The sequence below is a fragment of the Eptesicus fuscus genome, chromosome 11, assembly GCF_027574615.1.
Source record: "Eptesicus fuscus isolate TK198812 chromosome 11, DD_ASM_mEF_20220401, whole genome shotgun sequence".
NCBI classification, from domain to species: Eukaryota; Metazoa; Chordata; class Mammalia; order Chiroptera; family Vespertilionidae; genus Eptesicus; species Eptesicus fuscus.
The window spans coordinates 55,733,324-55,877,502 of record NC_072483.1 but is presented as its reverse complement, the minus strand read 5'-3'; the positions used below and the strand labels follow the sequence as shown (position 1 = coordinate 55,877,502).

Genomic DNA, 144,179 nt, shown 5'->3' with positions numbered 1-144,179 from the left:
CAACAATCACCCTGCACACGCTTCCCTAGATAATTAATGCTTATAACCTGTGGCTGTTTTTCTGTACCCATTCTCATGAAATCATGTGGAGATAGGTAGTCGGTAGGCTGGTCGGTAGGTAGGTAGGTAGGTAGGTAGGTAGGTAGTTGGTTTGATCATTGCTTGGGGTCCTATACACTCTTCTGCACCTGCACTTCTGCCTTAATACTGCATTTGAGAAACCTTCGAATGATAATAGACCTAATTCATTCTTCTCAGTAGCTGCATAATACTTCATGTTATTGATATATCATAATTCATCCAACCACGGGTATTCCCTTTTTTTTGTTTGGTCATGTGTTACTACAAACCATTCATTACAGCAAGAAGTCTTCATTAAATGCCCGCTAGTGCCTATTCAACTGTATGGATAACTTAATGAACAAAACCAAACCCCCACCCTCCTAGAGTATCCATTCTAGTGGAGGGGACGAGCAATAATTTATTATGTGACATAATGTTATATTTTTATGAAGCTAAATAAGGAGATACAGAGGCAGAGGAAATTATTACTTTAAATGAGGTGGTCAGTCCTCATTTAGGAGGAGATAGTTCATCAAAAACCTGAATGACATGAGGGAGAAGTCCAGGTTGTTAAGAGGACAGCAATCCAGTCAGAAGGAATAGCAAGCACCAGGGTTCCGAAGGGAGGGCATGGGCAGAGGGGTTCAGAATGAACGGGACACCACTGTGGCTGATGCACAAGAAGCAGGAAGAGAGAGTTAGGCAAAGCAGTTAACAGATATCTGACCCAGGGCCCGGATGATGTAGGGCTTGGCAGGCTGTGGTAGGCACTTTTGAAAATGCCACAATAAACGTCCAAAGATATTGCTAGGTTGGTCTCCAAAAGAGCTATTATAATTCACATTCCTACAAGCAGTCTATGAGTATACTTTTCCCTGATATCAGGTGCTATGATTTCAAATTTTTCAAGAATTAGATGGATGTAAAATGATACCTCATCGTTATTTTAATATTTATTTCCCTGACTATTCGGGAGGTTGAGTATTTACTTACCTATTTCTATTTATTTAATGAAACCATAAATAGTACTTGCTATTTGACATGCACTATTCTAAACACTTTACATGAGTTATTTAACCACCTAATATGGCATAAACTATTGTTTTATGAGTTGAGAAATGAAAGGCAGATAGCTGTGAGGTAATGTGCCTTAGGTCACATAACTAGTTAGCAGTGGTTTAAGAATGTAAATGTACACAATTGGTCTTCAGATACTACACGGCTGTTTGTTAGCCATTTGAATTTGCTAGTCTATAAAATCTACCCATAACCTGCAAAGTTGTTAGGAGAATAAAATATCTGTATATAAAAGCTATACAAATACAAACTATCTTATCAGGTTACCATGTCTGTCGAACCTAAAGACAGATCTGGATATTAGATCCACCAGTGAGAAACAGGATAGTTTCACTGTTAAAACAACAACTCAGGTTGAGAAAAATAAACCAAAGTGCTAGCATAATCTCAGGTCTGATGGCCTCCGGAGAAATCACTGCCGGAGCTAGACCCGGAAACTTGAATTGGCAGCATCAAGAAGACAAAGCTATTGGGCAGGAAAAAAATTGCTAAAAGGCCCTGATCCAGGGCTAGTACCTGGGTTGCAGCAGCATGAGATACAATTCTCTAGTTTGGAAGGAAATGATCTTGTAAATATGTCAAAATGCTGACTTTCAACTATAATTTTAATAAAATAATTTATATCAATAAAAGTGTGTGAGATATAAAAAAATTAAAAGAAACTTGTCATCATCATCATTGTCCAATCTTTTCTCAAAACCTCTGGTGTCTTTCATTTCCCCAGATTGATAGATCTTACACTCTGTGAGGGAGGCAGCAGAAAAGCACAAAAGGCCCGCAGGTCAATGGGAGGCATAGCCTGGAAGACCAAGAACCGCAATATCTACCAAGTCTGTGTTGCCTTTCCGTGGAAGAGGTCTAAGGAACCCTAATATTTACAATCTAATATTTACAATGTAGGAAAAAACTGTTCCAAACATTTAAACTTGTAGCCCTTTTACAGGATTATGTAATAGTCATTTAAACTAGCCATGTACTCTGTATTTGCCAAAAGGAGACTAAAGAAAAATTCGAGAACCTGGCTGCTGTGGCTCAGTGGTTGAGCATCAACCCAGAAACCAAGAGGTCGCTGGTTCAATTCGTGGTCAGGACATTTGCCTGGTTTGTGGGCTCAGTCCCTAGTGGGGCTGTGCAGGAGACAGCCAAGCAATGATATTTCTCTCTCATGGATGTTTCTATCTCTCTATACCTCTCCCTTCCTCTCTCTCTCTCTCTCTCTTTCTCTAAAAAGCAATAAAAATATATTTTTTTAAAAAAGAAAGATTTTAGAGGTGATATTGACTGCACTCCAACTTTAAAACTCCTGATGGAGGGGGAGAATAAATATAGGCTTGTTGTACAATAGGCCTACATCTTTTAGATCTCACTAATTTCATTAAGTTTTAATCTGTATTTTGGGCTTAAAGACAGACTTTTAGAAGGGGGGAAAAAAGTAAGAGGGGAAAAAAGCCCTCAAAAAAAGCAAGAAGTCAATAAAACCTCAGTTATATTCTCTAGCCTTCAGTTGGCTTTTAAAATTCTCCCCTCAAAAAATAAAGCATTTCCTCTTGTCTAGACAATATAACCTGCCTTCCCTCCCAGACAGGGCACTTGGGAACCCGGGCTCTGTCTCATTTCATTCACACCAGCTATGATTCCACACAAACCAGGGCTGCGGGTCCCCTCCACATGGCAAAGAGGGAACCCTGCAAGGTGGTGCTTCACCAAATTCTGTTTTAAAAAAAAAAAAAAAACACATTTGTTCCTGTTTTCTTTTCACTTACCTTGTGAAGTCTCATCCGCCTGACATCTGACAGTGGCTTTGGGTGTAACGCAAAAAAAGCGAAAGCAGCAAGCAGTGGTTAGGGAGGTGAGTTCTGTGCACCCAGGCTGAGCAAGGTAACGCAGAGGCTGCCGAAGCTCAGGGCAGACTCGGAACAGTAAAACTGCGAGTGCAACGATAGTGCGCGATCAGGCAGCTAGTTATTTCCACACTTGGAGGAGCGAAACATTTCGACTTACAAAAACTTTTATAACAGACGGTATTTTTGAGAAAGAAAACCCTTCTTTCTTTAAGATGTGTTATCCAAGAGCCATTCTATGCATCCTCTACAATGTATCGCTCTTGTATCTATGGATGGGAAAGGGGCCACATCCTAACCTGACAAGCTCAGGGGAGGCCTGCATGGCGGGCTTACAAACTCAGAGGCTGAACGTAACCCCATAGGATGGTCTGAACACAAAAGTTCTGAATTAAAAGCAAGTCACAGCCTTGGCCAGTGTTGCTAAGTGGTTAGAGCATTGTCCCTTGCCCCAAAGGGTCATAGGTTTGATTCCTCGTCAGAGGCAAGTACCTGGGTTGCAGGTTCAATGATCCCCCACTCTCTCTCTCTGTCTCTTCCTGCCCCTCTCTCCCTTTCACTCTCGCTAAAATCAATGGAAAAAATACCCTCAGGTGAGGATTAACAAAAATAAAAATAAAAAAGCAAGTCACTCCTAGGCCGGGGAGCCTCCTTGACAAAGGTCCATCTTTACCTTAGGTAAGCCTGTCTGACGTGTTGCTGCATCTGAGGTAACATACCATTGGAACGTCAGAGTAAGCCTTTTTCTGGACCCCGCGGGATACACCCACAGCATCAGAACACAAGACCACAGAACCCTATATTGTTATCTTGTTCCCCGAGTACCATCTCTGTGTGCTGTAAACGTTCATTGCTATATTATACTCACCAATGTCAAAGACGTATGTCCCTCTCTGTTTTACTCTGTATCCATCCTCAATGTTGCCCCCCCCCTCCATCTCCCACCCTCCCTTTGTTTTCTCCTCCCTCCCTAATCTACCATCAATGAATTTCAGGTAGCCCTCCTTAGGGCCTCTCCTTTGACTGTAATGTATAATATAAACTACAAAACTGCCATTCTCCAGAGCATTTCCTCAATCTGTTGAGATTTTACTCCTGGCAATTGTTGTTAGTTTGACTCAAACTCACAAAAATTCTCTACAGGTTTGGATGCAGCTTACATTGACACATCCTCTAAGTGCCTTCAGGAAGGAATCCATCTTATGTTTCTTTGCATTACTTTTTAAAATATTTATTGATTTCAGAGAGGAAGGAAGAGGAAGAGAGAGATTAGAAACATCTATGATGAGAGAAAATCATTGATCGGCTGCCCCCTGCACGCTCCCTACTGGGGATCAAGCCCACAACCTGGCATGTGCCCTGACTGGTAATCGAATGGTGACCTTCTGGTTCATAGGTTGATGCTCAACCACTGAGCAACACTGGCCAGGCCATCCATTTATTCATTCATATAAGTTATGAGACATATATTAAGCTTCTCTTCTTCACTCCCTGCCCTCAATGAGTTTATAAAATCTAGTTAGCAAGAGAAGACTGATGTGCGACTTTGGATAACCAAACTTTAGACAGAATACACTGGGCCCCATCAGGGCAAAGGGCACTCTGACTGAGGTGGAAGAATTGGCAAAAGGAGGAGATTTTTTAACTGTTGGAAAGAGTGTTGCCTGGGCACTTTCCATTCAAGGAAATGCATTCCCAGCTGGGGGCCTCGCATGTGCGAAGATCCAGAGGCACAGAAGAGTGAAATATGTTCTAGGAACTGTAGCTGGTTCTACATGGATGAAGTGTAGTGGACCCTGACAAGAGAGGAGACTGAGATATTCACAAGATGATTTTTCATGTCAGGAGGCATTTCTCTCACAGAGAGAATACAGTACTTCTTAAGAAATCGTTTAGTCAAAGATTTGATCACTTCAAAGAAAAAATGTTATTGAAATGTATCAAGGTGCTTTCAATAATATAACCCGTGCCAGAAAAAAAAATAGATAACAAATTTTCACAGTGATGAATGTTCTAAGTGCTCGCACATGAAGCAGAAATAGATTATTAAAATACGAATCCCTTTGAAAAACTATGTCAGATTTATCTTCATATGTCATGAGTTAGGTCCATAGAAAATTACAGCATCTATGATGGTATCTGGCACATAATAGGTGTTGATGGAAGTACCAAATTAAGGCTGCATTTGGCAAACAGAAATGCTTGGGGCACGGGTCCTGGCTCTCCAGCGTGTACCTGCTACTGCTCCTTTGATAACACGGTCTTTTCACCTTGGAATTCCTGAGTCGTATTCACGAGGTCTCTTTTTGATCCCTACTCCTAACTAACTTTTCCTCTCCCCCACACAGAGCTGGAGATCTGTGAAAATGTTGTTTCCAGGGGTGTCTGGGCAGGTTCGAAGGACATTGTTATCAGGATATTGACCTTGGACATGCAAACCAAAGGAGCGGATTTGCAGTTGCCACCATCAGTGACAAATCAAAATGTACACCAAAAGGAAAAAGCAAGAGCTCCATGTGCCACAATAAAAGAAGCAGAGAGCCATTTCCTCTGTGCTCAGCTTCCTACTATTTGGGTGTGTGTGTGGTGAGGGGGGCGGGGGGTTGATGTCAGGGAAACAAGTGCAGGAGAGAGAAGAAAGAGAATGCTTAATGAGCAACTATGCTTAACAGAAGGTGATAGAAGGTCTCAGGGCCAGACACAGGCACCATTTGAAATGTCCCTCGGCCCCACTCCTGCCTCCGTGTAGCTCACCATGTCCCGGCATGCTGCTGCTAACTTCCTGCTGGTCCTCCTTAGGGCCCCTTATACTCCTTTCACCTCTTTGTTCTGCAACTATCCCACTACTCTCTTCCCACCAAGATGGACCAAAACACCTAGAATCTACGAGCTGGGTGGGGCCTTAAAGACCATCAAACTCAAATCCCTCATTTCATGTGTGAAGAAACATCAGACAGTTTCTCATCCAAAACCATATTCCTGGTGTGCAGCAGCGATGAACCTTTGTCTCCTGACAACCCTCCCCACCCACCACCACGTCCAGGGCCAGTCCACCAACCGGGTTGTCATTGCTCTTACCCAGCTTGTCCGTGGATGATTATGGGTTAGTGTAGGCATCACGCATTAAACCGGGACTCCTACCTCACCTTCATTATGTCTTTCCAACAAATCACCAATTGGTATTGAGTCACCTTTTCCCTTATCTCTGTGTTTTTGTGCCATTTCATTCACTTGAACAATTTGAACCTCAGCCTCAGCTGCCTGCCCTTCCAGGAATCTGTCTCAATTCCACTACCGCTCTCTCCTCTGAATTCATGCACCTGAACGCATGGCACCCTTTGTCCAAACTATTTATTTTGCAAGTGTTTTCATTTTTTGAGTAAGATCTTGAATTGCTATTTGACTTATGTGTATCTTTTTTTCTTGTCTGGAAAATAATCTTTTTGAAGGTAGAATCACATATTTATTCCATCAACTGATTGTACAGTACTCAGGATAGAAATTTAAGAAATATTTGCACAATGGATAGAAACTGGTAACAGAATGGGCACTTTAATGACAGGAAGGTTGTAATGGAAGGTTAACATTTCTTGAATAGCCTGTAAATCTTGCTATGTAACTAGCTTCTAGAAAGAAACAAAAAATGGCCAGGCAGAGGTGTGAAGTATCTATGGCTCTAATCTGTGTTTGTGACTTAGATGAAGGGGGAAGAGAAAAAGGTATCATTCAGTTTATTCAAATTAGAAGGCTATGCCTAACTTGCTCTATCCAGCTACAATCCTCGTTGATAGAATTTGGGACACTTCGATTTACAGTGTTTTTCAGTGCTTTCCTAGAATGACACTGCAAATCTAAGCAAATAACTTCATCCTTCAGCCCCTTCCTGGTGAACTTCTGTCTTATTCCTGAGAAAATATGAGAGGATGTGATCTAAACTCTGGATTTTTTTGGTTTATTTGTTTTATTTCAAGACCGGAGGTCCAAATGCACGTATGTTCCAGGACATTAATGTGGAACTCAGAATGTTTTTCCCTCATTAACAACGTAATACATGGAAAGTTGAGCCTAAAACAGAATTAGTTCTATAGTTGATATACCTTATAGGTAAAATAAATTTCACTGGTCAGATTGAGGACATACTTATTATCATTTCAGTTTTACATATTGAAATTTGCATATAAAATCCTAGAATACTGAACTACAAATAAATATTTGGAACAAAATCTGTTCTTACATTAGGGACTGTTTAAAGCTATATTTTATCTAGTAAAATCAATGTTCTTGAACTTATTTTTCTGAATATAATGTGGTTATATATTTGAATGTATCTAAATTTTCTAGCTTGATCCCATAAGAAGGGATAGACCTTAACATCTAATCAATTTGCAAATTCTTTGAAAAATATATTTCCTTCCTTAGGAAGAAATCAACTACCATATAGCACTTAGTATATGTTACTGCTAAGACAAATTTCACTTCTGTACAAAAAATTCTTAAATCTTAAAGCATTCCTTACAATTTAAGCCTTAGTTATTTATATTCATTTTGAATTGAAGCAAAACTTGCTCACTTCTTTCAGTTTAATTTAAACTAAATTACTTCAACTAGAAACAAATAACAGCATTTTGAATATTTTATTTTGTTCTTACCTAGAATTGCATCATATAATATATATATATATTTTAAAAAATGGCTGGTGTACATCTACACACCTCTCTCTATATGAAAGTACAATAAAGGTTTTATTTTAATTCAACAAACTATAAACCTTCAATTACATGTAGGAACATGTACCACTCTAATGTCAGAGTCAGTTGAGTTTGAAATAGAGAAACTTTCTCTGCTCTCAGCCAACCTTCATCTCTTGCTATGGTATATCTGATGTCCTTATTCACATTACTCAGGTGAAATCTCAGTAAAAAATGGACTCAACTTAAATGCAAAATTTCCAAAAAGCATAATAGTAGTGGCATGGCTATAAAAAGGGGCTTAGTCTTTGAAGACAGATATGAATTTGAATTCTGACTCTGCCTCCTATTAGCTGTGTGACTTTGAGCAAGTTAATTAACCTCTCTAAGCCACAATGTCTTCACCTGTAAATAATGCCTCCTCTGGGACGTTTGGCCCACACATAGACGCATTGCCATGCTGGTTAATAAACAACTAAAGCACTTCCATACATCAGTAAGTAGCCGCTGCCCAACTCCCACAAACCCATGTCCCACTCTACACCAGGATCCTCTGGAATGCCCTCAAATTCGGGAGCCAAAGGGTCAATTGCCTCACCAAGCAGGGAGGCTTCTGGGATTAATCTTCAAAGCAGCCATTCTGATTGGTCAGTGCCCTTGCTCTACTGGTTCTAAACATAAAACAATCAACATAAAATACTAATGCATTTATTCTTAGGATTTAGGGAGCCAGCAATGCCTAGCATTAGTGCAAACTGTCCTCCTGTGCTCAATCCCACAATGCTCAGTGTGTCTGCCAGGGCTTACAGAGACCATCTCTCATTTCATAAGATAATAGAAGCTTTTACCCCCAAATTATTTCCTCCTTTCTTTGTTCCCTGGCAATTCTGACCACATGTCTTTAGTATAAATGTCTTTAGCAATCTTAAAATTCAGGAAAAATAAAATATTTCTAAACTACATCAAAATGAGTTGGTAGGCTGACTTTAAATTTCACAATGACTTCTTTTTTTTTACTTTCATACCAATTCATTAAATCAATGAGAGTCTGTACATTGTTTCTATGTTTGTATGATTTGTTTGACATTGTATAATCATAAACACATAAAATTAAGGAGAGAAAAAGGGTTTGCAATTTGGTTTAAGTGTCAAGTATAAACCCAAATAATTGTAATGTTTTTGTTTCAGGAAAAGAAAGGTTCAGTTCTCAAAAGAAATCATAAAATAGCCCGGTCAGCATGGCTCAGTGATTGAGCGTTGACCTATAAACCTGGAGGTCACAGTTCAATCTCCAGTCAGGGCACATCCCTAGGTTGGGGCTGTGGGCTCAATCCCCAGTGTGGGGAATGCAGGAAGCTGCCGATCAATGATTCTCTCTCATCATTGATGTTTCTATCTCTCTCTCCCTCTCCTTCCCTCTCTGAAATCAAATATTTTTTTAAAAAGAAATCATAAAATAAATTCCTTTTCTCCAACTTTATGGTTAAAGAAAATGGTTAAGCCAGGAAAACTAAAGTCCAAAAATCATATACACTTTTGACTTTGCAAAGACCGAGTGTGTTGGAAAGTAAATAGATGTACTGCAGAGGTGTGCGCTCCCTTCCCTGGTTTGCTACTAGTCCCTTTCAGCGGGGAACGATGATGTGAGCACACATCCCTGCGTGTTTCTATGCAGAACTGACCTGTGTGCATTGAACTAGAGGCAGTTCTGCTCCTCTATTCCTGTTGGCCTGGTCGGGCACAATTAGTGTAGAATATTAGGCAGGGCAGAGAGTGGTGGGTAGCTTGCCAATCAGATTTACTGTTGAAACAGTGGGTGTTGCCACTTCTGGCCGTTTCTGACCATACTGTTAGAAATTAAATCATGGCATTAGCTGAGCACTATTTGGCTGTGGAAACCTAGTAGGTCATCAGTTTATGCCCCCACCCTCCAGACAAGTGGCAGGTGGAGCCCCACTAGCCCCTGCTAATGCCATGAGCTGGAGGCTCTGGCCAGGAGATGAGCCTTTACGGGGTTTTGTGTGTTGTTTTTTTTTAAATTCATCAGGCCATATGCTGCCAGGCTCTCATGCAAATAGACAAAATTGCAAATAATAAAAAAGAACCCACTGGTTTAGCGGTCGGCTGTTTTCTGTCACCATTGCCATCTATGTGAGAGGCCAGTTAATGAAAGAGGAGTCTTGGACTCCCAGCGACATCAACCTAAAGGGATGGATACTTCAAAATCCAAGCCTCATTCAAACCATGTTAAACCTCTGCCCTAGGGTAACTCAGCGCCAGGCCCTATTTGGCTGAAAAAGCAGGGAGCCTGGCCTTCCAGCTGGCCTCGAGACTGGGCAAGCTTGTCTAATGCTCCCTGCAGCTGAGGCCCATTGTCCACGGATGTGAGAACAGAGAAAAGGTTAAGTTTCGTTTAGGTTGGGTTAAGTTGGGGCCCATGGGTTTGTCAGATTCAGACACACTTCGAATAAGCAGCTTTAGAAATAAAAGAGATTAGTCAAAGCAATTTTCTGTTTCAAAATTACAAGAAAATTAGCATTTTTAGGCTGTTTGGAAATCCCTAATTTTTTACTTTCAAAGATTGCAAGCAAATATTTCCAAGCAGATTCTAAACTCTTCCCCTGAAATACTGGCATTTAAAATTTACATGTTGTTAAACTTTTGTGTAATTGCTGCTATTTCTATAGTCATAATTATTACCAAGTTTCCAGTCTGTACAAATGGAGAATTTCACACCCTTGGTAGCATTCACACATTTATTTCCCATTTTAAGGCAGTAGATGCCCAACTGAAAAATGAAGCAAAGTGACTCAGAATTCATATTTATAAGTATATTTCAAAATGATTCCATTTTAGAAATGTTGTACGAACGTTCATTTGCACCTCTATCAGATAACTTCGAAGCCATGGTTTGCACCTTTTTAAAGACAACTCAAGACCAATGGTACCAATTAATATGCAATGTGTTACGGTTCAAGAACTGTCAAAATAAAAGTGTCATGGAAATCTGTGTACCTACATGTGTGATACTGGGAGAAGTTTGTGATGAGAGTCTCTTGTTCAACTCTTGCTACACAGCAAGGATGCACTGAAGAGAGCTTTGCCCACAGTGGCCAAGTCACAACAAAAGTCTTGCAAGCAAGCAAGTGCAAATTATTTTCCTTCCTGTTTTCCCTACCATGTCACCAAAACCTTTGTGTGTCACTGGGTTTGCTTCTACCAACTGGCTAATTTGTAATCTGAAGTGTGATTATGAGACACACATGGGCTTAGCTCTACTGTCAGGAATGGTTCCCAGAACCACTGGGGAGGGGGGAGCGTAGGAGGGAAAGAGGAGCAAATCATACTAGAAGGCTGCAAGGTTTATGTCCAACAAATTGCCATAGATAGACTCTAGCAAAATTTGACAGCTATTCAATGAAGAAAAATTTTAAGTTCATAGATAAAATTGATGTTGTTAGGAAAACTATTTCATATTGCATGTATACAACGAGGACAATGAAAGATAATGCCCTCGTCGATTGTTCAAAAGAGAGTGATTGCAGAGTTTTATGACAGAAATAATAGACTTCGTTGTTAACTGCTATTCATGATCCTGTATTCCAAATCAAATTAAATTTGTGTTTTTCCCCCCTAATTTAAAAGAGTTGACTTCATGGTGTAATATCTTACAAAGAAAGGTCTACCTTTCCAACAAGTTTAAATCTGAGAAAATAGCACCCATATTAACCTCAACTTGACTGTATTTTGAAGCAAGGAGTAATTCAGCCAGTTCACGGAGGACAAATGATAAGATTTTCAAACGTTCTCATGTTATGGGAAGCTAGTGAGGTGTGGGAAAAGGTGATGATCTAATATTTTGCTAGGAAATTTCAAGATATAATACTTTTTATAATAAATTCTGAAATTTACAATTCACATTTAATGGTGATAAAAATTCTTTCACGTGAAAATGCATCCTCCTGAGAGGTAAAGTTATTTACGCAACGCAAAAGTGTACTTAGACATCTGTGTACCCACGTAGGACAGCTAATCATACATTTCAGGAACTAAATGGCTAATCAAATTTAGTTGTCAAAACACCAACCACATAACTTATTGATGAAAAGCTCACTCTTGATTCGTTAAATTAATAAAGCCAAAAAATAAAGAAAATACAGATGGCTCTCGTATATAGGAAGCAAAACATTTAGTCATATCCTCTAATGATGCCTCAAACTCTGAGTGAAGTTATTTTAAAGAATAAAGAAACTGTACTCTGGAGACAGATCTGAATTCACTCACTCATTCATTCATTCATTCATTCATTCCACAAATATTTCCTGACTCTCCCACTATGTGCCAGGGACTATGTTTTCTAGGCAATGGATATCCATCTGTGATCAAGATAGTCTCTAGCCTCAGGGAAAGGCAAACCCTAAACAGGAAAGTAAACAAGATAATTAGAGGCTGTGATAAGAGCTATAAAGAAAATAAATAGGTAATATAATCGAGAATAACTGTCTGAGAAGAGCCATTTCAGATAGCTAAAGATGATTCTTTTCCTGGTGTGAAACCTATAATATCGTTTACTTATGACACACTCAAAGACAGACAAAATCAGAGAGCCAAATATTTTCCAAGCTAAAAGGGGCCTTAGAGATTCAACGTTACTTCCTCATTTCATACAATAAAACCGAAGTTCGGGTAGGTTCAGTGGCTTATTCAATGTCTCATAGCATTAGCTGAACAATTAGCTTTCACTGTTAATAGGTAAAAAAAAAAAAGCTCTGTTGGTATATATCTTGTTACTAATTATTGCATGTTGGTGAGTCATACATCTAAATGGTATACCTAAATTTAGTTACAATGGAAAGAAACTATATAAATAATGATCTTTATTTAATTAAATTATTTCATATCTCTTCCTTGGCCTGTGGACCTGAATATTTGACATTAAGTTTCCACTTTCATTCCTTCATAATAATGATTTTTCTTTCCAAAACTATCTAAGAAGACTGTATTCCTTGGATACTAGATACATAAACAGAGGCACAGAAAACATTAGCAGCAAAATGCTCTCCTGAACTTTGTAAGAAAGATCATCATAATATTAAAAATCTACTGGACTAGGTCAGATTTAAAAGAAGAATAGAGGGATGACACCATCAAACACCTATAAAGCATTTTATCGTTATTTCAGTATTTTATTTGATCCCAAAACAAATAAGAATGGCATAAGTAGAATGAATATTATTATAATTCCTTTAGAAGTGATAAGGTTAGATTCAGAAAGAATAAGTGACTTGTCCAAGGTCACACAGCTAGCAATTATCAAAGATAACTGAAACCTAGTCTTCTCATCCCAAACTTCATGTGTTTTCACCAGAACACCTATCCCCTCATAAACATGTATTACAGAGGTATTGAGTACTTAACACAGTACCAAGATGTAGGGCCAAAAAAGAGACATGGGCTTTGCCCTTTAGAAGCTCACAGTGTAAATTCTCACACACACACACACACACACACACACACACACACACACACACACACACACAAATGGATTAGCTTGTTTGATGAATGAAAGAATGACCCAGCCAAATTTCAAAGAATGAAAGCAGCCAAATCTTTCTCAGGAATGTCTTACTTGCAAACATTTTTCTCTTAAAATGTCCTATTACTAAATTCTCAGCCCTGAAGGTATTAATAGTTCCCAGTGTTGGAGCACTGCCTGACTAGCTTGGCTTCTTGCTTTCAAAGGGCCATGTTAAAGAATACAGCAAAGAAGCACATGTGAGTAATTATAACAGACTAATTTGCTTCCACCATTAACCTAAATGCAGTATATTTAAACTATAATGGACAAACAGAGACAGCATGAGCTCGGGAATGCCCCAGGCATCAAATGGTTTCATTAACTAGGAAATTTGTCCCACCAGGCTAAAGAAATCCACTATAGAAAATGGATTATTCCATCATCTTGTGGCCAATATTGCTATTATGTGAGTCCAGCTCAGCACAACATCCCTAACTGCAGATGAGCTGGCCGCTGGGATTGCCAATTGCTCGCCCAGAGACTTGCATGTAAAGCTCTAAAATGGCCCATTACATCAGGTGGTTCAGAGGCATTTCATGATCCTGACTTCTAGAACAAGCATAGATAATGAATAAGGCTGACAGAGCCCATTATTTTTACACTCAAGTGCATCACATTAAATTAACAGACAGAGGCCACATGATGTGTGACATTTTTCCCACTGATCATCATTTATGTGGTGCCACTTCTGCTACCACAGTTCCCTCTTTCATGGGCTGAACTCCAATAGCCAGTCGCCTTGCAGCCCTTCCATCAGCACGAGTGTTTTGCTTTGTTTTGATTTTCCTTAACTGGGAAAGCTATTTTGAGTCATTCTCACTAGTAGGACTCTGACATGGCGGGAAAGAAGTTTGAGATGAAACATTAGCATAAAGACATACAAATACAGAGCCAACATTGGTTGAGCCCAAGGACATCCAATGTAGACAGGAAAAAAAATAGGACCTTAGAGTGTCTGTTTCAAAGATAGTCTTTGCCTCTACCCTCAAATTTTCAGAAATGGTATTTGTTGATCTGAAGGAATTCTCTCATCCAATGCAGCTATCCTTGGAGGAATGAAAGGAACTGTTTTTACCTACTCTGTACTTTCTAACAAGATGATGTGTTATTTTATAAATTCTCATTTTTGTACATAAAAATCCAACTTAGGACTTATATTATCAGTAATGATAGAAATAGTGCACTTGTGTAGTTAGTGTGGCTTCCTTTATAGAAATAATTATTGAGAAGTGATTGCTAAAATTAAGTAATTTATAATAATTAAGTCTGCAGTGCAATGAAACCTATTTGAGACAAACACTAGAACATACATAGTCAAGCATTTGCTGCCATCACAGTCTCTCTGCAAGGCATTGTACAGACAATGCTGCTGCCTTTTGGAACTGAAGAGAGAATCTTCAGTACGTGTGTGCCAATTGTTCTTACTTCATAGTTTCATGGCCTTTCTTCCCTTTCTCCCATCCATTCTTTCTCCCATCTTTCTTGGACCTAAGCGTTTATTAGAAACTGACCACCTAATTTAATCACATATGGCTCCTGCTGACCTTCATAAGTGAACTGTCAAATCTAGACTTAACTGCTGCAGGTTTGCCACCAGTGAAATATTCACCCACCACGTAACTCATATTTGTAGGGCAACGTCTTTGCCTATGGAACGCAAAGTCATGAGAAATATTATCCTTCAAATACTGTGAATTTACGAATGCTCAATACAGCTACTTATTCATTTGATGGCTATATAGAATAGATTCGCCCTAAAACAAGGTCTATCTAAATTAGAGTAATATAATTTTTGCTTTAAAAATATCATTCCAAATTATTAGGATAATTAATCTTCTCAGTCTACTACAAAAATTTCACCTGTGGACCCTACCTCCAGCTAGAAAACTCTTCCAAAACCTTACATAATGACTTTTACTTCTTCAGCTCCCTACACTTATTGGCTAGGAAAATAAAATTCTGGATTTATCAATCAAGTGGTTTTGAGACACTCTATTCAGAGAAAAGAATACCTTTGCACCCACTGTGCTGATGCGTTTGAAACATCAGCATTGGAAATTCTCAGAGTGCCCCTGTGCTGTGTCCAGAACACTGCCCTAGGCTCTGTGTCTCACTGATGAGGTCTGTCATCATGGAGAGCTGCAGGCTTCTCCTGTCAGCTCAGGTTTGTGTGCAGCGAAGTCATGTGTGTAAGGCGCACTGAATGCCACACTAACAGATGTCCACAAAACATGAGACGGAGAAGTCATTTTTAAAGCATCTCAGAAACAAAATCATTTTCCGAGGCACTCTTAAGGAACTAATAACAAATGTAAATATTTGTGATTGTCATAGGTTGATTGGGTTACACACAATTGGCCTCCAGATTCTTTCAAACCTGGGAATGGAAGGATCCCCATGTAGATGAACCTCACAAGCAGACAGAAGCCACTTGACATAGTGTGATTCAAAGAGATGTATTTGAAAAGGTCACCAGTCCCTCAATATTGCTGTTGGTGGCTTTTGCCATAATGGCCTTCATTTCCTGGTGTGTTAAAGACTGAGAGGAGGGTCACAAAAAGGGCGATGGACCACAGATAAAATTCATTTTCTCACCATCTTGTGTAGGACCTCACTTGATTATGAAGGCATAATTCTATGTAGATAAAGTGTAAACAGCCTTTTCCTCCTAAATAACATCCTCCATTAATTTTGAAGCAAGATTACTGATCCAAATTACCTGATAACTCCTTTTCTCCCATATCTATGGTCTAACATATTAGATGTGTTTTTAGAAAAACTGGTAAAATAATATACCTTGATTTGTATCTACTTGTTGACTTCCACTACAATTTTAGGATTCAAAAAATATCAGCCCCAAAAATTCACTAAAAAATCACCTTTGAGAATATTAATTGTCTCCTCCACGTATTCTGAGTAAGAAAGCCCAATCCCCAGCCGCTGCATCACCATTGGCAGCCCAACCCTACTTCTGCAGTCTAGAACCTAAGCCATTCTCTTTTCTCCCAGCTTTGAATCTCATATCATACTTTATCAATCACCACTCCTCCCTATGGATCATCAGCCAATTCCCGGGTCATTTCCCACCATTTCTTGAAGAATTATTCCCAACCAGCTTCCAAAACTTCACATCTTGAATCACATTTCAGATTATATCTAATCCTCTCTGCTATAGAGTGGATATTTGTGGCCCCGCCCCAATCATATATTAAAACCTGTGAGCCCAGCTGGTGTGGCTCAGCAGTTGAGCGTTGACCCAGGAACCAAGAGGATGCTGGTTCCATTCCCCGTCAGGGCACATGCCCAGGTTGTGGTCTCAGTCGCCAGTGGGGGCTATGCAAGAGGCAGCCAATCTGAGCCCTCATGAGTAAGATTAGTTTCCTTATAAAAGAGACCCTGGTGAGCTCCATTGCCCCTTTTACAGCAAGACAGGGATCTAGGAAGCAGCAAGCAGAAAGCAGGTCTACTATAGATACCGAATTTGCTGGCACCTTGATCTTGGGACGTTCTAGCCTCCAGAACTGTGTGAAATCAATTGTTTATAAGCCATCCGGACTATGGTATTTCGTTCTGGCAGCCCAGGCCAAGACCAGCACTCTACCCTGCCTAAATTTGCCTTCCTCCATCTTTTAATAAAACTTGGTGACTTCTATTTATTTCAGCTCCTCTCTGAAGCTTTCCATAATCCTTCAAGTTCAGGGCTTTCCCCACTTTACTTCATGTCACTTGGGCATCTTGTTAAAATGCAGATTCTTTTTCAATAGATCTGGACGGAGTTTGAGATACTGCATGTCTAACAGCCTCCTAGATGCTGCGGAGGTTGCTGGCTCTCAGGTACACTTTGAGTAACACGGTTCTAGCCTCGAAATTCATATAGGGCAGGGCGGGCACCATGCATGATTTATTCATGTTTTATCTCCAGTGACTCACAGAGTACTTGACACATCAACAAACTCAGTAAGTATTTGTTGAGTAAATGATTGACTGAATGAATAAATGTGTAATACTCTGGCACTTAGAACATTCTGCTTAAAATGGAGACGTTTTAGATGCACTTTTTCTTTAAAATTTCGTTGAGGGCAGGTATTGCAGTACACTTCTTTGTATCCTTAAAGGCCTGTATATGCCCTTTGTGTCCAAAGAAAATAGGCACTCAATATAAATAGTGATTAAGCAGTCAATTGTTAAAATGACTGAGTAAGTACCTGGCAAAGGAGGGGCATCAAGAGCTACCTAGAGTGCAGGGGTCATTTGACAAGCTGGCCCTACCAGTAGACAGAAAAGGCAGAGGAAGGGGGGCAGAAATATTAAAATGAGCCACCAGAAAAAACGGCCCTCTGTAGACACAGACACACTCTAATGAGAAAAGTGCTCGGTTAGTTAAAATGCCAAGCCAGTGGTTGACATGCTTGGGAATAAAACCAAGCATTATTACAGTGGTAGGCAGATGGTGCTTTTTTTTCTTCTTAATTCAAAGCTTCACTTTTGTAAATAACAATGGAAATTGAACAACTGGCACATACCAGGCTTTGCAGACTAAAGGTTTTCAGAAGTGAATTTCCTCAACAACTTCTGCCTTTGGAGTATTTAAACGTACACTGACTTGCAGCTTTATTCAATATTTCATATCCTTGGGTCATCTTCGTAATCACACTGCAGCCGCCCAGGAGAGGGACCTTATCTATGCAGATAGTAGACACACAGTCACACTTGTTGAATAAATAGAATATTCAGAAGACCTTGGATGGCACTCTTCTGGTTCCAGATGTGGATCTGGTATTGAGGGGAGAAGAGGAGGGAGGGTCAGGGAGTGGAATTTGAGGCATGTAACTTGAATGGCTTCCCAGCCCAGAGAGGGACTTCACATACACTGGGTGTGGATTTCTTTCTTTTCCTTATTCTTTCGTTGCATGCCCAGAAGATGAACTAGAATTCTGCCATTAGAATTCTGCCAATGACCAGTTCTTAAAGAACATCACGTCGTGTAAATAGATGAGAACTGCTGTGCCCTAAAACTTTCAGAATCTCGTCACCAAGCATTGACTCTGTCAACACATTACAAGCAAGCCAGATACAAGTAATTTATCAGTAGGGGCACTGTGCTATTATATTCTGTTTATATTATATTTGCCAGAAAAGTAGTTAATATGCTGAATCTTAAAAATATAGGGTATATCTATGTGTGTATGTACATATATGTAAAGGTGCAGATAACTATATGGCTCAAAATATACCTATAATGCTTAGGATTCATGTTTTTTTTCTATTAACTACCTATTCTATAATTACGTAGCCAATTATGCTTTGATTCAGCTTAAAAGGATTCTGCAAGTACATAGAAGCTTCTCATATAAAGAGTATTTAAAACGGAATCGAGTTAGCAATCTGTAACTTGAAATTATACATCACATTTAGCTTCATTTAGAATGAGAGCACCAGAAGAAGCCGATTTCCATGGCATTTTCATTATGCAGAGAGGTAAACAACAAATAAATACGAGGTACATGAATGTGAAATTAACAGCACGATAATTGCTTTACTCCTAGAGTGTGTACGATATTAAATCCTCAAATAAACACTTACTTAACCTCATTCTCACATCTGCGTATTGCCTCTATCAAAAGCGGTGTACCTGGAACATTCACACCAAGGCAGCTTCCGCAATGAGAGACAAAGTCCACAGAATTCACTGCCAGCCCCTGCAAATGTCAGGGTGATTTCTTTGCAAGCCCTTGTACTGGAGATGCGTTGTACAACCAGTGGAAATTTACAAGTCAATAAAGAATGCATTTCACATACCATTATTGCTTTGTATGTGACATATACCTAATTTCTCTACTAGTTCTTTAAAAAGCCTCATCCAGGTTCTGGTGGTGTTGATCAGTGGTTAGAGCATCCACCCATGCACCAAAGGGTCTTGGGTTCAATTCCTGGTGAAGGGCATGTAGTTGGATTGCAGGTTTGACCCCCCGGTCCGGGCGGGTGCAGGAAGCAGCCAATCAATGTGTCTCTCACGTTGATGTTTCTCTGTCTCTGTCTCTCTCTCTCTCTCTCTTTCTCTACACCTTCCTCCCTCTCTTTCACTCTCTCTACAAATCAATGGGGAAGAAAAGTGCTACCACCCTGCTGAGCTCACGGCCATGCTCTCCCTCCCTGTACAGACACCTGCTGACGAGCTTTACAACGTTTATGCAGGAAACTGTTAAACCTGATTTCTGCTGAATTTTTCCTTCCCTGCGGTAATGTAGAACAGCTATGTAGAACAGCTAAAGTCTATCTTGCGTTCTGGGCTCAGCTCTGCCCTAAATTTAACCCCAAGTAATGGTTTCTCCTTCTTACTCAGACCCTGAAACTGACTCATTTCCAGCAAGGCTTCTGGCACTCTGGAGTTTTCCACTAAGCAAGGGTTAAAGGGTCAGAATAATCTTCCCTCTACTCTTGTGAGCACAAAACTGGCAGAGTTCAAAGTCGTTTGTTGTAACCTGATCAAGTCTCATCATTTTCCACAAATGTACTCGAAGGTAAGGTTCAGACCAGACCTGTGGCTTGTGTACACAGGACACCCTCTTTCCTAGCAGGAAGTATCAACTGCTGCTTTGGAAGCCAGTGACTAAAAAATGAAATAAATAAAATAAAATAGAACAATTAGAAACGAGGTCCAAAGGAAAGAAAATCTTGTCATCCCAAATAAGCATCTTTAGAAATTATTAAGTTCTATTGTTCCGGTGATGAAATGAGTACGTCTTTGTTGATCTAAACTTAAATTTGACACAATGGGTAAATTGAAGCCCGAGGCTTTCATGCCATTATCGGAGCCTCTGTCAGTGAGTGCTTTAAGCTAATTACATTTGATGCAGCAAATCAACAAAACCACTGCTGGTTATGACCTCTGCCAAGAGCACTAGCGAGCTAGACAAATGGAGCTTAAGATGCTATTAGTTGCTCTGTTGCAAAGTTCCAGATACAACCCGACAGGAGGCTGTTGCACGGCCTGGGCAAGCATCCTCCAGATGGCATTCTGCATTGGCTTGTGGCAAAGCTCACAGGGATACTGGCACATTTTCTCTGTCAAAATGAAAGTTTTCCAATTACAAGGAGATAATGTGAGGAGATGCAAACTTAATCTCTTGAACAAAAGGTTGCAAGCTGTGTAATAGCCATTTCAGGGGAGAGATTTCACTATCGTTCAATTGATTTAAACATTGCGGATCACAAAATGGGCTATCTTTCCTAATAAAACCAAGGAATCGGCGGCAGTTGACTTTATTTCCTGGAACAGTGTTGTAATAGTTTCATCATTGAAGGGAGGCTTCTTTTAAGTGAGAGCTCTTCCATCGAATTGAACTCTGTGGTTTTTTCCTAATGTGTAAACAGATACAAAGCAGCTATTTTTCCTTTTAAACACCCAGTGACTTAAATGAAGGCTTGAGGTGCGATGTTACAACAGACAACTATTGGATATCAGACCCTAGAATTTCATTAGCAAGGCTATACATGTTGAATAATAAGAAAGCTCTGGCTGGTGGAGCTCTGTGGTTAAAGCATTGGCCCATGCACCAAAGGGTCATGGGTTTGATTCCCAGTCAAGGACACATACCTGGGTTACAGGTTTGATTCCCAGCAACCAATTGATGTATCTCTCCTCTCCTCTCCTCTCCTCCCCCCCCCTCTCTCTCCCTCCCTCCCTCCCTCCCTCTTCACTTCTCTCTCTTCATTTCCCTCCCTTCTACTCTCTTTAAAATCAATGGGAAAATACTCAGGTGAGGATTTTAAAAAAAGAAAGCACTATTATCATCAAAACCTGTTAGCGAGGCCTGGACAGTGTAGCTCAGTTGGTCGAGCCTTGTACCATGCACCAAAGTTGCCAGTTCGATTCGTGGTCAGGGCACAAGCCCAGGCTGTGGGCTGGACACCTCCTACACTCCCCTCTGCCTCCCCATCAGGGAGCGTGCAGCAGGCAGCCGATTGATGTTTCTCTCTTCTCCCTTCCTCTCTCTCTAAAAAAAATCAATAAAAACTAATTTTTAAAAACCTGTTACTAAAATGTCTGTGTCTTCATTTTCTAACCTGGTGAGCACTAGTAAAAACGATATGGAGAACTATCAATAGTTCACCTAGAAATGAGGTGATATGCCTCAACAATTGTCCAAAAATAACAGACCCATCAAAGCAAGTTGGTGGCATGCTTTGTTGAAGGTTACTTCTCAGGAAGATGTGGATTTGCCACTTGACATGGACACGCTGTGACAAAGTGGGAGAACCACCATCTAGCCACTTTGTGAGCTCCAGCAGGGACACTACAGAGGAGGAGAGCCTGCGTGTGCTGGCTTCAAGCAGAATGTTTTGCAGGGTAATTGTGACCACACTCCTGTAGTGAACATATTATACAGAATTTCAACAGAGAGTAAATGCAAATGATTATGCAATTCTAACGTAAGCAAAGATCCTTCAACAGTTATGTTGGATTCCTTTTTGTATGTGTAATTTAAGAAGAATTAACCAATCTAAAACTCCTAAGCACAGATTCAGAATATTAAAAAGGACAAGGTAGACTTCCAAAATTTAATTAAGCTAATCCACAAACAGAAAATGCTTTTATATCACCTTCCAAACTCATGTAGAATATATACTTTACTCATTTCGATGAAGACCAATGATATAAGGTGGTGTAAAACACCAAATTGCAGTCAACAGGGTAAACCTGTAGTCAACGGACACCTTTTGTCGTTGCCATAGAAAGTAGCTGGGAAACTGTCATTTCTCTGTGAAAAAATCCATCAGCTAAATAAAGCAATATTATAAATTCTAAGTAGTCTCAACTGTAACATTGTAAGATCTGTAAATCAGTCAGAAATATAAGCAAGACCTTCAAATCACTCAGAAAACAGACTACTATCGAAGAGTTAACATTTTCAAGCATTGTTAAAAGTCTCAACATCAACATAAAGTGGTCTATAGCAGCTGTTGTAAAGCTCCACATCAATTTTATGTCGGCTCAACTGCTAAAGAGCAATCACAGTGACATCCCTTAGGAGGCATTTAAGGGCCCAAGCGTATAGCAATTTAAAAACTGAGCAGGAAATCAAAACTAATTCCTGGTCTGCTTACGAAAATATTTCTCCCTATGTTCTTGTACCACCACCTAGTGGTTACAGAGCTCCCAATCGGCCCATTGATAGAAAACAAATAGCTGTTGTGATGTTTTAAAATGGAAAGGAGAAAGACAGGAAGAAAAAAAGGGAAGGAAAGGGGAAGAAAGGAAGAGAGAAGGAAAAGAAAAACTGAGATGAGAGGATATAAAAAGAAAAAGAAGAAGAAAGTAAAACAAACAAAAACAAGTAACATAATTTCCAGGTCATAAGATCTACTTCCTCATAAAATTCATAGAATGTTATCACTTGAAATTAAAATATCATTTAAAACCATTTTGCTTTGTGCATTTACCAATTACATAATTCTATAGTTGACACAATGCCTGTTTTTTTTTTTAAAAGGTAGGTTTCTAGGGATTCATCCTACACTATAGAACCTACAGATATATTTACCTATGCATATAAACTGACGTAAGTACAAAATTATACAATTATTTGTAATTGCTTCAATCTACTATTATGTAAGTAGTAAAGCTATTTACATAAATTATGGCATATCCTTAAAGAATGAAATACAATCTCTAGTTAAGTGGAGGGAAAAGCAAGATGTAGAACAATGTGTTTTGCCTAGAACTACTGCTTGTATAAAAATATGTTTTCTTTTATATGTATAGAGTTTCTCTGAAAAGACAGACAAGAAGTTGGAAAAATTACCTCCAGAGGAGAACTGGGAGAGTTGGAAGCCAAGGTAGGAAGGACATTTTGTAGTTTAAACTGTGTAGATGTATTCTCTATTAAAAACTAAATAAACAATTCTTAAACCTAAAAATTAGTACATGATTAAAAGAAACTATTACATGATTATTTTTCATCAATGTAATTGATTAGAATGTAAGATTTTTTTAATCAATAAAACTACCTCTGAAAAAATTATTTGTAAAAGGCATAAAATTAAAGTAATGAAATACTAAAAACCCTTTCACCCTCGTGGTTTGACAAGTTTCACAGACCTGGACTGAGGAATAGTCTAGTTAGAAGGGTCAAGGTGTGTAAGACCCTCAGTGCTCTGGGCCGAATTCCCTGGACAGTGAGAGAAGTACATCAGAAGCGGTGATAGTTGCTCACCAAGTGTCTAAAGGTAGAAAATTCAAGAACTATTAGGAGGTGAAAAGAAGCAGGAAAGGTATATACCTTATTTAACAGAGGAGGTATAAGATCAGGATGATTTGGACTCAGCTCAACCTTTTCAAAGGACTGCGCTTTCAGATGTTAGCTGTTATCTTCCAAATGAGACTACACCCATAGCCACAGGAAGAGGTAAAATCAAGTGGCAGAAGAATAGGGTCCATTGTAAATTTCTGTGTTGAAATGTTCATTTGTCAAATACAAACATTTAACGTACAGCATCATGTCTGCACCCCTGACTTTGTGTTTTATTTTTCTGGGAACCTCACAAAATGAAGATCTCTGGAGAAGTTCTAGAGACAACCTTGAGTAGTTCAGGAAAGCTGCAAAATAGGGCCAGAAAGGGGGAAAAGAATCATGAGACCTGTGGAAGCTGAGGTCCTGGGACTGAAAAGGGGCATCTGAGAACACCAAAGGAAAAAAGTTCAGCATGAACGAGGCACAGACAAGGAAGTGCTTCTACCACCTGCCACCCTAATAAAAGAGAATGCATTAAAAAGCTTGACTTTTTGCTCGGCCAATGTGGCTCAAGGGTTGAGCACTGACCTATGAACAGGAGGTCACAGTTCCATTCCTGGTCAGAGCACATGCCTGGGTTGTAGGCTCGATCCTTTCAGTTCTATTGGCTTTTGCTTCACATGTTTTGTATCTTTATTGTTTGGGGCCTCCTATGTAGAATTGCTATGTCTTTGGGGTGGATTAACATTTTTATCATTATATAATGCCCCTCTCTGTATCTAGTAATTGTCTTTGACCTAAAGTCTATTTATCCAATAGCCACTCCTGCTTTCCTTTAATAATGTTAGCACAATATATATTTTTTCATTGTTTTACTTTCAACCTGCCTACATCATTACTTTTTAAGCGAATTTCTTATAGGCAGTGGGTCATGCTTTTTAATCTACGTTGCCAATTTTTGTCTTTTAATTGGTATATTTATAACTTTATATTTAGTTTAATTATTGATATGTTAAGGTTTAAGTCTGCCTTTTTTATTGTTGTTGACAATAAGAGATGACATGCTGGTGGAGATGTTCACATTAACATGGCTGCAATTCTTTTTTCACTCAAGCCGAAGATTAAAGAAACATTCGGGAGAGAAGCTGCAATAGAAAGTAATAAGGCATCAAACTAACTTTCAAATCCCTGAAGACAGTGTTTTCAAATTCTTATTCTGTCTTGAGTTTGCCGAGTTGTCTTGGACAGGTTATTTCAATTCTATCATCTTGTGCTTCCATATCTATAAAAATGAGGATGATTATACCTCTCTCACATGGATATGGAGATAAATAAGAGGACATATGTAAATGTAAAAACCAAATCATGTGGGACAAGAAGTCATGAATATTAGTTGCTTCCAGGGAGCAGTTTAAAGGACATGAAGTCTTAAGTGACTCTTCTGGCAGTGGGGTTTCATCTCCCTCCTCATCACAGGGGAGAGCAGGGAGGAAAGAAAGGGGACAGGGAGGAGAGGGAGGGGAGAGAACCTAGATTAGAGAGAGGGAGAATGGGAGAGAGGGGAGGGGGAGCAGAGGGAGAGGAGAGAACCCTGATCACCCAGAAATAAAATGACTGCCATTTAGAAAAAGAATGTAAGTGGAGTGTCCAGGTTAGTGAGGCAGAGAATTGAGCTACAGGAACAAGCGAGGAGGAGGAACCTCTATAGAGAAAATATTTTTTGTTATATTCCTTGTTGGTGATTGTATGTGTAATAAAGTTAACTTTTTTAACGTTGGTTTTATTGTTGACACTATTATAGATGTCCCCATTTTCCTCCCCTTTGCCCACCCCGCGCCCACCTCCCCATGCCCTTCCCCAGGGGCCTTCACCTCACTGTGGTCTGTGTGGATGGGCTTTGCATTTGTGTTCTTTGGCTAATCCCTTCACCTCCTTTCATCCACCTCCCTCCGCCCCTCCTCTCTGACAGCTGTCAGTAATAAGGTTAATTTTAATAAGGACTTTAAGAGCTGGCCCCAGAATTTCTCTTAGGGAGAGAACTGTCTCTGTTCGGGAAAATGTCCTGCTTCTGCTCCTTCCCACCTCGGTGCCCAGCAGGGTGGTGACAGGAACCAACAAGTTGGAGGCATGGGAAGCTGCTCTGCGGGAGATAAAGGGAGGGATTTCTTGTCTGTTCGTTTTTGTTTTTTCCCAACTGGATAAAAGGGAACAAAAATGAGTAAAAGGCAGAGAGAGGGTAGGAGGAGAAGCCAGCAAGGTAGAAACACACCTGGGAGGAGGTGAGAGGAATCAGTAAACCCTGGATTGGTGGAGTGGCCAAAGAAGAAATGCCCGAGGCTGTTTTAAGGTATCTGCTCTGCTGCATGAAAACTCACATTTCTTTAATATGACTTTTTCTCCTTCCTCTCCTTTTTTTTTAAAAATATATTTTATTGATTTTTTATAGAGAGGAAGGGAGAGGGATAGGGAGTCAGAAACATCGATGGGAGAGAAACATCAATCAGCTGCCCCCTGTACACCCCTCACTGGAGATGTGCCTGCAACCAAGGTACTTGCCCCTGACTGGAATCGAACCTGGGACCTTTCAGTCCGCAGGCCAACGCTCTAACCACTGAGCCAAACCAGTTAGGGCAACCTTCCTCTTTTTGATTCAAACTGGCTGCATCCAGCACCCCAACTCACCCTGCCTCCTCCTTCCAGGTGTGTGTCTACCTTGCTGGCTTCCCTTCCCACCCTCTCTCTGACCTTTACTCATTAACCCTCATGACAAGGTTCTGGTCAGCATCAAATAATCTTAGGAACAAAGTCTCGGGTCTACTGACCACAAAGACAGAGTTTCAATCAAACTAAAAATAACATCTAGAAGTGGGATCACTGGGTCAAATGGCAGTTCCATTTTTAATTTTTTGAGGAAATGCCATACTGTTCTCCACAGTGGCTGCACCAGTCTGCATTCCCACCAGCAGTGCAGGAGGGTTTCTTTTTCTCTGCATCCTCGCCAGCACTTGTCCTTTGTTGATTTGTTGATGAGAGCCTTTCTGACAGGTGTGAGATGGTACCTCATTGTTGTTTTGATTTGCATCTCTCGGATGATTAGTGACTTTGAGCATGTTTTCATATGTCTCTTGGCTTTCTGAATGTCCTCTTTCAAATTTGTAATACTTTAAACAATGAAATAAATATTAAAAAAAAAAAAAACACAAAAAATATCTAGGCCTCAGTTGTGTTTTGGCTCCAGGCCCAGAAAAGCAGTGAAACCAAATGAAGCAACATCATGGCTGACATCAGAACCAGATGCAATGACCAATGACCCCCCTACCTTAAAGCTGACCACCATTCAGTAGAGACCATGACCCTGACCACAACTCTAACTCTCTTAGTCACCAGGATTACTGATTTTCCCACCTATAGAACTCATCCCTGGAAGTCATTGGGAAGCCGGGTCTCTGAGCATTAGCTCCCCTGTGACTCAGGGTGTGGGCCACTTCCTAATAAACCCTTCCATTTTTGACTGCAAGCTCCTGTTCCTGATCTATTGGGCTTTGATGTGCTCAGGCCAATGGACCCCTTTAGTCTGGGAATATCAGGAGCATATAATTTGAAGATTCCAGGGCAGAAGATGTGGTGTGCCCCATCTAGTGGTTTTCAATGAATTCCCTTTTACAATCTTATTGCTCACTCCTCCTTGATGCCAGTGTCCTCCTACAACTACTTCTCAACACATCATCTACCAAATGCACCTTTTCATTCTCATCAGGGGTATTACCACTGCCTCCGTCCATCTTCTCCCTATTTAATTTCCACACAAGGTTAATTCAAGAGCCTCTTCTTCCACCGAGCCTTCCCGATTACTTGTCATTAATTTGATAATTAATCTTTATCTTTTCATGTGCATATACTGTAGCCTCTACACCGCATTGGGGCGGGGGGGAGGGCAATAAATCCAGTAAAAGTAACCTAAAACATCTGTGTGTGATTGTTTAATGTTGTAGAGGCAAATGACAAGGAAGTTGTCTGAGTTTTTCAACTTTTCAAATTTTTACAGCAGAATCATTCATAGCAACATAAAATCTGGTTCTCAGTTGAGATTTTATACTAATTCCTTGTCACAATGCTTTGACTGACAAACCTAAATTAATCTTCATTTTAATCATAAGCTATCAAACATGTTCTTTTGGGAGGGTAGGACTTGGGCTCTGCCAGGGAGTAGCGAACACCTACCACACGTATTTATCAAATGCTCTGTGAAGCATCTCTTCAAAAGGACTCCTTGTTAGTACTAAGTATAGTTTTCTGGGCACAATATCTTTTTGGCTAAGGGTCTTCAATCAACATCTCACACCTTTAGCATGAACAGGTGCATCAAATTATTTTATCGATAGCTCTATAAATGTAAAAATAATGGAATTTTAGAGCCACAAAGCTGTCCACAGACCCACTCTATTTTGCTTTCTCTTGGTCACTTTTGGCTTCATCTGATCCTGTCCGAGACAGTAGAGTGGTGGTGACATGCTGTGCTCCCCATGGGACATGTATTTGCTTCCCATGTATTGACTGAGCATTGCGTTAGGGTAGCACTGCACAGCACTACTAGGATAACAGTGCCTTACTTGGGAGAAAAAACATTCTGGGCTAAATCCAACAAAAATCACTGCAGATTACTACTACAGAATTGTTTTTAAATACCATGAAAATTGAACCCCCGTGTTTTGTAGAATATGAAATAGCCCTCTCACCAAAGCACAGAAACTTTTAACCAGCAAAAGGCATCTTTTAAGAAGGCTATTGATATACGTAAGTATCTTGACTGCAGCAATGATTACAGCGAATAAAAGTGACTTTTTTTTTTTCTTTTTGTGCCCCTATGTAGCTCACAATATATGGAAGGAAAATGAACAATCAATGGCTGTAGAAAAACATTTCCAAGGCCTGTTCTTGCCTGTCACCCTGGAACGAAGGCCTCTACTGTCAAGGATACTGAATTGCAACAGTGACCCGTGTACATACATCTTGATCAGTTGTTTCAAACGTCAGTGTGTATGAAAATCATATTAGACATTTATTGAAATGCAGATTCTTGGATCACTTTGCAATAATCTGTTAGAGTACACTTGGAGTGGGGCCCAAACACCCATATATTAACTATCACATTTAATTTTAAGACCACGTTTTAAGAAACCCTGCTTTGGAACTTGGACAGTACAGGCCCTACGCGCTCTATAATGAGAAATGGAAATAAGGTTGATGAGTCTCCCCCCCAGTACTGTTTAGGATCTGAGCCAACCTGGGCTTTGAGGCAGTGAATCATGCCTGAAACAGCATGTTGCACTAGGTAAGAAAGGATTTCTAATATGAAACATTCCACCACGGAAGGTTCCATATAACAAGGTCACATGACTGACAATCGGTTCAGTACAAGAACATTTGATATTCAGTTTCAAAGCCTGTGCAAATTTATAATTATCAAACAGCAAAACACTTCCGTGCTATATTTTTGGTGACTCAATTGTGTGGATAAGTTTCTCTTTAATTAAATAGTCAGCATTTGATGCGAACTGAGCAAGTCTGAGTGGGCAGGCTGCTGCAGACACTGGGTGCTTACAATAATGACTCGTTTCGGCATTTCAGTACTTGGGGTCATTTTTAGAATTGTGGTACAGTGCTAAGCGTAAGAAGCAGCCTCACTAAGATAGGATGACTTATGATCCTATCACTGTGGTGTAACCGAAAGCCACTGGCTTTTCCGGGCAGGGTCCTGAGTTTGAATCCTGATTCTGCCAATTTAGCTTTGCAACCCTGGGCAAATTACTTAGCCTCAATAAATTCTCCTCTTTTGAGGTTTTCTTAAGGAATCAAAGAAATCCCATATAGAAATGACAAGGCACAGCAGTAGTGAGTTCCCAGACTCTTACTCTTGTATTCCCTTCCTTAGTAATATTTTCTTTCTTTTCCTCCTCCTTTTTATTGAATTCATTGGGGGTGACACTGGTTAACAAAACTATACAGGTTTCAGCCTTGGCCATGTTTCTCAGTGGTTAGAGCATTGGCCCCAGCACAGAAGGGTTGCGGGTTCGATCCCCAGCCCGGTCGGGGCATATGCAATCAATGTGTCTCTCTCACATCGGTCTTTTGTATGCCAAAGAAATAAATAAGACCCCTATGAGGAATGGAGCAGGTCCAGTTAATCATGATATTAGAGCTAGGAAAAGAACCAGGCTAGTCAGATTGTTTAGAAAATAGGGTCCCCTTTCGGAAAGTAATGACCACATTGAGCCGTTTGATATTGTGTACACCCAAAAACGTATGTGCCAGGCTATTGCCCAGTAATGCTACCCAGCCCTAGCTTATTCGATCCTTACAGCAACCCTATGAAGCACTACTGCTATATACATTTGCAGATGAAAAATTTAAACCAGAGAGGTTAAGTAATTTGCCCAAGGTTAAACAGCTAGCATGGAGTAGAAAGCTGTTAACTGCCACACTATATGCCATTTTACTATGTAATGTTGATAGTTTTCTCTAATCAACTTTTTTCTTCCTAAGTTGAAAAAAAACAAAACTTTGTTAAAACCTTCAAGGAGCTATCAAATCATTCTTCCTAGTGAGCATAAAATTAAAGATTTAAATAATCCAGATAAATGGATTAAACTGTAAAACAATATACCATAACAGAGAAATTAGAGGAAGGGGAGGTGCTATCTCCATGAAACTTGGGGTACGGAAAAGCCAATTATGTTCTTCATTAAGGTCTAAATCAAAGTTGTCTATTTAAATGAAAAGAAATTAAAATTGTCAGATGGTCCAAGATAGTATGAATGCAACACCTAGGTAATACCTTTTTATTTTAAACTTATGAAAATCTTAAAACCTTTTATATCTCCAACGCTTAAGTAATCCTAAATGTAGAACTAAATTGGATGCAAACATTTGCTTCTATATATTTCCCTAATGTCACGTTTTCATAATCAAAAATCCCCTTCCCCTCACCCACAAGGGTGATGCCAGGGGGCGGGAGGCAAGTGGCTGGCCGGGCAGAGGACCTGGAACCGCTAGTAGGACGCAGCCGGGTGGATGAGCACGCACCTCCCCGGAAGAGGAGGGAGAGAATGCTCAGGCTGGGTTGGGTTGAGAATGGCATGAAACAACTTCAGAAGCATTAGAAACAGTGTGCCTAGTCAGCTAGCCCCTTTGCTAATGTGCTCCAGGCAGTTCAATCTCACCAGACGAAAGGACACCAACGCCTCAGGTAGCACAGAAGTAGAAAATAACCCCTCAAACGCTCGTCTCCACAAGAAGGTGCTAAGGGCACAAAAACGTGTCTGCCAGCAGGTTAGATACTGAATAGAAAATGACAATTCTAGTTCCAAGGAGCCTACTTATAGTCTAGGATGGGACAAGCAAGGTTGACAACGGTCCCTGGCTCCAGGGGGGCTGAAAGGTATCATTTCATGAAACGAAGGGACCGCCCGAGGGTGCGCAGGGGGGCAGCGGCCACGGCCAGTGGGTCTCGGGCCTGTGCTGGGAAGTCAGCCAGAGGAAGTCAAAGTAGCCACAGTTTCGAGGAAGGAAGATGGCAGCTGATAGGCTTCCAAGCAATCCCTTCTCCGTCATTTGAACTAGAGAGATATTTGAGGGATGAAAGCACAAAATAACTAATAACACACTCCAAATGGCCCCCAAGGCTGATGACCTAGGGCAATAATACCTGTTACCTATGAGTACAGAGGAATCTTTTTTTTTTTTTTTTAATATATTTTATTGATTTTTTACAGAGAGGAAGAGAGAGGGATAGAGAGTTAGAATCATCGATGAGAGAGAAACATCGATCAGCTGCCTCCTGCACACCCCCCACTGGGGATGTGCCCGCAACCAAGGTACATGCCCTTGACCGGAATCGAACCCGGGACCCTTGAATCCGCAGGCCAAGGCTCTATCCACTGAGCCAAACCGGCCTCGGCAGAGGAATCTTTAATAGCAATAATTAATCATGAGGAATTTTGAGCTACCAGCACTGTGCTGGGCTCTGGGCAGGCTGATGAGGAGTAAGCCGATGGCACGGTCCTTGTTTATGTGCTCCCCAAGCCCAGGTGGGGAAGGGAGAGAGTCAAATAGCCACACCTGAGCAGATGCCCTGATCACAGATTGCAGTGGTTTCTACTACGGACGGAGCCAGGTTATATGAGAGCACCTATGACATGGGCTGGTGGGGTGCAGGTTTCCCACTTGTAAATGGTTTATAGTGATAGAATAACGTACAGGAATTCTTAATCTTGAAAGTTACCTAAGCAATCTGCCCACCACCGCAGATGACACAGAGGTTTCTGTGAGTATGGGAAGAGAAGCAGGGTGCTTTGGATAGAATTGATCAGATTAGCCCTGCTAAGTAGGCCAGCCTCTACCAAGCAATGCTTATTATTGTAGTTTCCTGTTGTACATGTTGCTATGTCCTTATAAAACAAGGTTTCTTAGCTATTTCCTGTAGTGTTACCCAGCTGTGGCATGGGGGACTTTATTATTCATCAGTTCTCTCACAAATCCCCGAGGGACACCACCGTTGTTAAATGCATGCCTGCCGAGAGAAATTTTACAAATCACAGCACACTAGAGCTCCAACAGAATGGCTATACAGGGTGGGGTGAAAGTAGGTTCACATGGAAAATAATATAAGAAAAAACCTGTTTATAACTGTAAAGCTACTTTTGCCACACCGCGTACATTAATGAGAGGAGTAAAACTGATTAAAAGAAGAAAAAAATATAATCTCCAGACCCAACATGTTTAAAATGTATTTTTAAACATAATATCTAGCATATTTAATTTTTGAGACAAGTTATATTTTGATAACCCTTAAACTGAAGCAATTATTATCAAACACTGCTATGTGAGGGTCCAGGAGCTAGAACCCTATTTTCTCATAACAATAATGATAACACATGCAGGTGCTGAAGAATTCATTGAAATGGAAAGGGAACAGCTGGTTGAAAACAAGCACCTGAGTAACAGTTGTATATTTTAAGCTGCGGCAATAATAATTAAAACTGAAATTTCTTTCAAGTTAACTTATTTTAAGTTAAAATACTTTTCTATTTAGTCCCATCTTTACCCCTTTAACTTTCCAAAAGAATAAGCATTATTCCAAGAAGGTAAGAACTTTAAGAAGTTTCTTCCAGTTGCCTATGGAATATTTTCAATGTGTTGAATTCTTAAATTTAAAACAAAGTAAGTACTTCCAAGTTCTTAAAATATTTCTATTGAAGTTTTAAAGAGCTTTGCCACCAACAAAAGCCTGCGACATTTAAAAACAGTATCATTCTTAACACCTGCAGACTATCCCTAGGTTGTGGATTTCAAGTAATTCAACCCACCATGACCAGAAAACTAATAATTTTTAGGTCCCGGGCCTACAGAATTTCTACTCTTTATCCTCCTGAGTATGCAGACCGTCAATACAAAATCTTCATCTTCCCGTGTGTGGCTTCAACTTCCCAAAGTTTACAAAGACAAGAAACACGAGATCAAGAGAGCCTGAATGGCGAGATGGGCTCTCTGATTTTCTTTTGGCAGAATGTGCGGATGAGGGGCTCACCTTAGCAGCATGTCAGGAAGTGCCCGCCACTTGGAACTTCAGCCTGTGTGGGAAGGCAGGCCCAGGGCTGCCGACGCGGCCTGGAGATGCTGTCTACACTAGCGGCTCCACCTACTGAAGCAGAATCTCTGAGACAGGTTCCAGAAACGTTTTAACGATCTCTCCAGGTGATCCTTCGTCTCACTCAAGGGCAAGGAGCTCTGGTCTCGTGGACCCCCGTGTGTTACAGGGCTTGTGCAGACAGACAGGTGAAGGAGATTAAGTTCCTCCACGCCAGGGACAAGGACTAGCTGGAAATGCAGAATCCCCTCTCCCAGCCCCACAGAGTCAGAATCCGAGTTTTTCAGAATCCGAGTTTTAGTTGGAAATTGATCTTCTCTCTTCTCCTGGAGGTACTGCCCTGGGCAATCAACCCCTGTCCATCCTGCCCTTCCTCTCAAGCAGTGGCTAGAGCCCTCTGGGCTTCTTTCCACTCTCCTCTGTGAATATCCCCACGTACCCAACAACTTGCTTCAGCCAGGTGTGGGGGGACGGGGTGGGTGGGGGGGAGTGATTTTTCAGAGCTAATGAGTTTTAGTGCATGATCACTGAATAAACTCAATGTGTACGGATCCCTGTAATATTACCATTAAAAAGAAAAGATTTCTGGAGATGCACACATTTTAAGACAAAGAATGAATCCCTACTAGTGGGATTCTACCCAGTGAGAAAACTGGTACGAAAAACAAAGGTCTTGTGGGAGCTGTAGTTTGTGATATGCTACGAATCAGACACCCGGCAGGCTGAGCTGACCTTGGTCTTCCACCTGGATTCTTTTCCTTTCTTTATATTGAACAAGAATTAACTGAACAAGGAGTTCACCTCCAAATAGGAGTCTAATCACCAACACTGACCTACCACCTAGATTTGCTTCAAGTCTAATGATTCTAGGCCTCCATAAGCCCACTACTCAAGATGTTTTAGGCTGGTAGCATTTTGTGGCTCCAGGAATCCAAGAATTAACTTACACTGAGTATACACCTGGGGGGCGAGGGTGACTTTGAAGGTTTAATATGCACCAGGACTTTACTGCACCCTGCAAAGTCCTGAAATTGCACACTCTTGCCTCCTCTATCCATCTACCCACTGCTAAATCTGGAAATCCAGGTTTCCAAATATCACAAGGATAGGCTGCGGATGGTGGCAAGGAAACACGTATGGTTTTCAAAAAGTTTTCTAGGCAATATTGATATACATGCCCAACTTCTCCAACTGATAACCACTGATCAGTTGTGTAAGTTTTATTATTGTCCATTAAGTTTTATATATAATTCATTGGTGGCTACACTGTTATTTCTTAAAATGAGACATACCATAAAAGAACAAGTTTTATCTCATACGAAATGCTACTTTATACCTCAATTTAATCCATGCATGATTTGATATGTACAGTTTTGAATCAAAACATAGGTTCAAGCATGCAAAATAAATAGCTATACAAATGTTTAATTTTAAGAATCTCTAGAACTTAACTGGTAATTCTCTTAATCTTGCACCATTGAAAATGAAAACACAAATTAAAGGGAGCCACATTTACTAAACACTTCATCAATATACACATTTACTAAACACGTCATTAATATTTAACACCAACAGTCACTGTTGGGATTTGGGCAATCATTTATTTTTACTAAAAAGTCACAGTAAAATTTGAAAATATGACTCTCTACTTCTGCCACTTTAACCTTGATTTAAACCTTGAAGTAAACAAACCAAACCAAATCTTGAATTTCAATAGTTTACAATGTACCTCATTGGTATGAAACAAGCCTTTCTAAAGCTGAGATTGTGGCAAATTTTTACAAGATGGACCATAAAGGAGAAACCACTTTTTCTTTTTATTTATTATATAAATAATATTTACCCATAATCCCACCACCCTAACGTCTTTTCTGGGTATACTTTTCATCTTTATCCACAATCATAATTTTATAGTTGTAACCTGTGTATTTACTCAATTTGGAGGAAATCACTATTTAAATCCTAATATACAGGATTATATGCAGTCTCCTCTTTAATAAAATTATAGTGTAAAAACCTACAATATACAACATGTCCCATAATCCCCAAATACCCAAGAGCTTCCACCATCCAGACAAAATTACAACAGCCTTTCTTTCCTTCTCCACTTGAGTACATGAACTAGATGAGTAGATGAGGTTCACATTGGTCTGAGCTCACCATCTCATGTAAAATATAGTTGCTCTGTCTTGGTTGTTCAGCACATTGTCTTTGTGCAACCTTTATAAAATCTTCAAATTCCATCTTAAACATCACCCCACTCCCTAAGCGGATCATCTCAACCACTCTTTTTTATTAGTCCTCTCTTTTGGAGTTCGTTTTTTTACGCAAGGTAGTTGATACAAATGGCAGAGGAAGGGAATCTGCATCTAAATGTACTACCCACAAAAAAATAAATAAATAAATAAATAAAAATGTACTATCCACACACAGGAGAAACAGAACTATAGGGTATCCCCCCAAAATGTATACACGCTTTGAATAATTATTAATTCCAATGGGTTACATCTAAAAAGAAACATCAATTGAGCTATCACTATTAAAGTGTGTATACATGTTTTGGAGACACCCCATATGTAGGCAGAGTAGGCTCTGCGATTGCAAAATACCAGCCTGGGTCTATCAGATGTCGACTGAGTGATCTTGGGCCAATCACTTTGTCCCCTTGCACTTCAGGTTACTCTACTGTAAAATGTAAAATGAATGTGAGTATTCTATCTCTTTGGTAATATTATGATAAGAACCAGAACACAAGTAAAGCATTTTGAAATTCTCAGATGAAAGGTATGAGTTTAAAAAAATTATATTTAATTTTTATTAATATTCATTAGGACAAATATAACTTGTTACTAACCTACATATGTACTAAAACTTCTCTGCATCATTCTGGTTAAAATTATGTGTCCACCTTTCCAATACAGTAAGTTTCAAGAACAGGTCTGGAGAGCATGGGGAACTGGTTTCACTTGGTGACACACTGACATCTAGTGGAGATTTATGGTGCGCTGTGGGACACCACACCCCAAAATAACTCATTTTGGTGGAGCAGAGTGAAGCAAAAGCACCTTTTGGTCTTTATGCAAAACATCAAGAAAACATATAAACAATGTTTTTAAAACTGTGTGTTTCTTGTATATATTTTTGCTTGTTCAATTAAAAACACTGGCCAATTCTCAAGACAATAAATCAAAAGTTAGGAGTTGATGCACGCGGTGGTGAAAAGCTGTTTAGTGTAGTAGTGGGAGGTCCCATAAAACCGCCCTCTGATTCAGGGTTTAAAGGAACAAGTAAGTATGTGTTCATCTGCTCTTTCCTTTCTACAGTGAATGTCGGCAAGGGTGGAGGAAAGTGAGGGGAGGGGAGATAAGGGAAGGGAAATGTGGAGGAAGTAAGTTTTCTAGGTTTTTCATTACACACCCTTGAATTAGGTTCTGTACCTCTTTGTGGTTAAGAATTTTATTAAATCCAGAGGGAAGTTCCTTTAAGCAAATGTACACGTCCGTTCTTTGGCACATCACTAAGCATTTCTCTAACCTTGCTCAGTGAATACACTGCATTTACTCTGGAGTAGAAATATAACATCAAAGGCTTCTATGACCTGGGGCTTTCACAAATGCCTGGCACCATCAGGAAAGTGTGGCTCTGCCTCTTCTCCAACTTTTCCAAAAGCACAAGAAATAAATGTTGAGCAGCCTTGGAAGGAAGTCACAGTTTAACATGTGATTATTTAAATGAACAACTATTCATTGGAATATTGTCACAATCACATTTTATCTGCTACAGCACAAATTAAATTAAATGCCCCCCCACACACACACACCCCATCCCTTTCAGTGAAGTGAAAAGGGCTGAGTGTAAATGCTCTACTTCAGAGGTCGGCAAACCGCGGCTCGCGAGCCACATGCGGCTCTTTGGCCCCTTGAATGTGGCTCTTCCACAACATACCACGGCCTGGGCGAGTCTATTTTGAAGAAGTGGCGTTAGAAGAAGTTTAAGTTTAAAAAATTTGGCTCTCAAAAGAAATTTCAATCGTTGTACTGTTGATATTTGGCTCTGTTGACTAATGAGTTTGCTGACCACTGCTCTACTTGATCTAACCAGCCTCCTCCCTTGTTGTCTACCAGGGTTCAACCACGGGATGGGATTTCTTTACACCACTGTGTAATGGCCTCATTATTCCAATGAACAGTAAAGGTTGAAGAGGAGGAATTTTGGGAGCTGGAATAAAGAATTTTTTTATACTGCTGTATGCTTAGCCTCAGTTTCTGGCAGACCTTTCCACCATTCCTTTTCTGGAAAAAAGAAAAAGAAGAGAAAGAAAGAAAAGTGAAAAACATCTTACTACAGAAAACAGGAAAGACTAAAGGAAACCTCAAGGATTAAGAAATGTGTTTTTCTCTTGAGAAGAATGTGCATGACTTGGTTCCCACCACACCCATAATGCTTCTAAATTTTTCAACTCCTTTACCATTTCATTTACTTCTGGGAATCAGAAAAATCATCTAGAAATTATTAGGCCAGGTCAGACCAGCTCTCAAGTATAAAATCCTAAAAGAATCTATGGCAGGTACATTGCTTGATTATGATCAAACACCCTTAAGTATGTATTCACTATTGGTAATGTAATTTTAAAAAAGAAATATACTCACGTCCTTCTTGGCAGTTAATAGTAAACTTCAATCTTCAGAGCCGAGACAAAAACAAACAAAAACAACAAAAAAAGATGCGACACAGCCTATTAGCACAAGGCAAAACTAAATTCTAATAGTGAAGCTTCATGCTACACGCAAACATAGAATTATCCATACAATTTGCAATTGTATTGTTTTGCTGCTTTAGAGTCTTTCCAGATACTTTATACTGCCCAGTGTTTTACCACTAAGTTTTTTTCCTGTCACTACATTTCCGCAGTGTTGTTCATTGTTTTTTGTTCACTTACATAATTGAGAAAATTAGGCCCAGAGGAAAAAAAAACATATACATAAAAGCCTAAGCGACCGGCCCCTGGCCGACCGGCCAGTAGCTGTGACATGCACTGACTACCAGGGGGCAGACGTTCAATGCAGGAGCTGCTGAGCTGCGGTCACTTGGCAGTGGCGGTTCTTGGGTGATGCACCCGGAACCAGAGAGGAGGGAGCTCTATTCTGGGGTGCGTCACCCGAGAACCGCCCTCTGACAATCCAGGACCCCTCGGGAGATATCAGAGAGCCGGTTTCGGCCCAATCCCTGCAGGCCAGGCCGAGGGACCCCACCAGTGCATGAATCCATGTAACAGGCCTCTTGTGTGTGTATATGTGTGTGTGTGTGTGTGCGTGTATATATATTCCTACTTATAAAGCAAGACCATGAATGAGAACTTTGAAACCTTACTTTATTACAGGCTGGTGATTAAATTGTGTTGGCCTCATAAGTCAGAAATGAAATAATTATTACTAGTGTTTTACTCACAAACTATTGTGATTAATCAATGACCTCTAAGTGAAAATACAATTAAAATCTAAATGTGATTTCCATATTCATTTCTTTCATTTAGTAAAATGTCAAAATGTCAGGATATAACCCTTAGCAAATAATTTTCATATATGTGTAATATATATTTTATTTTATTTTTTTAAGTGGTAATTGTAAAGATTCCTAGGCAGGACCCTGACTTTGAGGCTAAGGTTACTGTCTCTGCTGTGTTAAGATAAACAGACTGCAGTGATTTTCAGAGAAGCTTTCTCTTTGGTGTGTGTGTCTTCTTAAATCACTCTTCCAATGCCGTTCTCCCAGGGTATGCCACTACGCAGTCCACAGGAACGGAGTCTTCCAGACACGCTCCAGTTGTAGATGCTAAAGAAGGAGCAACTATTAAGAGATCAGTCCATGGGTATGTTACATGAAATGAATCTAGATGTGGCCCGAGTACCTGCGCACAATAGCATACATGTCAGAAACAGAATGTACGGTAACATTATAATCAATACTAATAGCCCCGACACCAGAAGCCACCAGCCTCTGTGATCATGGCTTTTGGAAATGTAGAGAAAGGAGAGACAGTCTGACATACAGAATCCAAGGAAACTTTTTATTAATCTCTTTATCCATTCAGCATTATGAGAACAGGAAATACAATATTTTTAACCCAAGCTCAAATGGGTAAACCTTTTCCTAATGCTTAAATGGGCTGGGCATTTTCTCCACAGTACAGTATTCTCCGCCAAATCTACAATCATCCTCCATCAATAGAACCCACAACCAGTACAGAATAGTGGGTGCTTTTGCTGTTTCTCTTCAGAGGTCCCCCTGGAGTGTTCTACTTGTGGGATTTGGCATTCTATATTTCACACCCAGTGTTCCCCAAATGATCATCACAGTTACGTAAATACTACTTTGAAAATACATGAAGAGAAAAAAATGCATGCCTAGGTATCCTCTAAGAAGGCTCTAAAAAGCTGCAAGGCAAAAAGGAATACAAAATAATTTCTAAATTTATGTGACAAAACACAGGGCTTTAGAGATGTTCTTCGTTGCAACCTTCCAGCCAGGCCTTAAACAAGGAAATGCTGTCTTAGGAAGGTGCCTGAGAAGAGGTGTTAACCAGAGGAATAAAAAGAAACTGAGAAGAGATGACTGACAGGAGACTTAAAACTTCTGCTTCTTTAAACTCACTTCAGAAACATGTGAAAAGCCTCCCATTCGATCTTAACTCACCTTAACCTAGCTAACAGGTAACTGCAAAGTTTTGTGCCTGTGTTTAAATATGGTCAAATACTTGTTAATCTTACTAGAAACATCCTACTATAAAGAAAATAAAAACAAGTGGCACCATATGCCAAAATGATACACTGCTTACCCACCGATTACACACTTGCCTGTCATATCATTTTATAATAATGATAATATAAGCTACAACACTTCCAAATATTCAAATCCAGCCACACAAAAAAAGAACCACACACAGTTGCCCACTCATCACTGACTTATTCCGGATGGCACAGAAGGCTCGATTTCAGCACGGCCAAAGGCTCTCGGCACAGAAGCAACGCACTACCTGTCTTGAAGCACCAAGCACATCAATTCAGATGTAAAACACTGGTGTGCCCAGCAATGTATCTTAAGCAATCCATTTTCTGATGTTTGACACTTAACAGGGCCAGCCACAGGGTTACATGCATCAATACTTTGAACTGCTAGTGGTAAAAAAAAGAAAAAGAAAAAAAAAAAGATAAAAATGTCAGAGCATGAAAGAGTTGCAGTCCTACGAGCCGAAAGCCTTGAAGAAGAGTCAGAGGACTGGGGAAGTGTTCTCGGGGAGTCACTACTGCCATTTCTCTGGGAAAACAATTTGAGTGAAAGGTGGAACTGTGGCCATTGGTAGGGCAGACTGGCCTTTCACTACAAAACAAATGCATAAAGGGGGTAAACTGCATCCTGGGAACACTGATGTCCTGAAAAGCTGGACTTCACTCTGTGAACAATAGGCAACCATGCAGTCTTCTGAGCATGGAGCGTCCTGATAAGGAGCTCACTCTGGGAGGCCTCATGTGACAGGGATGTGAAGGCTAGATGGGCGTCCTCTGTAGCAAGAGGTTAACTTCAAAGGCTCCTGTGGATCAGGGATTAGCAGGGGGGCTGAATAAGACTAGGCCTGGAAAGGAGAGAACAGAATCAAAATGTGATGCGCTTCAGGAATAAGGGAAAAAGTCAGCAACAACCAGGCTGTGTACATGTGAGACATTCTAGAGAATACTATGATTAACTTCTGTAAAAAGAGCCCTACCCTATTTTTTATGTTCAGATAATAAATGCACAACAATCACAGCAAAGGGATTGTTCAGTAAGACTCAATCAGGAGGGAAAAAGTTAACTTCTAAGTATTTGTTAATTCTTGACTCTCTAAGCAAACTTAAGTGGTTGAGCCAGCTATGATTCTGCATCTCTGTCTCTGACTCCATTTTCAGAGAAGGTAAGTTAAGACATGCCCCATTTCTTATGTATGAACCTGGGGAAGCAGGAAGTCAAGGCAGTAGCAGGGAAATGGAAACACAACAGAAGGCATGAGCCCTGGTCATGAGCTCACTGCCCCATAAGCTCTCTGGGATCGAAACCTGCTCTTCAGATTCCCTACTTCTTGAGAAAGGTGCGGCCCCAGAGAACAGAAGGCCTGGAATCGAGAGTGTCTTACTATATGACTAGGGGAAGAAGTCGGTGGGTAACAGGAGTTGGAGTCACTGTCCTCTGACCACCATATCCACAAAGCAGGCCTGGGGTAAAGAATGCTCAATTTTCTAGAATCATCTGAATGGTCAAGAATGGATTCTGAGAAGCCGTTCTCCCCTATCCAACAGAGAGAAGTCACCTGCCATGCCATCTACTGCGGTGTTCCCGAAGTCCTCTGTACTCACCTGAGGCCTCTCTTTTCCTGACTAGACTATGATGAGCAATTTGGGAAACATCAGTTTCTTCTCTTTCCAGCATTTAAAGAAAAAAATAACTTTTCATAAATATTTTAATTCCTCTAAATTTGGTGTCAAGGTAGATTCTTCAATGACAAAAGGAAAATCCATCACTCAAAGAAAATATTAAGGTGCTTAAGATTCAAACCAACTAACAATGGCTAACCACATTAACATGCAACTGAAATTAAAGGCCCATCTAGATAGACAATTCATGTAATCCTTCATTTATCCTCTCAACCACAAATGACCACTCCACTGGGCACAGAGGAGTCAACCAGACAAGTGAGCTCTGGTGCCCACACCCTCACTTCCAGCCAATAACCACTTCCTTTTCTAGAAGTAGAAGCAACAAGAGAGCTTCCTATGATGGCCTCTACCCACCATCCTGGACCTATCCCCCCGTCCTCTGCCTGTTCTTCTGCACCTATGGATGGGATGAGATCCTGAGCGTACACAGAATTCAGGAATCGGGATGCTGGGTCTCCCAGAGTTCCTAGCCCAGCCAGAAAGAGAGACAAATGCCCAAAGAAAGTGCAGAGACCTTTGGAAACACCCTCAGCAAATGGTGCAGCAGATGATTTTCCCCAGGACAGCGCCTCTCTGTCCTACATCATTTCCCCTCTCACATCAACATACCTCAGCTGCCTTAGGAAATACCCTTGTGACAATGAGTGAGAAGTTGCTGGAATTACACTTCTGGAGTCTTTACGCAGTCACCTTTGAATTCTACCATTGGTGCAAGAAAATATGTGGCAATAAAGAAAAAGTGGCCCGCTTGGTTCTGTATCCTATTCTATTTCCCGTTCCCATAAAAGCTAGAAGTGGGGAAGGAAGAAAAATGAAGAGACTTGGACATTATCTCAATAACCAACGTTCAGCACTCAAGGACTGCCCCTTACTGTATAGTATACGCATTCCTTTTCCCTAAAATACTTCTCTTAAATTTTTTCAAGGGCCATCACTTTTCATTGTTCCTGTTAGATTTCCCTAAAAGAATATGGTAAGCAGATACATATATTCCTTTATATCCTTTTCTATTTTTAACAGAAAAGGGAATTTGGAGAAATAGATCAATTAGGAAGATAGTAACGATAATATGAAATTATGTTAATTTTGTAAGACAAAAGGCATGTTGGTGTATTTAAGGACTTTTAAAATTACCAAATTAAATAATTCTCCATTTTAAACAAGTAAACATTAAACATGGAACTAACCCATTGCTACTTCTATTTAAAGTTAACAGGAATATATACAGCACCCAGCACTGAATTAGGATGGGGAATTAAAGAAGACATCTTTAATTGATATGCTGCACAATTTATGTGATGTGCTGCACATGGTCTCTGAATACCATTCTGCAGAAGGCTCACGTCCATGATATAACACTCATTCATTCAGCGAACATGTATCCTGTTAGATGCTAGGCTGAGAGATAAGGAGTATAGGGATTATCTCCAAAAGCTCACTGCCCAGAAATATGTTTAAGGTGTCAAACTAAATATAATGACAAACTACTAAGCATAGTTTGAAGACAGATACTAAGAGTAGTTTGAAGGACAGAGAGTAATTACTAGTATTTTAAAAGCATCAAATAGTATTAAGTATGTTTAATACATTGGGTAAAACTTAGGAAATCATTAAACTAATGTTTTCATAGTTAAATCAGCGAGGACATCTGTTAAATTTCTCATTCAACAGAAAATGGATACACATTAGCGAAGATATGTTCTTCTGTGCTGAGGGAAAAATCTATCTGCACAAGAAATAATTAAGGATGTGATAATGTATTATTCCCTGTGGACACCATAGTGCCTGAAAGGGCCTTCAATCAGCAAACACTTAAAATGTGTACAATAAACTTACAACGGAAGTCAGTTAAGGGGTCAAATAGCATAGTCACCCCCCACACACGCCCTCAGAAGGAAAAAAGAAAGAAAAAAATCATTTCTACAAAGGAGGAAACCTGGCTTGTAGTTTGTTGTTTTAACATGAACATGCTTGAATTTATTATTTCTGATGTTTGTGCAGACAAGTGTCTCAGAGAAACAAACAGACTCTCAGAGAAACACTCTGACAGACAAATGTCACATGATAGTAAAATGGAATGGTTTCATCCAAGGAGTAGGACTTCAGATAAACTTTAGAGATGGAAGGATTTGGAAAAAAAAAATGCTTTTAATGTTCTGTGGTGGGTAGACCTGCATAAACGGGACTTGAGCCTCACTGAATTTCAGCAAGGTAACCTACAGATAGTGCAGATTTAAACACACCCAGGGCTGTGCTGCCTACGCAGTCAAATCACTGGTTCTCGTCTAGTTAAATTGATGACAATACTACTAAGCACTGTTCACATGTCCCTGCGCCTGATTCTGGGTAATGTTACCTTTTTATTTTATTTTCAAACTTAGCTTATGTTTGGTCTTACGAAAAGAGTATTATCATTTAAATATCACCTTGGGCTTCTAGTCACATGAGCTACTGAAACCCCAAGATATTGAGAACACGGGAGGTGGGCAAAGTAAAACAAGAGAGACACTGCTAGAAACCAGGATACTCCCTTCAGAGAAGGGCTTGAGTTTCACCGACAGGGGGAAAGGGAGGAAAGCAAGCCCAGGTGTGACCCTATGCACCCGCCGTAGAGGATCACTCTTCATTGATAATTAACAAGACCGATTCTATCTGACGAGGCTTTAACACCACCTAACACTGTTGGCAATGCAGTTTATAAACCAGTTCCAGAAATCCACTTTATAACCATTTTGAAAGAACTATCAGTCCACTGTAGAAACATTCTATCAATCATTCTGGTACACATTTAAATCATTGAAGAACTCTACCCCCCAAAAGTTGACAAACTGGTTACAAAAAATGATGTTTCAAATAGTGCCTATCTACTAAAATGTAATTATGAATTATTTTTTATTTGAGTATTACTTGAAAAAACTTTATTTAGACATGAAACAAATGATTTATATATTCTATTTATCTAAAATAAGGAACACTAATGAAAATATATGTGGATAATGTAATTATTATAGAATCAGCCCAGTCTTTTAAGACAATTTTCAAGGGTTTTATAAAAATAGTTTCATATCATGCCATAATTCTTTCCAAAGACCACAATATAAAGGTCAACTGAAACTGTGTTCATGTACTACATTAACATGATTCTAATGCAGGTTAACATTTGAAGTCTATGTGACTGAAACTGACTTAATTTTACAATACAGTCATTCTTATGATGTTACTAGAGGCCTGGTGCACAGATTCATGCACCTGAAAAGGTGATGGATTGCAAGAGGGAGGTTCTCGGTGATGCACCCCAGAATCAGGCTCCCTCCTCTCTGGTTCCAGGTGCGATACCCGAGAACCGCAGCTGCCAAGTCACCGCAGCTCAGCAGCTCCTGCATTGAGCGTCTGCCCCCTGGTGGTCATTGCGTGTCATAGCTACTGGTCGGACGGTTAGATGGTCACTTCGGCTTTTATTTATATACATAAGAATACAATTAGGCAAGTTAGTGGACTCAGTTCAAGTACACAACACCTCAACGTTAAGAAAGAGTAGCATATACATTAGTCAACTCACAATTTTAACCATGATTACTTAAGATTTCCTAGCAAAAATAAAATAAGAAAACAATGTTTAGATAATACATCTTGTTATTGTGAAAAAGGTAGATTTCCTGATGTCATGTGATGGATGGTTAAATATATTTAAAATAACATTTTTTCTTTTTTCAAATTAAAAATAAGGAAATCAGTGATGTTAAAAGTATTTCTATGACCAATGTCTAAGGCTTAGAAGCTAAATAAACATACCTCATATTCATTGGAAACTAGCAATAAAGTCTTATTTTGCAAGTTCCCATTTGAGACTTTTAAAATAGACTATTAAAATGAGGGTTTACTAAAATAGAAAACTGTTACCTTATCTTACTGAATAATTTTCATAAGTTATCAATAATATTAACTATGATATTCTAACAAAAACTCTTAGCCTAGCTGTAAAGAATAGGGGCTATACCTGCACATTATATTGGCTGAATAATCTGGTACAAGTTATTTAGCCCATTTGTGCATCAGTTTCGCTGTCAACTGAGGACCACCAGTGTCTCCTCTCCTAAAGCTCTTTAGGGGACATTAAATGAGCTAGAGCCCTTCCCTAACTAAGTGGTACCTGGCATAGCTGTACCTGACGGCATCCTACTATGTAATAAAAGCATAATATGCTAAGTGTCCAACCATTCATTTGACCGGTCACTACGACACGCACTGACCACCAGGGGGCAGACGCTCTGATCGGTAGGTTAGCTTGCTGCTGGAGTCTGGCCAATTGGGACTGGGCGAGATAGCCCCAATAGGGATTGGGCGAGACGGGCCGGACACACCCTGGAGCCCTCCCGCGGTCCCTCCCCTGCTGGCCCATCTCCTGTGGTCCCTCCCCAACCTCTAAAATATTTCTTCTAATTGATTTCCTTTCGATGTGCACGAATTCGTGCACTGGGCCTCTAGTATGATCATAATTAGAACACTCCAGGCTCAATGGGATGCATGGTGCCATGACCATCCTTGAATACTTACAAAATTACATTTGGACTTTAACTTGTTAAATTTGCTCTTAATGGAAAAGAAAAAGTCTGGATTTTGAAATATTACAATTTATATCTAGAGCAAAGTTTCAAGGAAAAAAAGCCCTTGTTTAGGTGTACACGGATGAATACCTATGTAACTGGGAAGTGGAGCTATAGTTTTTCAAAAGTAGAGAGATTTAAAACATTTCATAATTTTAAGGGAACCTCATAGTAAACCAAACGGTTGGTTTTTATTTTAGTCCATTTAAAGCTGTAGCCTGTTCCCTGAAAGAGAGAGCAGAACAAGCATAACCAATTTTACAAGGTTAGAATTACCTGAGGACATGGAGGGTTAACAGAGGCTATGGAAACATTCAAATTCAACGCTTTTGTTTCATATGAATAAACTGAAACTCAAAGAAGTTTAAGTATCTTATTTCAAGGCTCCCAAGGTGGTTTGTGCAAGAACCACAAACTCTTCCAAGGGACCAATTCCCCCCCTCTGCCCCAGGTGAGTAGAGGACACAGCCCACTTGGGTGGTGACAGTCCGTAGGGTGATAGCAAGAAGGCAGTCCAATGACGGCATCCCCAGACATCCTAACGTTCAGTGCGACAAAGGCTTTTCTAGCCCGAAGAGAGAAATGCAATACTTCAGGGTGGAGAACGGACAATACTGGGAGTGGGGAAAACTACTTCCTAGGCTGAACCACACAGAAAGCCTGGCAGCTTACAGGAAAGGCCCCACTTTCATCACATTGACTTGGACTCCATCACAGATTATTGGTCACCAAATACAGTCAAAGCTCAGAGGTTTTCATAGGCCTAGGCCTGAAGTCTTCAAAATACTACCTTTTTGTTTGGCATTCCTTTGTAATATGGGGAGATTTTTTTAAGGGAAGAGTTTAAGTGAAAAGTAGACATACAAATAATTTTACTTTTACCCCAATTTAATACTTCTATTGACACTCAAGTCAATAGGAGACCACTATTCTTAGTTAGGGGACAGGAAACTATAAATGTCTTACTTTATTATTTTGAAGCTATACATTTTATGCTAATAATTCCACTCTATAAATTTTGAGATGGTATTCTATTTCCATATTTAGGACTGGAAAAGACATTTGCCTCATATTCCACAACTTTGGTTCTATGACCAGAGAATTACCTCATAAATTATCCCAGTCATAGGGAAAGTGTAGCACATTTATACTGTTTACCATATCTAAATACTGCAGAGTAATTCTAACTCCTTTAAGAAATCTAATATTTAACAGTTGTAACTAGAAAGAAGGAATTTATATAACCTGGGAAACCATTAAAATTTGGTGTGTTTGCAATTGAGAAATAAAGCCACATCTGCACCCCAATCCAGAGTTCTCATCTACCTTCAGGCAGAAAAAGGTTTCTGTGTTCAAATCTGCCTCTGGCTACAACTGCTGGCCAAGTGCCACAGTAAGAATGGTAATGCACACAATACACCATAGATATTCAAGACCAAGGTCAAAAGCAAACGAAGAAAAGTGCACCAAGGCATACAACAGCAACCAGATTGTGTCATTTGACAATATTTTCCAATGGTGAACAGATATCACCAATTTGGAAATGAAATGTTCCATAAGACAATATCAGATTCCTGAGTGAGCCCCAATTTCATTTTATTTTTACCTCAAATATCATATTATCAAAATAGAGCTTTATATATTTTTGAGACCAAAAGCTTTAAAACCCAATTTTCCACCCCAGTCAGTTTAGCTCAATGGTTAAAGCATCTCGGGTTCAATTCCCAGTCGAGGGCACATACCTCAGTTGCAGGTTCTATCCCCAGCCCCAGTTGGGGGCACCTACGGGAGGCAATCAATACGTGTCTCTCTTACTTTGCATGTTTCTCTCTCTCTCCCCCTCCCCCACCCTCCCAACCCCTCAACTACTCCCTCCCAGTCTCTCTAAAAATCAATGGGGAAAATATCCTTGGGTGAGAAATAAAAAACAAACAAAAAATAAAAACCAGTTTTCCATGTTTAAGTTCATTATATTCTCTCAGTAGGACTTAAAGGAAAAAAAAACAAAACTATACACATTTAATAAGATTCCACATGTTTTCTATTTAATAATTTCTTTATTTGTACTGGTCTTTAGTAGTCATCTTCATATCTGCAACTTTATTTCATCAACAATCATCTCAGACACACCTTCTAACAAGACTGGCTTAAAATAGTACGACAGGAAACTATGCCTTCAGGAGCATGTTTATTGTGTTTGAGATGATACATCAGGTGCTCTCTGAGCTACAAAGGGTAAAAGGAAATCCTCTCATTACAAACTGACAAAGGTAAAAGGTAAAACATTTTTCACAACAGCATTAACCACATACTCAGAAATAGATCTGGGTTTAATACAAATGACATAATTCCTAGTCATCTACAGCTACTTTTATAACTTCATACAGATAATGAATTAGGCTAAAATGCACTATAATATTTGGTAGACTTCAGGACCAGTATCCTTAGTACATCACAAAATACATTTTGATATCCCAAAGAAGCAAGACTTGCAAGTAGGCATTTTAAACATAACTAATCTACAGCTACAAAGTTCTACCCTTGATAGCATTTACCTTTTTGGGGAGTCTCCCAGTCTCCAAAGGATAAAAGCAGAGAGTAGAATCAGTATAACATATACACAGAAGTCCGTATTGTAAAGGCTATAAAGATTTGCAGCACAGTGAGAAGATGCCTTCTGCGCCTTCACACTGCATACAAATTATGTGAATTATGTTGCGTATCTCTTGGTCCACTGTCTGGCTATCCTGTCATGTTCTGCTCTGTTGGTCAAATACTGAGTGGCTATGCTTCCAACCAGAGGATCCGCTGGAAAAGTGAGAAGAAAAATAAAAAATATTAGATATCTAAAAGGTACAGTTTTAACATTCTATTAAACTGAAATGCTGATTTTTAGCAGCATCTTAATATTAATATTCAATTTAGCTAAAGGCCCTGTAACTAAAAAATGAGTGTTAATAAATATGATTTTTATAAAAGGGGTATACTTTTAATATACAAAAACTGTTTTTTACTCTTGGCATTTTATTCAATAATCAGTGTGCTGCTCTGGCCGGTGTGTTCAGTGGTTAGTGTCAGCCTGCATAGGGAAGGGTCCCAGGCCTGGATTCCCAGTCAAAGGCACATACCTGGGTTGCAGGTTCATCCTCAGCCCTGGTCAGGGTACATGTGGGAGGCAATCAATCAAAGTGTCTCTCTCACATGGATGTCTCTCTGTCTGTCTGTCTGTCTGTCTCTCTCTCTCTCTCTCTCTCTTCCCTTCTCTCTGTTCTCTCTAAAAATCAATGGAAGAAAATATCCTCAGGTGAGGATTAATAATGCAATGCTATTCAGAATAAAATGTTTCCTTCATTCTATCCAATCTAATAAAAGAGTAATATGCAAATTGACCATCACTCCAAGACACAAGATGGTTGCCCCCCCCATGTGATCAAAGATGGCTGCCCCCATGTGAACACAAGATGGCCTGCAGGGGAGGGCAGTTGTGGACAGTTGGGGGTGACCAGGCCGGCAGAGAAGGGCAGTTGAGGGGGACCCAGGCCTGCAGGGGAGGGCAGTTTGGGGAGACCAGGCCTGAAGGGGAGAGCTGTTTCGGGGACCAGGCCTGCAGGGAAGGGCAGTTGTGGGTGATCAGGCAAGCAGGGAGAGCAGTTAAGGGTGACCAGGCCGGCAGAGGAGGGCAGTTGGGGGAGTCCAGGTCAGCAGGGGAGGGCAGTTGGGGGGGACCAGGACTGCAGGGGAGAGCAGTTGGCGGGGACCCAGGCCTTCAGGAGAGGGCAGTTGTGGGGGACCAGGCCTGCAGGGGAAGGCAGTTGTGGGTGATCAGGCCAGTAGGGAGGGCAGTTAGGGGTGACCAGGTATGCAGGGGAGGACAATTTGGGGGGACCCAGGCCTTCAGGGGAGGGCAGTTGGGGGGGGGGGGGTAGGCCTGCAGGGGAGGGCAGTTGGGGGGAACCAGGCCGGCAGGGGAGGACAGTTAGGGGTGACAAGGCTGGCAAGGGAGGGCAGTTAGGGGTGACCAGGCCAACAGGGGAGGGCAGTTAGGGACAACCAGGCCGGCAGAGGAGGGCAGTTAGGGGTGATCAGGCCAGCAGGGGAGGGCAGTTAGGGGCAATCAGGCCGGCCCGGGAACAGTTAGGTGTCAATCAGGCTGGCAGGGGAGTGGTTAGGGGGTGATCAGGCTGTCAATCAGGCAGAGACAGGCAAGCAGTTGGGAGCCAGCAGTCCTGTATTGTGAGAGGGATGTCCAACTGCCCAGTGGGATCGGGCCTAAATGGTTGGTCAGACATCCTTCAAGGGTTCCCAGATTGGAGAGAGTGCAGGCTGGGCTGAGGGACACACACACACACACACACACACACACACACACACACACACCACCCCCGTGCACGAATTTCGTGCACCAGGCCTCTAGTGTAATAATATGACTCAAATATTCTTATCTCCAAATGAAAACTTACCATTCTGTTTTAAATAGAATTCTGAACTGGAAATTGAATCTGAGATATAAACCTCCATTACTCAGGAGTTTTTTTCCATGGCAAGTGATTGTTACCTGTTTATAGCATTTCTACCCAGAGATATACATGTGTACAAGCATGTAGAATACATTGTTATGCATATGTGTTTTTTTCAGTGTCTTACTTTTTTACTTAATATATCTTAGAAAGCTTTCCCTATCAGCTCATAAAGAGCTGTCTCATTCTTTTTAATAGGTAGATCCTCTATTAATGGACATTAAGGTGGTTTCCAATCTTTTGCTGTAATAAATGATGTTATAATTATCTATCTATCTATCGATCGATCGCATATGTATAACTGCTGGGCAAAAGATAATAGTAATAGACTTTGGTGATTAATCAAATGTTCAGAAAAAGTAAGTCAACTTCTTTTAAAAACTGACCCCTCAGTAAGATAACATACAAAATCCCATTTTTTTCAATTCAGTTCCTTAGTTAAAGATCACATGTGGCAGTTATGCATTTCTTTTAAATGTTATAAATTATGTCCTAATGACTTTAACCTCTAAGTTTATATAATCACAATCTCATCAGCTATAGCTTTTTAATATTCTTCATTATTACTACATCTAATACAACAAACTATAATCCAAAAATGAATAGAAAACAAGAAGTTCTTCATTACTAAGTGGTTGCTTTAATGCACATGGAGGCATAGAAGAAGAAAAGGAGGCACTGGAGTTAGAGACATCACTTTACTGCTGTCAAAACGGTCTGTACAGGTACGCACCTCAGAAAACAGAGTCCATCAATGAGAAGGAGAAAATAAGTATAGGCTAGTAGTCCATTAACAAACCACAGAAAGTTATTGTGAAACTTTTGGTCTATTCTAATAGAAATGGCACTGGTAATTTCCTTGCAAAATGTTTTACGCTGATCTTTCCACCAACAGTACCAACTTTCCAAATCTACATTTAAGCTACCAAGAAAATGCACTGGTGTCTACAACCTCATTGTATGTGGTAATAAAGATGTGCTTACCAGGGTTGCAGTCTGTCAAAAGAGAACAAATCGACAGCAAAACCTTTGAAATAGTCAAAGCGGGACTCCAGTTGTCTTTAAGGATGTCCAGACAGATGACTCCCTGACTGTTGATGTTGCAGTGATAGATCCTGGTGCGGAAAGTAACCTAAGGGCAGTCACATTACAAACAGGAAGAAAATGAAATGCTTTCTTACCAACTAAGACTCTCACCAGCAAAATTGAAGAGTAATATATCACATGATACTAAATAGCAAGTAATTTGACTAAAGAGCTAATAGAATACTGGGTTTAAGTGCTAACAAAATCAAATGGTTTCATTTTAATTTGGTTAAAAAAATGTTCTGTAAATTACCCAGTATAGCAAGAACTATATTGATTTTCAACCAACGTGAGCAACTGATTTGATTAGTTTAATCAAAATGAATGACACAGCAATTCTATGTATGTATGTGTGTGCACACCATCACACAAGCATGAGTGCACACAATACCTGTTTAAAGACAGAAGTAAGGGAAAAACAAAAATGTGTTGATGCCAAAGGTAAGAGGAACTGGTAAAGAATTTTTTAAGCATAAAGTGAAAAGTTATATTAGTTTGTTAGTAGAAAGTATCAGTATCAACTCAGCTAATTTCTTGCCATGTGTCAGAAAATACTGAAGAATTTAGAGGAAGATTGGTTAAATCACCAACCTATTTCCTACCCTTTTATTTCCACAACTGGCTCACTGTCTTGTTAGATAATTACGTAAAATAAAACAAGCAAGGTCTTAAGCTAGTGAATAAAGAAAGAGTATCTCTAGATGTGTGAAAAAAAGAGGATAAATCATAGGAACAAATAATGTCAAGTTTCAAAACAATCACAAACACTGAGTAGTTAATCTTAATTTGGAGTTAGAGGGGGGAAAAAAGACAGTTTTTGATCCATTAGAACTAGTATAATATCCCAAGTGGATTGTGGGGAGAAAATATTAAAGTCCTCAAACATGTATTTCTGATAAGGATACAAAATTAAAGACAGAAAAATTAAAGGTAACGGGGAAGAAACTACTGGCCTTGCAGGGGTGAAGGGAGGGGACCATGAACCTCTAGAATTGCTCTAATTTAGTTACACAGAGCTCTTAAAATGTGGCTAGTTGAATTAAAAAGGGATAAAAGTGTAAATTACACACATTTCAAGACTCAATACCAAAAAGAGAATGTAAAATTCCCTCTTATACTGGTTACATACTTGAAATGACAATATTTTGGATATACTGGGTTACATAAAATATATTATTAAAATTAATTCACTGTTTCTATTCTTTTATTGATTTTTTAGAGAGAGGAAGGGAGAAGAATAGAGAGTCAGAAATATCAATCAGCTGGCTCTCGCACACCTCCCACCGAGAATCTGCCCGCAACCAAGGCACATGCCCTTGACTGGAATCGAACCTGGGACCCCTCAGTCCGCAGGCTGACGCTCTATCCACTGAGCCAAACCGGTCAGGGCTGTTTCTATTCTTTTACTGTAGCTACTAGAAAATTTAAAATTACATGTGTAGCTTGCATTATATTTATATTAGACAGTTCTGCTATTTAATACAGAAATAACACATGTTCAGATTATGGTTTACAAACACAATACAATTAATATTTTGAATCTGTTTAGCTATTAACAATGAGTGAACAAAATAATTAAATTTTTATTATTCTTTAAGAAGCTCAACACCTTCTCTGAACTTCAAAAAGAATCAGTATGTAGAGAAATAATTGTACCTAACACTAAGATAACAGCAGAAGTCTTATTTCTTTTTCACTTGTCCACCTAGAGATCTGAATGCTTCATAATACTGTATATGATACCTTAGGCGAAAGGAATTAATCAACATTAAAGGGTTAGAAAATTAAAATGAGACCAGCAAAAATATTTACATGCTAAATTAATTTTTAAAAATATATTAACCAAAACAATTATGATAAATCACATATAGGAAACCACAGTTTGAAACCTTTATTTCAGTCAATTTCTATTTTCCATTAAAGATACTAAGAAGTCTTTTTCTTCAACAGATTTTCACTCACGTACAAAGATTTTGAAAAATATAAATCTTGCAAATTTTTTCTGCTAATTTTCTATCATCTTAAAACCACTTTTCCAATATGCAAAATGAGGCATGTAAAAATAAATATCACTATATAGTCATGAGCTATTTTGCTAAAGTTTTATTTTTTTTCTATAATACTGAATGCAATTCAACAGTTGGTGACAAGCCTGCCATTTAACATGTCATGTGAATATGAATCAAGTTTGTTATTATTAACATGAGGGTCTTATGCCTTTATTTGATTGATCTAGCACGACATACTCTATATAACTGAGAGCATTAAGGCAATCATTTAAAGATCTTAAATTCTGATGGGACCAAAGAAGAAAGTACTCAAAAAACTGATAGCCATATTTGAGAGCTAATACCTCTAGGGGCTAGGAAGCCTTGGTATCTGCAACTTAAGGTAAATAGCACTAGGTGGAAATATTCTTACCTTGTTAGATAATATACTATCTGGGTTTTACCATTTTCTTTTTCTTTTCCAGGCATTAAGTTGCTACATATATTTTACACAGCTTTGGGAACAAAATGAACTATGTTGAAAAGGAAAATGTTTTATCACAGTTAAGGGCTTGATAGCACAGGTTTCCCTAGCATGTCAGAAATATCTGAAACAAAATAATTACGCTCAGGCTTAATATTGGTGGTTTTTACCCACTAGCCTGACGATTTTATTTTATAATAAGAAATCTATTTAAATAACGGTTATGTTTAAGAACTGACAAATAACTGCCAATCGTTACAAGGCACAATTCAACCCTTCTCTGTTATCATCTAATTCATATTCAGAGACAACAAGGAGGCATTAAGTCACCCAGCCACCCTCATTCCCATTACTACATGCTACCAACAGAGGGCACAACATACGTTTACTAAATAGTATTAGTTTCCCTCTTCTTTGCCATGGTTTTCTAGATTTTGCTTATCTATAAAGATAAGGTATTTAGCACAAAATTCAAGTTAGTTAACCCTTATTTCTACAAGCTGTTAAACAGCTTTACTTTTGAATCCCAGTATGTTTCTAAGGAAGTTCATAGGATATTTTCCCTCATATCAAAAATCCATCTGCTTTTCTGATGTGCACATGGTATACTTTTATTTATAGTTAACATACCCTCTTTCTGCTGATTACAGTTATTTGTAAAAGGCAGAAATCAATTACTTTCACAGTTATATCTTAGTACATGAAAGTTTCCTTATCACTCCATAAAAAAAAATGAAGTTAAAGTGATTACGTTAATACACATTTAACCTCTGGAATAAACTGATTTTAGAGGAAAAGGATAAATATTAAAGAATGTACCTCTAGGTTCTTACCTTTGGTGGCTTAAATGGATAATCGGATGAAAATGTGATATCCAGAAAAAACACACCACCTTCATATACAGAACCTGGTGGACCAAGTATAGTCGATCTCCATTCATAAATATTATCTCCTTTAGGCCCAGCACTATTTAAAAGAAATTAAAAATCAATGTGTATATCTGTAAGCAATGAATGTTAAAAGCTGTTACCAATTTTTATATAAATTAAATATTAAAGGTAAATTAGTAACTTAGAGTAATAAGAGGTAAGTTCCAATGAGTACAAGCATGTGTATAAACTTATTTGGAAATACTTCAAATCTACAGAAAAATTGCAACAAAGAACATCATTTACTTTACCCAGATCTCTTTCTGTTAGCATTCTGCCTCATAGGCTTCATCACACCCTTCTTCTCTTTCTATGTATATGTACATATATATGTATACATACTCCTACATATACACAAAGTGCTTTTTTTATAAACCATTTCCCCATAAATACTTTGACATGAATTTTCTAAAATAATCTCCAGTATACAATCACAACACAGCTATAATTCAGTAAATATAGTATCAACACACTACTTCAACCTACAATCTGCAAAATAATGTTGTCAACTGACCCAACAATGCCTTTAAAACAAAAAACAAACTTCTAATTTTTCTCCAGATATGGGATCCAGTCTTGGGATCATCTACGTATGCCCTGCACCTTTACTCTTCTTTAATATAGAGCCTTTCTGCCTTTCTTTGACTTTCATAACATTAACATTTCTGAAAACTACAGTTCTTTTTTTAATAGAATGTGTGCATCGTTTTGAACTTTTCTGATGTTTCCTCAGGATTAGATGCTGGTGGTGCATTCCTGGCCAGGATAGCACACAGGTGATATCACATCCAGAGGCATATGGTCTTCTCCTGTCCCTAACTGGTGATGCTAATTTTCATTACTCAGATCAAGTGCTGTCCAATTTTCCTACTGTTTACTTAATACCTTTTCCCTGTAACCAAGAGGCAACCTTTGGACAGACACTTTAAAACCATGTAAATATCCTGCTGTTCATCAGCATTTCTCCCCTAGCTTTAAGATCCACTTGTGAGCCCTGGCCCGTGTGTGGCTCAGTTGGTTGGGCGTTGTCCAGTGGAGGGAAGCTGGTTACATTCCTGGTCAGGGTACACGCCTGGGATTGAGGGCTCCATCCCCAGTTGCTTGTAAACGATCAGAAATTGTTTGCTGAGCAACGTTTAATCTTTCCATGAGTTGTATTTGAGTTTGACATGCATCTTCATCCAATAAATCTTGTAATTGTTGGTCTTCAAACTTTTTCAGTTGACCTGGACGTTCTTTGTCTTTCACATCGAAATCATCACTTTTAAAGAGTTTAAACCAGCGTTCACAAGTATCTTGAGATGGAGCATGTTCGCCATAAGCTTCCTGAAGTATAAGATAACTTTCAGCAGCACTTTTCTTCAAAATAAAGTAATGAATTAAAACTTCCCACAAATGCTCTTTTTTTTGGCATGAAATTCAACATTTTTAAGCATAAAAATATCTATGATGTTAACACCTTCAGTATATTTGACATACGAAGTTTTGAAGCTTGCTGTCAATACAAAATAGCATACAGATCAAATCGCATATGTACCCAACATATGTGTAACTCCATCTATTGAAAAAAATCCGCATTATTAACAGGTACACCTGGAATATTACTGGTGAGGCTATGTGAATTCCTATTTTTTTCCTAATGATATGTAGTAGTTCATTATAGCCTTCAATTATTTTGATGCTCAAATTATCCCAGATTTGGCCAGTGGGAGCCTCTTCAAATGGCCCCCATCTCCTGGTGATAGGCCACTATCAGTTTCACTGAGCACTTCCTTACTTTCTGGCATACCAAGATGTTCTAGGCTCCCAACCTTGCAATCAGCCATTTCTTCAAGGAGCCCTCCTGGTTCCTTTTAGTGGGAAGGTTTTAGAAACCAAGGTTTGAGTGCTAGACACTACTAAAGTCCAGGTACACTGTACTGTACTCAGTTTCATTTATAAAATACAAATGCGAGAGGTAATTCAAACAAAATCTAAATTCACAATTATTTGTCAGTAGGCCCATCCAATAGTTCTCAAAACTCTTCAATTTTATCTTACAGCTTCCATTTTCTCTAACCTTCACATCATAAATTACCTTGATTTTCTAAATTATTATATAAAGCTTTTTTTCTTTTAAAGTGGCCATCAGTTTAGAAATGACCTGCATGTTTTATTTAAAATAAGTGCAAACCAGCACTGATAACCCAACCACATTAATTAAAATACACTATTCAGTATAATTAAAAATTATTTAACTAGTATATCTTATTAATTCTGTAAAACATAAACTATGAACTGTGAACATCAGGAAAGTAATGCTATCAATAATCAAATATGTGCTCTGAAAAATAGTTCATACAGAAAAAGTATGGAAAACTTGATGGTATAGTCAAAATATATTTACAGGATGCTTCAAAAATCTATCTTTAAGAAAGATATATACGACTAATAAAATCGTATTATTTTTGCCTATTTAGGAAAAATATACTTTTAAAAATAATCCTACTTCGTAAGTTTTAAGTATCACAGCAAGTGGAACTAATTACAGTAATAGCTCGTTCTGTCATCATTTGAGAATCAGTATACTCCCTGAGTGAATTTTCACTGTAACTAAAGACATACAAAATAGGGTATCAATTTGGTGGTACATATAGAACACTATTCCAAACAAATGAGCTATCAAACCACGAAAAAAAGGAAACTTAGTGCATATTAGTAAGTGGAAGAAGCCAATCTAAAAAGTCTATACATTTTGTCTGATCCCAACTACATCACGTGGTGAAAAAGACAAAACTAAGGAGTCAGAAAAATAAAAAAATCAATGGTTTCTAGGGTGTAGTGGGAGGAGGGATACATAGGCAGAACACAGAGGATCTTTAGGACAATGTAACTAGTCTGTATGACACTACAGTAGTGAATGAAGGTCATTATACATTTGTCAAAACCCATAGAATGTACAACAGCAAGAGTCAACCCTAATGTAGACCAGAGACTGAGTGACAATAATTTGTCAAATGTAGGTTCATCGATTGTAGCAAATGGACCACTGCTGTGGGATATTGGTATTGGGGAGGTGGTGCATGCAGGGTCAGCAGGTTCATGGGAACTCTATACTTTCTGCTCAATTTTGCTGTGAACCTAAAACTACTCTAAAAGATAAAGTGCACTAATTAGAAAAAATACAAATAACGTTTAGAAGAAGTAAATGTTTCTATATAAAAGCAAAAAGTAATAAATGTTTCTTGAGCATTGGTTAATAAAAACAGATTCCAACTTATAAAGGGATGTGTGCAAAAATTTGTTTTAAAAATAAGGTACTCTGAAACTTGGAACACACTTTAAACACAGTAATATAAATGGTGGTTTCAATGCTGGCTCACAGAAAGTCCATTTAAACATTTTCCCCATAACTTTAAATGAGCTACTGTGTATTTGCCGACTCCTGACTTCTTTCTTACTAATGGAGACATCAAGAATACCTGTCCTTCACGTCAAATTGCTAATTCAAACACCCATCACCCTTTCTCCTCCTGGTCCCCACTGCGCTCTCTTAGCTGAAGTCTAGTGAGTTTTACCTTTCTTGGAACTCAGGACTGGGGGAAAGGTAATCTTAGTTATCAATCAGTTGTTCGCTTTAACGGGTTGTCAATGGTGGTCGGGCTTTGGAATATTCCTGGCATACAGAACACATTTCATTACACTAAGCACATCACAGCTAAATGGACATGTGTGAACTAGACTGAAAACCTAAGCAACCTTTGTATTGAGAAAATGTATCCCAACAAGAGTAACAGCTGAGGGAACAACCACCACTTGCATTGATTAAGCACTTGTATGTTGCCAGAAGTCATTATGTTAATGCCATATTATCTATCTCATTTAATCCTCACAGTAATACTATGAGATAGATAACAAAACTATCTCAGCTTTGATGAGACAACCAAGCCTCACAGCAGTTAAGTAGCTTCCCTTAAAGTCTCATGGTTAACACACGGCAGACAGTGAATGTCTACCTAGACAGAATACAATCTGAGCATATCTCTGTATTTCTTTGCGAACTTCAAACAACTGTTTTACAAGTGAACAGGTAGTATTTCTGAGTGCTTAGGAAAAAAGTCATTATTTCTCTAGGTTGAAAGTAATTAGGAGTTCACAATTTATTAGGGAGAGATATAAGACAATTTATTAGGGAGAGATATAAGACAATGGGGGAGCATAGATGGCCTAGGAAACAATACAGAAAAATAATTCTATTAAAAGACAAATCTAGCAGTTCACAATTATCGTATCTTCCTATTCCCCTTCCCCAGACTGACCTCTTTCTGGTAAATTTAAGAACTGTAAAGTCTGGTGGGAAATGGTAATGCTTACTAATCCATACTATGTCATTTTGAGCATATAAATTCACTTTGAATCTGAATAGATGTATTTGAGCTTTTACAATATGCCAAGTATAGTACTTTGTATACTTCCACAGTAGAGTGAACTGAGAAAATAGAAATGAATTCATTCATTCATTAAAGATCTGAGTGTCTACTTTTTGTGCTGGGCACCTATGCTGGAAACTAAAGTGGCCTCTGCCCTCAAGGAGATTACCACCTAGCAGGATATATATATATGTATACACACACATACACATACACACACACACACACACACACACAATAAATGTACAAGAAACATGGAAATGTGCTACAAAGGAGAGGTATACCTTGCTGAGTGCCAGGGGAATGTAACCTAGTTAGGAGATCAGGGAAGGTTCACAGAGGAAGCAATGCCTGAGATAAGATTTGAAACGTCAGTGGGCGTTAACCAGGAGAAGGTAAAGAGAAGAGCTAGGGAAGGCTGAAGAGCTCAAAGGCCCTGAGGCAAAAGGAGCAAAGGGAGCGGCAGGACCTAGAAATAAGGCCTCTGTGGCAGAAGCCAAGAGAAGGGGAAGTGCAATAGAGATGAACTGACAAGTATTAACACATGTCCATGCAGGACCATGGAAGGCTATCTTAAAAATATTTGTCTTTCTTCTAAATGTAATAGGAAGCCATCAAAATATTGGAGCAGGGGAGAGGTCACAGTAATATTTATGTTTTGGAAAGCTTCCTGCGGGAAGAGGACCAGAGGGCTGTGGGGGAACTACTGTTAGTAATCCAGATGCAGGTGATGGCAGGCTGCACTAACTGGTATCAGAGACAAAGATGATGGATGTGAGATATATTTGTGAGGTAAAAATCAACCAAATTTATGCTTTTGGAATACGGGAGGTGAGGGAGATGGGGAATACGGGAGGTGAGGGAGATGGGGATTTCAAGAACAACTCATAGTTTTCTTAACTGAGATAAATATAAATGCCATTTACTAAGACAGGGACAATGAAAAAGAAGCTGGTTTTGGATATACTGAAATAAGATGTCTTTAAGGTGTCCAAGAAATAGATAGAACTCTCAACTCAGAGTTCGGGCCTGGGCTGTAGGTATAAATTTGTGAGACCTTGGTACACAAATGTAATTAAAGTCCTGAAGGTGGGAAGGGCCAGATTACAAAAGGAGTGCAGAGACAAAGAAATGACACCTGGGAAGAGAGAACCACATGAAAGTCATGATGACACCTGACAGACCTGTGACTGGGGTATAACAGAGGGGCAAAAAAAGTGAGAGCAATACAGGGGAGAGATTAATTACATGAAGAGATATGAGAAGAAGCTGGGCTTGAAAAGGATGTTAAAAAAATAAAGAAGACTTCATCTGGTAAGGATTTGAGAAAAATAAAAAGTAATTTGGAAAGATCTACAAGATATATATTAAAGGGGGGGAGGAAGATACAGAGCAATGGACAGGAGTGCTCCTATTATAGGTATAAACTACAAAATCTATCTGCATGTGTGCGCTGGCAATGTGAACTGACTGGAAAGATACACAAAAAAATGCTAACAGTGATTTCCTCTAAGAAGGATCTCATGCTCTAGAGTAAAAGAAAACTGCTTTTACTGTGTACTCTTTTCTCTTCCCAACTGTTTACTATGCGCAAAAAAAGGTGTACGTGGGTGTGGTTTTTTTAATTTAAAAATCATAAGGGGAGAGAAAAAAAAAAGTGAGTTTTATATGGCTGAAGCACTAAGACCACAGGAGAAAATGTAAACCATAAAGGATTTTAAATAGGCAGTGTGAATTTGTATGATATTCAAATTGTTATCCTCAATTCTAAAACTGGAGAATTCTACAGAGTTCTGAAATAACAAAGATTTAATAAGAGCTTTTAGATTATCTTGGCTAGAACTACTTATGCTTTCTTAAGTAACTTCCCTCCCCCATTGCAAACTTAAGCCATTTTCCCAAATATATTGTATATCTGTGTTACAGAATTTACCAGGCGACACACAGGAGTACTCAGAGACACAGGAAAAACCCATTTATTTCCAGATATACTAGTACCGTGACTCAGGGGAGCCTGTTTCCAAATCCTGAGCAAACCAATATGGAGGAAGCTTTCTCTTATACCCTTTGGTTTCTTTGTCCCCCATATATGGATCAGACTTCCGGACCTTTGCAACATTTTCATGCACCAGGCCTCTAGTATAGATATAGAATGTATGGCTTAGAGATACTCTGTTTCATATAAACTAGTTTCTAAATCTTTAGTTGTAAAATTGCATCTCTCCATTTCACTCTGCTTCATCAAGTACTACTTACTGAACATTATATTTGTCTATCCAATTGTCACCTTCAAAAAGTCAAAATAACCTTCAAAATAAGTCTAGCCTTTCTAAAGACCCCAAATTCTAGTACCTGACTAGAATAAAAAGTATAAGAGGGAAAAGTCATGCCCATACACTACCAGTGGGAAGAGAAAAGAGTATGACTTTTTAAAGGCTCCTTAAACACATGTATTAAAAGCCATTTTGGCCGACACCGGTTTGGTTCAGTGGATAGAGCGTCGGTCTGCGGAATGAAAGGTCCCAGGTTCGATTCCGGTCAAGGGCATGTACATTGGTTGCGGGCACATCCCTGGTAGGGGGTGTGCAGGAGGCAGCTGGTCGATGTTTCTCTCTCATCGATGTTTCTAGCTCTCTATCCCTCTCCCTTCCTCTCTGTAAAAAATCAATAAAATATATATATTTTTTTTTTAAAAAAAGCCATTTTGATTAAGTAAACTCACTTCCAAAAAGCTGTCCTAAGAGAATATATAGAGATGTGGATAAAGATTTTTTTTATAAGGAGGCTCAAAGCAAAGTAACGATAATGAGACTCAAAATCCAACAAAATGGAAAGTTAAGTCACCTCTGACTTTCAACGAACTATGAGGTAGCCACTGAAAATCAAGGTTTTGAAGATTATTTAATGACATGGGGAAATGCTGATGACAGAGTAAGGTAAACAGATCATAAAACTGTATACATTATTCAAAGTGTGTAAAAATATGTTTATATATCATATTTTAAAGGTGAATGGTTATATCTACAACAAAATCATAGTTGATTTTTATTATGTAGTTTTTGCTTTTGTGTCTTACCAAATACTCTACAGTAATTATACTTTTATAATCTATATAAACAAAAGCCATGTGACCGGAACGCCAGAATGACTGGTTGCTTTGATGTGCACTGCGGCCCCGATCAGCCCCCCAACCTCAATCAGGGACGGGGCCAGCTGGCCAACTGCCTGCGGCCCCTCCCTTTGGCCAGCCTGGCCCCAATCGGTCCCAATTGGGGCAGGCTGGCCGGACCCCAGCCGTGTATGAATTCGTGCACTGGGCCTCTAGTCAGAAAATAAATACTATTTTTTAAAATGGTACTGTCATTTACTGTTCCAGTGTTGCAGGCATAAAACTTATGTTTTAAGTCTCTTTCCTCACCAGGCCCCCTATCCAGTCATTCAGCAAGTTATTTAAAGCAATCTTTCTTATAACACAAGAATGAAGTAGCAAACTGTTGGAAAGCCAAGGAAATTCCTCAGATCTTTGCTCCTGTCATTTTTCCTACCTCCCTGATCACTCCTGCCTCTTCTAATGTTCTTATCTGAATTCATTAATAAACAGAAGGTCCTCCCGGAAGCTAAAAGTAACATATCTAGTACTCGCTGCTGTTTGGCTTTCTGGTGAGGTCACACTGATGAGGGCCAACTAGAAGCAGAGTACAGCAGCGTGAGGTCAAGACAGAAAACATAAAATAGGTAAACAACCCCTGAAGGCACAGAATGTTAATGTCTTTCACAATAATGGTCTTGAGTTAAGAAGAAAAGAATGAGTGATGTTCAGAATACACTCTGTTTCTTAAGACAGGCAAACATTACTTTTCAAATATCTGAAAAACTTAAAATATGCTTGGGGGGAAAAAGATACTAGTGAAAAAATGATTAATCTGAATAAAGCCTAGTGCTTAGTTAATAGTAACTTACCAACATTAATTTCTTAGTTTTGGCAAATGTAGCAGAAGGCTCCACAAATATTCTCTCATTTATGACCACCCTCCATGGCCTAAAGGACAGGGACCACTATTGTACTAAGATCTGCCCAGATCACCTGCCATTGTGTGATGGTGCAGATGAGGTCTCATGCCTCACCCTCCAATGCTCTTCCAGACCACAATGCCTCATGTCCAAGGCTTTGGGTGTCATTGCAGTCACCAAGTGAAAGCATAAGCCACGAATATAATTCTATTTGACAAAACCTTATCACGATTTATAGTTAAGAATCATTGTTTCATAGCACTCACAGAAAACCCTGAGACGCATTTTAACAATTAGTACTGAGTTATAATGATCTTCTATATAAAATATATTTCACAGTAAGCTTCTATTTACTCCATCCCAAGTGCTATTTGATACTCTATATGAGGACTGAAATCTTCTTTAAGAAGAAAAAAAGGCCAGTGACTCTTTGAGGCATAATTCTTCATTGTACTTCTTTAGAAAAAAGGAAATGTGCTGAAGCCTCAGAAGGAACCTCTAAGAGACGCCTAATGAAAATTCAAGTCTTCCGCTATTCTAAGATAAAATGTTTTTCATTTACTGCACAATCTAACTCCTTTGGTCAATCTAACAATATGACAGTAAGGAGAATAATTTTATAAAAATCCCAGAACCTGTTTTGTTAAATGTCTTTTAAACTATGATTATCTTGAATATTATTGCTGTTAAAAAGATATTTCCTTTGTCATCAAGACTAAACTGTTTTTCTGGTATTTTTAACCTATGATCCAACTGAAAGCTCTAGTGATTACCCATCTGACTCCTTTTTATTACACCTTGCACCACTGTATAGATTACATTTTATTCTAATCTTATTTAGATGTTACAGCATTTTTACATGTCCCAAAACAGCTAGTATAATGCTTTCCACATAACACTTAATACATGTTTGCTGAATAAATGTTCAACATGATAAAAGACATCATGACAAAAGATTGATTCTGTATAAAAAATTTTTTCTTATCTATCCACCATTTTATTTTATGTACATCAGAAGTCAGGGACTATAGACTGTGGTAAGGATAAAAGTCAGGATAAATAAGATGCCACCTAACTGAATTTACAAATATGAAACTGGTTAAATGCAATACAGTGCAATGTGTGCAGAACTAGAGATAGTTCTGCTTAACTGGGTATAACAGAAAGCTCTCTGCATGCCTGAATATAAGCCAATCCTCCATTTCCCCAGTAAAGAGAGAAAACGTTTTTCCCAAGGCAATTTTGTTGTTGTTAATCCTCACCCAAGGATATTTTTCCATTGATATTTTTTAGAGAGAGTGGAAGGGAGGGGGAGAGACAAAGAGAGAAATATCAATGTGAAAGAGACACACAGATTGGTTGCCTCCCACATGCGCCTGACCAGGGCTGGGGATGGAGTTTGCAACGGAGGTTCCAGGTTCGAGGTACGTGCCCTTGACCGTAATCAAACCCAGGCCCTTTAGTCTTCAGGAAGATGCAATATCCACTGAGCCACACCAGCTAGGGCCCCAAGCCAATCTATTTTTAGGAATGCCAAAGAAGCAGATGAGGGCTAGTCTATATTTTATGACAGTAAAGCCTCTTAGTGTGCGGGTCATGATAAGCTCTGGGTTGTTCTGAAAGAAATGGGTGTGCCTCAGCCCGTGACTGTCCTAATGCATAACCTGTATTGTGGCCGGGAAGCCAGTCAGGACAGGACGATTTCCTATGGGCAAAGGTGTCAGACACACATTATCTCCCCTTTGGTTAATCTGTACACAGAACAAACACAAAAAACTGGGCTAGACTCAGAGGAAGGAGGAGTAAAAATTGGTGAAAGAAATATCAGTAACTTAAGATATGCAGATGACACCATCTTAACTGGCAGCAAGTAGCAATGATTTGAATTCTAATGACAGCAAAAGAAAAAAGTGCCAAAGCAGGACTACATTTGAACATCAAGAAGATAAAAAGCATGACTGCAAAAGAAATATACAATTTTAAAATAGACAATGGCGATATCGAAATTGTTAAAAGATTTTGCTTATCTTGGTTCAGTATCAATTCAAATGGAGACTTGAAGCAAAGAAAAAAATCAAGAGAAGACTGAGTCTCTGAAAGGCAATAGATGTGTCATTAGAGACCAAGATCATTCATACCCTCATATACTCAGTTACTTTGTACTCATGTGAAAGTTAGACAGTGAAGGCTGATAGGAAAGGAATGAAATACGGTGTTGGAGGAGAGCTCTACAGATACCCTGGACCACCACAAAGACAGGCAAGTGGGCTCTAGAGCAAATTAAGCCTGAAACATCACTGGAGGCAAGTATGACAAAACTGAAGCTGTCCTACTTCAGGCACATCGTGAGAAGACAGGGTTCTCTGGAAAAATAGAGAGCAGCAGGAAAAGAGAAAGACCAAATATGAGATGGAGTGACTCTAAAAAGAAGCCATAGGCATGAGTCCACAGGAGCTGAGGCAGGCTGTTGAAATCAGGACATTGTGGACATCACTCATTCATGGGGTCGCCAGGAGTTGGAGCCCACTCAACAGCATGTAACACACACACAATCATATACTAGTTTAGTTATAAATATTTAAAATCACCTAATAAAATAATAAACTAACTTGCAAATAATGCCTCTATCCACTCTTATGTTTCATTACAATTTTATTCAACTCCTTTTCAGCAGTCTTTATCACTACTAGAATCCTTTTGTACAGTACATTTCCTTTACTTTAAGTTACTCAGATGCAGCACTTTCTGATTAAGCAATTGAAAATTATCAGAAATTTTATCATAGCCAAAAGTACTTTCCATGCATTTTTAAGACAAATATTTTCATTCAAACTGAAAGCTATTCATTATCTGGTCAATGTTATTTATTATATTCCTTTTAAAATGTTCTAATCAGCTCTGTTGGGGTATAATTTATTTAAAATAAAATTCACCATTTTGAAGTGAACAATTGGATAAATTTTGACAAATGTATAGTCCTGTTACATCACCACAATCATGATATAGGACATTTCTACTACCTCCAAAGGGTTCTCTTGTGTTCCTTTGCAGCTAACCTCTTTTCTCCACCCCTACTGATATTCTTTCTGTCACTATAATTTCGCCTTTCCTATAATAATAATTTCTAGAATATCACATCAGTAGAAGCGTACAGTGTATAGAATTTTGTGACTGGGTTTTGCTTATGTAGCATAATCCTTCAGACTCATCCATGTTATAACAGTTCATTTTATTATATAGCTATATCACAATTTGTTTGTCTATTCACCCAGTTAGGCATTGGTCTTCAGCTTTTGGCTAATAGGACAACTGCTATAAATATTTAAATATATTTTTGTGAAAATATGTTTTCATTTCTCGTAAGTAAATGACTGTAAGTGATATTGCTGGGTGCAACAGTTTCCTAAGGCTGCCATAACGAAGTATCACAAACTGGGTGGCTTAAAACAACAAAAAATTATTTTCTTATAGTTCTGAAGGCCAGAAATATGAAATCAAGGTGTCAACAGGGCCATGCACTCTTGAAGTCTCCAGGAAAAAATCTGTTCCATGTCCCCTTCTTAGCTTCTCCTACTGTCAGCAATCCTTAGCAGTCCTTGTCTTTTAGCTGCCTAACCCCAATCTGTTTCCATCACCACATGGTATTCTCCCTTTATGTCTGTCTTCAAGTGGAAACCTCCACTCTCTGTCCCCTGTGTCTCCTCTTCTTGTAAGAACACAAGTCATATTGGATTAAGAACTCCCTACTCCATTATAACCTTATCTTATCCCATTTCCAAATAAGGTCACGTTCAGAGGTACTAGAGGGTTAGGACATAAACAGACCTTTTGGAGGGACACAACTCAACCCACAACACTGGGTCATATGGTAAGTGTATGTTTACAATAACAAACTGCTAAATTACTATTCACAGTGGATATATTTTGCCTTCTTGACAGCAATATATGACAGCCCAACTACTCCATATCCTCCCCAATAGTTGCTTAGTATTATCTGGTTTGTTTTTTAATTTTAACCATTTTGTTCCATGTATGGTTGCATCGTACTGTGGTTTTAATTTGCATTTCCTTCATGACTAATTACATTAAGCATCATTAGAATTTATAGCTTTGTAGGTGACATGTCTTAAATCTTATGCCCATTTTGAACTGCTTTATTTTCTCTCAATTAAGAGTAAAGAGTTCTTTGTATGTTCAGGAGAAAAGTCTTTTATCAGATAAAGGTTTTGCAAATATTTTCTCCTTGTCTGTAGTTTGACTTCATTTTCTAATACTCTATTTTGATGAAGTCCAATTTACCTTTTTTTCCCGTTTATTTCATGCCCTTAAAAAAATCGTTACTTAATCGAAGGTCATGAAAACTTTCTCATATGTTTTATTCTTGGAATTTTATTGCTTTAGCTTCCACATTTATTTCTATGACCCATTTTTAAATTTTTTTAAAATATGCTTTTATTGATTTTTAGAGAGAGGAAGGAAGAAGTATAGACACATCAATGAGAGAAATATCATTGATCAGCTGATTCCTACACACCCCTACTGGGGATTGAGCCTGAAACCCGGGCAATGTGCCCTGACAGGGAATCGAACCAGCGACCTCTTGGTTCCTGGGTCGATGCTCAACCACTGAACCACCCCAGCCAGGCTAGTTAATTTGCATGTGGATATTCAATTATTCTAGTACCATCTGTTGAAATCATTTTCCTACTGAATTACCTTGGCACATCTGCCAAAAATCAACTGACCATTTATATGTGGATCTATTTTGGGGCTCTCTATTCTGTCCCACTGATCTGTATGTCTATCCTTATGCCAATACGACACTACCTCGGTTACTGAGGCTTCACACAGTATATTGTGGAATCAGGTAGTGCAAACCCTCCAACTTTGTTCGTTTTCAAAAATTCGAACGTTCAAGATGGTGCTAGCTATGATTCAATCCCTCCATCCTGTCCATTTCAATTAAAAGTTTGGTATTTCAAATATACCATTCAAGAAAGTGAGGATGATGTCTGTGCTGTTTAAAGAATGTACTGACTGCATTGATATCACCTACCATATTGGAAGCTTACTTTAATATAGACCTATACAGTTCAAAGCACATAGAAAAAATACTGAACTCTAGGACAGCTGAGCTGACTACTGAGATAAAAAAAAAACTCATTATAAGTTCATATTGCCTAATATTATGTGACCCTCCTCCTGCCCCCACCCCCCACTGTAAAAATCCTGAGAACATATAGAGTAAGACTTGTATTAGTAATAGAAATTATTTAAGAATTATTTAGGAACACCTTTTTAATTCTTGTATATAAAAAAAATTAGTAGTGGGAAGACCTATTGCAGTGACCAAAAGAATACCTCCGTAAAGGGATATAATACTAGAGTTCTGGTGCATGAAAATTCATGCACTGGAGGGGGGGTCCCTCAGCCCGGCCTGCTCCCTTTTCACAGTCCGGGAGCCCTCAGGGGCGGGAGGCGACCCGGCGATCAGGGGAAGGCAATGCTCCTATCACACCTCTGCTGCTGCCACTGCCAGCAGCACAAGCCTCGGCTGGCCCTGGTTACCTGAGCCTCGGGCAGCCCTGGGCGGCTGGGCAGCTGCCATCCAAGGCTTGCCTGCACCTCGGGCCCACCTTGGGCAGCTGGGCAGCCGCCATCTGAGGCTTACCCAAGCCTCGGGTCAGCCCTGAGCTGCTGGGGGGCTGAAAGGACTTGGGGACTCCGGCGGGGCTGAGGGGACTGGGCGCCACCATCTTATGGCTATGGGCACCGCCAACTTTGTGACATTGTGACAGTCAATTTGAATATTCCCTCTTTATTAGATAGGATATACATACAAATATACTATATACAAGAATTTGATATATCCTATCTAATAAAGAGGGAATATGCAAACGGTCATTATACCGTGACATATAACGACAGATCAGCAGCAGGGTGGGGCAGCGAGCTACAAGCAGCTGAGAGCTACAGGAGGTGGGGCAGCAGGCTACAAGCCGTGGAGAGCTACGGGAGGGCGAGGCAGTGAGTTACATGCGGCGGAGAGCTACGAGCGGTGGTGGGCAGGGCGGCCAGCTGAGGCAAGCGGCAGTGAGCTACTCGCGCACGGATTCGTGTGTAGGGCCACTAGTATTATTATATATCCATCCTTATATACTCTTATGTAGCTATATCTCCCTATCTTCACACATATATCTCAATATATATCCTTGCATCATATAAATCAGAAGACAACTGGTACCTAAGAAATTTTTCACTTGTAGGTTTCACATTTCACTTTTGAAAATGGTATTATCCTTGAAGAGAAAGATTACAATTACTGAAACAAAAGTGTCCTTTTGCTATAATATACATAAATTAAAAAGTATGAATGCTAACCCCAAAATACTTGTGATTTGAATAATTTATAATTACTTGTATATTATATATATTATGTAGATTTTCCAAAGGGGATTTTGCTATTTATCTAAATAGAATTTACCTACCTAGAATTATCTAAAATATTAGTCTATTACCTTTCCCCTTTCTCTATCTTTGACAAATTTCAAGTTTCAAACCAATTCTTCCCTGAAGATGTTATTACATATCCTTTAAATACAATAACTTTAGAATATTTCCAGGACAATGATGTTGTGTTTAAGTTCCAATTCTCACTTTTTCTATAACAGAAGCCTTTTCACCTGTTGAAAGCCATATCTTGCCCTTCTCAACACCTCTTTTGAGACTTCAATAAAAATAGAATGAAATATAATGCAATGAACATACTGAAATTTGAGTAGGGCATAAAATACTGTCACATTCTAGCTCCAGGATTTTTCAGATAGTGTTTGATAATTCTAACATTGCATCAAACACTTGCCCACAAATTTTACTAATTCTGAATCATAGTTGGGAAAGCACATTTTAAAGTATTTTTTTTCAATCTCATTTTCTTTGCATGTGAAATTATGGTGATACACTTAAACACTTGCTTTTATTTTTTCAAAGGCTTTAGATTTTTCTTATTTATAAAGATAAAAAATACTAGGTTAAAGAGATTTAGAGCATTAACAATAAAGAAATCCGTACAAATCAGAAAGTGCCAAAATACAAAGAACATATTGAAAAACACTAAATGATTCACTCTTCATTTTCTCCACACTATCTACACTATGAAGGTTCCCTTTGATAGGGACCATTTTAATAAGTTAGCCAAATGATTTTTGCAGTCCCTATATATTAAATGATACACATTTTTATCAGATAGCAGAAGCTGACTCTCCAGAGAAATGTCACCAATTAAAAATTAATGTTGAATATGTGGTATTTCATACAACTGCTACCAGATGAATAAGACCATGTTCTATTTTTATTTTTCTTTGAAATAATGTTCACTTTAGCTTTCATAAGATATTACTTCAACATGAAAGTTCATTTTGTCAGAGACATCTCCCAAGGAAAGCTGGGCACAGAATCTGCTCCAAGTAGCACTAGAAGCTTCTGCCTCTTCAGAGGATAAAACCTCAGAAGTCTGGGTTTTCAGGTTTTGTTAATACCTCCCTGATACAATTTTCCCATTACAGAGAATAACTGTTGGATGATAAGAACAGGTTTCATGTTATTTCAACACTGGCATTTGTGAGACTGGTAAACTTTGAGTTAGACAGAAACAATCACATTTAAAGTCATTAGTCTGGACCAATTTAAATCGTGAAAGGAGCTGATGGGCATCTTGTGTTATATAACAGGATGTTATATTAACTAAGGATATCTATCTTTAAGTAGGCATGGTAAAAAGTCAAAGGAAGTATAAGAAAATAGAAATAGTGTAAATGAAAAGACCAGAGCTAACATACTCAGTGCCCAAAAGCTCAGAGCTTTTCCTCTAAGACCAGGAACAAGATGACCACTCTCGCACTGTTAGTTAATATAGTATTGGAAGTCCTAGGAAAAGCAATTAGGCAAGATAAAGAAATAAAAGGCATCCAAATAAAAGAAGAAGCAAAACTGTATTTGCAGATAACATGATATATATAGACAACCTAAATACTCATTAATAGAACCTATATTTTTAAAGTAGTAAGAATAATTTTTAAAATCTCATCTGGGGAGGAATAAAGGACTGGACAGAAATAGCCTCTATAATGACCAAATGACAAAACATTTTATAATTGTCTACCTATATATAAACGAATTCTTGTATTTATTAAAAAGTGAAATCTCAGAATTAAATGGCTTTCCATGTAGAAATTCCTGATAAGATCTTTTCGTTTAATGGGCCAAATAATTCTACTTTCAAATTTATTTGGCATTTTTAATTATGGTTAACCATGTCCCTCATTTCAAACAAGAGGTTTGGCAGCTATGATGCAGTTAAATATCATCCAGAAAAGCAAAAAGCCAGCTACTGTAACTATAAAACTTGCCTACACTTTCGGTTAAAATCCTTCTTTTGTTCTAAGGTTAATTTATAGACATATGCACACACATAATTTATATATATACACTAAAGGCCTGGTGCATGAATTCGTGCACAGGTGGGGTCCCTCGGGGTGGCCTGCGGAGATCAGGTCCCAGCTCACGCCCCCAGCCTCGCAGCCTAACAGCCCTGCCTGGCACCCTGCATTGGCCTGACAACGCCCCCTCACCTGCTCCACCATCTTACCTGTGGAGCGATCAATCAGGGCTGGGCCCCCCGCCTGGCTCCGTCAGCTCTTGGGAGCCAGGCAGTGGCCCCACCCGATGCTGCTGGTCACCGTCTTTGGGGCAATCAGGTCCCCGCTCGTACCTGCCTTGGCCTGGTGCCGCCCGCTCACCTGCTCCACCATCCCACCACAGGCCGGCAGCACCTTCACTACTGCCCGCTGCCAGCGCTGCATCACTGATGCCCCACCATGTTCCGCGCCACCCCCTGGTGGTCAGCACAAGTCATAGCGACGTCTACCAGTTGAACTCACGGTTGAATGACCACCCAAGGGAACAATTTGCATATTAGGCTTTTATTATATAGGAAATATATATATATATATATATATATATATATATATATGTACTTGATATGAATTTGAAATTCACATTGTTATAAAATATATGATCTTTAATTTTTAAAGTTGCAGATAACATTAAAATTCTGAGTTTTTAATAATATATTAGCTTATTCCTAAATGTAGTATAAATTAGAAAGAATAGATAAAATTAAAAGTTTGAGTATTCTATGCAGTTCTTATTCACAAATCTTTTTACTAACAAACAAGTAGCTTCATGCAGAGAGATTTCTGGCTTATTAGTAAAATCAAAATCAAAATTCTTAAAATATAAATTGCCTGGGTAACTGGTCATCAGCCTTATATTTACAATAACCACAGAAATTATACAAATGTCATACAGTCAATAGACTAAAGTTAGACAAGAATTTCAATCAATATCAAACTAATATAAGTTTAGTGGCAACATATGTACAAATAGACTTAATATTGCCATTGACACAGGTTTAATTAAACATAACCATATTGATTGACACAAAAGATGAATATAGGCAGTCTAGTCTAGCCAAGCCAAGGTAATTTGAGTCAAACATTTAAGTTAATAGCAATATTGCAACTTGAAGAACACTAATTAATCCCATTTTATCCCCATTATATGAAGCCACCCCCTTTTTTTTCTCTAAAACTTTGCAAGGCATCTCCTCAGAATTAGCAAAAAATATGTCAAAGATCTGGTAAGTGTCTGACAGAAAATATACAAAGAGGTGACCTTTTCCCTAACTTCACACCAACAAGATATAAGAAACCAGCAGATATCAAAATGAGAAACTGCAGTTATCTTTTCAAGGAATTTAACTAAAGGTATTACCTAGGGTTTATTCTGTGTCTACTTAAATTAAAAAAAATCAAATTACAAGAAAATACCAAAACAATCTATAGAATATGCAATATATACCTGCTCTACTCAAAAACCTGTTTTTCTGTATCTAAAGTATTGACCTCAAATAATTTTTTACTAAGTTTTTCTAAGGGTTTGAGTTTGGTTTTTTAGTTTTCCATACTATTTTAATTAAAACTTTTCAAATAATCATTATTCCAACATACTTGCTACCATAGCAAAGTCTTTAGTTTTAGTATCATTTTATTAACTACTTTGTTGACCCTTCTAAAGGATATAAAATTGCTTCTTGGTATTATTCAAATTTTAACATATTTTTGAACATTAAAAATAATTTTACACATTTTAGATAAAATTTATAGAAATTTATCTATAAATCCATTTCCTGCTCTTTTGAAAATTGTTTCTATATAAAGATGAACTGTCTTAGTTTTAAAAACAAAAGAGAATTACACATTGACATTACACTTGCTCTTATAGCAGACAAGGTTTGAACTCAAATTTTTCTCTTTTATTAAGTGTAACAGATTGTCAATAAAATGATTCTTTACTGCTAATATATGTAGATGTGACTGTAGATTATTAATAGCCAATAATATGATCCAAATCCAGAATTAATTTAATATAATGACCCGTATTTCTGTAATTTCTGAGACAAGTTCAGTAATACTTGTAGTTACTTAAATCCAGAAAAATGACATATGGTACTTAACAACTATGATTAATGGTGCCTCTTAGGTTACTATTCTAAACGAATACCCTTAAATACCCATTCCAGACAGGTATACCTGTTTTCATAATAAACACTAAAAAGGAAAATGTCAAAGTTATAAACAAGTCCAAATATATTTTCATATCAACTATCAGGGGGAAAAAACAGGTAACAACTTCAAAATTATGCCTTGGCTGGTTTGGCTCGGTGGATAGAGCGTCGGGTCAGCCTGAGGACTGAAGGGTCCCAGGTTCGATTCTAGGCAAGGGCACATGCCTGGGTTGCAGGCTCGATCCCCAGTAGGGGGCGTGCAGGAGGCAGCCAATCAATGATTCTCTCTCATCATTGATGTTTCTATCTCTCCCTCTCCATTCCTCTCTAAAAATAAAACATATTTTTAAAAATTTTTAACATTATTACACTGTGAAAATTATATTTATTTGTAAATCAAATACTGGTAATAAAAACATTTACAGAAAGCAAACTTACTTCACTGTCTCATATGTTATTAATGCAGGGTTTCTGGTCTATTTAGGAAGCATATCTAGGCTAGTGAATATGTTTAGAAATTCAATTATACTGGACAAAGTGGTCTGGTTTCTGGACAAATGCCTAGAACCATCTGAAAGCCTACACTATACCTTTATTTGATATTTTTAACTGATAATATTTCCAATTTTAGTTCCAGAACCCACCAACATGTGACTGACAAAACCACAAGAAATGGTTATGCTGGATTCTAAAAAAATCTTTAATAATTTCTTAAATGACTGTCCTATCAATGGATCGAGAGATTTTGCTATTTTATGTTTATTAATGAAGACTATAATGAAAAAAACAGTATAATGACATAATCAGAAAAACCTACTTCTGAAATTACATTTTAATTACTTACTATTCAAGCAAATCACCTAAGTAAACAAAAAAAAGTAGAATCCCTTATTACATTTTTATCAAAGACTATGGGGATCCCATTTCTTTTTTTATCATGTACAGCTTTTCCTTTATAAAACTGCTACATCAAATTGCCTTTATAAAAATAAATTACTCAATAACAGAATCTAGTTGGTGGGCATACAGGAAGTCACTGTAAAATTTTTAGCTTTGCTATAGGTTTAAACATTTTCATAATAAAGTATTGAGAGAAAAATAGATTACTATAACACTGACTCATATATATAGCAGCACATCACAATTATGTCTTTACAATATCATCCTATATAATAAAGAGCTAATATGCTAATTAGAAAGAACAGCAGTACTGCCCGGACGACCTTCCGGATGAAGCCAGGGCTGCGAGGGCCGGCCAAGGCGGCTGGGGCTGCAAGGGCCTAGGCCCTGGCACGAGTTTTGTACATTGGGCCTCTAGTCCTACCTAATAATCCTACCTAATAATATCCTACCTACCTAATAATAGACAAATATGCAAATTGACCGTACCTTCGCTATGCCCATGATTGGCCAGGAGGCGCGGGGGGGTGGGACTTGGGGTGGCCGGGGTAGCTGATTGGGCCGGCGGGACACTGAGCTGCGTCGCCAGCAGCGGCACGAGCTCAGCGTCTGCACCATGGCTGTGCTGCGGCACAGAAGGGGCCTCTGGGGCAGCGAGCTGACATCCTGCGGCGCGGACCATCAAAAGTGGGGGAGCTGAGTGCCTGTCCGCTCAGGCAGCAGGCCTTTCAGAAACCTCCACCACGCCGGAGGCTTCTGAAAGGCCTGGTGCACCAGCAATCGAAAGGAAAGCGTGGGAGCTGGGTGCCTGTCCGCTCAGGCCTGGTGCACCAGCGATCGAAAGTGAAAGCGTGGGAGCTGGGTTCCTATCCACTCAGGCACCAGGCCTTTCAGAAGCCTCCGCAGCGCCGGAGGCTTCTGAAAGGCCTGGTGCACCAGCGGACAGGGACCCAGCACCCCGTAATCAAAAGCAAAAGCGTGGGAGCTGGGTGCCTGTCCACTCAGGCAGCAGGCCTTTCAGAAGCCTCCGGCGCCTGGTGCACCAGCGGACAGGCACCCAGCTCCCCGTGATCGAAAGGGAAAGCGTGTAGGGGACCCTACATGTGCATGATTCAATCATGCACAGGGCCTCTAGTTATATATAAAATGTAAAGTTTGAAAAGAAATTGGGAAAAGTTCAAAGTATAATTTATAGTTCTACAATTCTATTTTATTGTAAAATTTACATAACCTGCTTATTGCTTACTCATTGCATTATGATTAAAATTGTTTCCAAAATACTTTATTAAATCCTTTTTGAAAGCTTCTCTGAATTTTATTTTGTACATGGTGAGTAAATGACAGGATGGTTGAATGTAAGGATGGAATTTCAATTTTTCTTAATCAAGTTTTAACATAATCCATAATTCACTTTAAGAGTCTAATCCTATATACACTGACAACCATTTTCTGAAAACAAATCAGTCAAAAGACTAATAATCTTGGAAGACAAATGAAGATATTAGTGAATATTTTTAAAAATAAGTCTTTGACAACTCATTAGTCAAGTCCCCACATCAACTTTCGGCTCACATTGGAGGACTGAACATATATGTTTATTTCCTCCCCCTTCATGACTGCTTACAATGTTAGAAGGAGAGATGGAATAGGGCGTGACTAATCAGATCTATGATAACCATGAGTACACAGAGGGGTTACAAATACAAGAAATATCATAAAACACAAGTTTTTCAATTGCTCTATCAATGATGACAGTAAAGGGTAGGGAAGGAAAAAAGGATCTACTAAAATTAAGGATGATAACAACAATAGTAATAATGGCAGCTAACATTTACTGAGCATTAAGTGGTGGGCACTATTTTAAGTTTGTTCTACGTATCCGTTCACTTAATTCTCACACTAAAATCATAAAGTAGATACTACTACCACCCTAACTGTATAAAAGAAACTGAGGCGTAAAGAACTTAATAGAACTAAAATCACATCTAGTAAATGATACCAAGATAGATTAGATGTCCTTGATTGTTATGCCCAAAAATAACCAGATATGTCAGAGTAGAGTTACTTAAAGAACATAAGTATGGCTGAGTCACATAATGAAAGAGGTACCACACACTGACACTGGCCAAAGTCCTTTGTCTTCTTTCTGATGCTACACAGCAATTCATGATTCCTTTAAGTAGCAGATTCCTTACCACCAAATAAAAGAGTAAGGCCTTAAGTTAATTTATTTGTTACAAGTATCATTGAAAATGGAGATTTTGTGGCTATATTGTTTGAGAAATCAGAAGACAAAGACAGAGGACAAACAATTTACTATTAGCATTAAGATAAAAGTATCTGTATCTAATCCAACTTTAACAACTTAATAGCTTAACACAACTCATTCTTTCCCTGTTCAGTATATAGGTGATTCTTATTTATTCATGGATTTTGTATTTGTGAATTCACCTATTCCCTAAAATATATTTGTAAACTTCAAATCAATACTAACAACAACTCTTTTGTAGTCATTCGAGGAAAATGCAAAGTGGCAAAAAATTGAGTCCCAGCTGAGGTAGAACAAGACAACTATGCCTTCTAGTTTCAGCTCTCATTCTGTAAACAAGTAAGCTTTTCAAGGTCTATTTAGTACCACGTTTTTTGCATCTGTGTATTTTTTGTTGGTTTAGTGTTTGAAATGGCCCCCAGGCATAGTGTTGAAGTGCTTCTAGTGTCCCTAAGTGCAAAAAGGCTCTGATGTGCCTTCCTTATGAGAAAATGTGTTAGATAAACTTTGTTGAGGCATGAGCTATAGTGCCGTTGGCCACAGGTTCCATGTTAATGAATTAACAATGTATATTAAAGGTGTCTTTTAAACAGAAATATAAACAAGATTATGAACTAATCTGTTGAGGAAATATAACCAAAGGCTCACAGGAACATAAGCCTGTATTTTGTATTTCCCTTAGGAGCAATGTGTCAGCAATCACTAATTCAGTGTCTATGGCAGCATTTCAGAACATAAACACTGCAAATAATGAGAACTGACTGAATTTCTTTTTCCAATCATCTTGATAAATCTTCCTGAAATGGGTAGTTAGCAAAATTCATCTTATTTTCAAGAGTCTCACTGAAAAGGTTAAATATCCTATCAGATAACTTAAACATTCACACACAAAAAAGGTGGGCCAGCCCTAGCCAGTTTGGCTCAGTGGATAGAGCGTCAGCCTGTGGACTGAAGGGTCCTAGGTTCAATTTCAGTCAAGGACACATGCCCGGAGCTGCAGGCTCCAACCCAGTGCGGAGCATGCAAAATGCAGCCGATCAATGATTCTCTCTCATCATTGATGTCTCTCTCCCTCTCTCCCTCTCTCCCCTCTCCCTCTTTCTGAAATCAATAAAAATATATTAAAAAAAAAAAAAAAAAAAAAAGAGGTGGTCCAGCCCTGGCCTGGTGGCTCAGTTGGTTGGAGCGTCGTCCCGTACACCAAAAGGTTGCGGGTTCGATTTCAAGTCAGGGCACATACCTAGGTTATGGGTTCTCTCCAAGGTCGGGGAGCATATATATGGGAAGCCACCAATCGATATTTATTTGTTTCTTTCTCCCTCCTCCCCTGAAAAAAATATTAATAAACATATCCTCAGGTAAGGATTTAAAATAAACAACAAGGTGGCCTAAGAATCCTAGACTTATTATATTGGCCATAACAAATATTAACCAGAGGACATCAATATGCATTCTCACTTAAGTTCAAATATTATTGTTAATAACCTCTTATTACAGCTGAACTGCATTTTACAATTTCCAAAATAACACACAAATTACTATTTTATATATTCACACAAGCTGTGAGTGAGGCAGGGCAGGTTTTACTCTTAACAAAACAACTGATCAAAAAAAGAAAATTAGTGGTTTCATATATAAGAAAGAATAAGGTCATGGATTCTCAAGACTGTTACTCCAAACCTGCAGGTGCATTACCAGTAGAAATCATTTAAGTTATGACAACAAAACCCTAAAGCATTTCCTAACCTACTATGGTCTTTGAAAAAGATGAAATATAAACTAATAGAAATAGATCATTAGTCTACAAAAATATTAAGCAATCCATTGGTTCAAATACTATTAGATTATCTTGCTTTCATAACCACAGGTTCAGCTCATCTAAAAGAAAAATTGTTAACTGCAAGGGGGAAGGGATTTACAATTATTTAAATAATTGATTTTTAAAGCGTTGCATAAGGACAGGAAAAAATATTTTTTAAAAAAATCTTTTAAATAACAGTTTACACTCAATATCATTTTGAATTAGTTTCAGTTGTACAGAAAAAATGTAATTCAAATGAATACATAACTTCAAGAGGGAAAACAACACTCCATTTGGATTAATTTTTTGTTTGCACAAATAAAAACACTAAGATTTTTAACTCATTTTTTTAGTTGCAACTATGTTTTTTATATATCTATCTATATATATACATATATATATATATATATATATATATATATATACACACACACACACACACACACACACATATATATGCATGTCCATATAAACAGGTATATTGCTGTAGCAATTATCTACTCCATATTTCTGTATTAGTTAAACCACTTTTCCTAAAATATTTATTGAAAAAGTATGCAATGCCGAAACCAGTTTGGCTCAGTGGATAGAGCGTTGGCCTGCGGACTCAAGGGTTCCAGGTTCGATTCCGGTCAAGGGCATGTACCTTGGTTGTGGGCACATCCCCAGTAGGGGGTGTGCAAGAGGCAACTGATCGATGTTTCTCTCATCGATGTTTCTTACTCTCTATCCCTCTCTCTTCCTCTCTGTAAAAAATCAATAAAATATATTTTAAAAAAAATAGAAAAAGTATGCAATAACCCTTTCATTAGTTTCAAATGCATACACATTAAAATATGAAAACATTTCCAAATAAAATATTATGAAACGAATAAAATTCCCTTTCTTTTCCATCTTCATTGTCTAAATCTAAAAAAGAAAAAAAAATTTGCTAATCCTCATCCAAGGATATTTTTTTCCATTGATTTTTTTTTTCTTTTTAGAGAGAGTTGAAGGGATGGAGGAAGAGGGAGAGAAAGAGAGAGATAGAGAAACACTGATGTGAGCGAGACACATCGATTGGTTACGAGTCCTGACAGGGTCTGGGAATAGAACCTGCAACCCAGGTTCGTGCCCTTGACCGAGAATCTAACCACTGAGCTACACCGGCCAGGGCTAAATCTAAAAATTTAGTGAAAACCTTAATCTCCCCAGTCAGTTACAACTATATTTTGTAAAACAATAAAATAAATTAAAATCTAGATTTTTTTACACTCACATCAAGGAATTCCTAGATATATTAGGATTAATTTAAAGTATTCTACTTCTTATGACCACCAAATTATTCTTTCTTATGCATTACACATGAAACCCACTTTTAATTATTCACCTTCTTTCTCTTAGCTTTATATGAAAAGCAGTTTGAACATTTCCTCTGACTCTATATTTGATCTTAGGTACCAGAAACAAAGAAGAGTTTGTTTACTAACTCTTCTAAAAGTTTACTACCATTTGCTCAGCATATGGAAAGGTGGTAGAGGCAGCATTGAAAGAACTGTAAGATAGGGATTAAGAGGACAATAATCTGATTTTACTACATTATTATCTATGATCAAAATATTCTTATCAGCTGTTATACGTTGAATTTTGTCCAACCCAAGGTATATGTTGAAGCCCTAATCTATAATACCTCAAAATGTGACTACATTTAGAAACAGTTGCTGAGAAGTAATTCATTGCGATGAGTCATACTTAATCCAACACGGCTCCTATCTTTATAAGAAGAGACGAGACACAGGGACACTCAGGGAGAAGATGAGGGCCAAGTGACAATAGAGGCAGAGACTGGAATGATGCATCTTTAAGCCAAGGAATGCCGAAGACTGCCTGCAAATATCGGAAACTGGAAGAGGCAAGGAAAGATTCTCCCCTACAGGTTTCAGGAGCATGGCCCTGCCCACACCCTGCTTTTGAAAACTTGTAGCCCCCAGGAATGTGAGACAATCAATTTATATTCAAAGCCACACAGTTTGTGGTAGTTTGTTATGCAACCTAAAGAAACTAATCATTTATATATGTATGTACACACACCTCACCTACAGATATATAGTACACAGATTATGTCTTCCTATAGTCAAATACACATATTCATGTAGATGAAAATATTAACCACATGTATAAATACAGGTGCTTGTGTGTGTGTGTGTGTGTGTGTGTGTGTGTGTGTGTGTGTTTATTTATGCATGTATGTACATCACTACAATACATTCCTCCAAGAGGGGTTAAATCTTTAAATATAAATAATGTTCTTTAGATTTTACTGGCATTAAGTGCTAATATAATCTTTTTCAATAATATTCATTTTAGAAGAGATGGCCAATAAAGTATTAAGAGTAAAGCAATTAAAGTCTCACAGGCATGAATGAAGACAAAGCACAGTCACCATGGCACTCTCATTATGTGGAGCTTGGTAAAAATTAAAACAATGAAATTAACTAGGTTGATCTTGTGGGAGAAAGAGAAAAGCAGGAAGTAAAGATGCTGTTGAAAGAAAATGGAGGAAAAAGTAAACCAAGCTCAGGTGGATTTGAACCCAGAAAACGTCTAGAGGCAGGCCTCATCCCTCAGGTCAACTGCTCCATCTCCTGGCTATCAAAGCCCCTGTTTACTTGGCAACTGAAAGACAAAGCAAGCTAAAGGAGTACTCTAAGCATTATTTACGTAAAAAGATTTAAAACCTCTTATTTACCATTGTTTTTAAATAAGCAACATATGACACAAGAGACTAAGTACTTCAATACAAAACTAGATCAAGGGAGAACCCAGATCTAGAAGGGACAGATGAATCAAATCTAGAAGCAGCCACATTTACTGAAAAGGGTGGTGTGCATACTACCGCATGTACAAGAGATTTTAGCCTGTAAACAAAAACTCTGAGACAGCATGGAGGGACCTGGAGAGTGTTATGCTAAGCCAAGTATCACATGATCTAAAGAACAAAATAAACTGATGAATAAAATAGATCCAGAGACAGAAACATGGAACAGACTGTCGAATCTCAGAGGGAAAGTGGAGGTGGGTGGGAAGAGATTAACCAAAGAACTTACATGCACATATGCATAACCCATGGGCACAGACAATAGTGTGGTGAAGGCATGGGGTAGGCCACGGTGGGGGTGAGGATGGGCTAGAAAGGGTCAGTGGGGGGAGTAGGGGAAGAGAACATCTGTAATACTTTCAACAATAAAGATAAATTTTTAAAAACTGTCTTTCCTTGGGAGAAAAGTGAACAGAACTGTTGCACTCATGGTCCAGTCTGAGGAGAAAAACTGGCATAAAAGAGGAGAGATTTATACTTAGTTCCCCCTCCTATGTCCCCAACTCAGCCTCTGGAGTCGCACCTCAGATGTACCCACCTCCAAGCTTTCATTTCTGAGCCCCTCTCACTGCCCCTGCTCTTACCTGTGCCAGAGGCCTCTCGGGCCGAAGCCTTTACCTGCACACTACTTCAACCCCTGGAGGGTCCTGGCCACTGTCCTGCTTTAATCTGAGCTTCCAGCCCTCTGCTTCTTTCAGATTTCCCAAGCCCTCTGTCCCTCCTTCAGGCTCTACCCTTCTCCCCTCTCTGAGGGAAGAGTTCCACCCTCAGTTCCAGACCCTCCGATAATCCAGGTTCCATTCCTGGCCCAGCTGTGTATCCCACCCCCAGCTCTCTCTCTTTTAAATCAGATCTAGGAACTCCTTACTCTACCCTCATGTTCTTGTCTGGGATACAGTTCTCAGATGGGGTCCAAACTGCCAGTCCCAAACCCACTTCTCTGCACTGTTGCAGCAATTCCAGGCTCCAGCCTATAACCCAGAGATTTCTTTCTCTCTGGACTCTTGGTTCTTCCTACCTTTCATACATTCTTTTTGTTTTTTTGGGGGGAGAAAGATAGGGTTCCGTGTGTGTGTGTGTGTGTGTGTGTGTTTCAGTCTTTCATACCAGTTTTAGGGTGTGTGTTTTTAATTTATCAAGTATTTCTCTCTCAAATTTAGATAAAATGTGAATATAATCAAGTAAATAACAGTAGTAGTGACACACTGATAGGGGAACAGTTGTTAAAATAGTACAAAAATGTACTAAATGAATGAAGTTTGTGGTCTACTGATGCTATGTAAAAAGCATCAGTTTTGGAGTCAAAAGACTTGAGTTGGAACTCCACCTTCCTGACTAGGCAGGTAATCTTGTCAAGTCACCTAGCCTCTACTGTAAAATGGGGCTAACATGGGCAGGCTCAAGGGGTGTTATAAGAATTTAAAGAGAAAGTATTAAGAAAATGACTATGCCTGTAACATAGTTGGTGCTCAATAAATGTGAGGTGTGTTGTTGTTTTTATAGCTCTGACTCCAACTCCACCACTTTATTGATAAAGACAAAAGGGCATAAAGATGGGAAAGGTTATATGTCTTGTTAAGGTTTGTGCTGCTAAATTGGCACCAGATTTAGGATTAAAACTTTATTCCCCTAACACTGAACTCATTACATTACTCACTACCATTTATTTCAAAGACTTTAAAAAAAATCTTCAGTGGTAATTACTCCAGTCTCATTTTTATAGCTCTAACACGCTCCATGTACTATACAGCATTCTCAGCAGGATGAGAAGAGGACCCAATTTCTAGTTTGGGCTCTTCCAGTAGTCAGTTATGAATTACTGAGCTAGTAACTTAATCTTTTTGAGTCTCATCTCCACTATGGGACAAAGATCCTTTACTTACTACAGTTATTCCGGACATCTTTGCATCCCAATTTTTTGTTACCATTCAGTTTGATGGAATTTGTTGCATCTATTTTTTAAAATATCTATTATTTTGGGGGGACTCCCTAAGCCTATTAGCTTGTTTTTTTAACCTATTCTTATCTGTTGAAATGATAAGCTCAAAGTAAAAAATAGTCTTGCCTTTATCATTTAATGGAAATTATTCATTTTCCCAAGAATGCTGACACTGTCTTTTTAACACTGCCATTAGTTTTTTCTTCAAGAGTATTACTTTATCATTTATTTCACCACCAGATTTTTTAAAAACAAAAATCCTTTATTTTTGCTCACCTTTGTTGTAAATATCCATCAAGTACTATCTATCCCTGCTTTGTCTCAATAAATACTGCAGTTAATGATAAATGTTCTAGATTATTAAAACCAAAAAAACTGGGAGTGACCAATTTAGTTTGGAAAGAACACATATAAGCTACATAAGAAAGTAAAGCTGAGTAAAAATCTGCATTTTTAAAATGGCCTATTGTGCCTATACACTGAGTGGCCAGATTATTATGATTTCTGAATGCATAATAATCTGGCCACTCAGTGTGTGTGTGTGTGTGTGTGTGTGTGTGTGTGTGTGTGTGTATTAGAGGCCCGGTGCATGAATTCGTGCATGGGTGGGGTCCGGCCAGACTGGCCAGGGGGAGGGGACATGGGCAGTAGACCGGCCTGCCTGCTGGTCAAACTCCTGGCCAAGGGGACAATTTGCATATTAGCCTTTTATTATATAGGATATACACTGAGTGGCCAGATTATTATGCATTCAGAGATCATAATAATCTGGCCACTCAGTGTATACAGGAATGGGTTAATATATTGGGCCATAAACACCTTATTTTAATTTTCAAATATCCTTTTGCATGGCCTGACTTTTAAACTAAATTGACAATATACAGAAGTCTGTCCTTATTTCTCTCTCTTGATACTAAAATAAATATTTAGAAGTGTCAAGCCCCTTCCATTTTAAAAAGGGGGGACATTTTTAATCTAAAAAAATCTGTTTACTTCATTTTCCTCTGCAGCTATAGTCCCTCTCCTGCTCAACTTGACCAAACTAAGTGGCTTCATGGGACATCTCCATTTCTTCCCTCCCCACTCACTTTTCCCCTCAGAACGCCTACTTGTTTTCACCTCCACTCCTCTTCAAAAACAATTTTGTTAGTCACCTCCAAGAGACCAACTCCACTAACCACTATTCAATCCTCAACTTGCATGACTTTGTTGAACCCATGAAACACTACCTTCCTTAGGTTTTCTTGACATAGATCCTTCTTGTTTTCTTCCTACCTCTCACCCAGTACTTCCATCTTATTTACTGACATGGCCTCCTTGAATCAACCATTAAAAGATGACATTTTTAGAGCTTTTATTTCTTTTTACATTGAGTCTACATTCATCTACACAAACTTTAACCATACCTACTGTCATCTATGCATCTAAAATTCTCAAATATTTGTTTGCAGCCCAGCCTACTTCTCTGAGCTAAACTAGCAACATTCTGTTTACATTAATTATCCCTCATATAACTCAAACTCAATTCATTCAGAAATGAAGTCTGACTCTTTCCCCTAACTCACCCCACCACAACCACAACCAGTGAAAACAAAACCTCCATCCCTACTTTGGTCTTTATCCAGGATTTCCTATCCCAGAATATGGCACCACATCCACTTGATTGCTCATTTCATAGACAGGGGCCATTCCTAACATCCCATCTCCTTCACATCCACATCTTTCCAATCACTACATTCTGTCCATCTCTGGCATATCTCTTACATGCATCCATTTCTTTCCATCCCCCAGCCACATCACCTCCTTCCTGGACTACTAGAAGCATGCTGATCTGCCAGCATCCCCTCTTGTTTTCCCTTCTGCAATGGATTGTATTTTCCAAAAATGACCACATCAATACTTGTGGTCCAAATGCTTTTCTAGAACCTTGCCATTCCCCATTAAGAGGCATGGTTTCTTTCTCCTTTCTTGAATTTGGGTGGGACTCTAAGACTACCTTCATGAGCAGAATGTAGCAGAAGTGATGCTGTATGACTTCTATGGCGATGTCAGAAAAGGCAATGCAGCTTCCACCTGGTTCCCTCCTCCCCCCTCCCCCTCCCCCTCCCCTTCCTTCTCCTTCTCCTTCTCCTTCTCCTCTCTCTCTCTCTCTCTCTCTCTCTCTCTCTCTCTCTCTCTCTCTCTCTCTCTCTCTCTCTCTCTCTCAGAATGTTCTGCCCTTGAAGCCCAGCTATCATGTTTGTTGTTTTTTGTTTATTAATGCTCACCTGAGGATATTTTCCCCATTGATTTTTAGAGAGAGTGGAAGGGAGGGGAGTGGGAGAGAGAGAAACAGCAATGTGAGAGAGACACATCGATCCATTGCCTCCTGCAGGAGCCCCAACCAGGGTGGGGGATCAAATCTGCACCCCCAGACACATGCCCTTGACCAGAAATTGAACCTGCAAGCCTTCAGTGTGCCTACTGATGCTCTAACCTCAGGACAGATGGAGAAGCCATGTTCCCCCACCACCACCACCTTCTCTCTTTCTCACTGCTTATTCTGGAGGCAGTTAGCTGCCACTTATAAGAACATTTAATAGCCTATTGAGAGGCCTTATTCTGTAAGGAACTAAGGCCTCCTGCCAACAGCCAGTGAGGAACTGAGATCTCCTGCCAAGAGCTATGTGACTGAGCCATTTTGAAAATGGATTCTCCAATCTAATCAAGTCTGCAGATCACTGCAGCAACTGATACCTTCACTGCAACTTCATGGACCATCTTGAACCAGAAACATTCAGCTAATGCTCTCTCAAATTTTGATTCATAGAAAATATGAAATAATAATGTTTGCTATTTTAGCCACTAACTTGTGGGATAGTTTATTACATACCAATAGATAATTAACACAATCTCTATGGCACACCATAACACTTAGTATCTTTCCTTTTTAAAATTTAACATATTTGCAATTTTCAAAAATTAATGTATATGTTCTCCTGACTAAAAAGGAATGAGTATATATGCAGAAAATAAGCCTGATTTATTCACTGTTACATTATCGACACCAAGAAATGTCTAACACGTAGAAGGGACTTCAGAAATATGCAGTATGAGAAATGTTAATATTTATCAATATCCCTAAATTCATGACTACATATGTGCTACAACAATAAAAATTTAGTCTAAAGTATGATGCCATCAAATGGCTTACCATCTTAATTCAGAAAGTAAATATTAATTACAAATATGTATTCGTATGTGTGTGTGTGTGTGTGTGTGTGTGTGTGTGTATTAAACCATTAGTATACAGCAAAGTATAATGCACTTATTTTACTAGTCAGATCTTCCAAACTGGCTTCAGCCATAACAAAGAGATTACTTTGTGCCATTAAATGTTAAGCCTCTATGTGCTTATCAGTCATTCAGATAAATGACTGAAAATCAATCATAAACACACAAATATGAATTCATGAGAGTGCATGTACATGTGCACCTGTCTGTATGTAGACATTCACACACATCCTTTGACTATGTTTGTTTTTGAAGAGCTGGTAAAGTACCTAATATATACAGCAAATTACAAGGAAATAGTATAAATCCTAAGACAATTCTGATTCAAAGGACAAATTCACTGGCAAACACTTTGATCATCCATCAACTGAATAAGAAAAAATAAAATATTTGCCTGAATTATGTTTGAAAATTTACTATTTACAATATTATATGTAATGGATCTGTTAAGACTAATCTAATCAGTGTAGTATTGCTACACTAGAAAGGAATAGATAATACTATTCCAAAATGTCATTGTTAGCAAGGGCCAAACAAATTAGTAGCTAGTGATCAATCACATTGATTTCTCTCAAAAGAAGATAGTAATTAACTTCCCCCTCCCATCCAGTAACCGAGTCCTCCAACTTGCAGTAGAGAAAATAGCACAACCCTTCCACATAAAATGACAGTTTAGTTAAGAAAACACTAAAGTGACAGGAAAAAATGATGCATTCTATGGAGTTCACTTTGCCCAATAAACCTCAGTCAGAGAAGTTTAAAGCAAATCTATATCCTATATAATAAAGAGGTAATAATCAAATTGACCCTCCCACAAGATTGCCACCCACATGTGGTCAAAGATGGCCGCCACAAGATGGCTGGCAGGGGAGGGCAGTTGGGGTGACCATTCCTAAAGGGAGGGTAGTTGTGGGCAATCAGGCCAGCAGGGGAGGGCACTTGGGGGCCACCAGTCCTGCAAGGAAGGGCAGTTGGGGGCGACCGGGCCCGCAGGGGAAGGTAATTAGGGGTGACCGGGCCAGCAGGGGAGAGCAGTGAGGGCGACCAGGCTGGGAGGGGAGGGCAGTTGGGGGCAACCGGGACGGCAGAGGAAGGCAGTTGGGGGTGACCGGGCCTGCAGGGGAGGGCAGTTAGGGGTGACCGGGCTGACCGGGCCAGCATGGGAGGGAAGTTGGGGGCGACCAGGCTGGCAGGGGAGGGCAGTTAGGGGTGACCAGGCCGGCAGGGGAGGGCAGTTGGGGGGGACCAGGCCTGCAGGCGAGGGCAGTTGGGGGCAACCGGGGCCGGCAGAGGAGGGCAGTTGCGGGCAACCGGGCTGGCAGGAGAGGGTAGTTGGGGGCAACGGAGCCAACAGGGAAGGGTGGTTGGGGGCAACCGGGGCCGGCAGGGGAGGGCAGTTGGGGGCGATCGGGCCTGCAGGGGAGGGCAGTTGGGGGCAATTGGGCCGGCAGGGGAGCAGATAGGTGTCAATCAGGCTGGCAGGGGAGTGGTTAGGGAGTGATCAGGCTCACAGGCAGGCGAGCGGTTGGGAGCCAGCAGTCCCAGATTGTGAGAGGAATGTCCGAGGGGTCCCAGATTGGAGAGGGTGCAGACTGGGCTGAGGGGCATCCCCCTCCAGTGCATGAATTTTGTGCACCGGGCCTCTAGTATATATGCAAAAGCCAAATATGCAAATTATCCCCTCAGGAGTTCAAAAGGGAGTTTGATCACTCGCTATGATGTGTGCTGACCACCAGGGACGGCGTGGAACAAAGGAAGGCCCCAGCTGGCAGCCAGGAAAGGGAGGACCTGGCCAGCAGCCGGAAGGAAGGCTCCAATCAGCCCTGATCGCCTGCCAGGCCTAGGGACCCTACCCGTGCACAATTTTCATGCACCAAGCTTCTAGTAAATAAAATAATTGTCTATAATGTAAAATTAAGTAATTGAGGATGGTCATTATAGTCCATCTTTATCATTTCTTCTTACTAAAAGCAGTTAAAAAGAGAACATATGGCTCACTCATTTCAAAAGTTAAAATGGGAGTGCTCCTCCTCTGGAGCCATGTCTGAGTCTGTCCCTCCCCCCGCCCCCCGCTTCCCATCTTTCCCGCAAGCATTACCTTTGTCTTTCTCTCTCCTAAGCTCCAAGGGCCTTTTTAAAATCTATACTAATAAAAGGGTAATATGCTAATTAGACCGGGAGACCTTCCGAGAGACCTTTCCAATGTCCTTCCAGACAAAGCCATGGTGATGGGGCCAAGGCAGAGGTGGTTAGAGGTGATCAGGCCAGGAGGGGGGGCACAGTTGGGGGCGAGCAGGCCGGCAGGGGGGGGGGGGCAGTTGGGGTGAGCAGGCCGGTGGGGGGGGGGGCCAGTTGGGCCAGCAGGCCAGCAGGGGTGGCAGTTGGGGGCCAGCGGGGAGAGGCAGTTGGGGGGGCGAGCAGGCCAGTGGGGGGGGGCAGTTGAGGGCAAGCAGGCCGGCAGTGGGGGCAGTTGAGGGCGAGCAGGCCAGCAGACAGAGTGGTTAGGGGCGATCAGGCAGGCAGGCAGATGAGCGGTTAGGAGCCAGCTGTCCCAGATTGCAAGAGGGATGTCCAACTGCCAGTTATCGGCAGTTGGACATCCCCCGAAGAGTCCCAAATTGGAGACAATGCAGGCTGGGCTGAGGGACACCCCCCACCCCCCGTGCACGAATTTTGTGCACTGGGCCACTAGTAAATAAATAAATACATAATGATTTTATTTTAGTTTGGAAAAAGAGAAAGGGAAGGGAGAGAAATATAAGTGTGAGAGAGAAATATCAATCAGCTGCCTCCTGCATGCCCCACTACTGGGGATTGAGCCAGCAACCTGGGCATGTGCGCTGACCAGGAATTAAACCAGCAACCTTTTGGTGCACAGAACAACCCTCAACCAAGTGAACCACACGGGCCCTTTTTTTATATCTGTAACTTGTTTCCTGGGCCCATACAGCCCTGCTGGTTCACCTTTTCTACCTCTATGACTTTCTAAATAAGTTTTGCATTACTAAAAAAAAGCAAAACAAAAAAAACACCTAAAATGAAAATAATAAATAATGGTATGATCAAATTTTATAACACTAGTTGCCAGAGGATCTCAGTGATTAAACTGTTATAGCTCACAGAATGCTGTGTGAAAGCTGAAGAACGGGAGAACATTACCTGGCAATAATATAGTTAGAAATTTTCATTTCTATATCATGGTTCCTTTGTAGCAACTGGGTTATCTTTCAAGAAGAAAATTTTGTTTGAGCTTCTGGCTGAAAAGAACACTGAACTGGAGCCTGAAGATAGACTTTTGCTTTGGTTTGGTACAAAATGAGTCAAGACCCTAAGGTCGACCCATCCTTGATTTTACTAAAAAAGTGAGGGGCTGATAATAGATAAGTCCACAAGGGTCCCGTCTGTTGTATGATGTGCGATTGGAGCTGATTAAGTCTTCAGTAGAAAGTTTTTAACTCAGGGCATTCACTAAGAAAGATATCGGTATGTTCATTTTTGGAAAAGTAAGCACAAATAAAAGTCTGAGAAAAATTTGTATACTGCTTATAAGCACATCCATGTAAGAGTAAAATGCAAAAAAATAAAAATAAAGAGAATATAACAAAAACTACCAGCAGTAGGTATATATCTTCAATATTCTAAAATATTATACTTCTTTTTATCAAAAAGCATTTTCCCCTAAATTGTTTTTTTCAGGCAAAGGCTGTTTTAGTTACTCTAATATCCCACCAAAAACACTGTTTATCCAAACAGTGAAAAAAAGAGAAAGTATAATATGATACTGAGAACACTTCTATCTAACTATAAAACAAAGTTCACATATAAGTACTCAATCCTTTTTGGCAGCTATAAAACAATTACTAACTAAAACAGTGCCAATCCTGCCAGAATATTTACTCCTACATAGGAGAATTTTTAACCTGACAGTATTAAAAACCTACATTGCTTCTGTAGATAATCTCCCTTATAGCACACAAACATTAGGGCAGATAGGCAAACCTAGAAACACAAATATCCCTTTGATTTCTTCTAAGGTTAAAAATATCAAACACTACGCTTATTTCGAAAATAAATCAAATAAAAGCAACCATCTCCAAAATAATGCTTCAATACTGTAAAGAACTAGAGGCCGGGTGCACGAAATTCATGCACTCAGGGGGGAAAGGGGTGTCCCTCAGCCCAGTCTGTGCCCTCTCGCAGTCTGGGAGCCCTCAAGGGATGTCCGACTGACAGCTTAGGCCCGCTCTAGCAGTAGGACATCCTTAGCGTTGCCGCGGAGGCCGGAGAGGCTCCCGCCGCTGCGCTCACCAGCCAGGAGCCTGGCTCAGGGCTTCTGGCTGAGCAGCGCTACCCCTGGGAGAGTGCACTGACCATCAGGGGGCAGATCCTAAGATGAGCATCTGCCCCCTGGTGGTCAGTGAGCATCATAGCGACTGGTTGTTCAGCCATTGGGTTGATTTGCATATTAGCCTTTTATTATATAGGAAGGATAGTACAACCAAGAAATAGGACAATGACATGTTAATAGCCAGTTCTAACACACCTGAAATTGAGCCTTCTACTGATTTCACTGAATGAAAATGAGATCTACATAGAGAAACACAATCCTATATAATAATAAAAGCCTAATATGCTAAGTGTCCTGCTCTCCGTTCAACCGTGTAATATGCTAATGATATGCTAAGGCCACTCAACCGCTCACTATGACATGCACTGACCACCAGGGGGCAGACAGTCGACTGGTTGACCAGTCACTATGACGTGCACTGACCAGCAGGGGGCAGATGCTCCGACCGGTAAGTTAGCTTGCTGCTGGGTCCGGCTGATCAATACTGAGCGAGAAGAGCCAGACACACCCTGGAGCCATCTCACGGTCCCTCCCTGGCTGGCCAACCTCCCGTGTCCCTCCTCAGCCCTGATCATGCACCAGTGGGATCCCTCATACCGGCCTGAACCCTCTCGCAATCTGGGACCCCTGGAGGGATGTCGAAGAGCCAGTTTCAGCCTGATCCCTCAGGCCAGGCCAAGGGATCCCACTGGTGCACAAATTCGTGCACCGGGCCTCTAGTTAAAATACAAAAGATGGCGGCACCCACAGCCAATAAGGAGGGACACCACAAATATATATTTTCTAATTATTATACCAGTACTATATATACAAGAATACTTTGGTAAACTTTAATCTTACTGTTTCTAGTTGGTTAAATATTACGATGATCCAAAAAGGGTAAAAATGTGGATATTGCTGAATTCTTATTATAACCACTAGAAGCCTGGTGCATGAAAATTCATGCACTGGAGGGGGTGGGGGTCCCTCAGCCCAGCCTGCCCCCTCTCACAGTGCAGGAGCCTTCAGGGGCGGCAGCCTGCCCCCTCTCACAGTGCAGGAGCCCTCAGGGGCGGGAGGAGACCTAGCAATCAGGGGAAGGCGACGCCTCCATCACATCTCTGCTGCTGCCACTGCCGGCAGCGCAAGCCTCGGCCAGCCCTGGTTACCTGAGCCTCGGGCTGGCTCTGGGCGGCTGGGCAGCCACCATTCGAGGCTTGCCTGCGCCTCAGGCATCAGATGAGCAGCTGCCATCTGAGGCTTGCCTGTGCCTCGGGCTGGCCCTGGGCTGCTGGGGGGCTGAGGGGACTGGGGGACTCCTGAGGCAGGCGCGCGGCAAGGCCTGCCGTCCCGGCTGGGCTGAGGAGACTGGGCGCCGTCATCTTGTGGCTATGGGTGCCACCATCTTTGAGGGCAGAGCAGTCAATTAGCATATTCCCTCCTTATTGGTTGTGGGTACCACCATCTTTGAGGGTGTGGCAGTCAATTAGCATATTCCTTCCTTATTGGCTGTGAGTGCCGCCATATTTTGTGGGCATGACAGTCAATTAGCATATTCCCTCCTTATTGGCCATGGGTGTCGCCATCTTTGCAACTGCGTGAGGGTCAATTAGCATATTCCTTTTTTTAAAATATATTTTATTGATTTTTTACAGAGAGGAAGAGAGAGGGATAGAGAGTTAGAAACATTGATGAGAGAGAAACATCGATCAGCTGCCTCCTGCACACCCCCTACTGGGGATGTGCCCGCAACCAAGGTACATGCCCTGGACCGGGATCGAACCTGGGACCCTTGAGTCCGCAGGCCGACGCTCTATCCACTGAGCCAAACCGGTTTCGGCAGCATATTCCTTTTTTATTAGATAGGATGTTTCTGGCTAGAAATAGAAATAGTGTTTACAAAATCAAGCTACGAATACATTAGAGAACAATTAATGAAGGGGAAAAATGTGGAAAAGTTCGTTTATCAAGAAAAATAATAGATTGTACTTTTATGATAAAAAAGCATTTATATAATACCTAAGCACCAATATGCTTTATTAATACAACCTTACAATTCTTTTTTATAAATGTTTTTACTGGTTTTCAGAGAGACAAAGGAAGAGAGAGAGAGGTAGAAACATCAATGATAAGAGAGAACCATCAATCGGCTGCCCCTTGCACACCTCCTACTGGGAATTGAGCCAGTAACCTGGGCATGTGCCCTGTCCAGGAATTGACCTTGATCTCCTGGTTCATGGGTCAGTGCTCAACCACTGAGCACCATCAGCCAGGCACTACAATTCCTGATATCAATAAATCCTTAAAATGCTTCTTACATTTTCCAGTGGAATTAGTGTCGGCATATACAGGAGTCAGAAGAAAATTTCTTTAATAAAAGAAAAATACCCCTGGCTGATGTGGGTCAATGGTTGGAGCATTGGTCCATGCACCCAAGGGTTTTATTCCCAATCAAAGGCACATACTGGTATTGCAGGTTCAATTCCCTGCCCCAAACAGGGGAGTGTGGGAGGCAATGGATCTCCCTCCCTCCCTCCCTCTCTCTCTCTCTCTCTCTCTCTCTCTCTCTCTCTCTCTCTCTCTCTCTTCCTCCCACTCCTCCTCCTCCTCCACCCCTCCCTGCCACTCTCTCAAAAAAAAAAAAAATTTAGCATGTCCTCAGTTAAGGATTAATAAAAATACAGAAAAAAAAGAAAATTACCATTTTTCACTGATTGAAGCAAGTGAACACACTACAATAAGCAAAAGCAACATTACAATTTAATAATTCATAAGGGGCTTTATAGGTGGTGAAAAAAATCATTTACTTTTCAGCTACTTGTTTCATAATGTGCCCAATCTCTCAACATCAAAAATAATATATGCCTAGGAAAATCATCACACTACCATTAAATTAACTATTACTGAGGAACATAAAGGATTAGATAGGTCATTCTTTCTTAAAGATTCACAACAATATGAAAAAAAAACTCATATATTAACTTTGTAGCCTAGGAATATTGAAAAGGTTAAGAGAAAGATATATTATGAATGTATAAAATATACTGGATACTAGTCCATTTTATCATTCACTACCATAAAATATATACAAATCTATTACAAAAGGTTAAATTTTATCCAAATTTACACACATACTTACAGATCATGCATGGTGCCATTTGCAGAGGAGAGAAATGTAAACAAACGTAAAGATGCAGTATTAAATCATAACTGCATAAAATTAACTGTACTATATACTGTACTACCGTAATAATTTTGCTTCCACCTCCTGTTGCTATTGTGGTGAGCTCAAGTGTTTGAGTATCTGCTTAAAATGCCGTGTGATGCTAATCATCTCCCAGTGAGCAATTCATATCCCCAGTGAATTACACATCTCAGTAAAAAGGGATCTCTTGTGGCTCTTGCACAGTTTTCATCATGTTTAAATGCAATACCATAAACCTTGAATAACACCCTGGGATCCATACAAATTGCCACTAGTGATGCTGGAAGTACTCCCAAGAAGCAGAAGAAAGTCATGACATTACAAGAAAAAGTTGGATTGCTTGATATGTAGGTAGATTGAGGTCTGCTGCTGTGGGTGCCCGCCATTTCAAAATAAATGAATCCAGCCTAAGAACCACTGGGGTGGGAGTGGGGTGGGGGGAAGAGGGAGGAAGAAAAGGAAATTCCTGAAGCCACTGCTGCAGCTTTTCGCACAATAGCTTTTTATCTTGTACTGAAATGCAGCTTTTATATGAGTGCAGGATAGCTATAAGAAAGGCATAACTGGAGACTAATATGATTCGAGAAAAATCAAAGTCATTGTATTACCAATTAAAGCAAAAGGAAGGTGAAGGATCTAAAGCTGGACAATTTATGCCAGCAATGGATGATATGATAATTTTAGAAAGAGGTTTGGCTTTCAAAAAAAATCAAGATAACAGCAGAAGCAGCTTCTGCCAACCAAGAGGCAGCAGATGAGTTCTCAGACACTGTTAAGAAAATGATTGAGGAGAAAGGGTATCTGCCTGAACAGGTTTTTAATGCAGGCAAAAGTGCCCTATTCTGGGAGGCTGTGTGTGTGTGTGTGTGGTGGGGGGGGGGGGGGGGGGGGGCGATATTTATTAGTAAGAAAGAGAAGCGAGCACCAAGATTCAAGGCAAGAGGAAGAGTCTAACTCTGCTGTTCTTTTGCAAATGCAGTATGATTAGACTGCCCTTATCCATAAAGCTGCCAATACCAGAATCTTGAAAGGAAGAGAAACACCAGCTGCCAGTGTTTTGGTTGAAGGACAACAAGAAGGCCTGGACAACGAGAACCCTTTTTCTGAACTGGTTCCATTGATGCTTTGTCCCTGAATTGAGGAAGTACCTTGCTGGTAAGAGACTGCTTTTTAAAGTTCTTTTGATATTGTGGACAATGCCCCTTGCCACCCAGAACTCCATGAGTTCAACACCGAGGGTGTGGAAGTGGTCTACTTGCCCCCAAAAACAACATCTCTAATTCAGCCTCTATACCAGGGAGTCATTAGGACCTTTAAAGCTCATTACACATAGTACCCTCTGGGAAGGATTGTCAACACTATGAAAGAGAACTTGGATACAGAGAATATCATGAAAGTCTGGAAGGATTACACTATTGAAGGTGCCACTGTGTTATAGAAAAAGCTGTGAAAGTTATCAAACCCAAAACAATTATTTCCTGCTGGAGAAAACTGTGTCCAGATGTGGTGAATGACTTCACAGGATTTATGACAGAGCCAATCTAGGAAGTCATGAAATTGTGGATATTGCAAAAAAGGTTGGGGGTAAAGAGTTTCAAGGTCTGAATCTTGGAGAAATTCAAGAGCTGATAGACACTACGCCAGAGGAATTAAAAGAAGATGACTTGATGGAGATGAGTGCTTCCAAATCAGTGCCAAGTGATGAGGAAGAAGATGTAGAAGAAGCAGTGCCAGGAAGCAAATTGACATTAGCTAATCTGGCAGAAAGGTTCCAATTATTCAAGACTGCTTGTGACTTACTTTACGACATAGAATTTTCATGATAGAGGCACTGAAACTAAAGCTAATGGTGTAGGAAGGATCTGTACAGAAACATTTCTAGAGAAATGAAAAAGCAAAGATGTCAGACAGAAATGATGTATTTCCATGAAGTTACACTGCGTGTGCCTGCCTCTCCTGCCTCCCCTTCCCCCTGCTCTGCCTCTGCACCTCTGGGACAGGAAGAGCAAGGCCTCCTCGGCCTCCTCAGCTACACAACATGAAGATGTCAAGGAAGGCCTTTATGATGATCCACATCCACTTAATGAGCAGTAAGTAAACATCACGCCGTACAGTTAATAAATTTATCTGTTGTGTATGTGTGTCTTCACATGCACATCTAATAACTATCTGGCAAGAAATATGCGAGATGTTTTTGTGTCACCAGCACCATCATTACTAAGTATTCAAGTGCAAGACTTGTATGGAAGTGGATGGCCTATCCTTACACAGTATATGGTGAGTGATATCCTAATATATAAAAAGCCAGGGGCCACCACGACCTAAACAACTAGACGGATGACCAAACAGCAGGCTGTGTGGGGCGACCAGGCCGGCAAGGGGGGCAGTTGGGGGTGACCAAGCCGGCGGGGGTGGAGAGGAGTTGGGGGCAACCAGGCTGGCAGGGGGGGAGGGCAGTTGGGGGCAACCAGGCCGGCAGGCAGGTGAGCAGTTAGGAGCCAGCAGTCCCAGACTGTAAGAGGGATGTCCAACTGCCGGTCCAACCAGCAGTTGGACATCCCCCAAGGCGTCCCAGATTGGAGAGGGTGCAGGCTGGGCTGAATTTCGGGCACCAGGCCTCTAGTTTAATATAAAATCAACAATGTTAGTTTTCTTGCTGTTTTATAACTCTGCTTTCAAAGAATCACACTATCTTACCATATGTGCCTCTCTGCCCCTACATCCCCCCACTCTCTGATGGAAAAACTGTGCATCATTTTAAATGTAACTATGTTTCCAATACTGTATTATTAATATGACTGATACTACATGCCATAAACATTTTATGACGACTCATTAACTAGTATGTAGGCTAGGCTACCATGAAGCAATTGTATAGATTACACTAGGCTACCATAAAGCAATCATATTGCTGTTTGTTTGTTACTGATGCATGAATTGTTACACCTGTAAATATATGTGAATTTATTTTTCACGTTATGTTTTCATTTTTTTATGTTTAGTGTTAGTAATACATATAACATTTACAGTGTTTTATATCATATAAAACAATACTGATATATATACTGACAGACAATATAAACTTATGGTCTCAGTAAATACAGTATATAGTACTATAAATGTATTTTCTCTTCCTTATAATTTTCTTCACATTTTATTTTCTCCAGGTTACTTTATTGTAAAAACACAGTGTATAATACATATAACATACAAAATGTGTTAATTGACTTATCTGTAAGGCTTTTGATTAACAGTAGTATATTAAATTTGGGGGGAGTCCAAAGTTATACATGGATTTTCAACTAACTGTGTGTGGGGGGCATGAGGGTAGCAATGTTTCTAACTCACCCTTGTTCAAGTGTGATGTGAGACTCAATGACTTTTTTCAAAGACTATAAGGCAGAAAAATGGTCATAATAAATCAAATAATTTTTCAAACTTAGCTCTCAAGAAATAAAACTACAATTTCTCAGTAACTATTTAATGTCTGCTTATAAGAAGCTGGCCTGCCGTAAGCATGCCCAGAACACTGGCCCACTTTAATTATACCCTTTTCCCAAACCAAAGACCCTCCACTATTCTCACCACCAGACACTGTGACAGCGAGGCCCAATCTCTTGCTCTGCTAGATCCTTGAGCTGCCTGCCCTCAGCACTGCCCTAAATGTCTTGGAACTGAGAAACTTTTCCTTATACCATCAGGGCTGCAGCGCGCGCACGCGTGTGTGTGTGTGTGTGTGTGTGTGTGTGTGTATCCCTAGAACTAAGTGGATTTTCCACCAACAGTCAGCTTCTATGCATGCAAACAAAATGTGACGGCCACTTTAACAACGTACAAGACCAGTGCAGTATAGTAGTCAGGGCATAAAGTCTGGAGCCAGTCTGCCTGAGTTCTAATTGTGGTTCCACCTTTTACCAACTATGTAATCCTAGGCAATCAATTACTTTATCTCTCTGTGCCTCAGTTTTCTCATCTCAAAGTGAGAATAACATTCATCAAGCTGTTATGAGACTTGAAATAATGCCCGGCAAAAAGTAATCCTATCTAATAAAGAGGGAATATGCAAATTGACCATCATGCCATCACAAATATGGCGGTGCCCATAGCCACAAGATGGCAGCACTCAGTTCTCTCAGCTCCGCCAGAGTCCCCTAGTCCTTTCAGCCCTGACAGGGAGAGGGGGTGGCAGGCGGCCGGACCCACCCTCAGGCGAGTCCGGCCACTCCTTGCGCCTGCTGCCAGAGTCCCACAGTCCTTTCAGCCCAGCCAGGGGGCGGCAGGCACACGGTGCGGCCAGACCTGCCCTCAGCCCCCCAGGGCCAGCCCGAGGTGCTGGCAAGCCTCAGATGGCAGCTGCCCAGGCACCCAGGGCCACCCACGGCTCAGGTAACCAGAGCCAGCCGAGGCTTGCGCTGCCAGCAGCAGAGGTGTGATGGGGGCATCGCTTCACCCTGATCGCCAGGTCGCCTACCGCCTCTGAGGGCTCCCGGACTGTGAGAGGAGGCAGGCCGGGGTGAGGGACGCCCCCTCCAGTGCATGAATTTTCATGCACCCGGCCTCTAGTTGTTCAATAAATATAAGCAGAATTATTTGCAGTGTCCAGCCAAACCTTGTGTAGAAAAACAAAACCCTGCCCTGTCAGGGTGGCACAGATGGTTAGAGCATTATCCAGTACACCAAAAGGTTGCGAGTTCGATTCCTGGTCAGGGCACATACCTAGATTGTGGGTTTAATCCCTGGTCAGGACACAGACGGGAAGCAACTGATCGATGGTCTCTCTCACATCGATGTTTTTCTCTTTCATTAATTTTTCTTTCTCTTTCTCTCCCTTACCCTCGCTTTCTAAAAACAATTTAAAAATATCCTCAAGTAAGACTTAAAAAAGAAAAACAAAACCTTTAACAACATAGTTGCCTAACTGATAGCCATCATATTTGTTTATACTGTAGAGAACCCATGATGTCATATGGAATAATTTATCACTAAGGCCAAAGTTTAAACTGATTAAATCTTGACACTTGTCAAGACCTACTATAAAAAGGCAGACTAAAGACTATTCTGAATATAAAATACTGCATTTATTTGGTTTTATTTTCAGTGTATGCTTGGTGAACAAGCAAACTGACTCTTTCATTCCTATAGAAGCTTGGATAAAGGTGCAAGGCTCCATTCAATATGGCAGCCACTAGCCACATGTGGCTAGTAAAATTAAATTAAAACTTCAGTTCCTCATTCATACTAGGTGCACCTGAAGAGCTGAGTGTCCATGTACAGCAGATATCAGACCCTGCTACCACTGTAGGCAGTCCTGTTGGACAACAATGGAGTACAGTCCTGCAGTAGCACCATCTGCTCCACGCAGTAGCACCACTGGCCTCCACGCACCACGGTCTTGCCCCTCAGTGAGCAGTGGCAGACAACACGTGTGGATGCTGTGCTCCTCCAGAGGAGGTCAAGCTGGAGACCAAAGCAGATCCCATGGAAGGACCAATGGCCTAATTAATTTCAGCTACAATTTCCATCTCCTCAGTAGAGAACAACAATGTTCTAGAGCTATGTGCCCAGGATAAAGGAAAAAAGAGATAATCAATTTTTACTTAGTTCACAGTTTTATTCAATTTCCTCCCCTTTCCCCCAGTTCAGTGTATTCTGTTTATAAAAGTGTTGTAAGGTTTGTTTACCAATGGAGAGCAACAACTGGGATTGACTAAGCAGTTGTGTGGGAAACATGCTGGCCACGTTTCTCTCCATGCCATACCAACTACAGTCCAGATGAGGGAACAGAATTAGCAAACTGTTCCAAGGGGTGGTGGACATATAGGCTCTGATTTATGCAAATTATAATTCCACAGTTATGAAATCACCACAAACTGCTAGAAAAAATAGGATTATGTAACCCTCTTGCCAAATCTGGGTCAAGGGAGTTGGGATGACTTTGGAGGACTGGGGAATAAAAAAGATCTGAGACTACATGGCTCAAAATATTACCTGCTCAGAGATGCCTCAAGCTAAATTAGTTCATTGTTTCATAACATTTCCAGGGCAGTATCTTGCAGAAAGGAGATTAAGTACTAAATATTCTAAATTTTGCATTACTTTTAAAGTAATTTTTTTTCAACTTTTCAAAGTGTTGACGTACTTACTAGCAGTACCTTAGCTCAAAGATTATTCTTTCAAAAATCAGTCTTATCTGAAGTATCAGAGAGCTCCCAAAGGGTTTCTAACTAATATTTATTATTTGCAAAACACAAATGTTTTAAGGTTGGATTTACTTATAATGAAAATATCTAAGAAGGGTTGTCAGATTTAGCAAATAAAAATACATGATGATCTCTCTGAATTATTTCTTACAACTGCATATAAATTATAATTATCTAAAATAAAAATTTAATTAAAGAACATATGATATCCAGTTAAATTTGAATTTCAGATAAATATAGAAATTTAGCATAAGTATATCCTATATATATTTGGAGCATATAAACAAATTCAATTTAATTAGGTGTCCTGTATTTTATCTGGCAACTAACTCTATACCTCAAAATTTTAGCCTTCATGGAATCTGAAAAGGCAACAAATGGAAGCTGACAAAATCTGAAATCACAATCAACATGGACAGTGTACAATAGACAGGAAGGTGAGCCTTTAAAACAAGTGAAGTGAGCCTTCGAGAGCAAACCTTAAGCCTCTGAATACAAATCCAATGCAAGAGGATCTTGTTGGAGGAATTTTTTCTGTATACATTGTGCTGCATTCAGTACCACAAAACTGTGCCACTCCACCCATCCCGTTCTGGCTTGCTCCCAGAGTACGGTTCTTTAGAAATGCCTCCTGATTCTGTCCCTACAGAAGGACTGGGATTGGACCCTCTCCCTTCCAGTTATGGCAGCCACCTAACAACCCTCAGCCCAACCTCTGGTAGTTAGATCAGTATCTTGGTTTAGTTGTAACCATACATACAAGCCAAAATCCTGGCTATAGACTCTTTAAAAAAAAACTGAGAGGCAATTCAAGACATCTAGCTAAGGTTTAACCAAAAAGTACAGAAATACCTTAGAGATATTGTGGGTTCCATTCCATACCACCACAAATAAAGTGAATATCTCAATAAAGCAAGTCCCACGAATATTCTGGCTTCCCGATGCATATACTAGTAAAAGTTAGGTGTATACTATACTGTAGTCTTTCAAGTATGCAATAGCATTATGTCTAAAAAATGTACATAACTTAATTAAAAAATACTTTATTGCTAAAAATTTCTAACTATCATCTGAGCCTCAGCAAGTTCTAACCTTTCTGCTGCTGGATGGTCTTGCACCTTGATGTTGATGAAAACACATCTGCGAAGGGCAATACAACAACAAAACTTGCTTTGGAAAAGTCACGCAAAAAAACTAATTAACCTAACTCTCTGTAAACATCTTTGCCATTCCACAATTCAAATAAATGTAATTTCATATTCATAAAAATATTTAAGACACAAATTTCCAAAAGATTAAGGCTATAAAAATAGATCTGTTAAATGGAGCAGAGAAAAATATACATTTATATAACCACAACAAATTCAATAGTTCCGTAACAAGATGCTATAAACCAGGGGAATCAAACCCAAATGCTCTCAAATGCCAAGCAGGTAATGTGAATTAGTTAAGTAAGCCAGCATACTAGGAACAATCAGGACTATGGAGAGTGCCTGCTAACTGATTTTGTTACTGAGTTCCATTCTCACTTGACTTGTGGGAACCCATTTCACATTTGTAGCCCTTCTCATACCTACATGCTTCCAGGGAGTTAATGCTACCCAAGTCTCAGGGATAGAGCAATCACCTAGGCATGAAGCATAAGTACATAACACTTCACTCACCTCCCCTCTCCCATTGTCACTGACACAAGGATGAACCCAATAAGAGCCAATGGGATGCAATTAGAATTCTGACGAAAATACTGGGGCCAGGACTTTCACACTATTTCACACTGTATCGGAACCTGAAGGATGTAGCTGGGAGGTACTAGCAGTTATCTTAGGACCACAATGAGAAAAGCTGTCTAATAATGAGCCAACCAAGAGGAAGCAGAGTTAGCAAATGGAGAAGTCAGGTGTTGATGGTATGGCTGAGGCCAACTCTACCCCGAACGTTTTGATTATGTGAAACAACTTATTTGGTTGTACCATTATTTAGTTACTAGAGGCCTGGTGCACAAATTCGTGCACCAGTGGGGTCCCTCAGCCTGGCCTGCAGGATTGGGCCTAAACCAGCTCTCCGACATCCCCCAAGGGGACCCAGATTGCGAGAGGGTGCAGGCCAGGCTGAGGGACCCACCAGTGTATGATCGGGGCCGGGGAGGGGCACGGGAGGTTGGCCAGCCGGGGAGAAACTGCGGGAGGGCTCCAGGGCATATCCAGCCATCTCATTCAGTCCTGATCAGCTGGACCCAGCAGCAAGCTAACCTACCAGTCGGAGAATCTGACCCCTGGTGGTTAGTGCACATCATAGCGACTGGTTGACTATCTTCCCCCTGGTGGTCAGTGCACGTCATAGCGAGCGGTTGAGTGGCCTTAACATATCAACAGCATATTACGCTTTGATTGGTTCAACGGCTGACCGGACGGCAGGACACTTAGCATATTAGGCTTTTATTATATAGGATGCCAACAAATTCATATTTTTCTTAAGCCAATGTGGTTTGAGTTTTCTACTACTCAACAAAATGAGTCCTGATTCAGGCATTCAAAGTCAATTTTAAAAAATAACTCACACACAAATACAGTGCTGAGTTTGGCTGACAGGTTCAGCCTGTATGCAAGTATATGCAAATATAAACTCTTGGGTTTTATTTAAAATTCTTTCAAAACATTTTCCTTCTAAAATATAGGCTACCGAGATTTTAAAAATACTAGCCTTCAAAACTGCATTTGACCAAAGTCCAAGAAGCAACGGTGACCTTGGTTGTCACTTACAACATGTTACTTTTTTTCACTATATAGCATACTATAATGCCTTGGCCTCTTTAAAAAGAAATAAGCCCTAACCATATGCATACAACACAAATAAATTAAAATATATTCTTTGTCACAGATTACTGTGCTAAACTGATTATCCTTATTTTTCACCCCCATTCCATATACACACTCTCACACAAGCAGACACCTCCTGCCACCAGAACATCTATTAGGCAGTATGATGAACAGCAATACTTTTGGGATCAGACAGACTTGAGTTTGAATCTTGTTTCCATCATTGGTTAGTACGTCTTTAGACTAATTACATAACCTCTCCAAGATTTATTCTTCTAATTTCTAAAAAAATAATATCTGCTTGAGAGAACTGAGAAGTAACACATGTAAATTACCTACAAAGTACCTAGCATAATTAAGTAATAGTTATTGTTCCGAATGAGCATGCATACCTGCAATTAAGTAACACTTGTCTTAACACAGAAAAAAGGTAAATGGCAATCAAGATGTATAAGACTAGAAGTCTTGGAAAACATAGTCTAATTCTAAGACGTACATACTATGTGAGAACAAATAAATTTTGTTGCATGGAGCATTTTAATAATCAAATTTAGTGTTCAAAAACAGAAAATTGACTTACGGAATTACAGTAGTAAAAATAAATCACAATAAAAAGAAACAGGGAACTAGCCATATCTTATTGAAAGTTTACATCATATGAAGTCCAACCATAGTTAGATTAAGTTAATTTTACATCTTGAGACAATATTATTCCTCCTGGAATTAAGTTCTTCAAAAGACATAATTTTAATGAATGTTATTTACAAAGTATTTCTATAAAAGTCCAGAGAGAAAACACCATTTTTGCTCATTAGAAACATAACTATTGCTAATTGCAAGATTATCTATAAGAAGGTAAAGCAATTACAAATATATTAGTTCACATTTGCTTGAAAGGTATTAATATAAAAAACTAAACTCCTAACAAATAATATTTCAGCTTAGAAAACCAATGAAAATATATTTAAGTCTATCACTTCTCCAAGTCATCTCTTTAGTTATATTTCCACTTCTTGCTCCCCTACACATCATAGCAAGAAGGGGGACTTCCAGGACTCCAGGCAAAACAATTTTATTTTCCCCAGCAATTTAAGAAGCTCTTTAAATTCTAATTTTAACATACAAGCTTTCAACTTTCTGGAGGCTATATTTATCTCTCTCCCACCTATCTTTCCTGAATAAGTGACATCTTTGACCTTGTTTCTTCACACTGATTTACACTGAAGGTAATAATCTATATATATAAAAGCCTTAGCGACCATTGCAACCAAAACAACAGAACGGACGACCGAACAGGCTGCGTGGGGCGACCAGGCCAGCAGGGGATTTAGTGAGGGACGACCAAACGACCAAACAGCAGGCTGTGTGGGGCAACCAGGCTGGTGGGGGGGGAGGGGGGGCAGTAAGGGCACTAGGCTGGCGGTGGTGGGAGAGTTAGAGGCGACCAGGCCGGCAGGGGGGGCAGTTGGGGGTGACCAGGCCATCGGGGGGGGGGGGGGGGAAGTTAGGGGTGATCAGGCAGATGAGCAGTTAGGAGCCAATGGTCCCAGATTGTGAGAGGGATGTCCGACAGGGATCGGGCCTAAACTGTCAGTCAGACATCCCCTGAGGGGTCCCAGATTGGTGAGAGTGCAGGAGGGGCTGAGGGGACCCCCCCCTCGCATACAAATTTCGTGCACCGGGCCTCTAGTTCATTTAAAAAACTCTAGAGCTTAGAATGAACTTTCCGGTCCCCTAACCTCCTGAAATATTATGCCTAAGTATTTTTTCTGAAGAGTTGATGCAAGCTTTCAATAGGTTTTTTAAACAGTCCAAGGAGTGCAACCCCTCTAATGTCATTTCTAATTTCTGCCTCTAAGAGCCTGTGTGAATTCATATCCTTCATCTACAATCATGAATCTTGATATATCATTAATATGAGTTAACACTTTATGAATAATACATACTCTCTGTAATACCACTACAAACATTTTTTCTGTGTTTAAAGGTTTTGTTCCTTTCACAGCACTTACTTTACACAATGGAATTTCAATAATCTCCTTTATAATTTTGTTTATGGATTCAAAATTAAAGTTAACCTTTAGGGCCTAATCATGGCCACCAGACTGCACAACTCCAGGGGTCGTCATTCACACAGTATTCTGTGTTCAACTCAGCACAGAGTGCAGAATGACACCCCTGGAGTTGCACAATGTGGATGTTCTGGACCAACCAACAATACGCATGTCCATTTTGCAAAGTTTTCCGATAGTTTGACTCTTTACAATAAATTTAAGATTGTCATTCATCTGGAGCTTATGTTGTAAAAATTGTGATTAACAATTTTTTAAATCATGATTCATTTATTCCAATTTCACTTAGTAAAACATCTTAACTCTAGCTTTGGAAAGTTACTTTAACAGATTATTTTTTTAAAGGTGTTTGTTCAATATACTTAGTCTCAATCTGAACTTCTATTCAACAAAACTTTAAAAATATATATGTATCTTCTATGTGCTAGAAACTGGGCTAAATGCTGATAATGAAAAAGGCAAAAGATGGATGCTGAAAACAAAAGTCTTAGTCTTATCAGAGAAATAATCAATTACTATACTGCATACTATTTTTTATTCTGTCCCACTCATCATTGTTATTTGTGGACTAGAACTATTTTTTAAATCTTTGTATTAGAATTCGATCTAATATGTCGCTTTTCAAAATGCTCTTTCCATAAACATGCCTATCTATCTTCCACATAACAACTACTACTTACCATTATGTGCAACACATATCATGTATTTAATACCTAATCCACTAAAAGCAGATGAAACAATTACTCTGAGAGAGGCATTAAATAACTTGCTCAAAATCTCAGTTCTTTGTGGAGCTGGGACTTGAACTTGAATTTGTCTAATTCCAAAGCCCTTTATCTGAGTCGCTGGCCTTCCTGGATGCACAGAAAGAACAATTCTTTTGGTGGGGGAAAGGATTACTCTGTCTTTGCCTTCAAAATATTTATACCTTTTCTTTTTCAACCTTCTTACCTAATAAAAGAGTAATATGCAAATTTACTGCACCCTTGCTACGCCCAAGCCACGCCCACCAGCCAATCAGGGTGAGTATGCAAATTAACCCAACCAAGATGGTGGTTAATTTGCATATCAAGACAGCGTAGAAAGAAGCCAAGCACTGCAGAAGGGAGCGAAGTGCAGAGAAGCAAGCAGGCGGGGAGAAGGGAGGCAAGCAGGCGGGGCCAGCGGAGAAGGGAGGCAAGCAGGCGGGGCCGGCGGAGAAGGGAGGCAAGCCGGCACTGCCTGACTTAGCCTGCACGGGCCAGGCTGCCATGGACCCGGCAGGCCTGGTGGGCAGCGCCTGATGTCACCCACAAGGTCCAGGCCATGATAGTGACCGGGCAGGCTCGGCAGGCAGCACCTGACGCTGTCCGCGGGGTCCAGGCGGTAATCGGGACTGGGCAGGCCCAGCGGACAGCGCCTGACATCACCCGCGGGACCAGGAAGCCATCAAGACCAAGCATGGCGGCATGGACAGCACCTGACGTCATCTGGCGGAGTCCAGGTGGCGATCAGGACTGAGCAGTTTCAGCAGGCATCGTCTGACGCTGCTCAGGGGGTCCAGGGGGCAATTGGGACCTGGCAAGTGGTATGGACAGCGCCTGACGCTACCCACGGGGTCCAGGCGGCGATCGGGACTGGGCAGTTCTAGCAGGCAGCGCCTGATGCTGTCTGTGGGATCCAGGGAGCAGGCGGCATGGACAGCGCCTGACACTGCCCGGGGGGTCCAGGCAGCGATCGGGACCGGGCAGGCGGCATGGATAGCACCTGATGTCATCCGCGGGGTCCAGGGTGCAATCGGGACTGGGCAGGTAGCGTGGTCAGTGCCTGACTTTGCCTGCGGGCTCCGTAGGCTGGGGTGGCCAGGGTCTCCGGGATCACTGTCTGCCCCCGGGTGACCTGAGGACACCGGTGGAGCAGGCCAGGGTTGAACATTTTAATGAAAATGCGATGCCTGTGCCCTGCCCCACCGCGCCCTGTCCCTGGAGAGGAGAGGGAAGTGGGCAGTTAGGAGGCACCGGGGCTCTGAAGTGGCTGGGAACAACCTGCAGGCGAGCTACCAGGAAGAGGTGCTGAACCATGAGGATGCAGAGGGCTGGCTGATGGAGGTGAGCAAAGGTGCAGCTGAGGTGGCTCTTGCCAGCACTGAGCAGGAAAAGTGCATCGAAAGCCTGATGGACAAAATCGCCTTTCTGAAGAAGGTGCGTGTCCAGTATGCTCAGATCTCCGTGGAGATGGACGTGTTCTCCAAGTCCGACCTCTCCACTATGCTCAAGGACATCCGCCCAGTATGAGAAGCTGGCTGCCAAGAACTGCAGAATGCCGAAGAATGGTACAAGAGCCACTTCACCATACTGACAGAGAGCGCTGCCAAGAGCACCTGATGCGGGCCAGCAACTGCTCAAGGCCAAGACCCTGGAGATGGAAGCAAGCTGGGGCATGAACGAAGTGCTGGGAAAGCCGCTGGAGGATAAGCAGAATGCCGACGTTAGTGCTATGCAGGACACAATCAACAAATTAGAAAATGAGTTGAGAACCACAAAAAGTGAAATGGCAGGATATTTAAAAGAATACCAGGACCTCTTCAATGTGAAGATAGTTTTGGATATTGACACTGAAGCTCACAGGAAACTCTTGGAAGGTGAGGAGACCCGGCTCAGTTTTACCAGCGTGGGAAGCATAGCCAGCAGCTACTACCAGAGTTCCCAGGTCTTTGGTGATCTGCCTACGGTGGTTTACAGACTAGCTCCTACTTGATGTCCGCTCACTCCTTCCCTTCTTAATACACCAGCCACGTCCAGGAGGAGCAGATCGAGGTGGAGGAGACCATTGAGGCTGCAAAAGCCAAGGAAGGTAAGGATGAACCCCCTTCTGAAGGAGAAGCTGAAGAGAAGGAAAAGGAGAAGAAAGAGGCTGAGGAAGAGGAAGGAGAGGAAGAGGAAGAAGGTGCCAAGGAAGAATTTGAGGACGCAAAGGAGGAAGAAGGAGGTGAAGGTGAAGGAGAAGATGCCCAAGAAGCTGAGGATGAGAAGAAAGATGAAGGTGCTGGGGAGGAGCAAGCAACCAAGAAGAAAGATTGAGCCCTCCTTTCCTTAATTATTTCAGGAATAATCCTCCCAAAACCAGGTCAACCCTGCCACCAACCAAGCAGTTGAGTTCCCAATACTATATGAATTAAGAAGTCAATATATATAACATTCTGAGGTGACTCAGGTTGGACATTAAATGTTATGCTATGACTTTTCTCCTTATGCAGAGTATCTGTTTGCTTGCAGAGTGGCTTCCTGGCTTGCTGCCAGTCTGTGCATGGTCCACGCTTACGAGTTCAGGATCTATGACAATGTGAATAATTCAGATGTTTACAATAAAAACACATGAATACACGAATTCACTAATGTTAATGTTAAACTTCATGGAAAAAATAGTCCTTTGAATCTCTGGTGGTTAGAAATTAAAGACCTTAAATCATGTGCAATAAACAGTAAATAAAGTTACACTGAATGACAAAAAAAAATACATTAGGGGCCAGGAAACGTCAAAAGAACTGGGGAGCCATTCCCAGATCAGGAAGGGAAGTCACAGGGTATATACTATTGCTATGAATACAGTATTTCCTACTACTTACAACATATACAATGTAATGTATTAGATGCCTTTCTATTGGATGAAGTATGTATTCTCATAGAGTAAGACTGGTAGATATGTTATAGTTATGGCAGTATGTCATATCCTATCTATATTAATAAAAGGGTAATATACTAATTAGACCATGAGACCTTCCAGATGTCCTTCTGGACAAAGCCATGGTGGCGGGGCTGAGGCAGAAGCGGTTATGGGTGATCAGGCCAGGAGGGGAGGGCAGTTAGGGGTGATCAGGCTGGTGGGGGGGGGAGGGCAGTTGGGGGCAAGCAGGCCAACAGGCAGAGTGGTTAGGGGAGATCAAGCAGGCAGGCAGGTGAGCAGTTAGGAGCCAGTAGTCCCACATTGCGAGGGGTTTATCCAACTGCAGGTTTAGGCCCGATCCCACAGGGGTCCCAGATTGGAGAGGATGCAGGCCAGGCTGAGGGACCACCCCTCCCCCCCCGTGCACGAATTCTGTGCACTGGAACACTAGTTATATTATAATCACAGTTGTTACATAACTACAATGTAACAACTGACTCCCCCCACCCCTCTGTTCACAAGTATTTTTAATAAACACAATATTGGCTTTTTGTTAAAGGAAAGCCCATTTTATTATTCTAAAAAAGAATTATCTTCTACTTCAATGTTTAAGTTGGGATTCCATCTAAATATATCAAATGATGCTCAACATCACAGGTGATAAGGGAAATGCAAATCCAAACCACAACGAGATGCCACTTTACACCCACTAGGATGGCTATGACAATTTTTTTTAAAAAGAGCAAAAAAGAAGTGCGGCAAGCATGTGGAGAGATTGGAACCCTCATACATTGTTGGTGGGAAAGCAAAATAGTATAGCCTTTGTGAAAAACAGTTTGGGGGTTCTTAAAAACGTATACAGAGAATTACCATATGACACAGCAATTCCTAGTTCTAAAAGCAGGTATGCAAGCACATGCATGAACTATGCATGAATAGTTCATAGTGGCACTATTCATGGTAGCCAATAGGTAAAAACAACCCAAAAGCCCATAACTAATGAATGAATAAAAATATACCAAGTACTAGCCCTGGCTGGTGTGTTCAGTGGGTAGAGCATCGGCCTGCACACCGAAGGGTCTTGGGTTTGATTTCCAGTCAAGGGGAAATAGCTGGATTGCAGATTCCATCACAGGCCGTGGTTAGGGCACATGCAGGAGGCAACCAATTGCCTCCCTTCCACTCTCTCTAAAAAATCAATGGAAAAAATATCCTCGGGTGAGGATTAACAACAACAACAAAATATATACTAGAGGTCCGATGCACGAAATTCGTGTAAGAGTAGACCTTCCTTCCCCTGGCTGCCGACTTCCCTCCAGCACCCGGGACCCGGGCTTCCTTCTGGCCACCAGCAGGCACCCGGAACCCAGGCTTCCCTCGCAGCCCTGGCTTCGTCTGGAAGTTCATCCAGAAGGACATCTGGTCTAATTAGCATATTATGCTTTTATTATTATAGATATAGATATATATATATATGTAGAGAGAGAGAGAGAGAGCGCGCAAATACTTTCATTTCATATTGTGTATTTCTTGAAATACTTTTTCTTCTTTAGCCTATTATTGCAGTCAAAGGATTGGGAACTGCCATGCTATTCTTCACAGTCCTAAAACAAACTTCCTTTGTTAAGGGGTAGTATTCTCTTTTACTAAATGAATTCTACTTTGTTTGTACAATTTAATATTTCAGTTCATCTATGAGATTAGATAACTGCCATTTTGGTAGTAATGGTTATCATGCTTGGAGATTTAGATATTTGCCTCAAAATATGTTTAAGGTAGTTTTCCATCTTTTCCTATGCTCTAGAATAAAAAAAACATGGGAAATACCTACCACTTAGAAATTTAAAACATCTTACCGGTAAATCTATAAACATATTTAACTAAATTATAAATTTTTAAAGTTATTTTATAAATCTAATTTATATTTTCAAATGAATCATCCTCTGTTGATTATCTGAAGAGACGGCTGTTAGTTATTTTTTTTCTTATTTTTATAATTAAAAACCTGTATTAGGGAGATTTAGGGGTCTCTCTGGTGCTTTCAGCTCACATCCTCAACTTCCAAAGTTGTAACTTATTAAGTTCTTATTTACTTCTATTTTCAGCTGTTTGCACCAAAATTTCATGCCTTCATTAACTCATTAGCTATGCAGACATGTGTACACAAGCCTTAATGTTTAGTAGACTCCTTCCACACACTTTTACCCATACTTTTTTATTATGACAGGCAATCAAAGTAGGGGGTTTTTAAGAAATAGTGAGCCATTACAATCAAGTAAGAAACATGGTCTTAACTGATCTCTAGCTTCACAGAGAATAAATGGTATTTCATTATCTCCCCTGCCCCTTCCCCACTCTCCATATCCCAACTAAGTCCTTAACCCTCAGAGTGCTACTTTTCAAATTATGACTGGAAGGCTGATAGTACCTGAATCCTAAGAGATATGCTTCCTAAAATGCACACTCAGGCCTCCATTGGACTAACTGAATCAGAATCTCTGCTTTGGATAATTGTTGATTAAAAGAATCTCTTGATTCACCAAGCCCAACCAATACTACCCGAATACATGGCATCAGGGTAAGGTAACCCTGTAATTTATCATACAATCTAGGGCATTTCTGAAAGTGAAAGGAAATGCTATTAATAATTACACCAAGACAATAGATATAAACCAGGATATATGGTCTAAGCAGGGTTCCTGTGGTGCTTACACTCTGAGAATTTGGCTAGTTTTAGGATTACTTTCAACTAGTAAGTTTATTAAAATTATTCTAAAATGTAGTGCAAGAGCATTATACTAAGTCTAAAAACATTTAAAAAAAAACCATAAGATCCATATCCAGTTCTGGTGCTCAGTCCAGATGGAAAGAAAGATCACATGACAAGAGGCAATAAGTAGCAGAAATAATGTGTGAGTCTCTCAAAAGAAAGAAGCAAGTTTTGAAATAGGCCTTAAAGGATCATCACTATTTGGAGGATGACAGCCATTCTAGACAATGAGAGATGATAAACAAAGATGCAGAGCCTAGAAAACCCATGCTATCCCTGGGAGGTGGGAAACAAACCACTTTTGCTAGAATATAGGGCTTTTATAAGTAATGGAAAATAAAAATAAAGGTAAGTTAGGAGCCAGATGCGAAAATTTTGATGGACAACCACTGAGATTTCTGAGGGAATTCCAGAATCAAACAGCAGAGTTGACAAATACAGCATGAGTGCCCAGGGGAGATAAAAAAGGGATAGAAGATACAAGGGTGAAAAAAGGATACATATCACATGGAGGAGGAAATAATAAATACTAAAGAAAAGGAAATAGAAGATGGAGATTTCAGGTATGGCAAAAAGTAAGTTGAAAGTAAAGAGACATGAAAACGTGGGAACCTAAAACAAAAAGAAATTAAAATAAGTCATGAAGAAAATATTACCAGCTAGATTACCAAATGGCATTATTAAAATAGAAAAGGAAAAAACAAATGAAAAAGATGAAAGACATACAAGACAGAAAAGTAGAGGAGGCTATATCTATCTATCAATAGATAGATAGACAGATTGATAGATATCAATAAATTAAAGATAAATGGGAAGCTAGATAGGGGATAAGGAGAGAAAAGATGACAATTAAATGGGCTTTAATAATAAATCTTTTATAAACAGGAAGAGGTTAGCAATTAGAAAGAGGCTGGCCCCAGCCTGCTAGCTCAAGTGTCCTGTATACCAAAAAGGTTGCAGGTTTGATTCCCGGTCATACAGGAGGCAACCAATCGATGTTTCTTTATTTCGATACCTCTATATCTGTGTGTCTGTCTGTCTGTCTGTATGTCTCTCTCTCTCTCTGTCTCTCTCTCTTTCTCCCCCTCTTCCTCTCTCTCTAAAATTAATACTCAATCCTCAGGTGAGGATTGAGAAGGGGTGATAGGAAGGAGGCAGGGATGGAGGGAGGGAGGGGAGGAGGGAGGAGCTAAAGGCAAAAGAAAAGAAAAAGTTCAGTTTGAGCCAATGGCCTTAGCAGAAACCTCCTGCTAATAACACAGGGTTTCCAATTAATAAAATTAAATTCACTAATAATGAAAAGATCAGAGGAATATACAAATATACATATTTGCAAGAACATGGGTATATGTACATGTTAAGCTCATGCATAAAGTTCACATTTAGTATAAGACTTCAAAGTTTGCAGAAGGTGTAAAGAGTTAACTGCTAGAGGAAGAAAATACCATTTTTTGCATAGAAGATAATTACATATGCAGTAAAATCATACATATTTGGTCATGATAGACTTTACATAAGAAATCTATGACTAATTATTATACATTACTTGAAGCAACACACTATAAAAATATTTTTGTTACAGCACAGCATTATGATTTGCTCTCATTACAATTAGAATCTAGACCAGTAATAATCCTTTATCCCCCAAGACATTTGGAATGAGAGGAAGGGGTTATTTCTGACAGCCACAATACTGGGAGGTGCGCTACTCAAATTTGGTCAGCAGAGTCCAGGGATACTCAATTATTTCCAAGGCAAAGCACAACCCAGTTCAAATGGCAAGGGAGGCCCTGATGAGAAACAGTGTAAGTAGACAAAGAAGGTTACTTGCCTTGTATATTTAGACTAGTGACCCGCCTGGGGCTCATCACGGGACCGAGTCAAGTCCCCACCCACCCACATGCACCTCAAAATCAAAATCGCGTGAGACCCAGACCCGGCCACCCCCCGCCCCCATTGGGCTAGATCCAGACCCGGCCAATCCCACCCTTGTCAAGCCCTGCTGGGCAGGGGGCGTAGCCTCAGGTCCCCTGGCCCGGTCCCAGGATGGGGGGGCGTGGCCTGAGGTCCCCCAGCCCAGACAGGGGCGGGGGGCCGTGCCTTGAGGTCCTCCGTCAAGCCCGGCCAGGTGGGGGACATGGCCTGAGATCCCCTGTCAAGCTCCGCCGGGTGGGAGGCGTGGCCTGAGGTCCCCCGGCCTGGCACTGGGGCAGGGGGAGCAGCCTGAGGTCCCCTAGCTCAGCACCAGGACGGGAAGCATGCCTTGAGGTCCCCCGTCAAGCCCTGCCGGGTGGGGGGTGCGGCCTGAGGTCCCTTGGCCTGGTGCTGAGTGGGGGTAGCAGCCTGAGGTCCCCTAGCCCAGCACCAAGATGGGAAGTGCACCATGAGGTCCCCCGTCAAGCCCCGCCGGGTGAGGGGCACGGCCTGAGGTCCCCTGTCAAGCCCTGCCGGGTGGGGGACACAGCCTGAGGTCCCCTGTCAAGCCCCTTGGGGGCAGGGGAGGGCGTAGCCTTAGGTCCCTGCTGATTGCTCGTTAAGGCTCCTTATGGGAACCTGGCCTCAGCTGTGGGTGCAGCCATCTTTGTGATGGGAGTGATGAGCAATTTGCATATCCCTCTTTATTAGATAGGATAATAATGTTAATTTTTAAAACTCAATTCTTGTGATAAATTAAGTTGACTAATAAAGGTCTTTGCATTCTACCTTGATCTACCTTATTTCAAAACTTAAAAACAGAACTTTAGTTCTAATAAAGGTATTTCAGTTACTTTAATGCTAAGATATTGATTGGCCCTTGACAAATGATGAAGAGGTGGCTAGGAGAATGCCGTTTTTTTAAAACAGTAGCTTCAGTAAGTATTCCGTTTTCAAAATAATAACTAGGGCAAATGTTAAGTTGAATGCATTATTTGCATTATTTTACCACCAAATATATCCATGCAATTTTTATATACCCAAAGTTTCCTAAGGCAAAGCAATTTAAGTTGAAGCTTACTTAAAATTAAGAAGGTCTATCTATATATATAGAAGGCTAATATGCAAAGTGTCCCCACAGGAGTTCGACTGGGAGACTGGGAGTTCAATCATTCACTATGATGTGCGCTGACCACCAGGGGGCGGCACAGAATGAAGGAAGGCCCCTGCCGGCAGCCAGAAGGTAGGCCTCAATCGGCCCCAATCACCAGCCAGGCCCAGGGACCCTACCCGTGCACAAATTTCATGCACCAGTCCTCTAGTCTATATCTATAATAATAAAAGCATAATATGCTAATTAGACCGGACGTCCTTCTGGGACGAAGCCAGGGCTGCAGCCACGGGATCCAGGCAGCTGCGGCTGCAAAGGCCAACTCTTGCACAAATTTCATGCATCAGGCCTCTAGTCTATCCTATCTAATAGAGTAACATGTAAATTACCATCACTCTGCTATGCCCACGATTGGGCGGCGGGAGGCTGGGGGGCAGGACTCGGGGTAGCCTATCCGGCCATTGAGAGGCACGGATCCGCTGCCACTGAGGGGGGCTACCCTGCTGTTGAGAGGCGCGGCAGCCCCCCTCAGCGGCTGTTGAGAGGCGCAGGGGGCGGGAGTCCCGCCCCCTGCGCCTCTCAACAGCAGGGTAGCCCCCCTCAGCAGCCGCGGACCATCAAAAGTGGGGGAGCTGGGTGCCTGTCTGCTCCGGCACCAGGCCTTTCAGAAGCCTCCGCTGAGCCGGTGCACCAGTGGACAGGCACCCAGCTCCACCGCGAAAAGCGAAAGGGTGTAGGGGACCCTACACGTGCATGATTCAATCATGCACTGGGCCTCTAGTATATATATATAAGCCTAAGCGACTGGTCGTTGACTGGTTGACCGGTAGCTATGACACTCACTGACCACCAGGGGGCAGACACTCAACACAGGAGCTGTACCCTGGTGGTCACTGCACTCGCACAGCGGGAGCGCCACTCAGCTGACCAACGGGCACCAGATGCCGGGCTCATGGCCAGTGAGCCTACCGAGCACGAGCAGAGGCACAGTGCCTGGCCTGGCCTCGGGCTCCTCCCTGGCTGCCTGCTGTGGCCCAATCCCTGTAGGCCACGCCAAGGGACCCCATTGGTGCACAAATTATAATGGCACTATACTGAAATACTGCAATGGATTGAAACACAGTAAATATAAGTTCACAATGATTCTGAAAAGGATACTAGGGAACCAACTTATTGTGAAAGAAAAATAAAAACAAAATTGGTAAGCAAGCAAAAAATTAAGCACTTATTCTGCCTTCATTTATGTAACTTACCCAACTGAGTAACCAAATACTTGTAGGTAAGTTTCTCTTTAGAGATATATTCCAATGACTGCCAGTATCCCAAAGACCACCAGAACTTGTGTCTCCTGACAGAAAAGCACAATGCTACCGTTGAAGCAGCTTTGTCCAAATAATAATAATAATAATAATAATAATAATAATAATAATAATGTCACACCTGAATTTGAGCAAGCCTTTTTTTTATATTATTACTTTTAATATGTTTTTATTGGTTTTAGAGAGAGAGGCAGGGAAAGGGAGAGATAAAAACATTGATGAGAAACAGTAATCAGCTGCCTCCTGCACATCCCCCTCCTGGGGATCGAGCCTGCAACGTGGGCATGTGCCCTGACTGGGAGTCCAATCGGTGACCTCTTTTATTGGTGCATGGGATGATGTTCAACTAACTGAGCCACACTGGCCGGGCTTGATCAAGCCTCTTGACCCAACTCCCAAATTTACTGGAAACACTGAACACAAAGAAAGACATTAAACTACACTATAGGAATGCACTAAGCCATATCCATAGTCTGAGAAACAGCCTCATTTCTTCATTAAATAAATTTCAAAAATAAAAAAAAGGGAATATAAACATTAGAATATAAAAGACATCAACCAATCACAATGTGTCTACTTTATTTGAAAACAGATTCAAATAAGTTGAGGAGGAGGAAGGTAGGGATTTTCTAGGACATCCATGAAACACTTGTAAATCTGAACAGTGACTGACCAAGGAACTTTGATAAAATTGTATATGTGTTGTCCGGGCTGGTGTTTCTCAATGGTTAAAGCATTGTCCTGTGCACCGAAGGGTTAAGGGTTCTAATCCCAAATCAAGGGCATGTACCTTGGTTGCAAGTTCCATCCCTGCCTAGGTTGAGCCGAGTGCAGGAGGCAACCAATCAATGTCTCTTTCTCACAATGTCTCTATCTCTCCCTCCCCCCTCCATCCCTCCTTTTCAACTCTCTAAAAATCAAAGGAAAAAATATCCTCAGGTGAGGATTAAGAACAACAGAAAATTTTAGATGTGTTAATGACATTGTGGTTAAGTAAAATGGAGTCCTTAGTTTTTGAAAATGCACACTTGAAATATCTGTTCTTAAAAATGCAGATTAAATGATGTCTGAGATTTGCCTCATTATAATACGGAAGGTGAAATGGGAGGGGGTTATAAATGAAACAAGGTTGGTCAGGGTTAGTAACTATTCAAACTGGGTGAAGGCTCCATGGGGATTCATCACACAAGTCTGTTTACTTTTGTATGTTTCAAGTTCTCCATAATAAAAAGTTAATTTTCAAAAATTAAGAAACCTCAGCAGGAGGGAAAAGAGATCATTTGCAGCATATTTATTTTAGGGTTTAAAAACAAAATGAATACTCGGCACAGTCCTCTAATGGATGTGAAGATATCAGGCATCTGGGAGGATATAACAGAAACGTATTTTAAATTTTTAAACAGACACTGGTGTAAATAAAATATAGAAAATCGAAAGGTACACTAGTTGAAACTGCCACTGAATTCCACATAGATCACAAGCATCTAAGTTTGTGTTTGAACCCTTCAAAATGCCAGATTTTCCCTCATTATTATAGCAAATAAATTTACTACAAGCATATACATCTCAAATCCAACAAATATTACCAATACCCTTAGAAACAAGTGTGAAATAAAAATAAAACCATAAAGCTAAGGCCTTATGGTGCCCTCTATATTTTGTTGTTGCTTGTTTAAATTGAGAAGACTACAGAAAGCCACAGGAAGCTATAAACAATATATAGTCACAATCTTCTATGATCAATTCTCTAAGGGGACCCTGAATAAATGGATTCTTGACCTACTAAAATTTAATGTGAAAAAATGATCCATTTGTAAAGGACCTATAAGATCATAAATGGCAAAGCAAACTACAAATAACCACCCTCAGAAAGGGGATGAATGGTGTTTACAAAAAGTGAGACCATAGATGTAACGGGAGGATCATCATGGTGATTTATAAGTAAAGGAAAATAAAATAAAAAGGTAACAAAATTCATGTTTCCCTAGGCCTTTCATTCAGACCAAAACATGTGGAGCTATACTCCCAAAAGCAATTTCAGACTAGAGATGTCTTTATTTTTCCCCAGACAAGCAAGAAGTTAAACAGAATGACAAAGTATATTTGCTCTGGGACAGTGAAGCAGCAAAGAAACTTTGGAATGGCATAAATGACCCAAATCCCTCCCAAACAGGCAAACTAAACCTCGGACAATGAAGGAACACAGCACTATTGCAATTCCTTTCAGAGTTTTATTTGTTGCAAATAGCCATAAAATTAAAACAATTATTATATGCACCAGAGACCAAAGAGAGGGAACTGGCATTTTAAAAAATTTAAATGATCCTAGAAATCTGACCCTATAGTTATTATTCATAAGGTTAATCACTTTCTACTGACCATCTAAAATAGGCACTGAAAACAAGCTTATGCTATTTACCTAAACACCCTTATAAAACGCATGAAATGTTAACAGAGAGAAAAATCCCAAAGCTTTCAAACTTAACTTTACATTGCATTTAGACAAGATGCAAGGCACAGAGTGAACTGTAAAACTCATTACTTTCATCAATCTAAAATGAACCATATAAACCTTGCAGGTCACCCAGAAAAACATTTTCCTCAGCTCCACTTCCAAAGAGACTTAATTAAGAAAAAAGCAAATCCCCATATTAATATCTAGGAATAATTTCTGTACATATTTACAAGCTAAGAAAAAACAGTACTTACGTAAACTATGAACCTATGTAAAACAAGACAAAATTAAGGAATGTCATATAATACCAAATTTCTGTAAAAAAGTAGATCTGGTACTAGTATTAAAAAAATAGTAAGTGTACATGTTGCTAAGAAATCAGTAAAAAAATTCTCATAAAATCCTATGTGATTGGGGCTTCTCTCCATAAAGCTAAAAATTCTTATCTGCAGAAAGATTTTTTTCCAACTTCAAAGCAATTTCATAAACATCGACTGCTTCACAATACCCCAAAGAAAAAGGTAGAGGTAGATTAAAAGTTATTCCTTAGCCAACAGGAACGCCATACACAAAGAACTACAAGGCAGAGCAAAGATTTGCCTTTTCCATTATGATCATATTCAATCCCTTACCTTCTTCCTTACAAGCAAAGTGAACAGGGCAAGAAAGCTGGTGAGTTGGGGAATGCTCCCTGAAAAGAAAATGCTTCTAAATAATTTTTTTTAAAAAAGAAGAAAAAGAGCCTAGCACCCCCAAGACCAAGAAGGAAGCTTACTTTTCTCCAACTTACCATACCTGCCAAGTTCTAAAACCCCTAAAGAAACAGTATTTTGGAACCTTCAAGAGACTGTAAGCAAACAAATGAGATATATTTATTTACACTAAGCATGCACCTCCAGACCCATAATCAACTTTGAATCCTCTTACCAGATTTCTCAAGCAGCACTGTACTAAAGCAAGAGTGTTTACTTTCATGTCAAAAGCAAGCCTCGATTTTTGCCCTGATCTGCTGTATGAACTACATATGTGACATCTGGCAATTTTCTCAACTCTCACATTCAGTTTTGAATTCTAAACAAGACACCTATTTCATACTAGTAGGATTGTTTTGAAAATTAAACAAGATAGTTTATTAATAGGTACTATACTATGGAATTCAGAACAGGGTCAGGCTGGTGCTTAATTATTTCCTCTTTCCACTTTGCAGTGACAGTGAAAACCATCTACTCGTGGAAGTACTAGTATATATCCTGTGTGGCAGAGAAATTGATTTCTCACTGAGTTCCCATAAGTTCCCCCACATTTTCCAGCCACCCTGCAGTTAGTGGAGGCCATGCGATTAATTCATGTCCTACTTCCAGACCAAAGCACTTAAAAGTTGGCACATGACCCTCCAGCTCTCTTGCCTGGACACATGTTCAAAATAGCAGAGTTGTAAGATGCAAGCAGCATACATCCAAGAGCTACCCTGAAGAGTTCCTGGACCTACAGTGGATTTCATATGACCAAGAAAAATAAAGCTTTATATTATAAACCTTCTAAGTTTGTTTGTTAAATGCAATACAGCTAGCAAAATTTAGTGTACTCTTTTACAGCCAAATTGCCTCAAATGCTGCAAGACAAAATGCATACCTAAAAATGGCAAGTCCTGTGTTTAAGTATTAAAGGATATCTTCCTTTCTGTATATCTAGAAAAAATGGAATGATTAAAAGACAATATTTGATCACAAAGTGGAAAAGTTATCCAATATACACAGAACATAACTTAAAAAGAAATCGATACTTATAGTTGCACCTTAAGGGGAAAAAAAATTCTAAAATAAAGTATCTAAATTTTTTTCTAGTTAAGCGTACAAATTGTACAACAACAACAAAAAGCAATAATCTAAAAATAACTGAGAAATTGAAAACAGCTATTAGAAACAGGTAAAAGAAAGAAAAGTATAGAGCAAGACTTTAAAACACCCTTTCCCCATGAGTAAAATAGCTGTAAGTAATTTATCATTGTAATAGAAGTAGTACTGCTTATACACAATTCTGGAACCCCAAAAGCTCTGTAAAAAATCAAAGGTTTTTTAAAAATAAGTTTGAAGCAAAATAATTTGGCAATAACACCAAACATGAACTAACCTGAAACTATCTGAAGTCTCTATCTCACTTAGTATGAGTGCTCACACATTTTTGGTGTAGAAAGATGAATATGTTTGATTATGGAGTGCTGTCACAGATCCCAGGAAGGGTGTTGCATAAAATACAAAAGGCACAGCATATTCCCTTTCTAAAATCTGAAAATTTCTGCATTCTGAAACACATCTGGCACCAAAGGTTTGAGATAAAGTAAATTTATAACAATAGAAACAAAAAAAATCTCTGTACTGTCTTAATGATAAAAATAAAAACCAAATGAAATGTAAAACAGAATTTTGATGATTTTCTAATGGCACTTCTCCTTGATGGTACTTCAATATTCCTAGTACAACACAAACACAACCCGCCTAAAGTTAGTAGAAAACATAAAAGATATAAAAATACTGTTGTAAGCATTTCTGGCCTCAATAGACCATAATTCAGCAGGTATTCAAGATAGCCATTTCTGTGAGTTCACATAAAAAATACCATATACATACATTAGATAATATGATATAAACTACAGCACAAGAGTAGTGGGAGGTGGGCACACCGGCTCTGAGGAAGGTGTAGGAGAACATATTAAGCAGGCATCACTAATAAGGTAGGAAATGGTAAAAAGCAAACTATGCAAATTCAAGAGGCAAGAGAATCGAATAAATACCTACAGCAGGATTTCTCAACCTCAGCACTACCAACATTTTAGTCCAGCGAATTCTTTGTTGTGAGGGGTTGTCCTAGGCACTATAGGTAGGGTATTTAGCAGCATCCCTGACCTCTACTCACTAAAGGTCAGTAGCAGCCCCTTTCTATCCCCAGTTGTGAAAAGCAAAAAAGTCACCTAGGCATTGCCAACTGTGGATGGGTTGGGAGTAGGGAAGTAGGGCGGCAAAAAATGGCCCCCAGTCTAGAACCACTCATCCATAGGTAAAAGAAAGATCAAAAGTTTAAAGATGCTTCTTCTTACAGATTTTAACAAGATGTCAAGTATACTTCCCTGTCAAAAGCAGTATGGGAAGAGAAAAAAAAACCATTTTCTATTTCTCTAGGTCTACAAGTGGTTTTATTTCATGTTTTTAATCTCAATTTTGTAGGGAAGATGAGAATAGCAGATCAAGTTCTCCATTCTCATTCTTGCACTCTACAAGCAAAAATGATTTGTTGATTTTCTTAGGAGTAAACATACCCATCTGTTGTTAAAGCAACTCATTCAAGGAGGGAATGAGGTACCAATCGGCTTCCTATAGAAAGGAACAAAACAATCTGGGAGAATTGCATGTAGCAACTGCAAAGTAACCATATAACTTTTGAAAATGCACACACTGTCCCCCCCCCACACTTTCTAATAACATTATCTTCATTAAACTTAATAGATCCTAATAAAAATACGTTTTTTTGAGAGAAAAGAATAGTTTCCAATCGTATCATTCTTTTGGAAAAAGTATTTAGTCACAGCAGTAGAGTCCTTCTGCTACACTGGCATATATGATGGAAATAATTATACTACTGTGATTTTCAATTTTCTTTTATTAAAAAAGGTAGCTGAATAATATTAAAATTATAATTAAGAAAAAAGTAAAAAATATATGGGATATTAAGATTTTCTTCACTCCAAAGTCATTATTTTGCCTTAAATTTCTATTTCTGTTAATTTGACAGACTTCAATTTATTTATTAACAAATTTTCACATGCAAAAGCACTGTGAAGCAAGACATAAAAATATATGAGAGTCCTTTTTCAAAAGAAGACTAACTCCTACAGAAGGTAAACAAGTAAATAATTATAGCATATAGCATTAACATAGCATATTAAGAATTTGCAACTGTGTTGAAGCAACAATTAGTTTACTAAGAAATACAATATTTAAATTTATCAGTAATGTCCAAGTGCCAAGAAAAATCCTCATGATTTTTGAGGTCTATATGGATGCCAAAGTTAATTAATTAATAATAAAATAATAAAAATTCACCATTGGTATATGACCACAGTCGGGTGGAATGGAAAATGCCTTCCCTAAGAGTAGTTCTGTATTTATCTGTTCTACAAACCAAGCTTCCAATTACAATTTAATTTTTATAAAAAGGCAGGTCCAGGATATTTTTCTGAAGAGTTGAAAATAAAATGACTAGATGAATTCATGAGATAGAATTTTGTTTTATAAAATAGAGTGCATTCACATAGCTCACACTTTCTAATATAAACAATACCAACAATTAAGTATAAGTAAAAAAAGAAAAAATATATCTGTGAGTTTACAATCCAGTAGTACTGAATAAACAAGCAACAAAGCTATGTCAATATCACATGCTGTTTTGATCATGACTTGCCTTCATCCCCCAATTAGAAAAACCTTCCAAATATCCCCTTAGATAACAGATAAGGAAAGAATACTATGTTTAGATAACTAAACTATATCAATTCAGAATCTAAATTTTACAAATATTGATATAATCTCATTCTCCGTAAAACTGCAAATTCTTACAATGAAATATTTAAAAGGGAAAACAGCCATCATCCTTATTTTAAGATTTTTCATTATAATTTCCTGGACAGTCAAAGCATTCTCTACTGAACTGTAAGTATCATTAACCTTATGCATATTCCTTTAAAAGGGATATACTATTTGTTTATTTTTGCTCAATTTTCTTACGTTTTCTTTTTTATTCAAGTGCTAAGCCACTGCTTTTACTAACATCAAACAACTTCTTGATATGTCCTTAATAAACAGGTGCTGAACTGACTGAATGAAGTTATTCCTAAGGTAGGACACTGATATACTGGAGAAAATGCAAGCAAGTATGAGGGAAAGCTGCAAAGCCATCTCTCCCACTTTAATCATGCTGTGGCCACTTTATGGAACCGATTTACAACTGTTACAAAACTAAAACATATTAACTCATCTGCTCCTTCCAACAAACCTAAATGGGGGTGTCATTTTACTCTCCATTTTACAGCCAAGGAAACTGAAAGACAGAGCTATGTGATAACTTATCTAAGGTAACATAGTGAGTAAGTGCCAGAGCAGGGATATAAACTCAGACAGCCCAGTGCTTTTCAAACCTTAATGTATACACAATTCACCTGGGAATCGTGTGGAAATTCAGAGTAGGATTCAGTGCTTCTGCAGTGGGGGAAGGCAAGATTCTAACAATCTCACCTATGATGCAGATGCTGCTTGTCTGAAGATCAGTCTTAGAGCAGCAAAGTATTCGTCTATGCTAAAAAATGATGGTAAGTGGTAATAATCCTCAAACAGAGGTAGAGTTCATCCACAGACAGAGGCTTATGACTAAATCAAGGGTTTCTAACTTCTGGTTTAGAACTTAATTGCTCCTTTTATTAATTATTTTTAAAAAGAAGGAAGTTATTTAGCAAAATGTGCAAGTATTATAGTACCTGTTTCAGGTTTTGCTCTATGAACATATTAATACTCTAACTTGATACTGTAACACCTCCTTCCAATAAACCTTTTCCACACCCAAAAACTATTTACAAATGTCCCTGAATATCTACTTTAACATAAATTCAATCTGAACACATTAAAGAATATTCTAAGAATGTATATTTGTCTCATATACATGGGAAAAATTAGAGTTTGAGTTTAAAAATCCAGCATCTTTCTGTATTTTTGTCACTTGTACAAGTGATAACTGAGGGGACAAGAACACACTTTGGGAAACAGGTGGAACCTAAATGTCTGAATAGCACCTCACTCAACAATTCTAGTCATTAACTTTCTCTAAAAACATACGGAAATGCCCAAAATACAATTTCCCTTCATTCTCATCAACTATTTATACCCTAATCTAGATTACAGTATGTAAAGAGTATAAACTGAAGCCATAAAATAGTATGCCTTTGTTGAGGATGCTTTGGCCTTAGGCACTTCAATACCTAAAAACCGAGATGCCATCTAATCACTGGAAATAAACAGTTTAGCAAACTTTTATACTATCAGGAAAAGAAATATTAATACTCTCAAAATATATTCAAACAAGTTTAAAGCCACACACATAATTCAACAATTAAGTCTATCTTAAGATCACCCTGAGTGTATACAATATAGACATGGCTATATAATAACTAAAGAATCTTTTACTAATTCAACATAGAAAATGATTTAAGAGAAATTTTAGTCTGAATAATTTTGATTTTGCCGAGTTTTCTTGTATTTCATTCAATATTTTCCTAAATGTACACAGATATACTTTCTTTTCTTCCCTGAGGAACAATTAAGTCTGTCACATACTTTGACAAACTTGTAAAATCATATTCAAAACCATAATGGAATTCTGATTAACTACACATGAAAGTCAAAAGAATTAGGTTTCACTGATTTCAATCAATATGAATTCACATGTGCTAGAATTTATAAATATAGAATCCCATTTTTAATAACATAAATGAAGAAATTTAAACTATATAATCATTATAAAGCTAAAATTCTTACTGATGACCTTGTGAATTACAAGAACACCAACAATGTGTCACATATCTGGCATGAGTAAAAATATAATACAAATTTGGACTTAGCTGTCAAAAATCCTAAAATGTCTCCACTAAACACTCAATTCCTGGACAACGACTGGATATTCCACCCAAAAGAATCTTAAGACATATAATAAAACACACAGAAGTATCTGGATATCTTTGTCAGGCGTATGGAAGACTGTCCCCAAACTACCAGTCCCCTACCCAGACTCTCATGTCCTGTCTGTTTTTGCTTTAATCAGTCAGTCACAAAGAAATGCATACAGGGGTGGGCAAAAGTAGGTTTACAGCTATAATACAAATAAATAATAATTAAATAATACAATAAACTATTTCACACACTCACAACTGTAAACCTACTTTTGCCAACACCCATATACTAAAGAACTAAAGAACTGAAAGATGTCGATTGCAATCGTTAATGGTAAACGTAAGTTATGACAAGGGAAATCAAAGACGATGTATTCCATGTTATTGCTCACAAGCAAGCCCAAAGGTTTGCTACTTCACTAGTTTCATCATTAAATGTGAAGCGTTCACAAACTGCAAAGAAAACAGAAAAATAAAAGAGAAAAATAAAAACAAGTTAACTTTCTATCTCCCAGAAAGATTCTACTTCCTCTAAAAAATACTCAGTGACCACGTGGAACCATTTCTGCGTTAAACTGTACAGCGCTATTCCTTCAGCAACTGCAATGCTACACTATTGCTCTAAAGACATTCAACACATGTCTACTGGGCTCTCTAGATTTATACGAGTACACTAGTTTGGGTCATATGCAAAAAATAAACAGAAACCTTTAAAAATGTTTGACCTTATGTGCAATTTTAAAACATTAAAGAGTTTTGAATGGACAGCGCTTTACATCTTTTATAATAGGAAATACCAAAACACACTGCAATTTAAGTGATTCTTCAGAGAGCAAGAGCAAATTTAACTTGACCCCCCTCCCTAAATGGCTACAGATTTGACTGTCATACCATTTAGACGCCTAAAATATTTTGATTTATTTATCCATTAAAGCAGTGCTGTTCAATAGAAATACAATGCAAGCCACATATGTAATATTAAAATTTCTAATAACCACATTAAAATGGTAAAAATAAGTGAAATTAATTTTAAATCATATTTTATGTAACCCAATATATACAAAATATTATTTCAACATGTAATAAAAAATGTTTTTAAATTGGTAAGATCATTCTACATACTTTCCTTTGTACTAAGTTTGCAAAATCTGATGTGTATTTTACACTTACAGCATATCTTATTTTGGACTAAATTGAAGTGGTCAACAGCCACAAGTAGCTAGTGGCTACATTACTGGACAGCACAGGTCGTAAGTAATACTTTCAGATTTGACATACCACTAACTGTTTAAAATTATTTTGCATTCTTGTTTCCTTTTGGAACTGAAATAGCTGATTACAAATATAAGCAAAACTGTTAACTCACTGGATAAATCTGGATCCGATCACCTTATCCGAGGATCCGGTTAATACACATAGAAGGAAGCAATTGGATTGTACCCTGTTATATCTCAAACATACTTCAGAGATAGTGCTCATCATCACAAGTGAACACAACTTGTAGCAAAAATATAGGTAAGACAAGAAAACATTCTCATATCAAACCATAACACTGCCTTATTTCTAGCAGCCACTCTCATTCTTGAGCACATATCTCCATGCAAGTTACCTACAAGGCTGTGTTTTCTAAGTTTGTTGAATTTTGGAAACCATAAAGTCACTGTTGAAAAACAAAGCACTAAGTAAGAGGAATTGAAAAAAATGTTTCAAGGAAAAAATTATCAACCAGTTATCTTAATGCACCTTATACCAACCAAGAATCTTAAATTATTCTACATGAGTTTCACTAATATAAATTCTTCCCACAAATTCCAATTCATCTACTGCTTCTCATACACATACTTCAAGTACCTAAATTACTAAGAATTCTTCCAAGTAAATAGGACATTTGATTAAAATGTAAATAATTCCAACAATATACTCTCTCGAAAACAACTAAAACCATTAGCTTAGCACATGAAATTTGTCCTTAAGGCAAGTTAATGAATAAATCAAACAGAAACAACTTATACCCTTGTTTACTGCATTTACATTTTATAACACATTCGGTGATTTCTAAATTTGGAAGGTCAGTTCAGATTGCACACAAGCGGTAACTTTAAAGCTCAGCAAAAACTGTAGAAGTTTCTGCAATATACTTCTGAATAAACACACTACAGAAATACTACAACAGGAAAAAAAATCAGCACCGCTCAACTCCATCTCAGTAAAAAGCACAAAATCAGTACATTCACAAGTCCAAAATGTATATTACATGCTAAAACGTATTTTTCCTCCCAAATGTATTTAATTCACCCTAGAAAATGTTTGTTTAATCCACTTGCAAAGCTGGAAAGAAGCAAATGCAGCCTCTTCAGCAGCACACACATCCAAGGACGATACATCAATCTCTTGATATTTTTCCACAATTTAAAATTAAATCAACAAAATTTGTTTCTTACCTGCAGTTAGGAGGAGGATCAAGGGTTATTTCAGCTAGCTCCTTCTGAATTCTGTTAGTGAAATGAGAACAGACAAAAAGGATTTGAGATAGTCTACAGAATAACCGGGGAATTACACTGCCCTCTACCACCATGCAGTTAAATGCAAGGCTGGCTTTGCCTTCAGTAATGCTAACATGGCTGCTTCCTCTTTGTTCTCAGAGGCATAACCCAAATCCCTTAACAGAAACTTTGCAGCTTTTTTTCTCACTTGCTACTGTAAATAAGTAAGACATTTACACCTGTTTTGAGAAATAGTCCTCCACTAGCACTCAGTAAAGGATATAAAATCTGTTTTAAAACACTTTTTACCAAAGAAATTCTCTTTTCAAGCTTATATGCAAATGAGACAAGAAGGGAGGAGGGAAAGCATTAGAATATTTGACAATGACTTCAAGTCACTTTTACCAAGGTAAAAATTAATAAGCTGCTGCTCTTACACATTAATAGTTCTGACAGTATTTTATCTGTAAAAAAAGAAGTTTAAAATTTACAATTGTCTTTACCAGTGAAAAACTTCCAAAGGACTTTGGCATCATTTAACCTTATCTGTTTTCCCTGATCTTAAGTACAGCACTTAAATTTAATAAATTTGGGGGAAAGGAGATAAGAAGATATACTATATTGCTTTGAGAAAGGGGGGGGGGGGGCAATTATTGATTTTATTCCAATTTAAAATGCTCTCAAAGCTTAAGATGTTTAAAATGTTCCTCAAGATTACAATAAATTGACAATAATTGTAAATTATTCCAAAGACTGCTGTTATTTAATAAAATATTCTCAAGTTATTAACAATTGTTGATACAAGACGAAAATCCATAGAAAAATAAGAGTACTTCTGAATCATTACAAAACGCCAATATTTGATCATTTTTATATTTTCTTGTTCCTTTGGTTGTGATCAATAAAAATCAACAAAATGTCAACACTGACTAATACTGTAGGTACATTTGATGTATAATTACTACAATTCATGGATATTCCACTACTACCACTGATGGAGTCCCACTTGACAGAACACTATTTTCACCATCACAGGTAATAAAAATCAACAGGAGACAAATGATCTTTCACTTATACCCAACAAAATATGTCTGTCCTGCTGTTGAGTATTCAAGTGTCAAGCATATCCCTAAGTTTTACAGGGAAAAGGCACAAGGACAGTGAAAGTTTTCAATCACCAAGTGCCACCTAAAACTGTAAGTAGCACTAACCAGTTTTATTCGCCCTCACGGGAATTCGGAGGCATAACCATAATTTAACTACAAAAAGTAATACCTGGGATGCATGACTTAACGTCATGTTTGGAAAACTGAAAGCAGGTTTGAAGCACCGTTTTTAAATCTGCTTTCAAATAAGAGCTGAGGCCTTGAATTTGCCCATTTCTAGCAAACAGGATGGTTTCTGATCACTAAGTTTCATGGCCAGGCACTGCTGATCTACAGAAGCGTCCATTTCAATGAAGAGGAGTATGACTCCTAGAAAGGAACATCCTCCATGTACCAGCTAATAATCCGGGTTCACCAAATTTTCCTTGCCAACTCCTTCAACAATCTGTCAGGATGTCAGCCCAAATCTCTACTCAAGGACGCTGTTAGAGAAGTTACCCGAGTACAGAACAAGTCTGCTTAAAAGTGTAAGTCCAGGGAGGTGGCCTGTAGGCCACCTAAAGAATGACAACTCACTCCAGCACCAGTAACATCGAAGTAAACATTTTGGAACTGCTGGCTACAGAGGTAAAACCAGCAAAAGCGTCGCCGTGCCGTTGGGAAGACAAGCGGACAATGTGCTGAAATCCCTGCTGGGCACACTACCTTTTAGCACTAGTGGACAACTTGGCGGTGGTTTTGCTGGAGAGTTTGGTGTTCTTCTTCTGCTGGGTGGCAGGTTTTCTTTCTTCTGGTTCTTCAGGCTCTGGAGCGGCTGGGTCGCGCTGGTCTGCGTCTGAACTTCCACTGCTGGTGCTGGGGCTCTCATCGTCGGACCTCTGCCGATCACTGGACATCTTGATGAAGTTAGTACTTGGAAAACTTTTAAAAAGAAAAGGGGGGAAGAGGAGGGAATGTTAAGTCTAAGAAATAAGCCCATAGCCTTTCCTTTCCCTTAACCGTCACCCCAAACCGTCTTTTAATGGAAACGCTTCCAAAGTGTTCACACTGCCAACGTCGCGCTGCAAGGTTACAGGGGAGGGGGGAGCCTCCCGCCTGCAGCGTTCAGGGGTTTCACCGAACTCAAGTGTAAGCAAACCCACTCACATTTTTTTTTTTTTCTCTCCCATCCCTCGGACAATCTATCAATTGTCTACTTTCTCAGAAGGCACGAAACAGATTGGCCAGGGAACTTGGGCAACGAGCATTCGTAACATACGACACGCTGTAAATAACAGATCTCGCTGGAAAAAAAAATGCTAGAAAGTCACTAATAACGTCTAAATATTTACACACTGACATGGGTCAGAGCTACCGAATTCCCTCTCCGAGAGGAAAACAGACCCTGCTCCTCGCCCATGGGCTTATTTAAAGGTGGCGATTCCTCCTCGCTGCACGTTAAGCCTTTTAAACACAACACTTCACGAATTTAAAAAAAGAAGAAGAAAAAAAAAAAAACAACTAGCGAGCTGCCCGAGCCGTCTCCGCGGCCGGCAGCGGAGGTGCACCCGGCCAGCACCGAGCTGCCACCCTGGGAAAAGCAGGATCCGAACTGCACCTTCTGCAAAGCTCCCAGTGCCATCCAGGTTCCTCGCTCAATTTTTACATCACGGACCGACATTTTGTCCAAAACCACGGGGGGGAGGAGGGGGGACAAACATCAGAGGGAAAACAAACAAACAAACAAAGCCCCCCCCAAGAAGAGTGCAACAAATTTCCGCGCCCGCGGAGGCGAGCCGCGGCCGGCGGCGGCGGCGGCGGCCACGCAGCCCCGCGGCCCTTTGTGGGGAGGGCCGCGCGGGGGCCGGGGCAGCGCTCGCCGCGCCGGGCGCCCAGGGATGCGAGCAGCCCGGCCGGCCCCGCCGCGGCTCGGCTCGCGGACACCCGGCGGCGCGGGCGCCCGGCGCGAACAAAGCTGCCCGCCCCCGCCCCCTCCCCCACCGCCGCCGCCGCCCCGGCCGCCCCCACGCGGCCCCCCGGCCCCGCCGCCTTACCTCGGCCGCCCGCCCGGCCCGCTCGCGCGCCGCTACGGTGTGGGGGAGGGAGCGAGGAAAAAACCCTTCCTTAAGGAAATGGAGGCAGCCGGGGGGGGGAAAGGGGGGGGAGGGAAAAAAAGAAGCCGAGGAGGCTCTGGCCGGGGAGTGTGGAACATTGAAAGTCGGAGGGGGCTGTGCAGTGCCGGGCTCCGGCCGGAGGGTGGCGCCGCCCGGCGCCTTCGGAAGAGGAGGGGGGAGCTCGGCGGGGCGAGGGCGCGAGCTCCCGGCGAGGCGGAGAGGACGCGGGAGACCCCCGCGCGCTGTGGCCTCCCGCCGCCGCCCGGCTCCGGCTCCGGCTCCTCCCGGCCGCGCAGTCAGCAAGTTCCGAGGAGCGCGGGGGAGGGGCGGGCGCGGCGCGCGTGCTCGCTGCTTGCCTGGCGGAGGGGCGCGCGCCGCCGGCGCTCGGCGGGCGCGAGCTGCTCCCGCGCGCTCTCTCCGCGCCTCCCTTCCCTCGGGGGGGAGCGGAGTGGGGGTGGGTGCACGCGTCCGCCCGCGCGCGGCCGGGACAAAGAGCGCGGCGGGGACCCGGCGCGGTGGCCCCTGCCGCCCTCGGCCGCGGAGCCAGTGCCTGAGAGGGCGGGGGCGCGGGCGCCGTCTCGCGGGGCTGCTGTGCCGCGGGGTGGCTTCCGGCCTGAGCCCGCCTCCAAGGCGAGGCTGCCCATTGGGCTACCCGCCCCGCAGCCGGGGCCCGGGTGCCTTCGGGGCGGGCGGGCCGAAGTCATCCCCAGGATTGGCCGCATCCCCGGCGTGGACCCGAGGACCCCCCCACACACACACACTCCTGGGCGAGGGCCCCGGGCGCCTGGTGGGGAGCCTGCAGCCCCCCCTGGAAGGCTGGAGTCTTAGGCGTCCTTGAGGGGGCGTGCAGGTGGAGGAAAGCTGCCTCTTGCCCCTCGTGCGGGCTAAAGGGGCCAGATGAGGTCTTGGGCATTGAGGGAGGGAAAAAAGGATTCCAGATGATGGGACCTGCCTCTGCTTCTCTTTGGCCCTCACAGTCTGTAAAAAAGGGGACAGTCGTTCGGATGGTTTGCAAACTTAAAATTCCAAAACAATTAAAAAAAAAAAATGCCCCGCTCAAGATTGTTTAAAGTGAAGGAGAGGAGTTAGGGGCTCCAAGCCTGACATTTTGCTGCGGGGCTGTTCTGACATGCACGCTAGGTGCCAGTTCTGGAAAGAGAAGGCCGACGGACACTTGGTCAGGACGTCCACACAGGTTGACTCTGCCGTTTTTTTGCCCCAGGCACATACTAGTCAGAAGTACGGAAACTTCCTGTTTTGCAGCCCAGACTTCCCCAACTACTGAGAACTTGCTCCAGTGATGGAGCCCCAAAGGAATTTGTGGATTCCTCTCCCACAAGTGTCCAGGGGCAGAGGTGCTGGGAGAATGTGGAGTTCACAGAGGGAGTGAGAATGGCAGTCATAACAGATGAGCTGGAGTTAAAGAAAAGAAAAAAAAAAAAACAGTGAGCCAACATACTTATTTTTCCTCCAAACAAAATTGTTGGTAGAGGGTTGCTTACAATTCTGAAGAGTAAGCTACATTTCTGTAATTTTCCAAAGATCCAGTCATTCAGTGAACTTTGTGGAGGGCTATGCTGCTAGACACACAAAATGCACTCACTCCACCACTGTGTGACTAAAGCCAGGTCTCCATTCTGTGCTAGGAGTCCCCAGTCCGGAAAGGGGGCAATTTCTTAAGGTTGATAAGGAGAAAAGCCCCTCCAGTCAGAAGGAACAGCATATCTCAAGAAATGGTGAAGAAGGAGTATGGTGTGCCTGTTAACTAGCATTTGATTTGGCTGAATCAAAGGGAGCTTGTGGAAAGAACTTGTTAGTGAAAATATAGACAGAAATGCCCCCCCACCCCCAACCCTAACTTTTACACGGTGATGCTATAGTAACAGCCAGCCAATTTTGAGTTGGGGCTTTGGAATGGGGCACTGTGCAAGAAAAGCTATATGTAAAAGTGGATTCTTTTAGGAAATTTTGTATCACAGAAACAGCCTGAAGGCCCAAAGGCCAGTTGCTGATAGGATTTGGGTGGGGCCAGGAGGCTGGGAAATAAAGAGTTTAGCTGTGTTTTGATAGCATCTTCTATAGAAGAAACTGTATTGCTCTGAAAAGCTGTGAAACTGGATTCTAATCTCATCCTACCGAGTTCATGTGACCTCAAGGAAGTTACTTGTTCCAACTTAATTTTTCACATGTGTAAAAAGATTGTAGCAAAGGTTCTAAATCCTCTCTAGCTCAAAAGTTCCATGATTCTTCAATGAGCTTGAAATCGAAGACTTCTACTTAACATTCACTCAACAGAGTACTTAGGGACTACCAAATGCTGGGAAATTGAAGTGAGATGTGGGTGCAGCTCCCTTCCAGCTCAATGGGAGGGGGACAGCTAGAAATGGAGGCTATAGAATGAGAAGTGCTCTATTAAAGGAGTGAACAGAATTTGTGGAGCATTATTATTAATTAATAATTAGTAATGGAATTATTAATTCAGCTTAAGGTCATGGGGTGTGGGTCAAGAAAACTAACAATGAACTAGGCCAGAGGGATCAATAGGTGATAATATAGATAATGCTCTTGGCAAAGTACTTGGGACATAATAGTTGTTCAACAGTACTTACCATATAGTTACAGTCACCATAAAGAGAATAAATGGCTCCATAAGGTTAGGGAAAGTAGTGGCCTACCCCCCACAATATTAGCTGCCCAACTATCTTTATTCACCTGACTGAAAGGGTCATCCAGCGCACAGCTCGCTCTAAGGTAACATGACATCACCATCTTGACCAGAAGCAACTTATAAGTTATAAATTGTTTCTAACATGAAGTTCTTCCTCACAGGACACCCTGTTTTGTAATAATTTTCTCTCTTTCTTTTTCTTTTTTTTTTTTTTGCATGTCTACCCTTGAAATTAGGGATCATGTTTGGTTTTTTTAATCATCTCCCGAGGACATGCTTAGAGAGAGGAAGAAAGAGAGGAACATCAATCAGCTGACTTCCATATGTGCCCTGACCAAGGATCGAACCCACAACCCAGGCATGTGCCCTGACCAGGGATCGAACCCACAACCCAGGCATGTGCCCTGACCGGGAATCAAACCCACAACCTTGCGGTGCAGAGGACGACACGCAACCAACTGAGCCACTCTGGCCGAGCAGGATCATGTTTTATAAGCACTTCTGAGGGTGTACAAATTTGACCTGATGCAAATTATTCCATAAAGTGTGTAATAAAAAAATTTCCCATATGACTCCTCAAAACACTAGCACAAAGGAGTACCACACCAGCGACCACAAGAAGATTGTTCCCTCTCAGGCTCCTATTTTTCCTACGGCTATGGGTCCTGCCAGTTTCTAACTCACAACTCTGAGAGAGTCAAGGTAAGGGGAAAGATACTATATCCAACTGCAACAGATACTGCCACAATTACCTCCTTTCTCCTCCCCCACCCCCAAAGGTGACCAGCAGGCACCTGTCATAAGGACAGACAAGGAAGGTTCCAGAATCCTTTAGACCTCCCTAATTTGGGAGGTGCTTTCACTGAGCCTTCATTGGGCCTCAGTGATATTTATGTACATACGTATGTCTGTATAACCAAGAATTCTGCAGGATCCTGTCATCTGAGTTACCTAAAAGCTTCTGAATTCAGTGATTATATAAGCTACAGTGAGGCTACAGAACTTTCCCATCACCCACCACATGGCCAGCAACATAATTCACACATAATGGATGTAGAATAAACACTTACTAATTTGATTTGTTGATTTCAGAGTGCTTTTGTTTGTTTCCCTCACTCAGTAACTTTTCTCAATATCTCTTCGTTTTACCCTTTTCTTTTTTCAGGCTGTTTCAGATGCTACCCAGTTGCTTGTGTCCTTTTGTTCTCTGGCTATAAAATTTTCTCTTTCTACCATGAAAATGGGATTCGTTTACTAGGAAGTTATTTCTTGGTCCAGGCTTAATCTGAGAAGCCATGTTTGCCATTGTTAGTGGCAGTGTCTCTGGACCTCCTGAGTCCAATGCACTGCTTGGCATCCGTGTTTTCCATACTTGTGTCATGTATGGAAAACGGGCCACCTGCCAGACTGAGCTGGTGTTTTGGTCACTGGCCTTTTATATATAGAGATATAATTCTGTGCAGACTTACAAAAATATCAAATCATCAGAGACAGTTAAAGGACATGCTAGAAATTTGAGATGATTAAACTATATACTGCTTAAAGGAGGTACTACATTCTTGTACATAAAATTTGCAAATTTAAAACTATGTGAAAAAAATTTAAACTGTGTGATGCCAAATACCTGTGAGAACATTATGAAAGGGGCACTTGTGTATATTGATGGTGGCGATGTAAATTGCTATAACTTTTTCTGGAAAGCAATTTGACAATGTGTTCCAAGAGTCATAAAATGTTCATACCCTTTAACCTAGTAATTCTACTTTTGGGAATCTTTCCTAAGGAAATAATCCAAAATACTAAAAAATGCCATATGCCTGACAATGTTTATCCCAGTGTAGTTTTTACTATATAAAAATGGAAACCACTCAAATTATGTAACATCAAGGCTTTAATAAGTTATGGTCCATTCACTCAATGGGATATACATGAATATAAAATGGTGTGTATTATAACTATCAGTTTTACTATCAGTTTCACCTCATGGTTGAAATCCTTTCCTATGAGATCAGCTAATGTTTTCCTTAGTTAATAAAACTAACAAGAGATGTTGTGCATAATCTTGATTACTGGCATTTTTACTTAATATTATGTCACTTAAATTTTTCTGAGATACTTTAGAGTACTTCATGTGTGAAATCAGATTAAGTGTATTCTTTCTGCTTCAGAAAGCAAAAATCATATGCATACTATGATGAGAAAATGTATAAAAGAGATTTGGAAGTAAAAGGCAAACAATCTCTTTGGTTTAAGGGTCTGCTTACTTCTGAATCTGGCCACCTTTTCTGTATTGCGCAAGTGGTTTTAATTGGGAAGAATTCAATAAGAAATAATATGCTTTAATTTGGGGCTACAAAGGAAGTAGTTCAATTTGACATAATGAAGAAGTTACATTTTAGTTGAATGTCTTTATAACTAAAAAAGTAAAACAGTATTTTTTTAAATGGGGATATTAACTAAGTTTTTGAGAGTTATACTTCAGTTTTTTCAGGTCCAAATTCTAGAGGTTTATCATAATTTATAAAACATTTCAAATGTATGTTTTTGAGATGTTTTATAAATTATGCATAAGATTTTAACTTTTCTGGATTATAATGTCCCAAAATAACTCAAATTAAGTAACATCACAGAGTGATTCAAGTGGGTTTAAGAAATGAGAAATAATTTTCAATAAGAATATACATGCAGTGTGTGGTGAGTGTAAGTAGCACACCGAACTTGGATTCATAAAGTAGTGACCGCTTAGTACCAGTACTTCTGTTCCAAGAAAAGGATATTGAAATACTTGACTTCTTTTGACCAAGGAAATTGAGTCTGAGACATGAACTGACTTCCCTAAAGTCTTAAAGATAACTCTTGACAGAACTAGAGACAGAATTTTGAAATTCTGTTCCCATTCCACTATATTATCATATTCACCAGGGCATATAGTCCAGTTTCCCAGGACATCAGCTCCTGCAGAGATGTCATCAGAAAGTTCTTTTCTCATAAGTGTAACAATCTTCTTTTTTTACCCTTGTTCATCAGCATGAGAAAGATCTCTGACACAGTGATAAAAATTTGGCAATCCTGTTATAATCACTCATAATACACTATATATTGTGCAGTACTTATCATAGTTTGTAAGTACATAAATATTCGTGTGATATGTCTTTAATATTTTCTCCCACTACTAGAATAAGAGCAGGGACCATATCTGGTTTTTTGTGCCTACTACAATGCTTGGCATATAATATTTAGTAAATGATTTCTGAATGAATAAGTAGATGGCCAAGTTATTTTCACATTCAAAGTCAATTGAAGGGAATATTAAAGAATAAAAACAGCCCTAGCTGGTTTGGTTCAGTGGATAGAGCATCCTGTGGACTGAAGGGTTCCAGGTTCGATTCCGATCAAAGGCACATGCCCGGGTTGAGGGCCCTATCCCCAGTAGGGCATGTGCAGGAGGCAGCTGATCAGTGATTCTCTCCCATCGTTGATGTTTCTATCTCCCTCTCCCTTCCTCTCTGAAATGAATCAAAATATATTTAAACAAAGAATAACAAAAACATGAAACACGATTTTTTACACTGCCTAATTATTTATGGATCTGATTTTCATGAAAAGTAGCACAGGCCAAATATACAGGAGTCTAAAAGTATTTAGAGAAATTAAAGAACAATAGGTTAATTAAAGGATAATGGATTAAAGGACAAATAAATTAATGTGTTTGGTATGTGACCCTAACCTCTGAAATACATATCAGAAGAACAATGACCTCATTTTCTCACCAAACTACTTACAGAACCCTCATCAGAGAATGAATATTGGCTTATGTTTTTTTGTAAAATACAGAAGGGCAGCAAAATTTTTCTAACCTGCTTTATAAAATGTCTACATAGACGAAATCAAGTTATGTGTTCTATAAAGCTAAATGCTAGCATCCTAGCTGGTTTGGCTCAGTGGATAGAGAGTTGGCCTGTGGACTGAACGGTCCTGGGTTTTGGCTTGATCCCCAGTAGGGGGTGTGCAGGAGGCAGCCAATCAATGATTCTCCCTTCCTCTCTGAAAATCAATAAAAATATATATTTTTAAAAAGATAAAGGTAAATGCTAGCAACTAAGATTAAAATCAATCAACCTTGATTAATCTCAGATTTATTGGCAGACTACTTTAAAATATATTTTTACTGATTATTTTTAGAGAGGGAGGGAAGGGAGAGGGATAGAGAGACAGAGACATTAGTTGGCTGTCTCCTGCATGCCCCCCACTGAAGATCAACCCCTATCTGGGCATGTGCCCTGACCGAGAATCAAACCGGTGAACTCTTGGTTCATGGGTTGATGTTCAACCACTGAGCCACACTGGCAGATGTATTAAATCAGTATACTTTTTAATAAGGTTGTTTGCATCAGGTGAGAGTTTTACTTTCTGGGCAGATTAATTCTACATTTATTTGTTTTCCTTATCCCTAGGGAGAAAAATGTTTTTAAGTCTACAACTTACCTATGGCCATTTTTGCCACACACACCTCCATCTCCCTCTTCCCCCCTGCACCCTCCCCCCCATCCCCCCCCACACACACACCAGAAATAGAATTTAGGAAATACAACTATTTGAATATCTGAGACTTTAATCTTATAAAAAAATACCTTTTAAATGACAAAGCACAGTGCTAGAAGATATGTGCCAAACGAGATATGAAACCTGCTCTAAAGCAGGATGGTTTAAGAGGGAGAGCTTCAAGTCCAAGAACAGGACTTTCCTGCCTAAAAAACAATGGCAGATTTTCATTCACCTGTTCTTCATGGAATAAGCAGCCCCTTAGACTTATGGTTTTACTGCCTACAAATACATTACAGGAGAAGCCAGAGGATGAAAAGAGGTATTTATATGCTTATTCAACAAACACACATTGAGTACCTAATTCAACAAATGAAAAAACTTATTTTTCAATGTAGATGGCTTGTCCTTCAAAATACACAGGGAGCAGGCTCTCAAGAAGTAGACATGGGTTGAGTAGATGGAGAAACAAGTTCTATCTTAGGATAATTCTATGGTATAAAAAAGCAACAGTTTTTTTTTTTTTTTTTTTTGCATTGTAGCAAAATAGAGTTTATGTGTAAAATAGAGTTCAAAGTTCAGTCTTCCAATCTTTCAGATATTGGTTTCTTTCACTCACTCCCTGCCATCAAAGCTGTATTCCCAGGGCCTGGCACTGTGTTGGAGCTCAATAACTATTTGTTGAATAACAGCAAACACTTCTGTAACACATATTGTCTTTTGTATACACTGACTCATTTAATACTCTCAATAGCCCCAATGAGGCAGGTACTGTTATTATATATTAACTAGAGGCCCGGTGCACGAAATTCATGCATTTGGGGGGAGGGGGTCCCTCAGCCCGGCCTGCGCCCTCTCACAGTCTGGGAGCCCTCAGGGGATGTCAGACATCCTTGGCGCTGCCGCAGAGGTTGGAAAGGCTCCCACTACTGCCACTGTGCCCGCCAGCAGTGAGTCCGGCTTCTGGCTGAATGGCGTTCCCCCTGTGGGAGTGTAATTACCACCAGGGGGCAGCTCCTGCATTGAGCGCCTGCCCCCTGGTGGTCAGTGTGCGTCATAGTGACTGGTCGTTCTGCCGTTTGGTCCATTTGAATATTAGCCTTTTATTATATAGGATGTTACAGATGAGAAAACGGAGGCACAGAAAGATAAAGCAACTTGCCCAAGGTCACGTGACTAGTAAATGATGGACTCTGGCCAGGAAACCCATGCTCTTAAGTGCTATGCTATGCCACTTCTAAGTAAATAACAGCATTCCAAGCAAGGGGATGGGAAGGAGAAGGAACTGACAGCGTTTTGGGCCCCACAGTCAGAAAGGAAAGAATTGGGACCTCTGGGACAGCCTGGAGGTGTCGCCTGCCAGTGAAGAATGAGGGAGTGCTGAGGTTTCAGCCATCCCAAGGGAGTTGCTTTTGGACAATTTTCAGATGGTGAGACTGACAGAGACTGTCCAATGAGAAAGAAACATGTAAGGAAGCCCCTGTAAAAATCAGAAATGGTTTCTGGCCCTTTGGGGCATTTTTAGTTCTGCCAACCTCTCTCCTTCTTTATGCCATTCTCTTCCTTTGTCCCTTTCCTCTACTTTCCCTTTTAGCCTGTTATCCTGTTGACCTACATTTTAAATTATTGTATTTATTAAATCAAATGTATACATAATCTCTCTCTGCACTTCCATGAAAAGGAAATAGCTGGGGTTATTTCAAACTTGTTCCTTATTAGTGGTACAAGCAGGCCGTGGCTCTTAACAGAAGAAAAATCTCCCAAAGTGGACTAAGCCTTAAAAAGTGAAAGATTGCGAAAATAAATCTTGGTACTCCACCACTTCATTATTAGAAGAGAAGGTCAAATCGTAAACACAAAGCATTTCATGTTAAAATTCAACATTTTCTTTAACATTTTAAAAATATCTCCAAATTTATATTTAAGAACATTTTAACATTGGTTACACTCTTTACTTTATAATAACAGCAAGAATCCATTTTGCCTAATGTCAGCTAAGGAACAGTTGATAGAATGCTGAAATTTCTGGGTTCCTCAAAAGAACATTAAAACACAGATAAGTTATATCTGTGCACTTAACTATGTGAGTATATAAAAATAAGAGGAGTTGTCTGGAGTAAATTCTCAGCACCATCAGGCAATTTGTGCTTAGTCTGGTATGATGTCTGGATTAATGAGTTAATCTGGGTATACTTAGTCTAATTAGTAAAACAATGCAAATAGATATACATTGCGTGCGCACACAATCTGTTTGCTAGAAGAACAAGCACTTGTTTGTTAAAGACTGAAAATAAGGATCAACATTGCAGCATTTACAACCACAAAAGTTGATAAACCACATAACTCAGGTGTGTAAATATGGAATAAATAAAACCCATACCAGGGACTGACATCAGGAGCATACGCATGGGCTCTGTTTTGCCTAAGCTTCGTCGCTACTGTGTGTTTTAGTATGGGTATGTGTGATGGACAACCCAAACAAAAGGGACCCGTTTTAAAGAGATTGATCTGGGGAGAGGGAAGGTGATGTGATATTCATCTCTGTGTAGCTTCTTAAAACTGATTTACCACAGTGGCTTGTGGAAGTAACAGATGTTTATTTGAATGAATATTCATTGGCTGACATCAAGTCCCAGTAGATGACACTTTCCTCTTAAGAGGTCATATTTTCCTCTTAAAGAGTGTTTGCTACTGCGGTTGCCAATTGTCTATTTACAAGCTCCTTTACGAAGGAGCTATGTAAAGTGGAGTATTGATGTATAATGATGTAGAGGCTGAACCAGAGGTAATATGCTAATTAGAAACAGCAATAATGCCAGATATAAACATCAGAGTGACTTACCTTATCCTTCTTGACAGAATCATGATAGCTTCTCCTCACACAAACCAATCATGAATTTCCTTTCAAATTACCTTATTACTACACTGCTCGAGTTGTAAAAACATTTATTTAAGATAGAACATTACCAACAAGTGAGGTGGCTTTAAAGCGTCAAAGAAACCAAATAAAAAACGTTCTTGTGAAGCTTTAAAATAATTATGACATTTTGTATGAATAGGGATTATTGTTATTTGGAGCCTAGCTGCATCTCTGTCACCTGCTATACAGAACCTTGCTTTCTTCTATGTGTGTTTTTAGAGAAAACAGCAATATCAGAAGTAGAGATAACCTGTTACAATTGTTTGTTTCATGAATTCATGCATTGGGACCAGTTTATCATACCTAAGGTTACTTTGGCTCTGCAAAAGATTATTTTGGCAGAAGTTTTATTAGTGTGTCAAATTGTCTTTAAGAAACTTGGCCAGGATCACTGCCCAAGATGGTAACTTATAAATTTTAAACCTTATTACTACACACTCCAACTGCCTTCCCCTAAGACAGTAGAACTATTGAATTTTCTGGTGCTATGATCCAAATGCAAATTTGTTACAGAATCCCAGAAACAAATAAGATAACTTTAGAAGCAGAGTTACAATGAGACAATAATCTTGTTATATTTCTTGGTTCATGAAATGCCTGAAGTATTTAGTAAGATAACTAAGTCTCCATTATCTATGGTGTTAGGAACAGTATTAACATATACATTGAAATCTGTAGCTGTTCCAAAAGTATCACTGTTAAGCCATTATAATTAGCCTTCTTTCTCAAACTCACAGATGTGTTTTCTGTTATCTAACCCTTCATATTAGTTGTTCTCAAATGGAGCTGCACATTGGTGATGGATAACTTAAAAATATATATGTCAGCCGATCAGCATGGCTCAGCGGTTAAGCATTGACCTATGAACCAGGAAGGAGGTCAGGGTTTGAATCCCAGTCAGGACACCTGCCCAGGTTGTGGGCTTAAGCCCCAGTGTTGGGTGTGCAGGAGGCGGCTGGTCAATGATTTTATTTCATCATTGATGTTTTTTTCTCTCTCTCCCTCTGTCTTCCTCTCTGAAATCAATAAAAATAAAATTTAAAATATACAGGTCACACTCCCAATTAACTAAATCATAAGCTGTGGGGATGAGACCCAGACATTAGTAGTTTTTAAATCTTCCCTAGTGAGTCCAATATAGTTAAGGTCAAGAGCTACTTAGGTAAGGATGCTGATTATAGTTAAGGTCAAGAGCTACTTAGTGGTAAGGATGCTGAGAATCAGTGACGAGGAGAAACAATAAGAAAAAAATGTCTGTTTACTAAATTAAAGAGTAAATGTCAGTGATTGTTCAAATTGTTCAAATTGCTATAGACCAATGGTATGTAGAAAGACATATTTTGGCTACTTTTTCCCTGATTTATTAAAAAATCGTAACTTCAGTTCCATCTATTATATGAGAGGGTAAATTTTCAGATTATAGAAGTATTTACCTACTTACTGATATTGAAAGACACCAGTGATATGTTACCCCTATACTTTAATATGTAATCATTATTTTCTTAATTTGTGGAGTTATTTTTTTTCAGAGAAGTGGTTTCTAATAGATACTTAGCAAAAATATTTATTCTAAAACTATAATATATATATATAATTATATATACATATATATAATTGCATAGTCATGATGTAGAATGAATAATTTTTAATGGCATTTCGAGGTAGGAGGGATGTCCTTGAGAAGTGGATTTTAGCTATTCTCATTTTAGGGTAAAATGATAGATCTATATTTTGTGCTTTTACTCCCTGAAGTTTGTTCATTTTCATAAAGTATGTTTTCCTGAGGTATCTCATAAGCATTATTTAGTAAGAAAGATGAATTATAGAAGAGGCAGAAACATTCCCCCTAACTTTACTATAATTTCAGTAAGTTGGAAGCAGTGATTTATTTGCGCAGATATAATTAATATAATCAATATAGAAGGCATCATGGTATATATAAAGCTTAGATTCAAACAAACCAGGGTTCAAAGCCTAGTTATGCCCCTCCTCGCCATGTTTCCTAGAACATATTTACTAGCCCAGGACTCACTTTTTTTTATACTTAAAAGGAGCATATTTATATCTTCTGTGCAAAGTTGTTAGTTGTGGGGGACTAAATGTGGAAATGTTGACAGAGCTTTCAGCATAGTGCCTGGCCCATAGTAACCCCTGAATAAAATGGTAGTCATTCAAGCTATTTTTTTGAAAGCCTATTTTCCTCACTGGGTAATATATACTGTTTTTTTTTTATAACTGCTTACTACAGACTTAACATTCAAGGGGGTTAGAGGAAATCTTTGCATATTCTTAAACGCAGGCAAAGAGCCGCAGGAGAGCGTTAGTGGCTGCACAGGTACATGTGTGGCCATGTGAGTTCAGTGTGTAACCTGCCATGCTCATTCATTAACTGAGGGAACTCATTCTGTGAACAGATGGGTAACGTGGAATATGTGCCTCAGCAAAGCTGAAATCACCTCCCATCACAGACCACCTGAAGAGAGGGAATCAAGAATATTAAATCAGCCCTAGCCCGCTTGGCTCAGTGGATAGAGCAT

The 144,179-nt window shown here is 39.9% G+C and overlaps 1 protein-coding gene across 3 annotated transcripts; it reads right to left on the bottom strand.

Moving 5' to 3' along the window:
• Positions 1-48,369: 48,369 nt before the first annotated feature.
• On the bottom strand, positions 48,370-131,820 carry UBE2E3 (ubiquitin conjugating enzyme E2 E3). 3 transcript variants are annotated; one of them, XR_008557443.1, is made up of 7 exons: positions 131,453-131,820; positions 130,125-130,340; positions 128,272-128,322; positions 55,109-55,241; positions 51,702-51,849; positions 48,756-49,008; positions 48,370-48,426 (listed from the first exon to the last, which is right to left on the bottom strand). XR_008557443.1 is itself a non-coding variant. In XM_054723189.1 (6 exons), exons 2-6 carry the CDS (start codon positions 130,313-130,315, stop codon positions 48,911-48,913), a joined length of 621 nt encoding a protein of 206 aa, XP_054579164.1. In that variant the 5' UTR covers positions 130,316-130,340; positions 131,453-131,820; the 3' UTR covers positions 48,370-48,910. The 3 variants fall into 3 exon arrangements, 2 of the variants coding, with proteins under 2 accessions (XP_054579164.1, XP_027996676.1); XM_054723189.1 differs by having other exon boundaries at positions 48,370-49,008; XM_028140875.2 differs by lacking the exon at positions 131,453-131,820 and adding an exon at positions 131,017-131,111 and having other exon boundaries at positions 48,370-49,008.
• Positions 131,821-144,179: the final 12,359 nt, after the last annotated feature.

Coding starts and splice junctions, on each gene's coding strand:
- UBE2E3 (XM_054723189.1), bottom strand. CDS start 130,315: ATGTCCAGTGATCGGCAGAGGTCCGACGATGAGAGCCCCAGCACCAGC. Junction 55,242..128,271: donor GATCCTCCTCCTAACTGCAG/GTAAGAAACAAA, acceptor TCTTTTAAATAG/TGCTGGGCCTAAAGGAGATA. Junction 51,850..55,108: donor ATCCATTTAAGCCACCAAAG/GTAAGAACCTAG, acceptor GACTGCCCTTAG/GTTACTTTCCGCACCAGGAT.